Here is a 124,731-nt window from a genome sequence, read left to right as displayed (position 1 = left end):
CAGGAAACCTGCTAATCACGTGGATCTTGGTGTCCGCCCACCTGCGTTCAAATCCCGGCCTAGCGGCTTTCTCACCCGCTTGGTCACTTAACCCAACCTGTATCACTTACTATCAGCGTCACTTTCCCCTTCTGCAAAGTGGGAATGAACGAATAAAAGGTCTCTTATGGAGTAAGATAGAGCAATTAAGGGGTCAGACCGTGCCTGGCACATTGCAGTCAATAAATGGTAGATGCTGTTATCACTCTCATCGTCACGTTAAGATACTTAACCTCCCTTCAACTTTTAAAGGACAGGAAAAATATAAACACCAGGCAGCCATACCCCAGGAATCCAGAGAGGCGACTCATGAAATTGTGTCCACGAGGGAGACCTGTTGAGTCCCTTAGGAGAGAGATGATACCGGTGTAGGTACCAAGCAGGGGACAGGTGCCTACCCACCAAAGATCGCGTGCCAGCCTCGCCTTTACATGACAACAGCCCAGACTACAGACATAATAAAAAAGACAACCAGCAGCCTTGACATCGGACCCGCCAGGAGCTTTCACTGGCCCTGAGTCAGCCAAGCAGATACAAATTCTAGGGAAGTTACTCTTTGAAAAATCAACCAGGGCACGTGAAAGATGCCCGTACCCACCCATCCCCCAGGGACCTCGAAACGAAGCAGCCAGGTCCACAGGCACATGCCTCCCCGAGCGGGTCATTTCAGAAACTCCCTGGGGCCAAAGCACACTCACGCCACGCTCACCTGCGATTTGCAGGGCCCATGCTCCCTCCTCTTCATACGGATATCCGCCTGGGCTGTAGGGACCCCACATATTCCGAGTTACCTTTTCATTCTTCTGGGTGGCATGAGCCTGTTGTCCTCAGGTGAGAAGACAGGAGAATTCGGCCCTATCACATGGGCCGGCGTGGAGTTGGGTTACCTGCTCTCAGTTAGATTGCAGGGTGGAGGAGCGAGGTCCGGTTACAGCCTAGGGGTGGGCAGGCATCGTAATGCAAGCGCAGGTGTGGATGACAGGGCGTGAGGCCTGGCCCTCGGAAGACGCCGCACTGAGGAGTGCCGTCTGATCCTAAGATTTCACCCCAAACCGCCCAGAAGCGCTCAGGAGAGCCGAGGCGTGAGACAAGGCAGGCCGCGTGCACCGGGGCCCGTGAGCCCCATTCGGCCTGCACAGCGTCGTGGGTGCCCCCGTGGCCACGCAATCAGAGCTGAAGCGGACGTGACTAAGAGTTTCTGTCGATTCTGCTGAACCGGGTCAGAGTAAAGAGGCAGCCGGGCAGCCGCGTGGGAGAGCCGTTCACCATAGCCCATAGGCCGAGGCGTGATGCGATGTTAAATTCTCTTTTTCCAAACTGGGGGTGAGTTACACATGGTTGTGTTGGGCTCTCCTTGCCCTTGGGCTGCCGACAGAAGCCCAGGACCCAGAGAGCGCTGTCACTCAAGCATTCTGTGGTGAGCTGAGGACCAGCCGAAGGGAGGGCTGGCCTCTGAGTTAGCGATGCCACCCCTTTGTGGTGGTGAAGAGGGAAGGCCCAGGCTGTCTGGGTTCAACTCCCTGCTCTGCCACTTGCTAGGAATGACACCTTGGGCAAGTCTATCTGTAGAATAGAGCTAATAATAATAAATGTCAGCCATTAATTATAATAATAAACACCAGACTCAAGGAAGCTTTCCTGATAGTTGCTTTCTCAGAAACACAAGGGTTGATGCACACACTGTCCAGGGATTCTCAGCCGCAGTACTGTTGGCATTTTAGACTCGACAGCATCTCTGACATGGAACCACTACATACACCCTCCCAGCTGTGACATCCAAAATGTCTCCAGAATTGCCCAGTGCCTCTGGGGCAGGGGCAGAGGCAAGGTCACCCCGCCTGAGAGCCACTGTGCTGGATCCGTCAATAGCTGAGGTTAAGGACACCATTGTCCTATCACTCTTGCCTAAACGCCCCGTCAACTATATCCACTATGTAACTAAATGATACATAAATCACACACTCAGAAAGATGCCTTAAAATTACTTTCTCCCCTGCTGTTAATTCAACTCTGTGAAGGTGGACAATGCCTGTCATTTTTACCTAAGTGTTTTCAGTGCCTGGCACACAGTGAACAATGAATGAATGGATGGGTAATGAGTGAATGAATGGATGGGTGGATGGATGGATGAGTGGATAATGGATGGATGGATGGATAGATGGATGAATGGATGGTGAGTGAATGAACACAAGCTTTTTCATGTTGTTAAACAACTCTGAATAGTGGTTAGGTTTCTTCCAGTCCTCATCTTTAACGCCAGTCAACACGCAAAGCACTGATCACACGCTCACAAATGACGAGGCGACACAGAGTGGCTGCGACTAGCTGGGTCCAGCTCGCAGGAGCTGAGGACGGCAGGAGCACCCTTTCCACAGACTTCAGGGCACAGGGCCCAAGGCTGAACACCAGATCACCCCAGGAAACACCGCCAAGGGCCCAGCCGCAGGAGTGGAGCCAAATGGGTCAGTGAGCAAGGAGACCTGCCGCAAATCCTGGGAGAGGGGCTGAGCCAGTGAGTCCCAGCACAGCAAGTAACAGCAGCTCGGGAAATCCCATAAACAGGCAGGAGCACTTTGGGCTGGACTTGGACATGTTTCATACAATTTGGGACATGGTCATTTAAAGGGCCCAAGGCAGAACGAGACATGTGTTGTCTGAATTAACCCGCCAGCTTCATGCCCATCACAGCTTCCATCAATATCCCGTCTCTTCGTCCTTGTCGATGATAAACACACTGAACAAGACTTTCCCTTGGAAACTACGATTATTTCCCCAGTGGCCCGTTAAGGAGAAAGGTTTAATTGTGTCGAAAACAACTTAAATATGCTATACAATAACACAAGAATCACCAAGTTCAGCAAATGGAATTTTCAAGGGACTATCACCTCAGCTATTTTCATATGAACTAAAAAATATTAATAATAAAAGAATAAAAAATGATGCAACTGTATCAGGGGATTGGGTGATGTTTCTGAGGTGCACAAATGAGGATTCCTAAATCCCTAGCTATTTGCTACTGAGATGTAAATTGGTAAACAGATACACAGCCCTCTCAAAGTCATCACCTATACCTATTGTTTCCTTCATTGCCCAATGACAAGGTAACCACCCGATTTTAATTCAGCTTAAATTGATATTCTTTTTGGCTCTGTGCCTTTTATTACACAAAGGTACGTAGTCTTTGGTGATAATATATAAAGCTTATAGGGTCATGGGTTAGGAAAAGCTCTATACCTCCCTTAAGGAAATAGAGGGCTTTGGGGGGCAATGAGGGAAGGCGGAGGGACAACTAGCAACATATCACCTGTCCCTTTTTACTTCGCCAGGAATCCTAGACCAAACCTGAAATCCAACTCTAGCGGTTCATTTCTGTTCTACTTTTATACCTGGACATGACTTTCTACTTTAGTTTCAATTTCTCTGGGCCCGGTTTTTAATTTCTTATTTGTAGCTCTTCATTGCATGGTATGTGTTTATTATAAGTCACTTCAAATATTTTGTGAAATGAGGCAAGGTATAAAAAAATGAAATAAGACAATGATTTAAATCTTTATGTTATGTAAATGACCTTACGAGAGGCAGGATCCCCCTTAGTAATCAGTCAAATAGTATAATGTTCTCAGCACCCTCAACTCAGAGAGTTCACCAGGCTCCACCTGGGCCTCCCCTCCCTGTGCCGTGGCCTGGAGGCCTTCTCCTTGCAGGCAACCGGGGCAACCACGGGGCCCCTGCGTCTGTTTTCCATCTCTCAGGCAACACTCTCGTCTATTGCCCGATGTTTCATATCTAGCATTATTGTTCCATATCTTTTCTTCTCTTTTTAAGTTGTCTCAGGCAGGAGGGTAAATCTAGTGCCTATTACTCATCCTGGCTGGAAACAGAAACCTGACAAATTGTGTCTATTATAATGTCATGGAAATATCCTCAAATAAAAAAAAAATAGTTACAAATCCCATATATATGTGTGTGTGTGTGTGTGTGTGTGTGTGTGTGTGTGTGTGTGTGTGTGTGTGTGTGTGTATAAAACTCTTATACAACTAAAGAGTTTAAAATTTTTATAATTCAATTATAGTAAAATCCAAAAATTAATAGCATTCATTCAAATGAATAACAGTGTTTTTGCGAACACATTAGGGTGACTGAAGACGTGATTTGGCTTAAACTAGGCACGGTAGCTGTTGCTCCCCACAGGCTTGTTTCCGTTTGGCTCCCATTAGTCCTCTGTATTTAAGTCGCTTAAAAACATTCACCTGTACAGTGTCCCATGATGTCATTCAGCCTCCACACTGTTCAGACATGTCGGTTATATGCTGAGTCTCCCCTGTTCTCTTCGGTCTCTGGGCAATTACATGTGCAACTGTGAATGCTGAAATTTCGTGGCAGCATCTGGCCATAAATGTGAGCGCACAGAAGATCCTGAATATGCTTGTATTAATTTTTAAAATAATCGCCGAATGGGGGAAACAAATTTTTCTAAATTCTGGCATAGACCCTACGGTCTGATAAACACTGCGCTCCCAACGCGGGACAGTGAAGCCCGGCAGCCGGGCACCACGCAGAGGAGGCCGGGGATGTGCGTGAGGCGGGCGAGCGCCTGAGCCACTGCGTCTGCTTCACCTCAGGCGGCCATCCCCGGAGGACGGAGGCGCAGCTGCGATGAGCTGCAAGGGGCAAGTGGGGCTCTACGAGGACAGGCCGGAGAAGTGAGTGCGACAGGATCCACTAAGGACGGCGGAGGTGAGAACGGAGGAAGGAGACACCCCACAGGAGAGTCCAAAGAGCATCGCTGCGTCAGAAAGACCGACGGTGAGGGCGTGGGGACGTGGATTACCCAGGAACTTTCCGGATAACACGGGGGCGGCAGAGAAAACAGCATCTCCGGCGTGGGAGACGGGAAGGTACCCCAGCCAAGCCCAGGAGGAAATACCCACCAGGGGCGGCTTTTCCCCACAGCGGCATGTGCATGGGGAGCGAGAAGGAAGCGAGGCCTCCGGCGGGGGGAGGCCCGTCAGCATTGCGCTGGCCGGTGGGGGAAGCAGGGCCCCTGGGCCCCTCGGGCAGCAGGATTTCAGCCAGACGGCGAGGACACTGCCGGGTGCTCCCTCTCTGCAGGGGACCTCAGCTCAGGTGCGAGGTCTTTCCGGTGGGGCTCTGCACCTCCTCCTGGGTTCCTGGTGCCCTCCTGTAGCTGGTCCATGACCCCCGACACTGGCGAACTTTCTCCCACTGTGGCCTGGAGGAGCCCTTCTGTTTTCTGTTGTGATTCGTTCCTGGCCCTGTCGGTGGCTCCCCTGAGCCTGGTTCACTGACTACTCTGTTCCTCTTGATTGAATGATGCCACTTCTCAGGGCGAGGGTAAGGCCTCCAGGAAACAGAAAGGCCCACAGGATGGAAAGGGGGGACGGGCCATCAGAGTGACCAAACTCCGGAGAGTGAGGCCCTTTTGGGGACCTCAGAGCCGAGTGGAACGCCAGCAAGGGCACCTGTTCCGTACTTCAGACCTGCAGGCTCCCGCGGCAAGAGCCCATAACTGGGCCCCGGTCGGGTAGCTCGGTTGGTTAGAGCGTCGTTCCGATAGGCCAAGGCTGTGGGTTTGGTCCCTGGTCAGGGCACATACAAGAATCAGCCAATGAATGCTTAAATAAGTGGGAAAAAAATCCCTCTCTGTCTTTAAAATCAATAAATTAAATAAAAGAACGCACAACTGGGAGATTCGATAGCTGTGCAAAGCCAACTGGGAGATGTGAAATGCACTTGAGAAGAAACCCTCACCTGCAAGCCTCTGTGCCTCAGACGCCCACTCTGCCATCAGGGTCAGTTATCTACGTAGCTGCGTGTCCGGGTGGACAAGGAGGGGCCGGGAAGGGAGAGAAAGTGGGAAAGGGCAGGATTCCAGGCTCCAGGTCTTTGACAGGAAAACCTTTCCCCTTTGTGTCCTCGGGGGGGGTGACCGAGGGGGTGACCGAGGGGGTGAGACCTGAGCCAGGACCCAAGCGAGGTGAGAAGCCCTATTCCGGCCGAAAGGAATCCGGCGTCGTTCTTCCTTAGTACAGCCCACGTTGGGGCCGCCGCTTGTCCACTCAGCATCGGCGTCGTGGAGCCTGGGTTTCTCGTCAGTGGACACTCTTTTCCCCAAGACAGAAAGTCCGGCTAGGACATTCACAGAGTTCGTCCGATAAGGCGGCACTTAGGGGGCAGATCTCCACCAGCCCCTCCAGGTGGTCTCGTTTCACCCGTAGTCATCACGGCGTGTCCCGGGGAGGAACAGACTGGCTATTACAAAACTCTCTGCCCAAGGGAGCAGAATGATCTCAATGGCTTTTTAAATCTCAACATTGTGATTTTATGTTTTCTGCAAAGACCTGAATGTTTCCCACTTATAATAGAAACAGGATCCTGGCAGACTGGTTTATAATAGAAATAGTTTATAATAGAAACAGGATCCTGGTAGAATATACAAAGAATGGTGGAGCTGGAAAGTGCATCGGAGATTCTAGCCCTCTTTATTTTATGAAAGAACAGAGGTCTAGAAAGACTGTTTCAACCCAAGTCATACTTCTGTCCGAGATCAAAACTATGATTCCCCCGAAACACCCAAGGCTGCAAGGGCTCGGCTAGCTCTCCCGAAGCTGATGGCTAGACAGGGGTGGGGCTGGTATTCAGACCCACAGCTCCTTGTCTCCGCCGGCTTTGCAGGCCGCAGAGATAGGGTCGGGAGAGAGCCACCGGATAGCGGCCCTTTATGCGGGGCGCCTTTCTCATGCAGATAGGACCCTCCGCACGCCTTGGCGGTAACGTGAGCGCGGTGACGTGTCCACTCTGAATCAACGCTGAGCAGAGGCAAAAAGGATTTGGGGTTGTCTTTCTACTTGAGTTTCTGGAACCTGATCCTATTGACAACAAATAACAAGCCAACCTGCGCCTGTTTCTTCCCAAGTCTTACTTGAGCCCTTGTAGCTTTTCCCAAGCCCGGGAGCCTCCTGTCAGCCGGTGTTCCTTAAAAGGTGTTATGGGGACAATCCAAACCAGTTGCTCGCTTGGGGGTCCGTCTAAAACCATACAGATCCCCGGGTCCCCCTGGAGTTACCTGGTCAGAATTCTAGGGTCAGGGGTGGGTGGGGATGGGGAGTTTACTTCTTTATAACTCCCCCCGGAGAAGCTTACGTACGCTGATGTTGGAGAATCCCTGAGATCACGGAGAAATTACATTGACCCCCCCCATCCTTTGTCACCCATCTGCCAGACATTTTTTCTCTGAGTCGACATCATTTCAGACAGACTGCCAGTCACTGTCCATGAATTGGTGTATTTGCACCCTGACCATCTCTCAGCCCAGACACAGTGGACAAGCAAACACATGTTCTGGTTCTGGTGACTGAAGGATTCCCCACCCGCTGTCCCACCCGAGTGAATGGGGTTGTCCTGCTGCCGAGTCTGCCGCCAGGTGATGCTCACACACACAATGCCACCTGCAAACCAGGCCTTAGCTCTTTCTGCCAAGTCAACGGGTGATGGGGACACCCCCATAGGGCCATAAGACGGTGGAGGCAGCAGTTATCAGGAGAGGCCCTGCAGGAGACTGTGCCGCCCCCATCAACATCTTGTATCTTTGGGGGCTCCCTGTGCCTAATCTCATTTCTACCATTTCCACTGGATGTTGGATTGCTGAATCCTTCACCCAACCTGGATCGTGCTGGGTCAGAAAACATTCAGTTCATCATGGGAAGCTCAGGTCATGTGATCAGAAGTTCAGTCTCTACCAGGGTCTAGCAAACCAAGAGCTGTTTCTGAAGTTACCTACTCCAAAACCCTAATGGTCTGTTTCTGCTAGTGTGACTGTTGTAGGAAGCCCTAAAATGACCCCCAAAAATCCCACCTCCTGTTGTTCATGCCCTTGAGTAATCCCATCCCCTTGGGTAGGAGCTGGGCCACTGGATGCTTCTAGTTAACAGAATACAGCAGAAATGATAGGAAATCACCGCAGAGATTAGGTTATAAAAGGACTATAGGTTCCATTTTGGGGGTGCTCTCTGTTTACTCACACTAAGGAAACCAAAGCAAGTTGCCTGGTTGTCAAAAGCCCTACGGAAAAGCCCACGGTTGGTCAGCCTGGGAGGAACTGAAGCCTGCCACCACCACAGTGAGACTGGAAGTGGATCCTTCAGCCCCACTGGTCTCGAGATGCCTGCAGCTCCACCCAGTGGCTCGGCTTGACGGCAGCCTCCTGGGATGCCCTGAGCCAGGACCAGCCAGCTCGGCAGGTCCTGTACTCCTGACCAACAGAGTGCGACAATAATGAACGTGTGTTGTTTTAAGCTGCTAAGTTCTGAAGCTGTTTTGCGGCAACAGACAATGTCATGACTCCCTGCAGACTTATATGGTGGTTCCACACAATACTGCTTCTGCTTAAGGAACTCATTTCTCAACTAAAGAAGGGTACCGCTGAGCTCATGCCCATCCTTTACGGGTCTTGCCAGGTATGACTTCCCTCGGCAGCAGCTGAGTCGATAAAACAGCCTGCTGAAGATTCGGCTACAGTGCCTTTGGGGACCCCTCTGGAAGGTCAGGGCACTTCCTATAGGGTGTGGGCTCTTCCAGGGACCGGAGACCAACAGAGTCACCTCCCACAGCCAGAACACATGGACCAGGGCAATTAATTACAACCCCCCAAATTTTGTTTCCGGCCCCTGCAACTTTGACCACCATTGGTTTAGAGCAGTTAATTCTCAAAGGAGAGAAGCTTCCACTAGACGGCACTACAGCAATGGCTCCAGTGAACCGGAAGATGAGCCTCCCACTGGCCAAGCTGAGTCCTGGTGCCGTTGGAGTAACTAAGCTGGGGTCCCTGTTTTCACCGGGGCAATTGCTCCCAATGATTAAGGGTAACTGAGTGGTGCTGTGACAATGGAAGCAGGGAGGACTGGGTCTAGAGTCCAAGGGATCCCCTGAGTACCTTTGAGTACTCTCAGATCCAGTAATAGAAGTCAAGGCAAAACTACAGCAACGCCTTAAAGACAGACCACTGAGATGTAGACCCTTTGGGACTGAAGATTTTAATAATCTTGAGCCCTGGACGGGTCGCTCACCTTCACTTTACTTAAACTGAAACTGAACAAGGGGGACACACCCAAGCCGAGATTAATCACGAACTCGTGTACACCGCTGACCTTGACTCTCTCACTCCAAAGTCCCCAGCCTCTGTACCCTGCCCACCTCTTCCCCACGCTGCACAGCCTGTCAGAAGCTTTCAGGATCACGAGTCTGGAGACCCCAAATTTATCACGACTCCTCTAAACATACTAAAAGTGTAGTTTTACTCTAATATAGAAATGTATTTATCTCATTTGTTATAGCAAAAGAATTATAAAATTTATCTACAGTGTAGCAGCAATACTGTCACCCTCATCTTCAATGCAAGTTGAACCAAAGTGTCCAAGGCCACAGAAATCACCAACCAGAATCATGATTCTGTCCATGAAGTAATTGTCTTCATTCAGCGGTTCTGTATGGACAAGCTCAGCACTTTCTTCTTTTGTGGGTTTTTTTATATATATATTTTATCGATTTTAGAGAGAGGAAAGGAGAGGGAGACAGAGATAGAAACATCGACGAGAAACACCATCGATCAGCTCCCTCCTGCACACCCCGTACTGGGGACTGAGCCTGCAGCCTGGGCGTATGCCCTGACCAGGAGTCCAACAGGTGACCTCTTGGTTCAAGGGTCGACACTTAACCACTGAGCCACATTTTGGACTGTTTTAATCATCACGGGGTGAAGTCCCGGACAGAACCAAGGTTGAATGAATCCCTTACTGTACTTCAGTTGGGCATATTTAGCTCATACACCAAACTGGTTTCTGCCGCCCACGGGGTAGGAAGTAATGTGTGTGGAAGCGCCAGGGTGAGATAATCCAGAGCCATGGCAGGCACACTGCTCTAAGACACTTGGTCAGTTCACTGCAAGCCAGACAATGACAGGACTGGGCTCACGGTTTGCAATTCTCCTTGTCTGGCTTTCACAAGAGTCAACAGATTCGAAATGGGTATTTTTAGCAAGTGCCCAATGAGGGCAAAGGTGCGTGGAGTCAAAATGAGAAAATGCTCACTGACTTGCTGACACAGCTGGGCGTGAGCATGAAGTCGTCTCGTCCACACTTCACAGGAGACTGCAGCAAAGTGATCCGAACGACACAGAAATCAAGGTCCACTCGACACCCCTGACTTAATTTATTCCATAAAAAAGAAAAGCGCACTCACTTCAGGGGAAAAGAATACTTTATATCGATACTCTCCTACTGAAATCAGCTGTCGGACACAGCCGCCAACGTGTGTACCTCACTGTCCACGTGCCAGGAGACATCCGGAGTCAGGCGCACGTGATGACGTGCTCTCAGGGAATCCAGAACACCCCGCACCCCGCCTCCGGGTGCACGTCGGGTCCTTTAATAAGTTACTGCTTAATCATAGTTTGTAGCATTTACGAAATGAGTTAGTACAACAGATGACTGAGGTGTCATTCAAAAGGCAGCACCCTACAGATGTGGATTTGTCACCCCAATCCCTTGGCACTCGATAATGTAAGCATCTTTAGAGGCGTCTTCTTCTTCTTCTGACTTCTTCACAGTAAATTTAGCCTGAAATCAAGAGTATTTAGTGTATAAGTGATGGGAGGAGGGGTAGAGGCAGAGAGAGAAGAGCCACAGCTCCAGCTTCAATAGGTGGAGAGTTAATAAGCTGATGGCCAGTGACAAATGCCCGTGATCTGATTTCCTGGTTCCCACGGAAACATCGTCACCTCCTGGACAGAGCAGCGCCACACCGGGGCTTCAGCGTACGCTTTCCTGGGTTTGCCCAAAGCCAGCTCTGCCACCAAGAAACCGTGTGGTCCCAGCCGTTACTTTACCCCCTCGGCCGCAGTCTACTCGTATGTGAAATGGGAATAGGAACAGCCAGCCGCCTAAAGTGGCCAGGATTCAGATACCTGCTGAGCGAGCTCCGCGTCTGCCCCACAGGGAGTACTCCGGAGCGACAGCAATCATGACGACTGCTAGGTTTCTGTTTGTTCCATTTTGACCCCAAATTGGCTACAATAAAAATCAATTGCTTTTTTGATGGAATACTCACCTTGGCTAGCTGTTCAGCGAAATGGATAGCCGTTTGTGTGTGGAGTGTAACTGGCCCCGTCTTTATTCTGGAAACTCCGCTGGCCAAGGCCATGAAAATGATCAGCTATTGAAAAGGAATAAAGAAAAAACATGTCACACATTCACCAACACTCAGAGTTAAAACTCTATTTCTTTCCACATAAAAATACTAGAAATCAAAATAGCTAGAAGAATTTCTATCTCTTCAGGCTTCTGGAAGTCCTAAGAAGATGACAGAAAACCTGTGTCGCCCAAAGTCTGTCGTGTGGTGCAGACATGCTCATCAGCAGTCCTCAATATAGATTTTTTTATTTTTTAAAGTTAATGTTTAAAAATAACATAGAGAGTTGAAAGTTGACGTATTTAATCAGATCAGCTATCTGTACAGGCTGGTATACGTAATATGACAAGCTTCTTCCCCTCTCTAAAATTATAACCTTTTAACAGGTAAATCAATACACTAATTCAGAATTACGATGAGCGTAGAGTAGACCTGGGCAAGAAGGAAGGGATTAGAAATAAGGAAAACTGTCTTAAGAAACTGGTTAAGAAACCTTGGGGAATACCTTTCTAAATGTAGAATGCTGACTTGAGATCAAGAAGAGAAAAGTGTGGCAGAAAGAAAAATTTATCGAGACAGAGAACCTGAAAAGATGTTGCTTGGAAATATTCACTAGCATTTCTCAGTGTGAGCAGGCGTGTCGGGGTTGAGAGGCCTCTGACGCTTCCGAGTGGAGATGCTGCGGGCCTGAGAGGTCTGGTGCGGAGAGAGGTCTGGGCTTGTGTAGAGATCTGAGGACTGTCAGTGTATGGGCAGGTACTTAACGCCGGAGACAGGACAGAGTAAGCGAAGGAGCGAAAACAGACACAGGAAAGAGGTGGAGCCCGAGCCTCGGGCTCTCCAACAGTTAGAAGTTGAGTAAATGAGGAAACAATGACAAACTAGCAAAGAGACTAGAACAGATGCCGGTGAGACAGAAAGATAATAGTGTATCGGCAGCCATGTGAATGCTGGGGCCGGGTCACATAAGGGGAGGTCTGGAGTCTGGGGAATATAAATCCCAGAGTATTTTAATAACTAACTCAACTGCAACACGCCGATCGGTGTCTGAAAGTCAACAATTAAAACTTATATTCAGTGCAGCTCCCAAATATTCGAATCTAACAGGCTCAAAGGCTCCACCTGGAAGCGTCGATACCTGGTCTTGCAGATACTCATCCACGGCACCACCGTGTCTAAGGTTTGCTAAGAGCATTTCGGCAGCTTCGATTCCAACCTTGTCTGCATTTACACCTGCGATGGGAACGTAAAAAAAAAAAAAAAAATTAAGAGGCAAAAACTTGAATTCATGTATCCCTGTTAGCAAGGACACAACATGTTTTAGGCCTCTCAACTCATCCAGAGCAACTTTTAGGACAAAAGCTCTCCATATATTTAATCTTATGAGCACTCGGCATATGCAAATATTATATTGAATCACGAGACAACTAAGCAAGCCCAAATGGTGGGAAATCTTATGAGAAAAAGGCTTGGATTTTTCAAAATGTCATATTATAAAAGGGGGATAAAAAGGTAAAGAGACTGTTCTGTAGTAAAAAGAAACTGGACAGACATGATGACCAAAGGCTGTGTGTGCTAAAAAAAAAAAAAAAAAATCCATATTGCTCTAAAGACTATTTTGGAGGCTCCTGGTTATGTCGGAAGATGACAGACACATTCTCTGGGGGAAAGAATGGCGTTGTGATCATACAGGTGTTGTCCTTTGTACATACATGTTGCATCTTCAGTGTTCCTGCCACTTACACAGAATGCTCCAGAAACACACACAACCTGTAGCTCTATGTCCATGATTCGTGGATCAGGGAGAACTGTATGGACCACTAGTCATTCAACTTTCCCAAGGGTTTGAGATCTTTCAAAGTTGGGAGAAAGACTGAAAATTTAATGGACTCCAAAACAGAATCAGCCAACCACGCCCTTTCCAACTTGCCACCCATCACTCTACCATTCTCATCCCGAAGGAGCATCAGAGAATTGTACCCCGGTGCTGGGCACAGGAGACCCCTTCCCGTGTCTGTACCTCGTTTGCCAAGCGATGACCCAGCCAGCAGGCAGCCCGTGGACGTCTCAGCAACAATGCTACAGAAGAAGGAAGTGTCATTGCCTGTGCCACAAATATCCCAGCCTTACACGCAAACAGGACATAGCAGGACGGTGACTGTTAAACACGAGGGGTCAGGTCTGGTCAGTGTGTTGCAAAAGTGAAGTTCTTCACCCAGGGAGCGGCACGATGGGCCTTCTCCATCTTCACTGAGGCATTAGTGCCCCTCTCCCTAGATCCTAATCCACTCGAGGTAGGGAGTGGCCCCCCCGGGAGTTCTGCCCAGCACTAAGTGCTACCACGTCACAGCCACACTGCACTATAAAGCATTTTATGAGGATTTTAAATGAAGAGGTCTTTCTACAGAGATGCCTGTTTTTGTTTTATAGGCTTCAGAAAGTATTATCCTACGGAGAGCATGCATTTACTTTAACTCCTTTAGCAGAAACTCTGAAAAAGAGACTTTAACATTTAAATATCCACAAAAAGATACTTTTATACTTCAGAAATAGCAATTAAAGCATTTTTATAACACTTACATCACTAACTCCTAATTGGATTAAAATAGTGGTTATATTTCTTTTCTAAAAGATGTTGGCCATATTAAATATTAGCTTGTAAACTGACTTCATGTTGAGGTACAGAAAAGCAACTGGAAATATGTCTCTCAGGTCAGTTTAAGGGGCTAACTTCTGATTAGGGTTAATGCTGAAGTTCACTGTATAGACAAAGGGCTCTTACAATGTAATAAAGGCAAACCAAGCTCAGAAAACAATTTGGAATAAAGTAACCATCTTAACTCATTGGATAGCTGTTTTAGGTGTAAATGCCCTTTAAAATGTATCTTCTTAAAACTATAAATTTAAACAAAAAAACCCACACCTCCAAATCTTATATTTAAATACGATAATAATTCGGGGCTCTCGACCAAAGTCTAGGAGAAAGCATACAGTCGTACATGATTCCACTGCCATTGCCAAAGGCTTGGTCTCTCGGCTCCTGGACGGGCTGGACGTTCACGTACAGATCCCTGAACTCCTTCCTGATGCTCCTCACAGCCGCGGCCGCCATCTCCTTCGCCACCTATTTTGGCAAAACAGAAAAATGGAGTAAAATAAGTTAATGATTATCTTGCCAGTCGTCTTCACGGCTTCAAAGACAAATAAAGTAACTTTTATGTGCATTACATAAAAACTTGATTTTCATGAGTAGAGAGCACAGAATTTTAAGAAAAAATTTTAATGAAAATATTTATGAAAAAATTAAGTTCTTCCAATAATTTCCAACTTTAGTTGATATAATAGTTATCTGGACCTACATACGCTTCTAAGCACCTCTAGACAACTTACTTTAAATGGCAAAACACCAGCAACGAAAGCTCTTCCATATATCTTAGTCACAGAGCCACGTTCAGTTATATTTATTGGGTTCAGTTGTTTGACTGGTGACACCTGGACAATCACTTCACCACCCCCTTTCGGGTAGTAGCCCCTGTAAAAAAGTATGACAAACATAAACTGATTGCACAACAAAAGTAAAGCTCAATATTTACCATAAAGTAACATGTGAATGATATCCAACCATGAAATGTCTAAAACTTCCAAATCATCTTTTAGATCTGTGCTGTCCAATAGGGTAGAGCCTCAATCACCAAGTGACTATTTAAATAGAAGAAAATGTGAAACTCAGCTCCCCAGTCCCACCAGCCACATTCCACGTGTTCAACTGTCATATGGGCAAGTGACCACCACCCTGGACAGATGGGGGGACAGATAGGGGATGTTTCCCTCATCACAGGAAGCGCTAGTTGACGGGGTTGTTTCAAATAAAAGCTCTTTGATGTAGGACCTTGTCTATTTTGTTCCTGCCACATTCTAGTGCCTAAAACAATGCCTGGCACGTAGTAGGTGCTCAATACATAATATGAGTAGCTCAGTAGCCGAACACTAATAAAACTGATTCTACAGAAGACACTGAGAACACGCAGGTGAGAATCCAGTGCTCCTGTCCACGGGGAGCTCCTCACCTGATGGCCCCACACATAACCTACCAGAGCACGAGTCAGGCCGTGAGGCCCACATCAGAGGTGGGGATATGAACTCAAGGACAAGTCACACAAGAAATGACAAGTTTCGCTTGGAAAAAATATAGGATTTCCAACTTTTAGGAGAGCAGGGAGGAAAACTTGAAGAATGACATGAACGTGTGACAAGCATGTGACAATCACACAGTTGGAACATGTGGGATGTTGACAGGAACAGGGGAACGCTGAAGCCAGAAAGGAACGCTGGAACAAGAGGGCAACGCACTTAGGAGGCACAGCAGAAACCTGGCCTTTCTCTTAGGAAAACCATCCTCACTGCAGAGCGGGAGGGAATCCCTCTCCCAACCCTGCAGGCCTCACCCGGCTGCCAGCACACCGTGGGCATCCCATCTGCACCGAGCGTGGATCCCACTAGATAGGGAGGTGGCTCCGTGCAGAATTCCCTTAAAATCTCTCTCCCCGCAAATGAGCAAATATCCCTGGCAGCTGCTTCCAAGCCCCCCCCCGCCGCCCCTCCTGCTGCTTGCTGTTTGCAAACCACAGAGCGCAGTTACTTCCTACAGGAAATATAAGGGAAGTAGCTTCCAGAATGATGGCTCTCTCCGGTCTAACTTCTCCATGGTTTTTACCACAAGTAGTAAGTCAAACGGCAAAGAAATAAGTAACTTACCTCATTTTAATGTCACAATTTAATTTGAAACCAAATTTTTCAGCAATTGGCTTGAAGACCTGAAAAATGAGATCGTTGTTACCTTAACAACCAACAGTCACTGACTCAGCAGCGTATTTATTAGACATGAGTGCTCTGCGCTGAGCTGTAAGGAGGCACTGTAAGCAGTGACACAAAAATGTGTAGGCTAGTTCCAGCTTTCAAATAAAATAAGTGACACCAAGCTGAAATTAAAAGTTTAACATTTAATTAATCAGGACCGTGCAAGTCTGTGTGATGAAAATAAAAATCGCAACTCAGGATACTTGACCCCAATGGTCATTTTACCCCAGAGGCCACTGTATCCTAACCCTTCTCAATAAATGCACTGTAAGAAATCAGGGGGTTTGGTGAACAGGATTCTATTTCACCTTCTCTTTTTTTCTTAAATATAATGGACATTTAGGTTATCTCCTGCATTTATAAAAATAACTGATTAATGTGATAAGCAATATAATTCACATAGCAATTACACTTGAGGTTTCTAAAGGATTCACCATGAACACATCTAAGATACGACGCTAAATCTAAGGTAAACATAATGCCGCCGTGAAGAAATAGCCGTGAAGAAATACACAGGTGTGTACACGAAGCAACTCAGGATATATTTAAATAGAGCACACACAGGTCACCTAGGTTTGCCAACAGCGTGGAAGCCCTCACCATGGCCGTGTAATCGATCTGCGGTGCCATCTCGGCATTGGTCCCGCCTCTCAGACGCAGTTCTGATGGAGACGCAGCGAACAGGACACAGGGCAGGGACACCTGCAGCAAGAGGCACACGCTCCTGAGGGGAAGGCAGAACAGGCTTAGCTGCACTTTCCTTTTGAGGTCACACGAAAGTGATACACATCACCTTGGGAGGAAGCAGGGACCACTGGGAAGGCGGGTACATGCCCTCAAGTTTAAAGTTAAAAAACACTTCAGTGACCAAATGATAAAATCCTCAGTCTTAAAGACAGTATTTCATAGCAAAAAAAACACAAAACACCGGCCTTACATTTAATGGTTATATATCCATTTTTCCAATGGGGAAAAAAAAAGAAAACCAAGATCACGCCCAGACTAATAAACTATGGTTCACAATTAGCTGTAAGTCAAGAAGGAAATACACTGCAATGCAAAGACTGAGATGACTATAAAGCATGAAAACAGTGGTTTTCAGATACTCCATTTCTAATAATAAAAAGTAAGGAAACAGATAGGCTATACCTTACACATGAGAAAATTCTAGATGTAGTAATCGCTAAAATTAATAAACAACTAAGTACCCCAAACTCTCTAACCCTAAAAGATAAGCGTCTTATCTCCGTTTTAAAATGTAAGGAAACTGACGCTCGGAGAGGTTCAGCCACTTCTGGGGGGGGGGGGGGGGTAGGGCTGCGCCTGAATCCAGGTCTGACCTGGCCCTAGGTGGAGAGAAGGGCCGCGTACCCCGCCGTCTTGGTGTCCGCCGCGTGGGTGCCGCCTCTGATCTTCCCGGGGGTGAACAGGATCTCCGTGGAGCCGATCTCCGCCCCCTCCAGCTGCCCGTCGCACAGGTCTCGGATCACTTGCAGTCCCGACAAGTGCTGAGGCCTTCGGGTCACACCGCGGCGTCAGAGCGCGCGCATCCCCGCGCCCGCGCGCACCCCCGCGCTCACGGCCCAGGGGTCAGACTGCGTGGCGAGAAGGCGGCGAGGCCTTTCCACGGGCGCTGCCGTGAGAGTTTCCCGGGGGGTTTAGGCTCCTGGACGACCGCCCTGCCGGCGGGCAGCATTTTAAGGGACCCTTCCAGACCCTCAGCTACAAACACGCACCCCAGGTCCTAGGCCCCGCGGCCCGCCCTGCCCCCCTCCGGCCCCACGGCCTGTACCCCACGCCCGCAGCGCCCCGATTACCGCAGGCCAGGCGTGCTGCGGCCGGCGCGGATCTTCTGCACCCGCAAGGGGAGGCCCAGGAGGCAGCTCAGGGCCGTGGACACCCGCAGGATCTGGCCGCCCTGCGCCGGGCGCGCGGCGGAGAGAAGAGGGAGCGTGAGACCCCGGAACCCCCCGCCCCGAGCCCCACCCCGCGGCCCCCGGCTCCGCGCTCACCCCTTCCAGGAGCGCGCCGTCCACCTCCACGCGCGGCCCCGCCATGGAGGGCGCGCCGGGGCCCAGCCCGCAGACGCACAGCCGCCGCCCGAGCGCAGCGAGGAGGGCGCGCTGGCTCCCGCCCCGCAGCTCCGGACGGGGTGCCCGCTCGGGGACGCGGGGGCCGGGCGGACAGGGAAGGGGCTGCGGCTCCCGGAGACCCGATCCCGCAAAAAAAAACCCACAAACCCCCCAAAACGGCCCCCGGACTCTCAGCGCCTGGAGACCGGTGCGCACGCCCAGCAGCCAGTGCGCCTGCGCGCCGCGCCGCGCGGACCGAATTCCAGCAAATCCGGGGCCACGGCGGGGCGGGGGCGGGGTGACGGCCGGGCGGGGTCCCCGAGCGCTCCAGGATATGGGTGTTGACCGCGGGCGCCCGGGACACAAGCAGCAATGCCCGCGCGGTGCAGAAGACCTGGGTCACCGTGGTGCGGACCCCGCGCTCTGTCTGCGCTCCCCACGGCCCCGCCGTCCCCTGAGCGGGAGAAGGCCCGCGCCCTGCGTGCCGCGACCCCCTCTCCGGGTCTGTGTGCCTTCTCCGCTCGCAGCCTGTCCCTCCAATGCGTGCGCCCCGGGGTGCGGCAGGAGCATGCCTTCTTTTTCTCCCCGGAGATGCGTGTAAAGGGGGTGCAGCCGCTTTTTGAAAAATAGCCTGGCAGTTCCTCGTTACCTCGGTTAAAGAAACGTCTAAGCCGCGTCTCAACGCTTCCACGTTTAGGCGCACATTCTCGCCTGGTTACTCCAATGTGAGGAATGCAGAGTCTCAGGTCCTGCCCCGATCGATTGCATGGAAGCGCGCCTGCTAACAAGGTCCCCAGTTAAGAAACGCTGCCCTGGAGAAACTCGTGCACAGGCGAAGAACGTGCGCAGCAGCCGGCCCGGGTGCCTCGGGAGGCTGAGCGCGGCCCAAGCGCCCAAAGGTCACCGGCACCGCGGGTTCGGTTCCCGGCCAGGCGCATTCCCGGGTGGCGGCCGGGTCCCCGGCAGGGGGCGTGCAGGAGGCAACCCACCCGTGTTTCTCTCTCGCATCTTTCGATATTTCTCGCTACCTCTCCCTTCCTCTGTCCCTAAAATCCATCCAAATATATTTAGGGGGAAATTTGAGGCTCACGCATGTGTCAGTGCTTCTGTCTTCGTTAAGGACGAATAATATTACACCGTATGGATGGACCGCATTTTGTTGATCCGGTCGCCTGTTGAGAGAAATTTGGGGTGTTTCTAGTTTGGGGCTCTTAGGAACAATGCTGTGACGATCACTCTTGGACTGGCCTTTGTGTAGACATGCTCTCATTTTCTTGGGCAGACACCTAGGAGTGGAATTGCTGGGTCACAATCATTTTTATGAATTTAAAAGATGAGAAATGGGTTCTTCGTTTCTTTTGCGTGAAAGGATTAACGAGTGAGTAGGTGGCAAGTCTCTTGATTTTGGAAGGAAAGATAGGGAAATATAATACCTAATTTGGAAGCAGTAACCCAAAGAAGATAAAAGAAAGGAGATAAACTAGATATTTTCTTAGGAGGAGGCAGATAGAGCTAAAGGGAACATTGAGAGGGAAATAGGTGGTAGAGGGACCCGAGGAAGAAAAATAATTCGCTTCAAAGGTACAGCTTCTTCATCTTTTTATATAAACACTTGCATGCAGTATTAATAAATATATTAAAGTGCTTATCAAATGTTTTGTGAGTGGGAAAGTAAAAAAAAAAAAAAGTTTTCACTTTCCCAGATTTTCTTATAATGATTTAGACTTATGGCTTACAGTAGTATGTGCGTGTGAAATACACCGAAAGGTAAATAAGGCAAAAAAAAAAAAAAAAAAAAAAGGGTGAGTTTGGATAATATTTGTGAAATACCTGAGATGTCCTTTCTCAGCCACTAATCCTCGCAGCGGAGGATTTACAATGCTCTCTTTGTTCCAGTTTTCTTCTCTGCGGCTCTTTGGACAACTGAGCAGATTTTCATTCTCGAAAAGAGGCAAGAACAGACCCATGTCATCCAGAAAATAGGCTATATGTAAGCTCTGATCTTATCTTTACTGGTTCTAAGTTTGACATTTCCCAAAAGGCAAATCATTTGTCTCTGACATACAGTGCATGTGCTGGGCGGCTGCAGGTGACAACGCTCTCTAAGGAAAGAACATGTTAGTAACATGATTATTTTAGACATCAGGGTAACCTTGTCCATCTTCTATGCAAAAAAAAAAAAAAGAAAGAAAAAAGAGGAAAAGCCAGTTCAAATAGTCCAGAATACTCCACGGGAGTAAGCAGGGCCTTTTCGGTACAGACTTGTGACTCCATCGGGGGTGCGGGGTGGTCCAGCGGCTGCAGACCAGCTGAGCGCAGCAGGTGTTTCCTACGCACCCTCGGGGCTGACGTCACGGGACGCTCTCCAGGTCGGAGCCTCTCCTTTGTGTCCCCCTAACACTCTTTCCCCTCAATTGCACGGACTACAGAGACGCCCGTGGGCGCGCCCGTCCGACCTTGTCCCCGAAACTGAACGTGGGCTGCTCGGCTCCCACTTGTTCCCGCGGCTCCAGCTCTTAGCCTCCGGGTGGGGCAGCCCGCGCGGTGGGGGGGGAGGGGGGCGGTGTCGCTCCCGCCCCGCCCCGCCCCCTCATTGGCTGTCCGGTGGGCCGCTCCTTCGCCTTCATTGGCCGCTCCAGGGAGGTGCGTTTCCCGGCTCCCAATAAGGGGCCGGGCAGAGGCCACGCCCCCAGCCGCGGCGCCGCAGTGGTTTCCGGAGTAAGATGGCGGCGGCGCGCATGCTGAGGACCGGGAGCCAGAGCGCCCGGAGGCTGGTAAGCAGGCGGCGGCAGGTGCGAGGTCGGGCAGGAGCGAGTTGGCCCCAGCCGAGCGGGAGAGGTGTGTTCGTTCGTCCTCGAGGGTGGCGCGTACCGGGCGCGCGGGAGAGGGAGGCGGAGGGACGGTCCTGCGCCGAGCGAAGGGCACGGAAGGTGGCGCGCCGACCCGCCTGGAGACCCCCTCCGGGCGCGCCCGGGCCTGCCTCGGGCACCCTCCCGCTCCGCCGGCACCCCGAGGCCCAGCGGCCTGTCATGGAGCGGCGTCGGGGTGCCGGGCGGCGTGACGATGGGGGGCGCACGCTCGCTCGGCGTCCGCGGAGCCCCCGCGCGCGACCCCGGCCCCCCGGGACCTCACCGGCTGGCGACGAAGAGACCCCCCCCCGAGCCGGCCCCGAGCGGCGGGGGCCCGGCCCCGGTTCCTCCCCCGGCGCGCTCGGCTCCCGGGTCTGCACCAGGGTCCCCGCACCTTCTCCAAACCGCCGCCGCGCCCCCCGGGGCCCCCCCGCGCTGCCCTCCCCCCCCCCCCCCCGCTGACCCCCTCGCGGCCGCAGAGTCGCCCTCAGCACCAAGCCGCCGGCCTCCCGTGGTCAGCTCTTCACCCGGCGTGTATAGCGCGCTTTACACCCCCCCCGACCCCCCCTTTCCTAGTGGCCACTCCTGGTCTTTCCAGGCCTTCAGGAGCTGGCCCCAGGCCCCAGCGATTGTGCGGGCACCGGGGTGCACCGATCAACAGGACAGACACCACCCCCGAGCACCCAGGGGTGGTTAGTTACCGACGGAAACAGAGACAGGCAGGCACTAGAGGAGCAGGGACAGCCCGGCTTAAGAAATGCTGCGATGGGACAGGTCGATGGGACAGGTCATCCAGCTGCAGGAGCCCATGGGAGGGGCTCTCGGGGTTCAGATGGAGCTCCCAGAGATGCTGTGTAACTTGAGATTTGAGAAAGAGAAATAGGAGGGAACCAGGAGAAGCAGGCGCCTTGCTGGGCACTGGCCCCCCTTCTTTGAGAGCGCTGGGTCCTGGGCTGGTGGGACACCAAAGCTTCCTGAGACCCTCCCTCATGTCACTGGGTGTCAGGTGCTCCGACCTGAGCCTAGATAATTTCATATGGTTTACACAGCAATAGCCGTCATTCTACGTTTAGAACAGACTTGAAATTCCATATGTACCTATAGAGGTAAGCCGTTCAGATCCTGTATACAAGCGTTTACACTTGGGTGTTGTCGCCTCTAGGTTTGCGTTCGCTACTTCCAAACGTGCGGTAACGTTCATGCTTTGAAGCCAAAATATGTGTGTGTCTTCAGTCGACCTTCCTTCAGGTATAGTCACCCGCATCGGCTGCTGAAAACAACCGCGGGTGAGTATGATCTAAAGAGCCAACATAAAGTAACGTCTTGTATCTTACTCAGAACTTTGTATTTTGATTGTAGACTTATCAAAGTTAAAAAAAAATGGGGGGACCTTTGATTTCTAGCCTGACCCTCCTTGCTCTCCCCACATTTACTCATTTTTTATTTTCTTTGCACCCTGCCTCTACCCTACTTCCCTTTCACACACTTTCCTTGATATCTGAGTCTTCATAATGTTGGGCATGCACTGTCTTGGGCCATCTGTAGTTTACCTGACTCATCTGGATGCAACAGTCAACATGGACAGACACTCTCAGTCGAGATAAATTTAATCTCGATAGTGGTAGTTTGATACAATAGTGAGTGCCCTTGTCCTGCCTGTGTACACTTTCACTTCTGCTATATTCTATTGGTGAAAGCAAGTCACAGGCCAGCACAGATTTAAGGAGTGTGAAATTGACTCTACCTCACTGGCCCTTGATTACCTTTAGGATAAATTCCAAACAGCTCACTTCAGCGTGGCGACAAAGCCTTTTTATTTTTAAGTCTGGGCTGGTTTCTCGCCACATATCCTGGCTTCAGCCACATAGAACTGTTGGGCCATTCCCTGACCATGCTGTACACTGTCTGTTCCACGATCTTGCACACACTGTTGGCCCATATGTCCCTTGCATAATCTTGCGTTGTATAGAGGTGTCATCGTGTCACTTTTTAGTTGCTTAGGTTGGTTCCAGTTCTTCATCATAACTCCACAGTGATTGTTCTTGAGCACTAACCTCAGCATGCCTCTCTATGTCCTCAGGCAAAAAAGACTTAAAACTAGAATTGCTGACTCCAACTTATGGGCTTTTTTTTTTTTTTTTATAGGCTTTTAATACTTAATACCAAACTATTTTTTTGGAAGGGTTCCAGTTTATACTATGAGCAGCAGGCCATGAGAGGGCCCAACTTACTAGAAAGGAAGCAAGAGATTTCTAGCACCTCCATATCAAAGATATAGTTTGTAATTCTTGACTACTAACTTATCTGCTCATATCTATTAAAGAAAAATGTACTGCCTTAATCAGCTTGTTTTTGTATTTCATGAGCAACTGTAATTATTAGCAGTCTAAAAATAGAGGCACACTTGAATCAGCTCAGAGCCATTTGTTAACCAAAAATGCTTACTTTCTTGGATAATGCTCATAAAGTATCATTGGCATCTGAGTGTTATAAAAAGTGGGTAGAAATTTTGAAAAGGGGTAAAAAGTGGAAAAAGTAAGGAAGACTCAGATTTAATAAGCTGGCAGAACATAGTTTGGGCAAGTAAGAATTTTCCATCGCATTTTCTACGTAGGGATCTGCCTGATCTTTAGCCACTAAGAATGAGAGTATGAAGTCAGAAAAGATCTGAAAGCAGGCTGCTGATGGTTATTATTACAGTTTCGTAAGACGGAGCAAGGGATTCACTGGAGTCTCCCTTAGTACAATACCACGTTTTATAGTTTGTTCATTATAATTGTTCCCAAATCTCATTTGTCAGAGGCCTTCTGTCTCCTTGTAAAAGGACCTTATTTTGGAAGTTGGAAGATGCCAGTTCTGTGGCAGTGACCATGGGTGTGTGTCATTGATGAACTTATTTAAATCTTTAACAGTTATGAATGATGATTATGCTGTTAAAAATTATTAAATGCTTTTTTATCTGTCAAATGAAATAATTTCTGCCCCTGCTTGAGAATATTTTCTAACTTTAGGTGTAAAAGCGTCTCAGCAACATGTGACATATTTAACAAGGTCACTTCTCACTTGTCTCTGAAGGTCAACAGGGACAGATTGTTCAGTTCAAACTCTCAGACATCGGAGAAGGCATCAGAGAAGTAACTGTTAAAGAATGGTAAGTTATTGTGAAAGAAGTTCAGGTCTACCTTAAAATAATGAGAGTAAAAATAGGTAGGGCTCTACTTAAGTGGGGAAACTTCGTTCTATAACATACAGTGCTTTTTAAAAAAGTAGGTAAAACTAGTTTGTGTTGTCAGTATGCTGGTGACACAGTTCATAAATCATGGCGTTTTATCCCATGTGATTTATTAAGGATCATTTTTCCCTCTTTTTAAAAACTCGTTTCACTGCCCACCCCTCATTTCAGCTAAAAGAAGAGAAATTAACCTTTAAGAGATGACGTTGGTCAGTGTACTTGTTGCTTTTCCAGAGGAGCAGAATCCAGAGGTCTTATTCTATTCCGGAATAAGACACTATTCCCATAGTGTTGTGTTTTGTTTTGGTTAATCCTCACCTGAGGATATTTTTTCCATTGATTTTTTTTTTTTTTTTTTTTAGAGGGAGCAGAAGAGGAGGGGGTGGGGAGACAGTGAGAAACATCAATGTGAGAGAGACACGTCGATTGGTTTCCTCCCGCCCCAACCGGGGCCAGGGAATCGAACCTGCAACCCAGGTACGTGCCCTTGACCTAGAATCCAACCAGCAACCCTTTGGCGTGTGGGCCAACACTCTAACCATGGAGCCACACCGGCCAGGGCCCCATAAATTCTTTTAAACCTCAATTCCATGTCATGATGTATTATCATGGACTGAGAACTGGTTAAGACAGGAAGACAAGGGATAAGAGTGACTGAACTGCCGGCCAGCATAGCTCAGCAATTGAGCATCGACCTAGGATCCAGGAGCTCGCGGTTCAATTCCTGGTCAGGGCACACGCCCGGTTGCGGGTTCGATCCCCAGTGGGGGGGTGTAGGAAGCAGCCTGTCAGTGACTCTCTCATCATTGATATTTCTATCTCTCCCTCTCCCGTCCTCTCTCTGAAATCAATAAAGACATTTTTAAAAAATGACTGAACAATACATGAATGAAGAATTGATGATAAGTCAGAAATGTGCTGGATATGTCGAGAATGTATTAGACTCGAAATTACACATAGTAGATGAGGTTGGTTTCGTTCCTCCTGTTTGTCTGGTAAAGCATACCTAAAATAATTACAGGAGAAAGGGATTGATATACAAGAACATGCTAAAATGATTCTAGAAAGAAAGCCAGAGAACTCAAACCAAATTTCATGAAATTACAAAGGATGTGTATTGGGGATATCAGTTTTTCAGTCTAATTCTAGAAATAAAAAACATCCCTTAAAGTTTGATACAGGCTAATATAAGACAGTGAAAGGGAAAGAAGCACACTTAAAATACTTCCTTAGAACTTTTCCCAAGGACTGGGTGGAACAGAAAAACTGAAAGTTTAATTAAATTTTTAGGTTACAGATCTATGAATGGTTTTAAAAATGTGGGTATTGGAGATTCTGGGAGCCGTTATAGTCTTTTCTGGAACATTCTTTGGTGCACCATCTGGGACTAAATCCTGGACTGGATGGATGCTGACCTAATGTACTTATCATTGGTCACGTAGCGGGGTCTTACGTCTTTCTCTTATAGGTATGTGAAAGAAGGAGATACAGTGTCTCAGTTTGATAGCATCTGTGAAGTTCAAAGTGATAAAGCTTCTGTAACTATCACCAGTCGTTATGATGGAGTCATTAAAAAACTGTACTATAATATAGAGGATACTGCCTATGTGGGGAAGCCATTAGTAGACATAGAAACGGAAGCTTTGAAAGGTACTGTAAATGTGTTTCCCTATTTGCCAAGTTGATCGCTGCTTTCCTTTTGTCATTGGGTACCAATCAAAGGTGATGTTTACTTTTAATAACGCACAGGAAATCAGGAAAATAAGAAAGGTCCTTTGTGGCGCATGATTATCTTTTGACCAGTTACCATGGTAACAATGAGCTGGTGGCCAGGCTTCTGGAAACCACAGTGGCCACACAAAGATTCGGGCAGTGGTCACTAATAACAGAAGGTGTAGTGTGCATGATGGGATGGCTCTGTTTGCCACGGATACAGAACCAAGCAGCGCCTTCGTGGTGATGGCTCCGAAAGCCAGCCTTCCTGAAGAGACGCAGAAGAGAAAGGAAGGAAAACCAGCATGAAGAGTGAAGAGAACAGCTCTCCAAAGAAGCAGCCACCCTGGGTCTTACAGCCAGGGCACGTCCCAGCAAAGGAATTCGTGATGAGAAAGTTACAGGAAAACAGCCTGGGCTGCTCCAGCGGCCTAGACAGCTGGCTCTCTGCCCCGAAGGCACAGAGTTATGTCTTGTTGGAAACAGCTTTGTTATCGGAGGCTGGGGAAGGATCAGTCTGTAGGAAGTGCTGAGGTTCAGAGGTTTCTGTTCCGCAGTGAGATTCAGAAGTCTAGAAAGTCTGAGTCACGGAGACTCTGCAGTCTGTACAACAGTGTAACAACTAACATCATAATCACACTTTACAATCTACCAAATGTTTCAGATTTATTATTTTTTTATCCTTACATGTGAGTATTTCAGTTGAGCAGATGAAGAAACGAAACCTAACCTAAAAAGGCTGGGTGATTTGACCAGAAAGAAAATTGACTAGGACCATGAATCCTCTGAGTTCTTAACTGAGACCCCTGTAATAAAAGACAGATTAACAAGAGGAAAACAAGTTTATTAATATATATGTCTCGTGTACATGGGAGACAGGCAGGGAAAGTCCCTCCAAGAGGAGGCTTAGTACTCAGGCTTAGATACCGTCTTCATGGAGACCGGGAGGGGAAATGCAGGCCTCTTAGGGGACGGCAGACGACGTTTAGGAAAGATAATGGGCCTTTATTTGCTTAGGATCAAATGTTAATGCAAACCCAGTTGCCTGCTGGTTCTCTGAGGTTTGGTCTCCACTAATTCCCCAGAGAGTCTGCCACACAGCATCAGACTTTGACAGTTAAGTGCTTTCAGACCTTGTTTTCTGTCCTCTTGCGAAAGTCTGTGCTAAGAGCCCTAGGTGGGTTTCTTAGGTCAGTGCTCTAAAGTTAGAGAGCAGCCCAGGCAGCTTAGCCGGGAATGAAGGCTTCCCCAGCACTCCTTAGCCGCGTTCAAAGCAGAGCACAGTTTCAAAGGCTGTGCTACCTTAGGGAGGTCAGATGTGTCGGATTTTACATGACACCGCATGATTTACCGCACATTTGATCCTTCTGTCGTGCTACTTACGTGAGATTTATTAGGAAAGTTTAAAATGCTACATATTTCAAAATTTATGGAAGAAGCTCTCATTTTTAACTGGTAGCTTGCTCTGTGATTTTAACAGAAATGAAGGAAACACCAGGTAATAACAGTCATGAAACAATACCAGGTACCAGTACGCTGCATGCTCTACCGGTTTGTTTTTCCATTCTGAAGTAGCCCAACTGTTACGCCTTTTGACTATAAAGTTCAGTAACACTTACATATTATATACCACTAAGCTTTTTTTTTTTTTTTTAATATTCTCAACTGAAGAGTAAACATTTACCTTGTCACCAGATTCAGAGGAAGACGTGGTTGAGACTCCCGCTGTGTCCCACGACGAACACACTCACCAAGAGATCAAAGGCCAGAAGACCCTGGCCACCCCCGCAGTGCGCCGCCTGGCCATGGAAAACAACGTACGTTGTTAAGCGTCCGATCACGTGGAAAGTGTATGTTTGCATCTGGAAAGGGAGCCAACTGTCTGTCCCCTGATGAGGCGGCTCGAGTTGGGGTGAAAGAAACATGAAAATGTCTGTGACCGAAAAGTGATAGTTGCCTAAAGGTCCTCATGAGAAATGAGAAAAGCACTGTGAACTTATTACTTCTGCTGATGGAGGAGTGTGATTTTGGTGTTCTTTCATAGAGTCTGACAACTGCCACCGTTCACTTATAAATACTCATGTCTGATCAGGTACCCTAGGAGCACAGATTGAGAGGGTTGGGTACATGTGATTGACTGGTTGGCTGAGTGAGCACCTTTACTGGGAGTGACAGGAAATAGGCCAGGCAAGGCCGTGGTCTCTAGGATGTGACCTGCTCTGGGGGAGGTGGGGAGAAACCTAGAACCCTGCTGACTTGAGTCAAGGAGGTTGGCCTTTCCAGTTCCTCTTACCGCCAGTCCTTGGTGCTTAGCCTCGAGGGGAAGGGAAGGTGGCTCCCAGGCAGGGGACAAGTATTTACATGGTATTTCATTTAACCTTCACAACTCTGTGAGATAAGATGTGAAGAGGTCAAGGGACTGGCCCAAGGTCACACAGCTATGGTGGAGCCAGGATTCTGAAGTCAGTCTCCGGGACTCCAGTGACTGCTTTCGTGATTATAGACTTCTGTGCCAGACGTGGCGCACGCTCTCACTGACCCTCACAGCAGCCCCGAGAGGTGGTTTGGATTATCCCCATTTTGCAGATGTGGGAAGGCAGAGAAGGGGTTTAAGTTGCCTGAAATCAAGTAGGTAGCTGATCTGGGGATTTGAACACAAATCTGTCAGGTTCTGGAGCCTGGGTTCTTTCCAGTATGCCCACAGTGCAGGTTTTTTGGTTGTCTGTTTTTGAGAGAAGTAATAAAGTTGCAGTGTGGGGAAAAACAGATGTTTACATTTTGGAAGTATGTTATGAGTCATTAAAATGTTCATATTCCTTCAGCCAGTCATCCGACCACTGTTCCAGAAACTATACCAAGGAAATAACCTAGGGTACATCCTTCCAAGTACTTTATAGCCAAAATTTAGAAAGCACACATGTTCAAAATCAGGGAAATGCTTACATAAATTATGGTACAAACCCTTAATGACAATTTTTTAGCTATTAAACGTGTTCAAATATGAAGACCATTTAGCATAACAAAGAATAGAATTAATAATATGGGACACTGGATTGTTAAGAGCATCAGAAGACCTTGTATATTGCTTTGAAAGCTATAGAGCATTTACCAATGTTTTTCATTATATAGAGAGACTACCTGTAACAGTACATGATTTGGCTTTCCTATACCACTTCCCAAAGATGTGTACAATAACTAGAGTATCTGTATAATTACTAGACATCAAGTAGTAGATTTATTATTATAAATCACCTTTTTTCTTTATTTGTGATTTGCATATTAATTGAGTGATTAAAATGAAAAACCAATGGCATTTATAGTTGTTTGTAATTACATAAAAAGTATTTGTTTAAATTCTCAGAGTTCATTTGTTAACGATGGAATGTGTGACATAGAAAGTCCTGTATTAACTTGAAGTCATCCTTAGAGAAGCACTAATACGAGGAAGCAGGACTTACTCCTGAGAAATTAACTAATACGCACTAGGCATCAGGGTACTGTCCAAGCTTTAAGTAGAATTAAGTGTAGTGAGAATCCTTTATCTCCATAACCAAACATAGAAAGTGATTAAATAAAGCAACATCATATATGTTTCCGAAAAATCCCATGAGTGCCTAGTGGAAAATGGGATCTGTCATCTATTGTTTATTGTGTAGAAAACAATAATAAAGCTTATGTATTTGGCCATTAACTTGGACTGAAAACTCACAAATATGCTTCAAAAAAATTGCTTTCTTTGTTTTGTACTGATCTTTCTGAAAGAACTATCAGGAAAACACCAACTTGAGAGACTTTTGTATGATGATTATTTTAACTATGACGGTTTACTGGTGGCCAAGGTCAGAAACGTTGGTCTACTTTTGTTGTACTATTTCACTCTTCTTTAAACTCTCAGTTCTTCTTATGTGGTTTTCAAAAATAGAAAAAAAAAAAGAAATAAGAATTATGCAAGAAATATAAATATAGTTGACTGTTTAAAACATGTGAGTTTTCATAAATAAGTATGGATTATCTACAACGTAGATACCATGTTGTTACCACACAGGCAAATGAGCAGTATGTACACAAGTAGCATGATTGCTTGGGGAAGGAGCTGTGTTTACAGCGCTCTGTTAAGTTAATGAAAATGTTATTTCCTTGTACTAACTTACTGGGCAGAGGTATTTCTGCCATTCATTAAATTCCTTTTAGAGACCTTAACGATGGATTTCATTATTTTCAGGGAGGTTTTTTTTTTCACATTAAAACTTGTCATTTCTTTAGATTAAGCTGAGTGAAGTTGTTGGCTCGGGAAAAGATGGCAGAATACTTAAAGAAGATATTCTCAACTTTTTGGAAAAGCAGACAGGAGCTATATTACCTCCTTCACCAAAAGTCGAAATTATGCCACCTCCACCAAAACCAAAAGACAGAACTGTTCCTGCACCAGTAGGAAGGCCTGTGGTATTCACAGGCAAAGACAGGACAGAACCCTTAACAGGTAATGACAACAGTTCTGCAGGTAACAGTGTAATTTATTTGGGGGGAAGCTATCTCCATAGGTCCAGGCGCATAATATGGTGTGATTGATTGATTGATTGATTTTTATTGATCTCAGAGAGAGGAAGGGAGAGGGAGAGAGAGGGAGAAACATCTGTGATGAGAGTCATTGATCGGCTGCCTCCTGCACGCCCCCTACTGGGGGCCGAGCCTGCCACCCAGGCCTGTGCCCTGACCGGAACCGAGCTGCAATCTCCTGGATCACAGGTTGGTGTTCAACCACTGAGCCACACCGGCCTGGCCTTTTATTTTTAATAATATGGTATTTTTAATTCTTACTGAAGAGCAAGTTCAAATTCAGCATATAATTTCTTTTTAATGATGAAATAACAGTTTTTCCAGGAAAACTTAATTTATACTGTTAATTTCTGAAGAGTATCGTGTTAGCAGGTTTCTTGGAATACAAACATGCATATGAATAATTGAAGACTCAAAATATTTTAAATGTCCATTTTCCTTAGTTGGCTCTCAAAATCACTGCTCTGACTTAGTACTTATGAATGCGTAGGATGGTCACCTCCTGAGGAGCGATACTACTGCAGGAAGGCCAGCGGATGGATACTTGGCTTGCAGCCTGTAGAGTTTTTTGCACGCACAGCCTTGAAAACAGCCACCTGTTGTGTTGAACTTGGCACTGGGTTGTGCACCAGTCAGGGCCTCAGCTTTGAAATTCATGCTTTCAGGTTATGTAACGACGGGAGCTCCCAGAGGAAGAATTCAATTGAGAGTAAACAACATTACAGAACCTTCTATTTCAGGTTAAAAATAAAAAGGGTTTCAGATGTAAAATATAATGTGTTCCAGGCTTTCAGAAGGCAATGGTCAAGACCATGACTGCAGCCCTGAAGATCCCCCACTTTGGGTACTGTGATGAGATTGACCTCACCGAGCTGGTGAGGCTGCGGGAAGAGCTGAAGCCCATCGCTGCTGCCCGCGGAGTCAGACTCTCCTTCATGCCTTTCTTCATCAAGGTGAGGGCCCATCCGCTTCCAGCAAGGGTTGAGTGGGGCATTTAAATTGTGTTTTCCAAATAGTCAACGTGGTAACTATGGATTTGAATAAAAATACCACTTCTCACCATCTCACATAGAAGAATGCACAGGGACTTGCTTTCTTGGTTCCATATAAAATTGAAATGTTTGTATTGTATTTTTATGCACTTACCTCTTTGAGCCAGGTGAGAACTGAGCTGTCAGCTAGGTGAAGCCTTTAGTTCTGTAAGGATCACTCCAACAAAGAGCTGATTTAAACAAAAGTGAGACTTGGTATTAATCTGGTGTATTGCTGACATATATTTATTTCCATTTTTTTAAAAATGTGCTTTTATTGATTTTAGAGAGGAAGGGAGAGGGAGAGAAACACCTATGAGAGAGAACCAGCAATCAGCTGCCTCCTGTACACCTCTAACCAGGGACTGAACCCTCAACCCGGGCATGTGCCTCAACCAGGAATGGGACTGGCGACCTTTTGATGCACAGGACAACACTCAACCAGTTGAACCACACTGGCCAGGGCTTACTTCCATTCATTCAACAAACTTATTTTGAAACTTCTAGGAATTGTTTCTAGTCCTAGGCCTTAGGACAAGTACAAAATGGAATGAGTCCGTCCGCTGACCTTGAGCAGCTCACAGTCTCACATGAACCACCACTTACGAAGTTGTTACACGTGTTAGACACCATACCAAGCATGCTACATACGGGAGCTCTTTTAATTCTCAGAATAACCCTGCCATCCCCCACTTTCCATTTAAGGAAATTGGGGCCCAGAGAAGGGGATCAGGGAGATCCTAAGTTGCCTGTTCCAGTCTGTTTTACTCAAAATGCATACATTGTCTCTAACTCCAGTGTGGCTTCCCACCAGCTCTTCCCCCATGCTGCACCAAGACTGATCTTCCATAGATCAAATTATTTTATTATTCCCTGATTCTTTTCAGTGGCTCCTCTTCGTTGCCTTCAGGATGGTTTCTAAACAGTGTGGCATTTAAATATGACCATGAGACTCTGCTGCCACCTCTTCAGTCCTAGCTTTCAGTCACTCCCTCTGTTCTAGTCAGACAGAGCTACGCACAGTGGCAGGAATACACAGCTCCACCTGCCACGTGCCCTCCCACCTTGGCCAAATACTTGCGCATCCTTAGTATCCGATTTTGTTCAGGTATGTCCTCCGTCAGCCTTCTGTGGCTGTCACAATTTGAGTTCAATGACCTTCTGTTTCCCGTTGGACTGTATCTCCGAGTGTTGCAAGTGTTGACTCAGTTGTCTTTTCAATGGATGCTGACCTCATTCGGCAGACTGTTCCTCTTTATCTCCATCTTTTTAGCAACTGCCCTCACCAGCAAGTGAATCTGAATTATACTCAAAGTACTTTTTTTATGCATGACACTTTAACCCTTAGTTACAACTTTTATATAAAGATTAAAGTTACAGTTATCAAATGCTTGATAATACTTTGCTTTACTCACTAGTTCAGGATATGATTTTTTTTTTCGGTCAAGACCACTCACCCACAGACAGAAAAACACGTAACACAACATATAACAGCGTCTTAGTGGGACTAGAGGCAGAGGCAAGGCAATTCTTTTTAAGGACAATCCTAAGCATTTTTGTTTTCTAATCTTTAAATTTAATACAAGGCATGACAACCAAATGCATGAGCCTTGATTAGATCCTGATGGGCAGAAAGACAGCTATAGACATCATTTTGGGGACAGTTGGGGAAATCCGAAATTTGGCCATCCTGTATACAGGGTGGGGCAAAGTAGGTTAACAGTTGTGAGCATGCAAAACACAGTTTACTCTTGTATTATTTATTAATTATTGTAGTATTTTTTATACAAGCAACTGTAAACCTGTTGGCCCCACCCTGTATTTTGAAAAATCTTTTTAAAATAAAAATAAAATTTTTTCACTTATGAAAATTTTGAGTGACCTCCTTCCACATTGCAGGACAGTAACATGCCTGGGCACGTGCAGACCTGGAGTGAGTGTCCCCCCCTTCACACTTCCCCTTTCTGGGTTACAGTGCTAACATCGCTCTCTCTGTTGAGCAGGCCGCTTCCTTGGGATTGCTGCAGTTTCCCATCCTCAACGCCTCGGTGGATGAGAACTGCCAGAAGGTCACATACAAGGTTGGCTGTGTGTTACGAGAATGTTCTTGTTCTAAACAGAACTTGCAAATGTGCTTGTCAGAGAGGCGTCTGTCGCACCTCAAATCATGGTCCTTTTTAGACTAGAATCAAAGGTAGGGGAGAAAACATTAAACTGAAGTATAATTTGGTGTCATTACTGGTTCTGCTGGTTAATAATGAAACTAACTGTTCAGTTATACAGATTTCCATTTTTAAAGTAATTTTTTTAAATATATTTTTTTTAATTGATTTTACGGAGGGAGGGAGGGAGATAGGAACATCCATCCCATATACCCTTCCCTCAAAAAGAACAGCCTCTCAAACAGAATTCCTGTGATTTTAAAACAAGAATAATTTAAATGAGAAAAGTAAGGAAAGTTTAAATTCCATTTGAGTGAACTCTTCTGTTTGGAGTGAAAGTTTATTGAGAGAACTCTTGGGGATGCCAGCTCTTACTTATAGTTCTCACTAGAGCCCTCCAAGCAGGAAGTGAACTTAGATAGTCTCAGGGGTCGCATCTAAAACCTTCCCATACGACTGATAGTTTCCTGATGAAGGAGATGCTGGTTGCAGAAAATTCAGACACGAAAATAATGATGTTTATCTTCAGTTCATGATCCTGTTATTTATGTTGAGTTGTGCATCCTTCCAGGATTTTATTTTTACATACATCAAATACATATCTATGTGGAATTATCCATATTGCTTATTTAACTTTGAACTTCATAAAACTTTTCTTTTGACTTTCTTTTTCATTTAATGTTATGGACATCGTTCCAAGTCTGCAAATACTTGGTTATCATTTATTTAGCCAGTGACCTGTTGTAAACATGTTGTTGCAGTGTCTCAGACTTGCACAGTCTGAGCGCAGCAGCCCTGTGTGTCCCTACCTGTGTTTCTCTCCGTGGCACAGATGTTTATAACTGTTGGTACGAATTGTTAAATGCTCACCAGAAAGCCTGTGTTGGCGAACATTTCCACTAACGATGTGTGTCTTCCCTACAAAAAACTATCCTTTCAAAAAACCTTTTGAAATCCTTGGAGTCATTTCCTTTAAGTGGGGCCCCCCGGGGAAGCAGCTTTGGGGGGTCTTCCCGGCAGCGCAGGCAGACCCTTACCGTCCCTTACCGGGAGCTTACCAAGGGCCGACCGTGGGATTTCGTTCCCAGGCGTCGCACAACATCGGGGTCGCCATGGACACGGAGCAGGGGCTGATCGTGCCCAACGTGAAGGACGTGCAGGCGCGCTCGGTGCTGGAGGTGGCGGCGGAGCTGAACCGGCTGCAGCAGCTGGGCGCGGGGGGCCAGCTGGGCACGGCGGAGCTGGCGGGGGGCACCTTCACGCTCTCCAACATCGGCTCGGTGAGGCTGGGCGGGCCCGCGGGCGCAGGGCTGCGCGCCCGCCGCGAGCCTCACGGCCCCTCCTGCTCTGTCTCTTCCAGATCGGAGGCACCTACGCCAAAGCCGTGATACTGCCGCCCGAAGTAGCCATTGGGGCCCTGGGATCCATTAAGGTACTTGGACGAGACACTTAGAAAAGAGCGTAAGCAAATCGGGAGCGTGACACGGGAGGAGGCACCATCCCTGAGGTTCCCCGCGCTGCGGGTTCGAGTGCAGCGTTTGGCTCGGTGAGCCCGGGGTTTCTTCCTGAGCCCTGGGCCAGCAGCGCCTGGCGGCCTCTGCAGGGAGCAGTGGACATCTGACTGTTCCCGCGTGGGTCCTCCCCGCACCCCTACGGGGTCCCCCCCATGTGCTGCCCTGTGGACCCGCCCCTGCCCTCCCCTCTGTCTCTGTCTGGGCAGCCACATGGCTTGTGTTCTCACCTTCTGCAGGCTGTCCCCTGCCACCTGCTACATCTTTGTCTTTTGCACTTTACACAATCTGACACACTATGTATTTTACTTATTTAATTGTCTTTGTCCATTAAGATTTAACTCCAAGGGGACATCTGTAATACTTTCAACAACAAAGATAATTAAAATATAAATGAATGAATGAAAGTGTCAACTCCAAGAGGGAAGGGTCATTTGTTCTGCTCGCTGCTTCATCCCCCATCTAGAAGAGCACCTGGCACATAGCAGAGGTGCTCAATAAACATTCATTAAATAACTGAAACAGATGAAATTCACTGTTCATATGGAAATTGTACAGGAACCGTAACTACCTGGGAGAAACAGAGCTGGAGGCACCTGCTCAGAGGTGAAGCAAGTAGGAACTGGCTTCTCAGAAGTCGTTTGGGGCCGGCCTCTCTCCGGCGTTCGCAGGGGACCTGCCCAGTCTCTCGGCAGCGCAGTTGCTAGATCTGGTGCTTTGCACGGTGAAGGCTGACTCTTGCTCTTTTCTGTATTTCTAGGCCCTTCCTCGATTCAACCAGAAAGGGGAGATATACAAGGCGCAGATCATGAACGTGAGCTGGTCAGCTGATCACAGGATCATTGATGGCGCCACGGTGTCGCGCTTCTCCAATCTGTGGAAGTCCTACTTGGAAAACCCAGCTTTCATGCTGCTAGATCTGAAATGAAGACTGTGACGTTCCCGAACTGTTTGAGCTTCCAAAGAAAACGTAGTACCTAGCTGTGCTCGCACATGTGATGATTGGTATCATAAGTATTTGTGTTGGGTGATTAAAGTTCTCAGGCACCACGTTGATCACGGTTCTGATGCCCTCTCTAAGAAACTGAGTAGCCGGGTACTAGTTCTCCGAGGCTGTCTCATTCTATAGGTCATGGTGGTGTTTCTTAATCTTGTCCTGAGGCCTCTGTGTCGACAGATTGAAACCGCCAAGAACAAGAAAATGCGTGTTACTAAAAGACAGGTAGCCATACACAGGATTTGCCCTATTTCTTTCTTTTTCGTATCTTAAACTGACTTAATAAAACTCTTCGATTACCCTAAGCTGGGAGAAGTTACTATATTCAAGAATAGTTTCCATTTTCCCACAATAATGCCAATTGTATAAACTAAGTGCAATTATACTTAGGACTTAAGATACCCAGGGGTATGTTACTCTGCAGAGGTCATCAGCTGTAAATGCCTTATTTATGTAAATTAATCTCTTTTAAAAAGGGGAATTATACGCATATCTTAATGCCCAGGTACAATTTTATAACCAGTAAAGGAGAGAGAGATGAGTGGAATGGGTAATTATGGACATTAAAATAAAATAACAAATTTTGTATAGAAATGAAGAGATTGTGGTCATTTTGGTAGAGGCCCAACTTTAACAAGAAATAGCATCAAGATGAATCCCATCCAACATTCTGATGTGATTCATAAATTCGGTTGTTTCAAATATTGTCTAAAAAACTTAAAGTTTTATGATAGAAAAAAAGTTGTTTTAATATGTACTTGATTGTTTTAATAATGGAAATAATGTTTAAATTAGAAAACAATGGATTGGCCCTGGCCGGGTGGCTCGGTTGGAGTGTCGCCCCCATATGCCAAGGTCGTGGGTTCGATCCCCAGTCAGGGCGCATACAAGGTACAGCCAGCAATGCATAGATCAGTGGAACAACAAATTGATGTTTCTCTCTCTCTCCCTTCCTGTGTTTCTCTCAAAATCAATAAATAATAAAGAAAATAATGGATCAACTGAATGTTATTTCTTAAATTCAGATAATATGAAGAGTTGCAAAGAAAATAAATCATCCATAATCTTACCACTATTAACATGGTGATCAATGTATCTATATACATAGCAATTCTTTTTATAAAAATGAGGTCATACTATACTATTTTATAATTTTTTTTAAATTTAACATATGAGTAACTTTAGATGTCAATAAACAATTCTATATTATTGTACATTTAAATGGCTGCAAAGTATTCTATTGTGTGTATTTATACATTTAAATATTAAACGTCTGCTGTATACCAGGCTCGGTGCAAAGCACTGGGCCACAATGTCCACCCTCTGTCGTGGTCCCTGCCTTCACTGGGCTTACATTCAAGTGGAGGAGACAGATACTAAATTATCATAAAAATGCAATTACACCCCAGTAGGAAAAAGCAGGGTGCTACGAGAACATCTCATAGAGGTTACCGAGCCTGTCGGGAGGCTCAGGAGATGGACATACCAACATTTAACCAATGCCCTATCGACAGCATTTGCAGAATTTTAAGTGAAGAATGACATGATGTAAAAATTTCCCCCTCACTTAAAGACTGTGCAAACTAGGGGAACAGGAGTCCCGAAGTGAGCACATAATATACTCCCCCAGAGGTGCAAGATCACTGGTTCAGGATGTTCTTTATATTCCCAAGTCACCACTGAGCTGTCGGCTCTGTCCTTTTGCCATCTTGTCTTTAGTCTCAGCCACTGAGAATTCGGGAAGAGATGTGTTTCCCACCGTGTAGGACCCTTAGGCTAGGAGGATTCCCTGGGGACCGAGGGGCCAGGAGCACAGTCCTCTTCGCTGAGCGGATGCACAGGGCTCCACACACCATGGGGTGGGCAGTGGCCCCGCAAGGCTTTCGCTGTGTTCCTCAAGGTTCACATTAAAGGGGAGAAGCCAGAAAACTCAGTGAAGACCAAGGTTCCTTCCATTCACTGAGTAGAGCGCTCCTCTGACCTGGAAAGGAAACCGAGCAGGGAAGGAAGGTGGAAGGACGGATCCAGAGTGGGTATTAATTCCCACCTCAGAGGTCAAAATGCTCGTTAGAGCGCACCACGTTCCCTTCCCGTCCTTTATGTCCTGGCTGCATGGCTTTGGATCTCCTGACACTCGGCCCCATGCAAAGGTGAAATGTACATGAGTCCCTTTGACCATCAGGTTTAAGTTCCCGGAAATAAAGTAACTGGAGATTTGCTCACACACTCCAAGAAGTGGTCAGGAAGAAGAGGGTGCCGGGGACAGTCTTTGTCCAGGGAGCTCCCAGGCTTGTTTGGGCACAAAGTGGATGGGTCTCTGTGCTGACCACAAGGCGGGATGGAGGGCAAAGGGGGCACTTGTCTCCAGGAGGATTCTGGAAGCTGCTCTGGCCACCCCTTGTCGTCGGCTTCTTTCTCCTCTGCTCACGTGCGACCCCAGTGTCCCTGGCAGGGGTCTGGCCCGCACCCTCCTCCAGAGGTCTCCTGAGCAGTTCTCTTTGGATCTGCTTCTCTCCCGAGCTCTAGACGCTTGTTTTCATCTTAGCATCTCAAGGTCACTACGCATTTCAGTGACCTCAGAACAGACCAGGTCAACTCTGAACTTTTATGCTAGACCTGAGATGGTCCATGTTATCGTTGTTTGCCCATCAACGTAACCACGGGCTCTTCTATGTCACCTGACGCATCACCATCTAAGCGAACACCAAAGGTAGCGTGACACCCTGATGTTTCGAGCCCGGAATTAAATGGGAACGGATACATCACGAGGTGGTCCCAGGACCGAGCAAAGGGCTCGAACCCCAAGCTGACACACGAGCTGGCCAGCCTTTGGGAGAGAACGCCAGGCCAGCTCTCCTCCAGGCCAGCTCCATCGCCGAGCGGGAGAGCTGGAGCCAGTCCAGAGCAGAGCCACAGAGACACAGGAGTGTGACAAGAACAGCTGCACTTCTGTTACGGAGAGACCTTCCTTCTATATTGGGCTTTCCCTGAGCTCCGCGTGCATTGTCCCCAGGCAAAGCATGGGGCCGGCTGCTGTGTCTTGACAGCAAGGACGGGAGCCATGTGAAAGGGGGGCAGAATTTAGGTTAGATATCGGGGGACAGTCAAAGATGGGCTCACGCTCATCTCAGGCCCAGGAGGAGGAAGCACCCGTGCTCGCCCGACCCCTGTTCCCCACGGTATGAGACTCTCCATCCCTGCCTAACTTGAAGTTTGGGGCAAGAAGCTTCTAAATACCTTTTCATTTGGAGTAAATAGTTCTAAAAAACTTGGAGAAAGAAGGAAGTCCTAAGTAGGATAGTAGCTCTAAAAATGTGATTAAAAAAAGGAACATTAAAAAGAAAAAATCAAGGTTACAAAGTCTGTACAGAATTCGCAAGAGTGCAACCATCTGGAAAAACCTGGCGATTTAATTTCCTGGAAAAATGCAGCCAGAGTGCCAACCGCGGGAACAGGGGCGCGTGATGTTGATGGCAGGTGTAACCGAGTTCACGGGAACTGCGGGGATGAATATAAATCGGACCTTGCCTAACGATTGGGAACATTAGATATTGGCATGGGACAGAGAGGAGGCCAGGGACTGGGCCACCACACTAACAGCGCGGCAAACCGAGGGCTCCACGGATTGCACGTGGACCTGGCCGTGGCCTCCTCGTGTTCCTGGCAGGAGATTAGAAGGGCCGAGTTGCTTCGTGTGTTACTTGGACAGAGCAGGAGGTGGCATAATTTTTTTTAAAACCACCACTGTCATTTACAGCACTGTTCCCCTGAGAAGCTGGTGAATGCTAGAAGTACTGACATGTAAATGCAAGGCACTCCAATGTTAACAGAACCGAATTGTTTCCACAGGTGTCCTTTATTTTATTTTATTTTATTTATTTATTTTAATTTTTGCTGCAAAAAGCTTTATTGTTTTCATTTGGTCCAGTGCATGGGAGAGGCTCCGGGGTGGTTAAGAGGATGCCTAGTGGTTGCAGGGAGAGGCTCAGGCAGGAGCCGGACACCGGGGGTGCAGAGGAGCCCCCGGAAGGGCAAGGCCTCTGGCGGTGCGTGAGGGTGAGCCTGGCAAGGAGACACGGGCCGCCCAGCCCAGCCCGGGGGCCGCGGCCTGCGCCCGCCCGCGGAGGGGAGGCAGGTGGCAGGTGGCGCCCATCGTCTTGGTGAGTTTCACCCGCTCACCCCGGAAGTGGTCCTGCAGGAACCAGAGCGGAGGTCTGTGCGGGCAGAGCCAGGGCCCGCAGACCCTGGGCCCCTCTGCGTGGCCGCGGTGGCTTCCGTGGCGTCCTGGGTGTCACCCCGCTCATCTTGGGGAGGCTTCAGCACATCCCCGGAGAGACCGTCGCCACCGCATTGGTTTTGCATCTTTAAGAGACGCCCGTGGCCCGCCGGCTTCTGGGCCGACTCAAGGGGGAAGCGGCCCAGGCCCTCCGGGGGCCCACGGAGAGGTGAGTGGGGAGGCCCGCAACGCAGGGTGGCCAGGCGGGTGACGGGCCTCCATCTCGGTGGCGTAATTCTGACGAACTTGGGAGCTCATGGCTGCTCAGCAGTAGGAGTTAAACTCAAAAAACGGTGTTGGCTGGTGTCGGAGGCTGGAAAAGACGGTGGAGGGTGGCCGGAGGCTGGAAGAGGGGCGTCCGTGGGTCTGTGCCACACGAACACTGTCGAAGGGAGAGACAGATCTGCGGACCATCGAGGGCACTGCCTGTCTTACTTTCTAAATACAATCAATTTCCACAATTCCATCGTTATAGATATCAAGGGTTCTGCATAGTGCTTTGTGGACGTGAGAATAAAAGCAATTTTTGTAGGTGCCTTTGGAAATGTCCACAATCTGTCCTCAAAGGCTGGGTCCGTGTCCTAGAAACAAAGCATTATCCAGTGGAAGAGTTTAGAATTCAGCGTAGCTTTTATTTCTATAGAACTAAAAAATAGTGCATAAAAATAAAAGCAGGAGGAGTAGAACTTTTTAAGTTGTTACGTGGACAGAAACACCTCTGGATGTGTAGGAAGCCAGTGCAATGTTGTGTCCTGATTTGTGAGTGTGCCACAGGCACTGCTTTTCCTTTTCTCTCGAAGCAAAACTATAATGGCTTTTATCCAATGTTCGTACGAGTTTAGGTTTAAATCGCCCCGGGAGGTTGTGTAATATTCTGATTATTACCATTTAGATTCCATAGTTCCTGTGAGAACTGTCTTTAGATAACGGGAAGGCCTATGGAACCACTTATGTTCATGAGAGAAGTTATGTTTTGTTCATTTTTTAATTTTTCGCTTGCTAAAAGGCATATTGGTTACTCGGACTCACAGCGTGTTTTTCTCCAATGAAGATTTTAAAATCACTGCCAATGAGCTTCCCATTTCTGGCCAATTCCCAGTAAGCTAGAGGGTGAGTGTTTTCATGTGATATTGATTCGTGTCTCCGCTGTTGATTGGTTTAGGGAAATGGGGTGTGTGTGCGTGTGTGCGTGTGTGTCTATATAAAATAGCAATTTACTCTTCTGTGTCAATTCACACACCATCTTTGGAAGGGCACAGGAGTAACTGGCAGTGGCCATTGTCTTCAGGGGAGAGAATTGACCTGCTGGAGGTGGGCAGCGGGACCTTCACTCTCTTTGGAATTTTGTTCCACGTGCACATATTACCAATTCAAAAACTAAATACACTTTTTTTTTTTTTTTTTAATGAACCAGGTCTTCACTCCTGCCTATGTGAGGCTGAGGAGATAAAGGCTGAGAGGTAATTAACTTGAAGTCCGGGTGCAGGAGGAGCTTGGGGCTCCTGTCGCCCACTAACTTACCAACACCTTCATTTTTCTTTTTCTGTGAAGCACCTGTGCCTTTAGTCTAAGTGGTTAACGATCTGTGGTTTACGAGGCAGGGTTTTGTTACGGCGTACAGCCTCATATTTCCAAGTTTCTCTGCTTCCAACAGAGTCATTAAACTTTATTAAATAGCTCGGCTGGCATGGCTCAGTCACTGAGCATCGACCTATGAACCAGGAGATGGCAGTTCGGTTCCCGGTCGGGGCACATGCCCGGGCTGTGGGCCGGATCCCCAGTCGGGGGCGTGCAGGAGGCGGCCGATCCATGACTCTCATCATGGATGTTTCTCTCTCTCTGCCTCTCCCTTCCTCTCTCTGAAATCAATAAAAACATATTTTTTAAAAATTACATTAAACACTGCAAATGTGGAAGTCAGGAAAAGAGGAAGGGCTTCCGGAGGAGTTATTTTCCAGGAGCGCAGGGAGAGGCGCCTGCCTGTAGCTCTACGGTGCCTGCGGCGCAGCATTGGACCCGCACGGAGCACACCCAAGACGTCACCAGCTGGTCCTCCCGCGGGCGCTCCACGTGGTCCCTGCTATTCTCAGCTCCGTCCATGAACTAAATTTAGAAGCAGGCTGACATTGCCTTTCACTTGGTCACAGTCTGACCGAGGATTTGACTCACTTGGAGCCACGCTGGAAACAATACACTCGTAGCTGATAACCGCTAACCTTGGGCATGTCGGCTTCTGCGGCCACCAACGATGGTAAGTTTTGTTTTCTGTCTTGTTCCCATTTGTCACATATAACTAGACTGCTGCTGGTGCTTTTACTGAGTCTGTATTTGCTGGGACGTACAACAAAACTTGGAGTTGGATTCAAACGTCTCTTTGGGGGTTAATTGTCCTTCCCTGGAAGACCGGTGGCCCTGAAAGTTCAGAAGCGTCGGTCTTGAGGTTGTGTTTCTTCGTTTTGACGTTGGGAAGCTGACTTTCCCGGCTGGGCCACGTGCTTGTCTGTCAAGGTAACAATCAAGGGAGAGGCCGTGATCCGTGGCTGTTACTGGCCAGTAGGTTCCCTCGAAGGGACCCTGGGCGCTGCTACCGGAAAACCGAAGGCTGCCCGGAGTTTAACGGCAGATGAGGGAATGAACCAGCCCATCTGTGTCCACTTGGGATTTTAAAAAGTACGTGGTTGTTCGAGCCACAAATGAGTCAGACTTGCTAAACTCTGGGACATAGGGCAGGTGGGCTGGGACATGCCCAGGTCCGGGCTTCATCCGCATTGGTATCCCAGGGTTTCTGAAGGAGCGGGGTCTCGCGAGCTGTCCCTGTGGCTTCCCCACGCGTCGCTGAGAAACAGGGACCCTCTCTAAGGATTTTCTGGGCGTTGGCAATTCTGTATCAGTCCTGAAGTTTCCGACGCTTTCCCTCTAATGTGTTTCTTCTCCCTCTTTGTCTGTCTTGGCCTCTCTCTCATCACACACACTGCGTACCTCTACTTTAAAGGAATCAGTAATTTAGAGGAGATTAATAATGAAAAGCAATGTTTTTTACCCCATTTCTCCCCATCACCCTAGAAGTAACATTTTAACTATTTCAGGATTTAGTTTTCAGTGGTTATTTCCATATTTTTTCCCCCCAAAGGCAGTTAATCGTTGGTTAATAGGATCGTATAGGTTTCGGGTGTGAGTTTCTGTGTTACAAGGTCTGTACACTGCACTGTGTGCCCACCACCCAAAGTCAGATCTTCTCCCGTCGCCCTATATTAGGACCCGTCTGTATTTTAGGGACAGTAGGAGTACCTGTGACATAGTGTTTTTATGAGGATCGTTGGGTGAGATATGGCATGTGTATAAATAATTTGGGGAACATGAAAAGTGTTCAATACTTAGAAGCTGTTATGATCATGATGGTACTCAATGAACACCCTGAAACTTTGTTTTTTCCTCTGGAACAACTAGGTCCTTTCTGAGACGGCCTCTGTGACTCCCCGATTTAGAACCTAATGACGTTGGGGACTCTGTGACAATGTGGAGAAGTCATGTCAGAAAACGTGGTTTGTACGGGGGCCGTCAATGCCGTGAAGGAAGTGTGGGAAAAAAGAATCCAGGTTCTCAATGAAGACCTGAGGCGGGAGAAGGAATTTCGACAGAAGTAAGCCAAACCGTGTTCATTCTTCCGAGCGAGTGAAAATTCGTAGCAGCGTTATAGAAAGGAGCACTTGTTAAATGCCTTATTATTGAATTGGATAGAGATTTTTTTATTTATTGGAAAGTCAATATACACCCAAAGGAAACACCTGACTCGGTTAAGTGTGGCCATGTGATGGGGGCTCCGAAAACACAAGTGTCTCTCTGTGAAAACCGTAGTTACCCTAGGCCCTCAGAGGACTCTGCTTGACGTTCCTCGCCGTCTGATGAACGGCATTTAGTCTGCTGCTCAGTGAGTATGCGCCACTTCATATCCCCCAGGATCTAAAACGACGCCTGGCAGGAGGCTCCCTAGACTCTCACCCATTGGAATAGCTGTGAGTTCCAGCCAGCGCCCCTGGGACTGGCCGATTCCTCGATTTGGGCTGCATTTAAATAGGCTGGCTCTCGTTTCTGCTGCCTTCTTGGACTTGACTCCAGCCAGCAGGAACATGCACACGCTACTTCTGCCAGCATCCCGTTGGCCGAGGCTCCCCATGACCCATATTTAGCTGCAAGGGGGGGTGGCTAAATGACATCTTGTGCCCACTTAAATTTAGAGGATCTGTTACTGAGGATGCTGAGGATTAGCAGATATGGGGATGACAGATACTCCGCCACCCAAGTGGGTTATTATTTTCTCCGTTTTCAAGATGGAAAGCCCCGGAGACAGGCCGCAGAGCCTTGTCAAAGATCACATTGCTAAGAAACGTGGAGCCGGTGTTCACACTCCGGCCATCTGACGCCCTGAGCATTACCTTGACCTCGGGTCTTCCATGTCCCGAGGTTGGCTCTGTCTCGAGAGAGCTACTCTTATGAAACCTATTATGTTTACAGTACACAGTGATGATAAATTTGACTTTAACAAATGCTACTTGTTTTTAAGACAGTGGCAGGAATCACGGCTTGGTTCTAAACTTTTGAATTTCCCCTATTACATACGCCTAGTGAAGGAGTATTTTATTTCAGCAGCTCTGAGTTCTCTCTGTACAAAAGTAAGGAGTGTGCATTATTTGCCCTATTGCTTTTTTTTTTTTTTTTTTTTGGCTTCATGACTAAATTGTGATTGGGAGGAAGGACTGACTGTTAGTAAAATGTGAATTCCAAAAATTAAGTTGCACACACCCTCACGATCATTAAGATTAGGTCTAGACTCTGCCTATTTAGCTCTGGGGCCTAGGTCAGCCCCTTGGGACACTCATTCATGCAGCAGATTGACGTTCGCCCGCTGTGAGCAGCAGGGAGCGCTAAGGATAAACCATCCCCAGATTCTGCCCTCGGGGTTACAGACAAGACCTATGCTAACAGCTATAATTAGTATATGCTGTATTAAGAGTTTTCTGATAATCTTTAGGAAAAAAGTCAGAGGTCATTTGAGAAATTTAGTGGGGGTGGGGGTGGGGGAACGTATCGTTTGTTTTTTTTTAAAACCTAGACCAAAATCAGTTTTTAGCTCTAGAATTTTTACTTGGAATTTGCGAAATGTAATCTTTCCTTAATTCTAAAACAATTTCATTGTCAATCAGAAGCTTAGCTGTTCAGCGTAGAAGGCCACATGTATCAGCAACCCCTTGTTAGCAGAGTCGTTAAATTTTAGGCAAGTAGCAGATGAAAACATTTTGAAATATTTTGCAAACACAAACATATAGAGAGCAAATATTACACTTTTAGAGAGATCTGGGTTTCTGTCCATTAAAATAAAATCCTCAGTGAAGATCAGTTAATAGGCAAAACTGTTAAGAATATATGTTACCTCCCAGATTTCAACAGATTTTAGCAAATAAATATTAAAATGAACTACACTTACGTTCTTTGATGACTGCTTATGTTTTGGATTAGATGGTTGCACAGCTCTGTGAATATACCCAAACCACTGAATCATATACTGTAAAAGGATTAGTTTTATGGCATGTAAGTTATATCTCAATAAAACTAAAGCTGTTGTTATAAACAAATTTATGGAGAGTTATGAGACTTTTCAAAGACGTCAAAACAGGGCATTTGTGATACCGATCAGATTTAAAATTTTTACAAAATAAGTTGTTTGATTTTCAGATACTATTGATCAAGTGGTTGTTTTCAATGGTCCTTTTTTTTTTATATATATAAAAGTGAATGCTATCGCTTCTCCGCCTTTTGGCTAAAATCAAGTGTAATATCTGCTCTGATCAGTTTAATATAAAAGTGAGTGCTGCCTGTATCATCTGGGCACTAACGTGACCTCCTGGTGTCCCAGGGTTCTGCGGATCTGGGAAGAAAGAGTGAACTTCTCCAGGCTGAAAGACAGGGTCACCAGGGAAAACGGAAGAGTTATTTTGAAGATAGAACAAGAGGAATGGAAGGTAGGCTTTGCAAGTAATATTTGACGTTCTACATTTTGCTTTTTGCAGGAGAGCTGAGAGAGTGGTTCTGAGACTGTGCCATTGAGACTGGAATAATTAGAAATTCTAATGTTAATAATATACCCCAATGAATTTAGACAACTGAAAAGAAACTTGTCACCTTTTTTTTTTTGTTGCAAAAAATTCAGTTTGCTTCTACTCTGCCTAAACTTAAGTCATTTGTAATTTTTCTCCTACTAATCCTTTTAATAAGTAATTTCTCATTTTCCATAAAAAGATGACCAGCTGCCTAATGAAAAATCACGTAGCTTTTTCCAAAGCAAAAACTTAACAAAATGGAAATGGATATTATTTTATTAGGTCCACCACCTGATGCGTATCCTCTCTCTCTCTCTCACACACAGGCACACACAGGCATGCACAGACACACATGCATGCACACACAGACACACACATGCATGCACACACACGCACACGCAGGCATGCACACACAGGCACACATGGGCATGCATGCACACACACAGCCAAAAGAAGAAGTGAATAACATAAAGCACTTGGAAACACAACCCACTGAGAAAAAAATATTCCAATTCTTTTACACATCAGGCAATAGCTCTACCACCACACCTCAGTGCCCATGACACTAATGCGGTGACTGTCCTTCCTTCTCCTTGGCTCAGACCCTTCCCGCTTCTCTACTGAAACTGAATCAGCTACAGGAGTGGCAACTGCACAGAACTGGTTTGTTGAAAATCCCTGAATTCATCGGGAGATTCCAGAACCTCATTGTGTTAGATTTATCTCGAAACACAATTTCAGAGATACCTCGAGGGATAGGTAAGGAAGACTGCTTTTATCCCTGTGCTATTTTATCTGCCTGCAGGTGTGCTTTTCACTAAGATTTTTGTTTGAGGCCCTGGCCGGGTAGCTCGTTTGGTTCGGGTGTCATCCCGATACACCAAGGTTGTGGGTAGCATCAGGGCACATACAGGAATCAACCAATGAATGCATCGATGTTTCTCTCAAATTAAAAAAACTTACACTAAAAGAAAACATTTTTGTTTGCTACATGGGATAAAGATCTCACTGTTCCATAGCCCTGAGTCTTGAGAAAATTGTAAATGTCTGGTCTACATCGACAGTCTGGGGGGACCCAAGCTTCTGGATTTGTACTGAGGTTATTAAGGATGAGATATGAGTGCAAGAAAAGTCTCGTTGGAAACGTCATTGTATAGATTCTAAAGCTGATATTGCTGGTTCGGATGTTCCTCCTTGAAGGGGACAGGTTGAAGGCAGGAAAGAAAATTAGAACGGAGGAAAGAAATCCTCAAGTGGGACGTGGGTGAGCACACGGCAGATGAAACAGGCCGCAAAGCACTGACAGGCCGGCCCTCGCCGGGAAGGGCCAAGAGCCCGAGTGCGGATTCATCCACACGAGGCGGGCGAGGCCTTAGTGCCCTAATGCTTCATAACTGGGAACATTATTTCCTACCCACCTGTTCCCTCCTGTGCTTTCTTTTTTGTAGGGCTGCTTACTAGACTTCAGGAACTGATTCTTAGTTACAACAAAATCAAGACTGTCCCCAAGGAACTGGGCCACTGCGCCAGCTTGGAGAAACTGGAACTCGCTGTCAACAGAGACATACGTGATCTTCCACAGGAGGTCAGAGACACACAAATGCCGCAACTGCATGTCCCGCCTGCTAGTGGCTTGCTTCTCTCAATGGTGTGATCGCTAAAAATAACACCAGTAAAGAAACGCTATCAATTGTTTTGTTTTTGACTTAACCCTTACCTGAGGATATTTTTTCCATTGCTTTTCAGAGACAGTGGGGGAGAGAGAGAGAGAAAGAGAGAGAAACATCAATGTGAGAGAGACATCGATTGGTTGCCTCCCACACGTGGCCCAGGGGCTGGAGCCTGCAACCAAGGTGCGTGCCCTTGGCCGGAATTGAACCTGGGACCCTTCAGTCCATGGGGTGACGCTCTAACTACTGAGCGGAACTGGCTAAAGCAGAAACGCTATAAATGTTAACTTCAGGAAATATTTAGTGAGAGCCGTTTCCTGTTATTTTAAGTAAAATGCACTGTTTGAATAGGAGAAAGCTGTGTTTATCTTAAAAGATACTTGGTATTGTCACAGTACCAACAGCCTTCGTTGACGCGACTGTGTCTCCCTGGAGGCCAGAGCGAGTCTTTTATTTCTATTCTGAGTTGAAGGCACAGCCCGGGTTGGAGTTGATAATAAATAGGTGTTTCCTTTTCAGGAAAAGTAGGTTCCTAGGCTCCAACCACCAAGTAAAAGCGAAGTCATGGGCTTGGAAAGCCTTCAGACTCTGATTGGCTGTTATTCTGATGTCTCGTTATTGGTAAAAGGCACGCCGGTCGCTGGCCCTAGAGAGGTAGACATTCGCGCTGCTTTTCAGACGTGTCTGGTGCTCTTAGCATCGCAGGGGGAGTCCCCTCGGCGCTGCGCCTGGAGAACGAGGACTCCGCAAGATAGAAGCCTAGGGAGATGGAGGGGTACGTGCCTTTCTAGCGAGACTTTTTCACGCGCCTGGAGGTTCCTCAGGTTTATTTTGATTTCGAGTGTGTTGGGGACGCCTGGGCGACCCGGAGCCGAGCATGCGGGAGCATCCCTCCACGCGGCGTCTCCCTCACGGACGTGCGGGTGCCGGCTCACCCCGCGCCCTCACCCGGGAACCCTCGCTTCCTCCTCAGCTCAGCGGGCTCACGAAGCTCACGCACCTCGACCTGAGCATGAACAGCTTCACGGCCATGCCCCCCGCCGTGCTGGGCATGCCCGCCCTCGAGTGGCTCGACCTGGGGAGCAACCAGCTGCAGCAGCTTCCCGACGCCATAGACAGGTACAGCCGCCCGGGTGCTGCCCGGGGGCGCTGCCAGGCCACCTAGCGAACGGAACGAAGGGGACCCCGAGCAGGGCCACCGCAACAGATGCTCCCAGCTCTCACCGTGCTCCTTTAATAGAATATTTGCATTTACTCCAGAGAAAGTGAGAGACCTGGCTACTGACTCCCGCAAGTGAACACGCCCCCGCCCCGCGGGAGCAGCGCTCAGCGCGCCACGCTCCCCTGCCCTCTGCAGAGACCGGGGCGCAGAGCCTTAGCCGAGTTGCTCAGGTCGTAGCGAGTGTGCAGGCGGGTGTGAACCCAGGCAGCCTGGCCCCGGAGTCCACGCGGTTAACCGTGTGCATCCTAGTCGCCCTCGTAATTTCTGATTTTTCTCGTAAGACTAATTCAGATTAGGTCACGCTGACCGCAGTCCTCCTTTACAAAAGTCCGTGAGAACCCTGAAGAATTCCAGCGCCCAGCGGCCGCGTTTCCGCCACCGCGCCAGGAGGGCTGTGCGGTTCCCCTGAGAACCGGGTGGGCCGAGGCCAGTTAGCCCAGTAGGCAGGCGGGTCAGTGCAGATGCTACAAACGGTGACATTTCTTCTTAAGTTCCTAAGAACCAGGGTTTTCATAATCTGTGTGACTGACTCATCGCAGAAACCTCTCCAATCCTGCAGAATGCAGAATCTACACACATTATGGCTGCAGCGGAACGAACTGACGTGCCTGCCCGACTCCATCAGCAACATGAGGAACCTGGGCACGCTCGTGCTCTGCAACAACAAGCTGCGGGACATCCCGGCGCGCCTGGGGGACATGCCCAGCCTGAGGTAGCGGCTCGGTCCCTGCTCGCGCCTGCGTGCGTGTCAGCATCTCCTCCGGCTCTGAAACGCTGCACGTTAGGAACAGGGCTCATTGTACTGGTCTGTTATCCGAGAGCCAGTCAGTCCATCAAACGAAAGCAGTGCTGGGTTTACCAGCGTCAAACGCCCTCTGTTGGTGGCATTTTCATAAAAACCATCTAATTACTGTGAAAACTCCTTTGGTGTCTTCCTTCCAAAATTTAACTTCTTGACAGTGAACATCAGATGTGAGAATTCACACCAGACCCCACAACATCCATAACAAAATCATTCATTCATTCACTCACTCATTCAGCAACTACTAAGGTCTGTGCCAGAGGGTAAAGCTACGGTGATAAAAAGTGTGCAGACTTTAAGTTCCTTGCATTCATTGTACAGACAGCCCCTGGACTTTCGACCCTTCGTTATAAAGCAGGCTTTGTGTTAGAGGCTTGGCCCAACTGTAGCTAATGCGCGTTCTGAGCAGGTGTAAGGCAGACCAGGGGAAGCTACCACAGTCGGTGGCTTCAACGTATTACATGAGTTCTCCACTTCCTTTCAAGTTACGATGGGTCCATTGGGACCTAACCCCATTGTTAAGTCGAAGAGCATTTTGTGTATTTGAGATGCATTAGAATTGCCCTTGGAAGGTCAACTGTACCACGTTAAATATAGGGTGTCCCCAAAAATGTATACACACCTAATAGCGGATACAGCTCAACTGACTTAACCCATAGGAATTAATAATTATTCAAAGTGTGTATACATTTTTGGGGGACACCCTATAGGTGCTGTGGACTAGCAGCTGCTTTTGTTTTTTAAATGTTTTTATTGATGTTGAGAGAGAGGAAAGGAGAGGCAGAGAAACATTGATGTGAGAAACATCCAGTCAGCTGCCTCCTGCCTGCCCCTACAGGGAGGGAGTCCTCAACCCCGGCCTGTGCCCGGACGGGGGTGAACCAGTGACCCTTTGGTGCATGGATATGTCCAAACAACTGAAGCACACTGGCAGGGCTCACAGTTACTTTTACAAGCTTTGAAAATAAGCTGTCTCAAGCTAGTATTTTTTTCTTCTAGGGAAGAAAAAGATTCTTGGGATGTTTCATATCTCACCAAGATGTTCAGTTATTGAAAGCAGTTCAAAAGGTCATTTAGCATATTATCACTGCGATGTCTCCAGGGATGGTGTGCACTTCTACAGCACCTATAAAAACCGTGTTGTTGTTTTTTGTTAACTGCCAGGTTTGTCAACTTCCGAGACAACCCACTGAGGCTGGAAGTCACACTGGCCCACGAGAGCACAGAGGGAGAGGAGCAGGAGCTGTTCGGCCTGCAGTTCATGCTCGCCTACCTCCAGGAGGCCCGGGGCAGAGCAGGTACGAGGCGGGCACGCCACACAGGCCGCGTTCCTCGCCGAGTGTACACACGTCGCCTCCTGCGTGGGTCCTCCGCCTGTCTTACTGCTCCTCACATTCTGGGCCCTGGGCCAACATGGCGGGAGGAAGAGCGCACGTCCAGTCGGTTTTGACTAAGGCTGTACAGGTTCAGTCTTTCAGGTGCAGGGCGGAAATACGTTTCTTTGGCCAAGCACTTGGAGCACGACCAGGTGAAGATGCGACCCTTAAGAGCTTCGCTCTCGTTCTGTCCGTTTGTCGTGTATGTCAGTTCCCTCTTGTGAATGCTCCACCGCTGCCATTTCCACTTTGTCTACATTTCACAAAAGAGCAAAACAGGTTTTGCCCAGGGATGACAAATGTGAGTAACTAAGTTAAAATATAATCAAACTACCTTACTTTAATAATATTTGATATAAAACTTATAACAAAAAAAGGTTACAACAGAGACAATAGAACCAAGTCTGCTTATTGTCTATTAAAAATAGATTCATGAATTAGCAGTATTCATAACAGTTAATATTTGAGTACACACTCTGCTCTGAACTGTTCTACACATTTATATTTATAATCTCATCTGATGTTCACGACCTTGTGAGGTAGGTTTTATCATTGTCACCACCCCCATTTTAAGAGGAAATTGAGGCACAAAGAGATTAAGTAGCTTGCCCAAGGTCACACAGCTGAGAGGTCATAGGGAGCTTGCCCAAGGTCATACAGCTGGAAGGTCATAGGGTTGGGATTTGAACCCAGGCAGTTTCATAAAACATGAGAGTAAACTAAAATAGAAAGCTCAGGAATTAAAAATAGACTAGGTGTTTAATTTACAATTCATATAATCATAGACCTACAAGATAAAAAGTTACCTACGAATATCATTGTAATATCCAAAAATCAGTAATTCTGAATCTTCATCTTGGCAAATGTACCAATGATTAACACATTTTTACAAACAGGCAGAACAACTCGAGGGTAAGATGTGTAACAGTCGCACCATAGGTTTGGTTTAAGACTTGCTAGTGCACAGAAACTGTTTATGAGTTACAGGAGGCCTAAAAGGCAGGTTTTTGGTTTCACTATCTAATATCCATTTTACTCCAAATTATTTTCCCAAATGAGAATATACTTATATTTGTATTTATACATGTAAAAATGGCCTGTTAAAAGATATTATTAAGTTTAAAAGTTATTTGCAAATTTCAACTCAATTTGTGAAGCGGGCTAACTACATACTTATGCGGTAAAATGAAGTAGTTCCCTCCGCCCCCGAAAATATCTCTTCGGTTTTGGAGTTTGCATAGACAAATTCTGGTAACATATAAATACAGGTATGACCCTGGAAACCTGAAGGTGGATTGATTGTAAACATCTCTGAATGTTTGCATAGGACAAAATCAGATCTGCATGGGAAGAAACAGCCACACAGGAGCCAAATCCTGAGTGGCCCTTGTTAGAAACTGACAATTGGTCATTATGTCTTGAACTTGAGAAATAGTATTAAAGACCAAAGGAAAATGAACTTCCAAAATTAATGCCAAAAGACAGTTACTGTCCAGTCACACAGCAACCTGTGGTGTGTTTCAGATGACCCGGTCAGCGGTGGGACCACTTCTCCAGTCTCTGCAAACCCCGACGGCTAATGGAACTCAGGACGCCCTACTGAAGGTCACTCTGGGAATCTGGTGAATTCTCTCAAGTTTGGAGACTTCTTGAGTAAAAACAAAGCTATTACCAAAGCTCAAGGAGGCCACGTTTTTTAAAATTCATATTATCTGCTATTTAAATGCTATTTTCGTGAATACAAAAATACAATTTAAAATGCGGTTTATGACAAAAATACAATTTAAAATGTTGTTTGTGACAAAAATACAGTTTAAAATGCGGTTTGTGTGCCTTTTGGTGGAAGACAGAGGTTCACAATTCCTTTTCCGTTAAGCAGTGGCTTGTGCTGCTGAGGGGGTCGGCAACGCCGTCAACAGCACGTTCTCCAAGGACACCGCGGGGTCTGTGTAGTACTGCAGCGCGGGCCGGAACCCCTTCTGCTGCAAGTACTCGACCCGGCCTTGGTCAATCAGCAGCTTACAGAGATGCCCTAGTTTCTTCTTTTCTTCAACAGCAAGAAACCTACGTCGAACAAACGCACATAAAACAAGGTTAAAATGTTGTCAGAGTTTATAAAAAGCTATTTTATCATTTCTATTTACTGAGGAGCAGCTCGATAACCCACCAAATACTGTGGGCTGTGTGTGTCCCATGCTCCCAAGACACGTTTTACTGACGACCACAATAAAATCGTATTTTAACCTATTCTAAAGTTAGACGGTAAAATACATTTTCGTGAATAAATTTTGACAGTATTCATTGGAAAGAACAGCGATGAAAACATTCCTGCCCCAGAGCTGTGCACTTCAGTCACTCACCCGGGCAAACTCCCAGCGCGCTCGTCGGGGAGGCCGGGGCCCCCAGCATGCTCCTCACTGTCCTCACTCCCATCTTCTCCTCTCGAGGCTTCCACACAACTTGTCCGCATCCCACAAGTCGCCCAGCTACTCATCCGCTGGAAATAGTGGAATTCCACAGCGCCCAGGCCCAGGGCCCTGAAATATTCTTTGCCCACATAATGTCGCCAGTCACACCTGTGGTGACAACAGAGTGCAATAACAATGCCGGCCACGGGGGTGCGCGTCTCGGGGACCTTCCTCTCACTTCCTTCCTCGGCCACAGCGTTACTTTCCTGGGCTGCTTTATCACTCTTTACGCGTTTGGCTAAAGGTTCTTCACTCCTTTCCTCACAACTGGCACCATAGGTCTCAACCAAACAGCGTAACGCAAGATCTGCAAACACAACCACGCGCCCCGGCGACAGCGTCTTTAAAATGCAGTCAGCACCATGGTCTCTACAAACCCCAAACCGAAGGAACGAACCTACATCGCTTTCTGCCCGTAATAATTCTTTTGTGGGTGATCAACTCTGTTCATGTTTGCTCTTCTCTCATTACAGTCTCACTCTAATGATTTATTCTGAGTCAAGTCTACTGCCCAGTAAATCGGAATGAAGAGGAAAAGCATCAGCCCAGGCTGACGGCAGGTGTCAGTCCTGGAAGGAGAGGCGGAGGGAAGGAGGGGACAGCCAGACAGGAGGCGGCCACGGAGCCGAGGGCAGCGGCTGTGGCAGGCTCTCCAATAGGATGCTGATGGCGTGTGAAGGGACAGGCCAGACGGTGAGTCGAGGGGAAACGCGTGACCGACAAGTGGCGACAGAGGCCCTGCTACTGAGAAACCCGGTTAGGTGGCAGGGTAACGGATGAGCTCTTCTCCTCCCAGACAGAAGGCTTGACGGGGGTCAAAGGGGTAAGTGCATGAAAACCATCCAAAAACTGACACTCAGAGCCACTTCCAGCCAGGTCCCCAAACGGGTGGCTGGTGAGGTGGCAGGAGCCAGGGAGATGTAACAACAGTTAACCTTAACTGAACACTGACATGTGCCAGACACCCTATGTGTAATGTGGTAAACTACACACGACCCCATTTTACACACGATAACCCCAGCTCAGGAAGGCTGGGTAATCTGCCTGGGTCACACAGCAGAGCAGAACCCTGGACTATCTGATTTCAAAGCCCACACTCTTTCCACAGCACCTGCTAGAGCCGGTGGAGCGAGGTGCTAAGACAGCACAGATTTCTTTCCTAACATTTCTTTTTCTTTCCCCCAAGACTCCTGGTACACAATCACCTTCTAGTGGGAGGGGTTTCAGAGTCCTTCCCAAGCAACTCTTCTAAAGAAACCAGTAGCTTTTGGGGCAAAATCATATAGTTTCCATAAATGATCCGTTTACTTTTTGGTTGAAATACAACCCAAAGAACTTTAAGGTCCCATATGACGGAATATTTACACATAAAACCCTTAATTCATCCTATAAAATGGCCGGAGGAGCAGAGATCTGCCATGGCTGCCAGGAAGATTAACAAGCTCTGAACATAGTGATGTAAGCTCTTCTGGAGAGACCACGGAAACGGCTGGGGTCACAGTGCCCTGAGACGTCATGTGTGCACCCAGACACGATGGGCAGCTTTCTCACCTGTGGCCACACCACACAGGTGCTTCCCGATTCCCACCACAGGCAGTTTTTCTCTGCTCAGCACAGGAATCCTGTCTGAAATAAAAGGACACGAGAACCAAGTTAGCTCCCTCGTGCGGTGAGGCCTTAATGTGCCTCCCCAAACAGAGAACGAATGAGAACCTTTGAATTTAGGGCTGAAGTTTAGAAACAAGTGGCTCAAAGACGCAGCGACTTGACAAGTAACAGGTGGCCACTGAGCCATGGAAAGTGACAGTTTCTTGACTGCAGGCCGAGGCTGCTTCCCCTGTACCGACCCAGGCCTCTCCCTTGTTTGCCCTGAGGCACTTTCTGCACAACCAAACTTCTAAGCAACCCCCAGAGTTGGAAACCTCTATGATTTGTGGGAGACAACGGAAAGTTACGCAACTTACTCAGACACAAGTGTTGAATGTCAATCTGAAGTCTCTCAAACACTGAGTTTTTCTTTCTGTGTTTGCCATCTACCTGCACAAACAGAACATTATCGTAACAATGGCTTTTTATGTTTAAAAAAAGCTTTGTGAAAATAAATTCTATTTGTTTTTAATATTCAGAGCAAATAAGTTTTCATCTTATTTTTTAGTCTTTAAAAAAGAGAATCATTAATATAAAACATTTAAGATTTTAAGTTCTTTGGTAAAAACTCCAAAATAATATCATTGTACATGTTTATAAGGCTTGAAGGCTTTATAAATTATCATGTATGCCTTATGTCCTTTAACTCTAAAAACTCCCAGTTCACTGACAAAGGAACCAAGGGTCACCAAGCTCACCTGCCCGCTCCTTTCTCTCTGTCGGCCCTTAATAACGTTATTTTTGGCTCACTCCTCCCCTTACTCTCCCGGAGAGATCACCACCAGTCCGATCCATACGCACATGCCTAGGACTTAGAAGCTGCACTGTGGTCCAGAGCTCTCCTGAGCACCAGACACACATCACCAAGTCCCTGGCTTCCAACATCTGAACATTGCTCATCTCCTTCCCTCCTCTCCATCCCCGGGCACAGCTTGAGCTCTGGTCCATCTGTCATTTGGATTATTGGATAATAATGGTCTTATAGTTAACCTCCCTGCTTCAAGTTTCACACTCTTTGATCAGCTTGAATGGTAGTTTTAAAAACCCTTCTTTTATTTACTTCACCAACTCTTATATATTCTTCGGTCTCCTCTCAGCTGTCACTTCTCCAGGAAATCTTCGTGACCCACATTAGACTGAGGCTGCTGTTCTGTCTTCCTGCTCTGATAGCATTTGGTTCTTACCCTTATCATAAGACACTTAGCAAACTAAACCACAATATTTGTGAGGCTGCCCCACTAGATGTGAGTGTCTTGAAGACAGGAGCTGTGTCCCCGCCCTGGAGCAGGATGAAGCCGGACCGTAGCCCAGCCCTCCTGCCCTCTGCCCCTGCTGAACTCACTGGGCCCCATCTCCTCCCATCACACAGAAATGTCTCTGTGTTACTGTTGTTTCCTAGAGTGCTTCTCAGACCCTCTTTCTAGCAAACACTAATTCAGCTTTCAGGACACGCTTCAGTTACCACCTTGTCTGTGTAGTCAGTGCCATCCCTTCCCTTCAGAAAACTTGTCATTCCCTCCTCTTGACCCACACTGACCTCCATGCAGACTTTTTGTATTTTAATACTTTTCTATGATCATTTATTGATTTGTCTGTCTCTCCTTTCTATGTGTACGTGACAGAGGTAGGGACCTTGTCTTATTTGACTCTACCTACCCAACGTCTACCAGGGTGCCTGGCAGTACACGCAGTACATGCTCTTCACTGAATGAAGAGCTACTAACTGCCAGAGGACCCAACACTTCTAGCTCCTAGCTTGAGCTTGCCTCTTTCCACTTATTTTCTTATCTCTGCAAATAGTTTTAAGAACTCAGATCAATGGACTATCAAACGTTGGATTAAAAAACTTACCTTCAGGTTGTTACCAATATAATTAGAATAAAAAGCTTTAATCAAATACACACAAAAAAGTCCACTTTCTTTAAGAGACATGGTCTGTTTTTGGAAGGAAGTGTGAACATAAGAGTTTGGTGACTAACATACCGCGCGGCTTCGCTCACCTTGAACCTCGTGGTCACCTTCTCCACGAGAATGAAGTGAACTTTTTCAGCATCTTTTAAGGCAATATCAACCCAATGAGATAATTTTCCCTTTCCTGCTCCAAACTCAACAAAGCATCTTCTTGGTCCAAGTAACTTTAATTTCTCAATGTTACCTAAAATAGAAGCCTGCACACTTCACAAGATTATTTTAGAAACAAGAGCAAACACATTTGGCTCAAATGGGAAACAGCAAGGTGATGTCTACGTAATGAGGCAGCATGTTCACATGGAAAACTTCTGTTTGGCTTTAAATTTGTTTCTCTTTGCTTTTAAATATTTAATATACAATGCTCAGAACCATACCAATGCCAAAATTCTGTAATATATGTTTATGCATATTTTTTGAAACAGAAGGATTGTGTACCCAAAAGGGAAACTAATGTAATCTCATTAATAAATATATTTAGAAAGAACAGAATGTTAGCTTTTGACAAACGAACACAAGGCCATTTTTAGTAGAGTTACCATGGCCTGAACATACCTGTTGTTTCAGGTGTTTGGTTGCAGAATCACCATTTTTAGGGTCATTAAGGGCATCATGCAATGCTGGATGGGACATAATTTGATCTTTAAGTGTAGAGTTCAAACCTGTGCCAAATATAAGCATAATTGCTTAAGCAACCAAACACGAAACCATAGGGCACTGAACAACGGTAGTAACATCTTTTTAAACCACACTGGCATCAGTTCACATACCACCTCATTGTTCTTAAAAATCTTGAACTTGCAACTTTAGGCAGACTTACCTTCACTTGCTTTTTTCAACTTCTTAATTAAAATTTCCAACTGCTCTTCAGAGAGAGAAGAAATTGGAACCTAAATACAAAAATGAGGCGCGAGCTGATCATTAAGAATATCAGTTCTATAGGAAAATGCATTCTAAATTCTAAAAAATTAACTTATTTCAAACAAAAATTGGAACACAGCTTATTCACAATGTGGAGACAGCTTATAAATGCTATTTTAAAATATTAAGTCAAGTACTTACTAATTGCTCAGGTATTTCTGTCTCATCTTTTAAGCCTGCGTTAATATCTTGAATAAAGAAGTCCTTAAGAAAAACAAAATGAACCACAAGAATACTGTCATTAATGTGAAGACCTCACAGGAACTAGGCTGAGAAACTGCCCCTTTCCTCCTTCCCATGTCTGTACCTCCTTTCGTCCCCTTCACTCATCAGATACTCACAGGTTTTGGCTTCTCTCTTGAGTTACATTTTTTCAAATGCTTTGCTAGTTGATCTTCGTATACTGTGCTACGTTTAAAAAGAAAATTATTTAAAATAAGACTTGTGACAATGACTGTTTCCAGCACAGAAAAACCCTTATCTGACCCCGTACTTACTGTTTTGGATCTAAAGGACACAGGATTCTTTTCCGAGCATCTTCTTCCTAGAAAAAAGGTAAGATTTGAATAAAATATGAAATTCACTGCTTACAGGTACTAGATTCTACCTCAGTGTAACCATAAGTCGATGCGTTCCCAAAACAAGGCAAGGACACCTTTCAAAGCCATTAATAAAACACTGGTCCAACTGTGTCATAGGGTTCAACACCAAGTGGCCTGTGCAGCTGGTTTACCTAAATGAGCACCTACTGCTTTGGACAACCAGAGCCTGTAGCTTCAAACAGGTTACCGAGAAGGCCTACGTATGAAATTCTGAACCTGTGATAGCACTGACTCAAATACGCACTATTATTTCAGGCACCAGGAAAGAAAAAATACTGCCGTTCAATATTGATGTCACTGGTTTCATGATACATTCTGGTTTCAGAGACGTTAAAAGGAAGTGTCTTAGAAACCATGAAATACGGCATTTTAACCATTTGCCAGGTGGCCAAACTCCACTGGCCTCGCACCTTGTGGGAAGAGCAGAGTTATGTCCCGTTTGTTTCTAAGTCACACGGGTCTGACTGCGTGCCCCAGGAAACGGGGGGGGGCGTGAACAGTGATGGCAGTTCCACCCAACCGTCACAGGAATCTGCATGCGACAGGCCAGCAGGCAGAGGTGCGGAGCTGGGCTCTAGCTCCTGCGACCCAGAGCGAGCGGACAACCCTGGACGCTGGGAAGGCGAGAACCGGACGCCCGCGTGTCGGGTGTAATCCTTCTAGAGCCTGCCCAGCGGGGTTTCCCCGCGAGCACGGGGAGCGCTCTCTCGCTCTGACTTATTTTCCGCTCATCCGTGTCCTACAGATACACGTCCATGAGAACGCAGACGGTGCCGCTGTACCGGGGACGAAACCCATTGTTACCTGCTTTCCCTTTTAAAGGGAGAGCCGCCTCTCGCGTGCTTTCAAACCTTCCCTCCCCGCTGAGCAGTGCTACGAGCAGGGGAACAGGCGCCGGGACGCAGGGAACAGCGCCCGGAACAGCCGGTAACAATGTAGCAACTGCGCGCGGGGCCGGCTGGGAGCTAGTCGGGGGGGGGGGGGGGGTGTCACACGGCAGGTCACGTGAAGGCCGAGTCCCCGGGCTGTGCGCCTGCGGCTGAGGTAATAACCGTGTCCACTGGGAGCGGAAAACACAAAGTAGCCCCTCAAAGAGCTCGGGGGGCGCGCCCATCCTCGCGGGGGCTCCGGTGTCGGGGAGACAAGGAGACTCTTCCCCTCCCCGGCTCCGTGGGTGTGGCTTAGGCCCAGGTACACTTCTGGAAAAAGTCCCTCTCCGCCGCCGGGACAAGAGGCGGTCGCGGACCCCCAACCCCCCGGACACAAGTGGGAATCGGAGATCCCCGAGCGGAGGAAACTGAGACCCGCAGTCCTGCCCCAATCGCCGGTCCCCCTCGCTCGCGGGGGGCACCGAACCGCGCCGAGGGCCAGAAAGGGGCTGGAAAGCCGGCGGGCAGAAGCGGCAGCCGCGGCGAGAGGGGAGGGGCGGGGCCGGGAAACGGATTCCCCGAGGCTCCCGGCGGGGCAGGGCGGTACCAGACCTCCGCGGCGCCAGCGTGCTCGCCGCAGAACCTTTTCCCGGCTGCCACCACCATCCTGCAGAACCTCTTTTTCTTTGCCACGTAGAAACCGCACCGACCGTCGGCGGGGAAGCTGGTGGCGCGCTGCGTCGGCGCGGAAGCCGCCATAGTTTGGGGCAAGCATCAGGGGAAGGCAGGGAAAATTGTCAACGCCCCGCCCGGCCTCTTCCCTGATCAAAGATGGCCGCCTCGGGTCCCGCTGCGCTGGCCGATACCCGGAACTACCGCTCTCTTTGCCCCGCCCCTGCCGAACCGGAAGGAGCGGATGGTGGCCGGCGAGGTCCAAACCTCCTTCGTCTTCCGTCTATTGCATCTCTTCGCCCCGCCCCCTCAGCGGAAGTCGAGCGCCAAACTCAAACCTGAGCGGGACCCGGACGCGGCGGAGGCGGGGACCCGGCGCCCGGGCCTGCGGGGCGCTGCGCACGGCGGCGGGGCCGCGGGCCAGCATGAGCCAGATTCTGTTCCAGCAGCTCGTCCCGCTGCAGGTGAAGAGCAGAGACTGCGAGGAGCGGTAAGCCCGCGTTCCCTGCCCGGCGGGTGGCGGTTGGGGGCGGGCCGAGGGGAAGATGGCGGCTCGGGCCGGTGGGCTCGGGCCCGCGGCGGGGTGTCGGGCTGGCGTCCCCGGGACGCGGAGGGGGCCTCCGCTGGGACGCAGGGCCGCCTGTCTCGCCGAGCGGCCGTTGCCGAGGACGCGGGGGGCCGGCCCGCCCCGAGGTGGAGCCGTGGGGGTCGGCGCCCGGGTCTCCGCTTTGACACCTGGGCCGGGCCCGGCGAGGGTCGGCCTGGGGCTCGGGCCTGGGCTCCCGGCCTCGGGGCCCTGTTGGAGGCGCAGGTAAGCTTCACCTTCAGAACAGTCAGTTTTGTGGCGTGTTTGCCGGGTTACTAAACATGTTTACGAAACATTAAGTGACGTTTAATCGGTTAAAAACACTTGGGGACAGCTAGGAATTCCATTGATTCGTTTATCCATCCGACAGACGTCGCCGACACGCGAAGCGCCCGGCCGGGCGCCGGGGCCACGGTGTCCCCGTGGGGCGGAGAGGCCCCGGGTGGGAGGTAAAAGCCCGGGTGGGAGGTAAAGGCCCGTCTCATAGGCAGATGCAGCCACCGCGTTCGCCAAGGCGGCGGCGCTTGAGTAGAGCTTGGACCAGGCGTCAGGAGATGGCAGTCTCCCCCCCCTTTTTTATTGAGTTTATTGGGGTGACAGTGGTTCATAAAATCATAGGTTTGAGGGGTACAGTTCTGTAACATCACCTGTCTATTGCATTGTGCGTCACACCCCCCCCCCAAGTCAAGCCTCCATGCGTCGCCTTGTGTCCCCCCTGTGCCCTCTGCTCCCTCCCCCACCCCAGGGGATTGCAGTTCGGTCTCCGCTCATTAACTGTCTCTTAGCTCCCGGTGTGTAAAACCGGCGTAACGTGCCTGCCCACGTTGATTGTTAGCAGGGTCAGGTGTGAAAATGTGGCATAGACAAGGAGGACAGTGATTTATTGAGTAACATGAAACTAGCGTAGAGTTTAATTATAGGTCCAAAATCAGTTGGCGAGCGGGGCAGGGAGAGGCCCCGCACCAGCAGCCGCCTATGGAGCCCCAGGGGCTGTTTCTGTTGCCCAGTATGCCAGCCGCGTGGGGTTACTGGGCATTTGAATTGGAGCTCATCGAATTGATGTGCCGGGAGAGTACAGTGCACACTGGACTTTGAAGACTCAATATGAAAAAAAATAATGTAAAATATCTTGATTACATATACTATAGTGTATTGATTATGTATGTTAAGATGACAATTTGAGGGGCATATTGGGTTAAATAAAATGTTGCTGAAGTTAATGTACCTGTTTCTTTTCATTTTTAAAAATGTGGCTTCTAGAAAATTTTAAATTACATACGTCGCTAATATGTGTGGCCTCCATTCTTTCTCTGTCTGACACAGCATCCTTCTAGAACAGTTATAGAAAGATGAATGGTAGAGGCATAATTCCTGATTCCAACATCAAAACTCCTAGCTCTTCTCTATCTCATTACATTGTTAAGTAAAAAATGTAACTTCTACAGCTGAAAGTCTTTAAGCATCTTTTGGCCCGTTGATAGCAAAAAAAAAAAAAAAGGCAACCAGGTCTGTCCGGGGCATGAAACCTAAACTACCAGCAGCTTTGCCAGGTGGAAAAGCGGTCCTGGAGTGTTTCTTTACGTCAAGGGGAGTGTGTATGTGTGAGAAAGGAATTACAGGGGCTCTAGATAAAGTGGTGGGAGAAGGTGAGGAGGGCTAGTTCTGGGCTGGGTACACAGTCCCCAAGGAGGCATCCTCACTGTGGATTAGCTGTGGGCAGCAGAGTGGGAAGTTCACGTGTAAGCCAGAAGCTGAGGCTCCTGGGCTTGGATGGCGCCTGGCTGTTCTCTCTCAGCTAATCGCGGAAACAGCCACCTGGAAATTAGTCCAAAATTCCGGCAGACTTACAGGAATGTGAGCAGTCTTTTGTCAGCTGGCCCACAGCTAATAACTGGTTAATTATTCCTGTCTGTTTCTCTCACTCTCCTGCTGCTGTCATTTAATAATTGAGAACATCTCAGAATATTTTTCTTGTCAACATTATCACAGTTATCTTAAAATACAGTTTCACCTTTTCCCCTCCTGTTTAGAAACCTTTCCTGTTACCTGTAGCAGCAGTCAGCAAACTAGAGCCCATGGGCCAGGTGGCCCACTGCCTGTTTTTATGAATAAAGTTTTATTGGAGCACAGCCATTCTCATTTGTTAAGGAATCTCTGTGGCTGCTTTTTTGCTCTAAGGGCAGAGATGAGTAACTGTGACAGAGACCTATGGCCCGCAGAGCGTAAAATATTTACTTTCTGGCTCTTTACAGAAAAAGTTTGCTGACTCCTGACCTATGGGAACAACAGTGCAGACTCTTAAACAAAAGGCGGCCAGTTTAGCTCTGCAGATAAATTTATGAATGCCTACTATGTACCGGGAACTGTCCTAGGTACTAAGAATAGAGAGCTTCCTGTTTCCTCACCCCCAACAACAGAAAACCCCGGTTTTCATTCTGGTCCTCAGGGAACTCTAATAGGGGAAACAAAAGGTTTTTCTCGGAGACGCAGCCTAGCACAGGTCAGGATTTCAGGCTCTTAAGTCAAATTGAGTTTAACTCCCAGTTCTGCCACTTGCTTACAGTTTGATTTTGTACAGGTGTTTTGTTTTACTGAATGTGCCCATCTTTAAATTGATGCTTAAAGTATCTGCCTCAAGGGATTTTTATGAACATGAAGTGAGTTAATACATATTAAAGTGCTTATAACAGTGTCTGGAGCATAGTACACATTACTAAGTGTTAGCTATTGAAGTGTGATTGACGCATAAAGTTTATACATGTACTGACCTCAGAGAGGAAGGCAATTTAGTGGAAGACAGTGGCAATGCTCAGAGAACTGTCTTGAGGGAAGCGATGGAAAAGTTTGAAGCCCGTGATTTGACACCAACCTGCTTTTTCATTTTTATTTCCTGAGTTCATCTCCCCAATATACTAGTCACACTAGCTCCTTGTCCTCCGAGCACTAATTCCCTCTCGGTACCCTGCCTCTGCCCTGCTCTTCCCTCTGCTGCCAGTGCTTTTTCTCTCATAACCTTCAAGGTCTGTCTGAAATCCTGTCAACGTAAGGATCTGTTCAAAGTTGCTGACATTGAAGTTAATTGGCCTTAGTCATTTATTAGAGAGCATAGTGTAGGTAAAAAAATCTGAGCTCTAGTTTGGGCTCTGCGATGTGACCTTAGCAGGCTTGTAACTAACTGCACCTCACGTTCTTCCTTTGTGAGGCAGAAATGTTTACTTAAAAGATTACTCTTGTTAAATAAGATGATTATTTAAAGGGTCTGGCAGGTACTCAGTAGTGTAGGTGTCAGTAAGGGTTAGTGGCCCCTCCCTCTCCTCTCTTGGAGCCCTAAAATAAAATCAGAAGCAGATCTGGGGTAAAGTCATTTAATCTGATCTCAGTTTGAGGACTCAGACCATGTTTATTTCTGTTTGTATCCCTAGCACCCAGCACAGTACCTGGCTTAGAGTAGCTTTCATTTGTTTGCATTGAGAGTTTGTCACAGCTTCTAGGTGGCAGAGGTGGGCTAGAATCCAGGTCTGCTAATGCCAAAGTTACCCGACAGCCAAGATGTTATGTAGATATAGGCATTGTTCAGAATGTGACATTGATTTTGAGAACTAGAATTTTTATTGTGTTTTATTGACTTGTTTATATGGTTCCTATGACATCAAACCATTACAATGGAGAAAGTAAGATTTCTGATTTTAGACAGTATATCCTCTGACAGCACAGATTTTTTCTACAAGATATTTTGGGAAGTGGGGTTGAAGTAAACATGGGGAATAGGTTTCGTCTCTGGGCCTTTCCTCCTCTTTTCTCCCAGCATCTAATGCATACAAGCATTTGGAATATATGCAACATCATTCATGCGATTGGAAAACTATCAAGTACAGCAGGACTTCTGAAACAAGCTGTCAGCCACAGTGTCACACCACCATGGCAATATGTGCTAGAACAGCACTTCAAAGAAGAAAACCAAACATAATGACATCTTTATGTCACAAAACTAACTCAGTCCACTTATCTTACAAATTTGGAAGTGGAAAGGTTTTCCCCCATAAGAACGCTTAATTTAAGTGGAATTGAAGTAGGAATCTGATCTGTTTCACATATATTGCTCTAGATACTAGAAAAATAGAATCAAAACATTTTCTGGTTTTAAAGATAACTCTTCCTGTTTTTGTGATGTTCACCTCTGCTGCTGTTTCTTTTCAGATAACAGACAAAAGATATGGTAACCTCATCATATGAACTAAGATTTTAATCCAATGTAAAATTAGTCAGCATAAAAAAAATCCAAACACTTCAGTCTGGCCTCACTCAACTATTACCAGGTTTTCCCATCAATACTCAGTTGCTCTGTCTACATTTTTTATTTCTGTAGCAGATAAGTAGTGGTAGAACGTGGGAAAGGTTTAAAATACCTTTGGAAGAATAATTTAAGATTGGACAAGTTGTTTTCTTTCCCTTTCTGTTCTTACATAATTATTTAATTCTAGCAGGGTAGTTAGAGATATTTTTTCACCAGTTTTTCCCTTTTATTTCCTAATTACTTAAACATCTTTATTTAATTTGATTGTTATGAGCACCTTTATTTTTATGCCTCTGTTCGATGCTGGATTCTGCAGGGTGCAGTATAGTGTGTAGAAAGCTAGCTTGTTTTCTTTTAGGGCTTCAAGTTACTCTAGGGTAAGATAGGTGATGATAACCTGCTGGCTGTGCTTCTATGGAAAGCACATCTGCTCAGCATCCTCTATGCAGTACATTTTCTGCAAATAAGGGGAGGGAACATGTTATCTTATCCTTGACTCGACATTCCAGTATTTTAATACTACACATTTTAAATTTTTTCAAATGGAATCTCGTAAATCATTTGATGGTTTGAATTGGTAACTTTTTTAATGTAAAGAGTTATTAAATTGATGGTTTATCTTTCAATAGATGCTATTTTAGAATCAGGACGGTCAGGTTATGTTCCAGGCTAGTACTAGGCATTCTCCATTGTTTATCTCTCTCAGTTCTCACGACAACTCCATTTCACAGGAGAGAAAAGTTTAGCCTCAGGTTACAGACCCAATTACTACTTACTCTGGGAGAACAGGAATTTCAGCTACAAACCCAGTGTGCTTGCCCAGCCACCCACAAGTTAGGAACAGCTGTGGGGCTCCTGTGGCTGGTAGGAGTGAGCGATGACTGGTGTCCTGGGACTGCTTCTGATGGTGGGCTTGTCTTTTCACACAGGAGAGGCAGTGTTAGAGTGAGCATTGAGCTGCAAGCGGTTTCTAACCCGGTTCACAGAAAGGTCGGTATGCACTTCATTTTTGACCTGTGATAACTTCTGTTACTTTATAGATCATTGTCTTGTTCTTGAAGAATGAGATCTTTACTCCCATCTTGCTTTTAATTTGGGGCCGTTTTGTAACTGGCAGGTCTGGAGTGGTAGAATCTACCACGATCACAGCTGAGAGATTATGGTACCATATATTTCTAAAGCATACAAAAATGGGGGTTGGAAGACTAGATTCCTTAGGTACACCCAGTACACTGATGATGCTAGACTATCTATTGCTAGGCTGTGGAGTTGGCATTTCATGGTATACATATGAGAAGAGAATGAATGAATCTTGGCAGGGAGAAATTCTTGGATCTTTTACTTTGCTTTTGAAGAGAGGCATTTAGAGCGTCAGTCCTATGTGATCTTCGGAAGTATGAGTCATTAGCAGATATGGGTGCAGGCCAGAGGACTGAGAGGTACAGTATCTGTTCTCTGCCACAGCTTTCTCTAAAATATTCAGGGACCTGGGAGTATTAGCAACAGCTTCAGTTTTGTACAGCATCTTGGGGGGATATCAGGAAGGACTTCAGTAGCAGTTGCTTGAAGAACAGGGCATTCTGGGGCAAAGTAAATGCCTAGATTGCTAATTTTTGGGAAGAGATTGTATTTTATGCTTCCTACCTGTTACTCTATGTGTGCTGTGTGCCTCTTCATTCTCTAGCTTACTCATAAGTGGTTTAGGTTTTTCTAGGACCCCTAACAGTTCCTCAGCAGCTCAAGGAGATTTTGTTTCAAGTGGAACCTTGTTCTTAACCCAAGTGCTTGTTTCTTTATTGTCCTTCATCTTGTTGCTCTGCCCATTTTCCTTATACCGATGTTCTCTGAAGTCCCTAATTTCAGTGTGCTTTGCTGTCAGCTTTAGCTGCTGTGATGAGCTGGCACACAGTAAACTTTACCTGGAAGGAGGTCTTGATGAAAAGTGTCGACTTCCTTTGAAACTAAGGACAGATGGGCTCCACATCTGTGGCCATCTGGAGCGGAGTGGTGGGCCCTGAGGAGGAAGCCCTGGCAGCATGTCACCTGATACCCTGTCCTCTGCCCAAAGGACAAATGCTCCCTTTTTTTCCAGGGTGGGTGATGGTCATTTCTGCTGATGTATTTGCCACTTTTGAAATACCAGGCAATCAGTTTGCCGGAAACCAAAATATAATTGAATGCGATGTTGTCAGTGGTGAAGAACATTGTTGCTGTGGTGTCATAGTGCAGCCAGGGCTGGGCCTGGACTTTCCTAAGCCTCTGCCAGGGTGACATTCCTAAACTTCAAATTCCTCGTGGTTAATTAACTCCTTAGATCCCCCTGTGGCTCTTAACAAGCAGAGTAAGTACCTCTGTTTAAGATCTAAGTCTGTAAGCCAGCAGCACTAGGAAACTGGTTCCAGCTGAAGCATGATGTTGGTACATTGATGTCGGATGATGTGCTTATTACTCTGAAAGCTACAGCTACTAAACACATTAAAAAATAATCTTTCTTTTAGGATTTAGTTATCCGTCTGACCGATGACACTGATCCATTTTTCCTCTATAACCTTGTTATATCTGAGGAAGATTTTCAGAGGTAACTAGACTTACTTTTCTGGCCTTATATTTAATCTAGGCATAGTAAGTTTTCAAGTTTTATGCATGTATTGGTACTATTCTCTTTGAAACACATACCTATTAGGAACATTCAGTATTTTGGGAACCAGGAGTCTATTTAGACTATAATTAGTCAGAATGCTTTTGAAGTAAGTATTTCATAGATTATTAGAGTCCTGCTTACAATAGCTCAGAAATTTGGATCTTTAGCTAAATTTATTGACCTTTTTCCTCCCATTGAATAAATTTTATAAAAAATCAAAAGTTTCCTGGTTTATTAAATCTTGATTATGAGTGTTTAGTAAATAAAAAATCTTTCAGGGTGTTAATTATAAAGATAGTAGTTAAATTTTTTTAAAATATCTTTTCCTATTTTCTGTGTAGTTTAAAATTCCAGCAAGGTCTTCTGGTAGACTTCTTAGCTTTCCCGCAGAAATTTATAGATCTGCTCCAGCAGTGTACTCAGGAACATGCCAAGGAAATCCCAAGGTGAGTCTCATGAGAATACCGTGTTGTTGACCTTCTCCCAAGACGAGCCCTTTTTTGTAGGACCAGTTGATCGCTCAGTTTTCTCTGTATATTGAAGTATCCCTGTCTGTCTGAGAAACTGGGATTCCAGGGATCCACCAGATTGTAAATTTAATTAATCTCACCATGAAAATCAGAAATATTTACCCTTAATTTTCATGTGTTGACAAAGCCATTAAAAGTATCTGAAACATTTAAGAGCATCAAGTATGTTTTTATACTGAGCTTGGAAAAGGAGAGAAGCAGCTTTGTGGGGACTGGTAGTCATGAGGTGCTGATGCCTGATCCTTTCATTGTGAGATTCACCAGCCTTCTTCTGTTGGTTCCTCACCTGATGGTGGTTGGTGGAATCATTTATGTCATTAGGGAGTACGAATTATGCTTTTCTATATTTATTAGGTATAATTCTTCTATAACGAACTTTCCCTCATCAGCTAGGGCAATTTGATTCTGAAAATTCATACAGGAAAGGATAAATGCTCGGTTCTTTTAAATTGTCAATTTTTAGAGTAAGAAGTTGTAACTCTAGTTATTTTTGTGGTTTCAGTGGGGTTTTTAATTTTATTTTTTTGCTATCTCATCTGTCATCGTGAACTTGTGGACATTTATATATTCGTTATGTTTCAGTCAGTTTTTTTTCTTGTTCAGTTTATACCGATTACCCCACTTTGTCCCATTTTACCATTGGGAGTCCTTTCATGTTGGCCCCTGTGATTCCAGTGTGCCCCTTTTCCTGATCCTTCTAATTATCAATGATCCATTGAGTCGTGGAGCCTGGTGCAACAGGGTTCACGGCTCAGCGGGAGAGTTTCACCACCCTGTAAAGGTCTGATAATGTGATGCTTTCTTTCCCAAGGTTTCTGTTGCAGTTAGCTTCTCCAGCAGCTGTTTTGGATAACTCTCCTGCCCTTTTAAATGTGGTAGAGACAAATCCTTTTAAGCATCTTACACACCTCTCACTAAAACTTTTACCTGGAAATGATGTGGAAATAAAGAAGTTTCTAGCAGGCTGTTTGAAATGTAGCAAGGTAAGATTTCAATTGAAGTTACTCTTTTAAAATAACTACCAAAGGCCTCCAACAAATCACTGAAGAGCTATATTGCTTTTAGTTTTGATTTTCTGAATAAAGATGTCCAGGAAAATTTTATAACATGTAGAGTTTATTTTATTTTTCATTTACTCAGGGTACAAGGATAGGACTGGATCAGGAATTGAGGAAGTTAGGTCCCAGAGTTTTTACTAATTTTCTGCCATCTTGGGCAGGTCGTTTAAACTCTGGGTGTCCTGATTTCTTCAGTTTATAGATATGTGTGGAAATATCTAGCCTGTTTTAAATTGGATGAAATAAAATATATACAAGTGCCCTAGAACAACATTGGGAGGCCTCGTAAGAGCTTTCAGAAAGTCTCCTTAGTCAAATGCTATAGATCAGTGCATCTCAAAATTTAATGGCACACAAGTCTTCTGAGGATCTTGCCACACAGATTCTGACTCAGAAGGTCTGATTAGGGTAGGGCCTGCAGTTCTGCCTTGCTTTTTTCTTTTTTCCTGTGATGCTGCATTTCTAACAAACTCCAGCATGATGCTGAAGCTGTACTTTGCTACAATTTGAGTAATACAGCCATGGATGATTAAATTGTAAGCTACATAATTCTATTTTTATAAACAGGAAGAAAAATTATCATTGACACAATCACTAGAGGATGTTACTAGGCAACTGAATTTCACACAGAAGGTAATTCAGGTTTTTTCTTTGTAAGTCATCCAAACATTGGCTCTGCTTTGCCTCTTGAATCCCATCCAGGCTTTTGTGTATTTTTCAAAGCCTATACCACAGGATTCCTTCTTTCCCACTTTCCCCACCAGTTAGCCATCTTAATCTGATGCTTTCTCTCTCTGATATTTCATTCCATCCGCACATTTTTGTTTCCCCAACATACGACATGTTCCCGCCAGGTCTTCACTAAATATGATCATGTCACGTGTTCGTTCTCTGCTCCTCTTGTTTACCTCACTCCTCTTGTCTGAAATGGCCTCGCAGTTCCTGCCTCGGGAAGCTTTCCCTTCCTTCTGTTACGTTTAGAATGAATTTCTCTGATAGATCTATCATTCCAGTCATTGTACTACCTTTTTGCCCCCAGTACTTGAAACTGAGGACCACAATGTCTGATAATCGATACTCTGCACAGCCCAGCCCATCAGGAAACCCAAGTTACTGGGCTTTGTGTGTTAAGTGAGCTACTCCGTATGACTGCCTGGCTCCAGCCTGCATGTATTTACTTCTCATGCTGGGGGGGGGGGGAGGGGGGAGCCATATTCAACTAAAGGGCTAAAAATGGATAAACTTGACTGTTGTAGATCTAAAGTTGCCTTTTTCCTCAAATTCAAAAAATCTTTGAGTATGTCTGAAAAAGCCACAATTCCATTTTCTTTAATATCCTTGTAAATATTGGCATGTTCTAACCGAATAACCTATTCAGGAGACACTTACTATTTTATACTGAACTCTAATGCAGACATTATCAGAAAAAATCCAAGAATTGGATAAGTTACGGAATGAATGGGCATCTCACACAGCTGCACTGTCGAGTAAGCACTCTCAGGAGCTGACCAGTGAGAGGGAAAAGGCCTTGCAGGTATGGACATCAGAAGAAACTAGGAAAACATTTCGTTATGGCTCTTAGTCATATTGCTCATTATGAAAGTAATATGTGCTTGTTTTAAAATGTCCAGATATGACAGAGTCCATAAAAATGGTCTCTCTTTCAAAGTCTTACTGCCCAGAGATAATCTGTAAATATCTCATGGTTCATTCAGACTTTTCTCCATACTTGTAAATAATATGTAATTTATAAATATTTGTTTATGTTTGTAAAATTTGGACTGTGCACACACACTGGGTTTGGGTTTTGTCCTGTGCTAATGAGATCTGGGTATGTTGGCCTCATGTGGCATTGTTGGCATTGTTCTTTATTGGTTCAGATACTCCTTTTCAGTGGCTGCAGAGCATTTATTGTTGGGGTATAACATTATTTGACTGCTTACCCAACTGGTGGACATTTTCAGTTTTTTGCTTATTGCAAATAATACTGTAGGTTCCTTGTTCCTAGGAGCGAGATTGCATATACCCACATAAACTCTTCCTTGATGCATTTTCTGATAGGTTGTGAGTCAGTCCTTTGAGGCTTTAAAACCAGGCCACTCTGTTCTCCTCTTGCTGGTGGATATTCTATGAGGCAGTCATTTTAAAACTTTAATGTATATCAGAATCACTTGAAATAAAGTAGAAAATGTAAATGATGTAATTTTGTACCTCACCTTTTGTTTTTTAAATCATTTTCCTCCTCTTACTGCCTTTGGCCTCTGTTGCCTTGAGTGTGTTTGCTACCCCCTTAGACAGTGACGGCGGCACCTTCACCACATGCTGTTGGTGTTATTTTTTTCTGGATTGCTCCTTCAGTGTTGTCTTCCAAGATTGCACTTCCGGTTTTATATGGATTTTTTCCTGTTTTGTCTTTATTGCTCCTTTCTTATTTCCATTCCAATTTTCAGAAATGAGGGAATTCATAAAGTAGTAACATTTCCAAAGTATTTTATGAAAGAGATACTTTCCTACACTTCTGGTAGGAATTTTTGAATGGGAATAACTTTTATGGAATGCAGTCTTATTTATATATTAATTATAAGCAGAACTTTATTTAGAAAGTCACAGAGGTAGAAGAAGTGAGCCAGCTGAGTTGTGTGGGTTCAGGAAGCAAATTACAGAGGCAGAAGAAGGGCCCTTGGAACTTAGAGGGGAAGAGAGAGAATATGCTGGAATGCAGTTTTAGAATTTGTATCATTTGTATCAAACAAAGCTCTATTTGTTTGCATTCTTTGGCCTATAATTGATCAAAAGGAAATAATGTGAATTTTGGATGTATGTCTGTGTACAATAATAGGAATCATTTTATTTGTAATTGTGAAAAATTGGAAACTCAGCGTCCACAGTAGGGCAGGGATTAAATGAATGAAGGTACAGCTGTGGGTGGAATGTTATGCAGCTACTAACATGTTTACAGAGTTTTTTAATGATGTGAGTATATATAGCTTGGTCCTAATTTGTTTAATTTAAATATGTATATTTTGTATGTATGGGTGATGTTAATTTAAATATAAATGCCTGGGAGGGAATATTCCTAAATCTTTAGAGTGACTCCCTGGATGAGATTCTTGGTTACTTGTGATTTCTTTCTTTGTGCCTTTAAGAGCATGTATAACTTTCCTAACCAGAAAAGTATACTTTATTTTTAAAAGGTCATTAGGATTTGATAGTATTCATCAACAGAAATTACTATGTTATGTTTGTGGTATGATTCAAACAGGCACTGGAGATTACACAGTTAATACCATATTCAGATTTTATTTTTGGTAAAATGTAACTACTGAATGTAGCATTGAACTAATGTACTAGTGCACAATACTTTGCTGATTTCACAAGTTTAGGTGGTGTTTTTTCATTATAAAGCATATATATTTGATAAAAAAAAATGGAAATATCAATATAATGGTGTTTGAAGCAAATACTGAAAGTTCCTTATGTACCCACTCATTTTTTTCCTTAAACAAATAGGTTTACACTATATATACTGTCTTGCAGTTTGCTTTTTTATTTAAGCAACTTCCCTGAACTTGAAGACCATTACATCTAAACACATGTGGGCTTAGGAGAGGCAGAAGTTACGACTGAGGTTAGAGCGTTACCCTGCCTTTGTTGTCCTTTCTCCTGCAGGAAGTCCATAATTGACAACAGATCCTCTTCAGAACAGGGAAATCTTATAATTATATAGAAGAATAACTGAGATTGTTCTTTTCTTCAAGTTTTCCCATATTTGTGTTTCTGGTTTTATTTTCCTTGCCTGTGGTACTACATTTTATTGTATAATAGGTGCAGCTTCAGTGCCAACAGCAGCATGAGCAGCAGAAGAAAGATTTAGAAATCCTCTATCAGCGAAGCACCCAGCAGCTGCAGGGCAGGCTGTCCGAGTTAGAGGCCGCCAACAAAGACCTCGCCGAAAGGAAGTACAAAGGGGACTCCACTGTCAGAGAGCTTAAAGCGAAACTGTCTGGAGCTGAGGAGGTACTGAACGTTAGGTCTGGTTCTTTTCCCTGATGTAGAGAATGCATGAGCAGCAGAGAGGACTGTTAACTAGGTGATGGCTCTGACCCTTGGCTCTCCTTAGAATCAGCTGGAGAGATCTAACTGTCCTGGTGCGCAGGCCACGCCGCATACTAACTCATCAGAATCCCTTGGGGATGGTGCCAGGCATCAGGACAGGCACACCTTAGAGATGTTTTGGGTTGGGTTCCAGACCACCCCAATAAAGCGAGTACAGTGGTTTTTAAAACTTAAGAGAGTTCAATATACAGATTAGTTTGAGAGCTACTGCTCAAGTTGTGGTAATTTATTCATAAATTACGATTGTTTTGTCTTCCCTTGTTGTGATTGGATTAGTTTTTAGCTTATTTTATGGCTGTACTCCAGATCTACAAGTTATTTATACACTTAGACTTTCATGTCCTTCAAAAAAAATCAGTGCTAGAACTTTAAAATTATTGAAGACTTTTTATATTGAAGCATCTTAATTATAGGTGATCTGATCAGCCAACTTCGCTTTTCCGCAGTGCATCATTTTTTTACCTCCTCTAGGAGCTCCAGCGGGCTAAGCAAGAAGTCCTGTCTTTGCGAAGAGAGAATTCTACGCTAGATGCTGAATGCCACGAAAAAGAAAAGCATATTAATCAGCTACAAACAAAAGTGGCTGTTTTAGAACAGGAAATCAAGGATAAGGACCAGCTTGTTCTCAGAACAAAAGAAGCATTTGATACAATCCAGGAACAAAAGGTTTATTTTAAAATTTTGTAAACAAACTGATGATATTTATAGTGATACTTTTCCTAAGCAAGTGCCCTAATTATTCCTGTTTTAAAAATAAATCAGGTGGCTTTAGAAGAACATGGTGAAAAAAACCAGGTGCAAATAGGAAAACTTGAAGCAACCATAAAGTCATTATCAGCGGAACTGCTTAAGGTTTGTCTGTAAAAGTTTAATAGAACATTAATATTGTGTGAGATTATTAGGAATATACATATGAAGCTCTTTTACAGGCAAATGAAATTATCAAGAAGTTACAAGGAGATCTGAAAACTTTAATGGGTAAATTGAAACTGAAGAATACAGTTACCATTCAGCAGGAGAAACTCTTGGCTGAAAAGGAAGAAAAACTGCAAAAAGAACGAAAGGAATTACAAGATGTTGCACAGTCTCTCCAAAATAAAGAGCAGGAGGTGCTTAATATTTTATACTTCTGAGAGTGATCATTTGTAAAGGATAATAAATTTCCTCAGATGTATAGTTTAATTTCTACTTTGTTATAGTAGAGAATGGCTTTGGCCCTTTTTTTTGTTTTTCAAAGAGCATGACTAGATTCAACAGATGTTAATAACTTATTTTTGTTTGAAAAGTTATGATTCACATACCTTTAGTGTTCGTGTGCTCGTGTGTGTGTACACACAAATATTTTCCTACGTAGGTGAGCTAATTTCTTCATTATTTACTAATCATTAAGAGTAACAAACACTTTAATTAATAGCAGTACATTTCTTCAGTTTCTATTTTAGTCTTTGTTATACTTATGAGGATTGACATATTTCAGGTATGCAAATTACAAGAACAGTTAGAAGCTACAGTTCAAAAACTTGAGGAAAGCAAACAGCTTCTAAAAAATAATGAAAAGTGTAAGTATGTTATCTATTTATGTAAATGAAATTCATAGTTTTATTCTTAACCTGAGTATTATGTTAGAATTCATAAAAGTCTAGGAAAATCAGAATATTGCTATATACAACTAATTTCTGCTTGAAATACACACTTACTGTCTTCGCTATAGTAAGGTATATCACCTGCCCTGTGAAACAACTACCATCATCACCAAAAAACCCGATATCACACATATCAGTAACCCAGAGTGCTGAAAATATTAACTATGATTTACTTTTAAAATTCTTTCTTAATTGCTGTATTTACCTGATAGTGATAATATGAATTATTTGAAACTAAAATATAAAGTTAAGCCTTTAACTTACATTTTTCTGAGTTCCTGGTGTTGGTTGTCAGATATGAGTGTGAACTGTAAACTGTACAATGAAAGCCTTGAGGGTGATCGCTGCCTGCAGACGTACCCACTCGGGTAGTGATGGAAGAAGGAGTCCTACGTGGCAATAGCTAAACTAAGACTCTTTAATGACAGAAATTTAAGTTAACCTACAGTGTATTCCTGTGATGTAAGGTAGTTTTAAAAACTTAAAATTTTAGAAACCTCAATATAACTTTTAGATATTTAAAATTATTAGGAAAATAAGAATAGTCTAAAATCTATTTCCCTTGTTTCTCGTTTTATAAGTAATCACATGGTTAAATAAAGAACTAAATGACAATCAGCTAGTGAGGAAGCAGGACGCGCTGGGACCTTCGGCCACTCCGCTTGTACATTCTGGCAGCACGATCAGAAGTGGAATCTCTCCTAACCCTAATGTGGTAAGATTTACATGAAGACAAAAAGTGTCCCCAGGTTGTTAGGAAGTCTCCATGGCGTGAGGGGCTGGTACTGATAGACTGGAGTCTACAGTTACTAGCACTGAGGAGAGTTTAAGTTGCCAGAGGTGGAGCATACAGGTGTACTTGCTCTTTCCAGAGAGGCTGTATTTCAAGGGCATACTTCTTGTAAGACTTCAATAGATGTAGAAATCATTCAGTATTAACTAAAGTGGTTCCAGATATGCTGAAAACTTACCCACACACACATACGCGATTTAGGAGGCCTCAAGAAGGGAGAACAGGGATTGGGCTCACGTTTGGAACTGTGGTGGAAGGAACCTGAACAGAATTCTATCAGAGAGAAGCCCTGTTACCAGGCTTGCCAGCTCTAGGTTCTAGAAAAAATTGGCTATGAGATAGAAGCATTCTAGCTTCCAGGACCAGATCTCTTGCTATTTCCTTGCAAGAAATGAGGCCTGGGTGTTGCTAGGAGCTGGACACACACCCCAGCTAGGCCTCGGGCTCCTGTGGAACCTAAACATTTCACACAGTGTCAGCATCAGATAAGCTTACTCTTACTGCTGGGTCAAGACAAATGAGACTACTACTGGCTGGGTGGCTTGGTTGGTTGGAGCGTTGTCCCATACACCAAAAGGTTGTGGGTTCAATCCCCGGTTGTGGCGTATACAGGAGGCAACCAGTTGATGTTTCTCACATCAATGTTTCTCTCTGTCTCAAAAAAAGTATATGTGTGTGTATATATAATCAATAAACTTATTCTCAGATGAGAATTAAAAAAAAAAAAGACCACTCCATGATCATTTCTGAACACGGAGAAAAATACAAACATTGCCAAACCACAAAAGTGGGCAACCATTTTACACTTGGTCAACATGCGTGCTTCGTTCCCAGCCACAGCTTTGGCCTTGATACATTTCTCCTGCCTTTAGGTGAGATTTACAAAGGTACCTGGACAGACTGTTATCCTCACCTCCTCATAGCATCCCATCCATAGCAAAGCCCTGCTGTCTTAAACCATCCCTAAGTCATCTAGCACGTGGCTGTAAGTCCAGTGAATAAGTCCCTTTATCCGCCTAGGACTAAGACACCTGGGGTTCCTCGTGTGTGGCCTCCCTCGATGCATGGAGCAACAGTCAGCCCAGCATGTGCACCTGTAGATCCGTTTGTGCAGTCACAGGCCGGAGTGCATCGGTAGAGGACTTGAAACTCAAATGCCTAATTGAATTTTAATCTGCTCCAGTAAATCAGAGTACTTGGTGCTTAAAGAAGGGAAAGGATTTCGGCTGCTTTGGAAAAGGTGTGGAAAGAAGTGCCTGATACTGGATTATGAAGTTTGAAGGACTGATGATAAACAGCTTTCTTAAGATTTGTGTTTAAGTTGGCCTCTTATTAAATAAACTCCATGACATCGTTTAATGGTGTTACTAATGAAAGTCATTGGCAGAGCAAACAGTTGTCTCAGTTTAAGAACACTGATGATCTTGTTTCTGTCAAATTTTTTTTAAAATCCCTGACTGGTTCATTGATGTGTGACTCTACCCCCTTGTCCCCCTTTTTAGGAATGGGGGGCTAGAGCGAACCAAGGTGCTTCAGGGTCTTTGTGTTAATAGTTGGAGGTAGGCCCAGTGATTGGTTAGTTGAGCTTGCACAGCCCCTCGGAAAGCTGAGCTACCCCACCTCGTGCTCTGTGATAAATCAGAGTTTGTTGTTATCAACAGACTGGGCCTGTTAACTCAGTTACTCAGTTACTGTAACAGATGCTCCTGCCTCTTGGATCAGCAAATACCATTTAGAGCTAATCCTTGAATGTTTTGTGTGTTTTTTTTAGGTGGATGGTAGACTCACTTACCCGACTTGTGGAATCGGTTACCCCGTCTCCTCTGCGTTTGCTTTCCAGAGCACCTTTCCTCCCGTGCCTGCCAGAAATGCCATCCACCCAGTTTCAGCACCAAAGGTAGGAAAATACTTTTTATCTTTAAATAAAAACTGTGTGCTGTGATCAGTTGTGAGTATTAGGTAACGTGGGATGAATACGTTACGGACTGTCGATGTGTGCGCACAGGAAGTGCTGTGTGCACTGTGTGGTGTATGTCTTGAGTCGCGGGGGGTATAACAATCGACGTCAGTTCGCTTAAGCTGTGTCTATTCCTGTTCGACCTCTCTTTTTATCCGTTCTACTTACATCCCTACACTCCCGAGCCTAACTGCAATTCCTGCCTTCCTACCGTGGGGATGGTAGCTGTGGCAGCTGTTCTGGATTCCAGTGCCAGGGCTGACAGGTCTAGAGGGCAGGCCAAGAGCAGGTTCTGAAACCTGGTTCCAGTGTCGTCTCAGCTGGCACATGCTCAGCAGTCCCTCCAGACCTCGGGCAACTCGCTAGGTCTTTTTTCACCCATTTGAGGTTGTTGTCATCGCCAGCGTCCTAAATTTGTATGTTGTTTTCATGTGTATTATTTTAACTTCACAATGATCTAATCCACCCAGACCAGCCACTGCTTTTATTTTCATTCCTAACTCAGGTCCTGTTCATTTTTTTCTACATTATGGAGACAAACATTTTTTAAAAGATTACTTTATAAAAGGTACAGCAGAGGGCTTTGAGAGTGCTGTTAGGAACTCCTCCTCGAGTTGCTCTCGGGCTGCTGCGCTGCCTCTGTCAATATGAACCAAACGAACGAAACAGCACCCAACTCATGCTTCAGTTGTCCTTGTAAAGCAGAGCGGGGTTTTAGGCACCTCGCTGGATTACTGTGGGGTCAAGCGAGATGATGTATTTGCTTAGAATATGACTTGGTACAGGATAACTACTCCATAAATGTCATCTCTTGTTACTCATAATAAAATGTACTCAAAAATAGACATTAAAGAATGAGATTAAAAATGTGCATAAGTCACGCTGGCCGGTGTGGCTCAGTGGGAGGATTGTCCTGTGCACTGGAAGAGTGCAGGTTCGATTCCCGGCCAAGGCGTATACCCCGGTTGCAGGTTCCATACTTGGTTGTCACCCATACTGGAGGCAATTGATGTGGCTCCCTCACATCAATGTTCCTCTCTCTCTAAAATCAATAAACGTCTTCTAGTAAGGATTAAAAGGAATGTATACAAGTCAAAATTAGGATTTTCTTCTCCTCCGTGGACGGTTGCGATCACCGCCTGCTTTGGAGACCCCTGGCCTGGGTGGCCTTGCGCCGGCGTCTGCTGCCGGAAGCCTGTGCTCCTCCAGCAGCTGGCGCCCTGCTGCTGTGTCATCGGGCCGCTTGCACCGAGCTTTCGGTGCCCACCCGGAGCTTCAGCAGGGCGTGTGGGCCTTACGCAGTCCCCGTGTAGGGTGAATTTTAGGAAGTAAATGGGTCACAGGCATTTTGGCCTATGTGGCGTTTCCCTGGTAATGAAGTGAGGAACATCTTTTTACATATATATGGGTTATATGTCTTATGTAAAACTTCTGTTTTTCAGTTTTATTCATCTTTGTTTGGGATATTTACTCCTTATTAAGTGATGTCATAAATGTCCTTGTATGTTCCCGACATTAGCTGTTGGTTTTATATATTCGCTGTCATCCTTTCCATATTTTGGACTTGTCTTTCTATTCTCTTTATGGTGCCTTTTTTTTTTTTAATTTAAAACTTTACTAAGGTATAATTTACATACCATAAAATTCTCCCATTGTTAAGTTTACAGTTTAATAATTTTAGTCAATTTATAGAGTTGTGAATCCACCACAACAGTCCAGTTTTAGAGCATTTCTGTTTTCCTGCAAGGTTTCCTCGTGCTGTTTGCAGCTAATCCACACTCCTCCCCTAGTCGCGCAGTGTGGTGTTTCCTTGTCATCTTCGCTCAGCACCGTGTGTTTGAGATTGACCCTGTGGTGGGGTCAGCAGTTCATTTCTAATTGCTCGGTGCTGCTCCCTGTGTGCATGGGCCACATTTCTTCCTGCGTTTGCCATTTGATGGACATTTGTGTCATGTTCAGTTTGGGGCTGTCACAAATAGAGCTGCTGTGAACATTGGGGTACAGCCTTTGTACTTCTCTGGGGTGAATACCTACAAATAGAATGACTGGCGGCATATATATAATTTTTAAGAAACTGCCCAACTTTTCCGAAGTGAGTCTACCACTCACGTCCTGCACCAACTGTTGTCCAGTGTTTGAGGACATTCTTTTTGTTTATTTTGTCCAGTTTTTCTGGTTGTTTATGACTGGAGGTCAGAAATTATATTACGTATTTAATATCCAATACTCTTCATATTCCCTATTTCTTTTGCATGTTAATTTTTTATAAGGAATATTAAAATCATCTTGCCTTGCTTTAAAAAATCCTATTTGTGTTTACTGCTGTCGTGTTAAACATGTAGCTCGATGCTGGGAAAGCTGTATCTTTAGAATGTCAAACCTTGATGGCCAAGGACAGCAGCCTCACCCCCCTCGTTTATAAGGGTGCTCTCATGCTAGTGTCTGTCCCTGCCGATTTTATCCGGAGTTTTTACCAAAAAATAGGTATTGTTTTCTCCTTTGGTCTATTAGTGTGGGGATTTGTGTTTGTGGGTTCCCTAACATAGACCCGTTCCCACACTCTGGTGTGAGACCCCCTCAGTCACAGTTGCTGTTACTTTAAATATACTTGCGTGTCTTCACGCCGATACTTTGGTTTGGGCTGTTACATGCATTCTTGGATTACTTCCAGTTATTTCAAAACTCGAATTCCTAGCCCTCACTCAGGACCCTTAAACAGATCCAGCGTAGGCTGTGGAACTTCTTGAGGATGTGTTGTTGCAGAACTTGTTTTTGTAGCACCGTAACACTCATTTAAATGCATCAGTGTCCTGCTGTGTTTCCGCCGTTCATCTTGCTTGTGTGACAGGAACTTTTCAGTCTTCTCAATAAAATGTGTGTGTTACGAGCTCTACGTCGAACCCGGACCTCTGTGGTCCAGATTATCAGAAAAAATTAACCGCCTGTCGCCGTATAGAATTGTCCCGTCCTCACCAGGTTAGCCACGAGCCGTTTTCTCGCCCCACAGGTTCAGTTTAACTTGCAGTTCACCAAACCGAATCCGTCACTAGATGCTCAGGCAGGAACGGCTGTCAGTGTGCCGTGCTCGGCGGACAAGGAAAAGTAAGTACCTGGTGACAGCGCAGCGTTTGCCCTCCTGGAGGACGGCCTGGGAAGCCTCTCTGCTCGACAGGCTCCAGGGCCTGCTCGTTTACCTGTGACTTTCTAGGTTGATAGTCAGTTGAACTTAAGTTCAGTTCCTCCAGCTATAAATGTTTTCAAACTGTAGGATACAGTTAGATATATAGTAACCTTTTATTTTTTGAGAGGAATTTTTCTACATAACCGAAGATCCCCTTTCGAATATTCTTGGGCAGGTAGCTAGAAATCTTTTTAATTCCTCGTATTTAGCTCTTCTGGTTTTATTACCCTATGCGCCGCCTGCCTATCGTATGAGGTCCCGTAGCGAACATAAATAAGCTTTAATGTCAGTTCGTGACTCCTTGTGCCTGCTCAGGTTCCCTCCTGTTTCTTGGATCTGAAACAGGTTTTCACAGTGACTTTTGTTGAGTCGGTGAGTTGTAGCTGAATTGAACAGCTCACCTATGCATACTCGTCTCTCAGGAAGTCTTCGTGTTTATAACATGGTTTTCTTACCGTTGTTTCCTTGTTAAAATGTAATGGCTTTAAGGGCCACCTGCTGGCCCTGGTCCTCGTGAGTGGTCACCCTCTAGTGTACTCAGACTTAAGTGACAACATGGGACAGAGGCTTCTTATCCCAGCTTCCTGGCCTATATTCCTTGGGTGCCCTAAAGCTGCCACCAGGACAGATATTGAAATAGTGCTTGTGAGCCTCTTGTTCCTCTATCGGTGGTGTCACACACGCCAGAGGTCAGCTTATTTGTAGAACCTGTGGCGATCATATTTACAGAACAAAATCAAACAAATTGTGCCCTTAAAATTGGTCAACTATTTGTTTTTTTTTGTTTAAAATGGGTTAGCTTTTTTTTTTTTTTATTGTCAGTTAATAAATAGTGGCCGTGAGTATCGAAGGTTAAAGAAAAAAACGTTAAAATTGAAAAAAAAAACAAAACCTATTCACCTACTTAATTCTTTTCTGAAAATTGGGAAAAGACCATCCTTTAATTTTAAGGTTATATAATGTCGTTTTGCAAGCGGTTTTACTTTCTTATTACAAGTATATGACTAGAGAAGCTGTTAACACCAGACAGATTGGGAAGGAAGGAATATAGTGGTAGGAAGGGGAAATACAAGCATAGACAGTCTCCTCTTTGAAATAATCTAACCAGAATTCCTTATTGTTAGGCTGTGCATTAATATGTAATAATGACAACTTTGAAGCACACGTTTTAAAGAGCTTTTGGTTAAAGAAGAAAGCATTCATTTTAGATACAGGATGAGATAGGAAATCCTAGATAATACCGGTGTTCTCAGGGATGCACGTACAGGTCAGTGCTCACAGAATGCTCATTTCTCCCACAGTCCTCCCCAGCTCTTAGGATTTTGTTTCCCTTCCTGTAGTTTACTCTGTACCAGGAAGAGGGCCCTCAGCTTGTGTGTAGATACAGTATTTGCTTAAGAAATCAGTAAAGAATGGGATTGGTTTTGAAAAAAACTGTAAATATATCTTGTGTATAGATTAGATGAACATTCAAAATTAACTACAAAAGAGAAAATCGGAGTTTGTCAAAGTAAATAACTACTATTTTCCTTTTAAGTGGTGAAAATTTAGGGTTAGAATCCAAATACCTGAAGAAAAGGGAGGACAGCATTCCTCTGCGCGGGCTCAGCCAGAACCTCTTCAGTAATTCGGGTGAGGCCCTTCCCCAAGGCGGCGGCCAGTGTGTGTAGGTGGAGACGGGAGGCTGCAGGGAATGCGAACCCTCTCTCCTGTCGTTCTTTGCAGACCATCAGAAAGAGGGCATGTTAGGAGCACTGCAGACGTCCTGCAAACCCACCGCGGTGCCCTCCTCCTCAGCGTACTTCCCCGGGCAGCTGCCACACAGCTAGTCCAGTGCCGCGCTGCCCCTGAGACGGTAGCGTCAGGTGGCCTGCAGTGAGCAGCACAGGGGACACCCCGCGAGCAGTGTCTGAGCCCACTGCCCCGTGCAGCAGCTTGTGCGTGTCACTGCCGGCGGACCGCTCAGAGGAGATTGTGCTTGGGGACTGGAGGCTCTGAGTCAGTGCCACGCTTTAGTGTGTGACCACGGTGCTTTACAGAACAACAGCGTGACTTCTATTAAACTCGGCCTTAGAACTTCTTACAAATTCCAAGGCAAGAGTGGATCTATGTAAGGGACATTCTAATCATAAGGACCATTTGGGCAAAGTGAAACTCTGCAGATGTAATGGGGAGCCAGAGAATGCTGGTCATTTGTTCCATCATTTTCCTTGGTAAAATAAAAGCTTAAATTTGCTAAGAATTATGAGGAAAAATGATTATCTCCTAAGACACCTGTATTACTGATAATTTGCAGTAAAGGGAAAAGTCCTACAGTTGAATTAATCCCTCACAGCAAGTGTTTTCCTTGAAACCTTTCAGTTAGGTATTGAATAAGTCTATTAAGTAATTCTGATAAATTTATTATAAAAATAACTTGGATGTATATTTACATGACTAGATTAGGTATAAAGTGCTTTAGTCATTTGAGCTGCAGTTTACAGAATTTTATTGCTTCCTGAAAGTCTATACTTGTCCAATTTTACTTTCATTTGGAGTTTTGTTTTTTTATGCAGTTAAATTTGTATTAGTGGAATTTTGTTTTAAAAATCAGTACTATACAAAAGAGCATCATGAATATTCATTGTACCTTTTAATTTCAGAATGGGTTTCTTTTAATGTTTGCTTTAATAAAGTAGGCAACTTTCTGTTGGTGTAAGTTTCAAGAATAGTTCCTTGGGAAAAATTGGGTGATTTTAAAAAATTAACCCAGAATTGTAGGGCCCATTCTTTTCTTATTGACAACCATCCAGTCAGTGGAGTAGCATTCTCTTAAGCAGCATGTAAATCAATTTTTACTTACAAATATTGCTAATGTTCACTTAATCTTTTAAAAATTTTTCTCAAGGACTATATTATATAGATGAGGAAACACTTCCATATATTACTGACATATCAACAGTTCCAGGGTAAGACAAAGAATCTTTGCTAATTGAATGAAGCCATATTGAGCCTGATGACACTTTGAAACTGCTGGCCGTTACCAGGTGCTCTGAGCTAGGGAACTTACCTCACACACACAGTAACCATTAGGCAGTGACTTTCACGCCGGTCCTTCCTCGACGCATGCTCCGTTACTAGGAACAACTTGGTCACAGTAACTTGGAAGCACAGGTAACCTGGAAGGCAGCTCTTGTCCATGTTCCATCTGCTTCCTTGTAAATACTGTGTGATAGAGGAAGTTTACGGACAGGGTCGGGTGGGCTGACACACAGTAGCTTTAAATATGTCTGTCCACCCTTTTCCATATGCACACATGGAAAGTAGAATTCCCGGAAGATAGATGTGCCCAAGATTTTATAATTAGGCGTTCATGCACAGGCTTTTGATGTGCTAATTCTTTGCTCTACCTCTTAAACTTGAAGTTGTTTGCAAAGTAGACATGTTAATAATGAGAATGTTGCACTTGATGTATTTCTGTGAACTGTTTGACCTTGGTTAGTATTAATATTTTGGGAGTAGGACATGTAAAAAGTATATAAAAACAGAAAAAGGACCGATCTGCAGCATCTCGGCTTAGAAAGTTGCTTTAACTTATGGACTGTTCTCACTTCTTGTCCTTCCTACAAAAGTATTTCATAGTGAAGGGAAAGAAATGGATTCAGAAAAGGTACAAAGCTGTGATTTGTTCCTGTAGAAATACTATGGTGATAAAGCCAGAGAGACCCTAGAGGGAATCACAGATCGAGACTTTCTTTAAAAAAAATCATTAAAATATTTAATTTTATTAACAGAATATTTACATTTCTCTTAAGACCTTATTGAACCATAAGTGAATGTTCCAAGTTTAAAAAGCATTAAGCAATAATCACACACAAGATGAAAACAGTGTAAACTATACAATACTTTATGTACAATTTTTACAAAGTAACACTTTTTTAAATAATATAACTGGACACAAAAATATACACTTTAGAGAAATTCACATCAGTAATTGTATAAAGCTCTCCTCTAGGGTCCTGAAAATTTAGGACAAACGTTAGCTCTGTAAATAAAGTGTTACTGTGACAGTCCTGAAAGGCCACTATATATACTTATCTACGTATAGGTATCACGTTGACATTTCAAGGCTACCAGCTTTACTATATATTTTAGGTTATGTGTTCAAGTGTTGAGGTTATGATTATGCAGACAGGAAAGGATAGTGGTGTAAGCAGCTGAGGACAGCTTTGAGCCAACATGTAGATTACAGGCTCAAAACACGCAACTGAATGAACTACATGGCTGAGATTTTATTTAAAACCAGTGAAGGATGTTTAAAATGAAATCACACAAAACAGGCCTGAAACGTGATTCAGATTTAGTACACTTTTAAGTTTCGTTTAATGCAAACAATTCCTCTACCTTTCTTTAGTGCATCTGCATTAAGGCTTTGAATTATTTGACCCATGGTTTTGCAATAGAACCACCTGACTCAGGGCTTTACAGTTAGAAACGAACAGGTCCACAGCCACACTTCCTGATCTGTGCTGCGAGTTGGCACAAACAGCTAAAGCTCAACCCTGGAGAAATGACAGCAGAGACGCTGCTAGTATCTAAGAAGTCACATATAGAGCTTTTAATGGAAGGGTGTATATAATAAAACAAACAGCTTAGTGGCAAGAAAGTGGTGCTAATAAACAAAAGGTTTCTTTTCAAAAGAAATTGTAACATCTTTGGAAAACCGTCCAGTTCGTTCTCGAGTTCCCAGGAGTCCATGCAGATACGTTTCTTCGACACCCTCAAAGCGTGTCACAGACGGAAGTGGAATGTACATCAGTCCCACAGGTGCAACTGCGGCCACCACATGTCACACGTTCGTGTCCTGGAGTAAGGGTTCTTTGGCCTCTCCTGGTGCCTGTGTGCTGTGTGGATGGCTGTGGCCACCACAGTGCTTCCTCCAGCTGCTGGACCGCAAGCTCAGGTTGGTGTGTTCTGGGATGAACAAGGCCACCAGCAGAGCCAGCAGCACCGAACAGGCTCCAAAGAGAAAGGGGGGGCCCGGGATGATGGAATTCTGGGGAAGAAAGAAAACTATTAGCATTTTTGCATAAACATCTTTGCCCATAAGAAGAGATGATTATCTTTCAGTAATAATGGATTACTAAATTATAAGCCGCTGCTCCTCTCAGCATTAAAGCCAGTTAGAAAAAGCATCCCCTTTCCAGGAGAAAGGGGCACTATCAGAGTCTCAACATGAAATTTGGGGGACACCTGACCCAAGGAAACAGCCTGTGCAGAAATACCATCACTTGGAGCACAAAAGCTGGACACATTCTTTGCGTCTTCCCTTCAAGAAGAAAACAGCAGAGATCTCAAAACTACTGCCCGCAGGGGCAGAACCAGTGAGCATTTTTTGAGTGACTTCAAGTGTGGGGAACAGAAAGTGCTGTGGCCATGAGAAGACGCAAACAGGCCTTTGTTTTAGCCAGAACTCACACTGCCAGTCCTACCCGTGGGATTACCCACAAACCACCACGTTATTAACTTAAAACCAGTCTGAGCTGGTGACAAGATGAGTGAAGAATTCTGCTACAGCAAGGAAACTGATGAGCAGTCTATGTTGGCTAAAGTATGCACAGCCAATCAGGCTTTGGTTTTTAAGTGTTTTAGTCAATCTCAAATAGTGAGAATGTCACACAGCCTTTATGAGCAGCTGAATGAACTATCTTTACCTGTTCAAAGTGGTGCTGTGGGCTGGTGTTTGTACCCAAGTCCGCTCCTGTCATCGGCAACTCTTTCAGTTCCACGTGGAATATATAGAAAATGAACCCGTACAGAGCTGGTCCGAGACCGTTGCACAGCCCTCGAATTCCTGTTATCATTCCCTGGACGACACCTAGATGGTTGGAACAGTGGATCGCTTAGTGCACCACAGATTCCCGGCTGCTCTGGACTAGCACCAATGACCAAAACCCAGAGCTTTCCCCAGAGGCTGCGGTTGACTGATGGCACAGCAAGTGCAGGGACCAGCTGTGCAGAGGGGAGCTCGGGGTGGGGGTGGCGCAGGACCAAGTGGGCAGCAGCTCTAGTCCTCTGTGATAGCTCCCAGGCTAAGAACCAGGCATGAGTTCACCAGCACGACTGTCACTGTGTCCCGGGCAGCTGTGTTCCCATTTAATCAGAGGGGACATACATTCCTACCTATCTGTCCCTGAGCTGTTCTCGTTTAAACTGCGACTTGCTTTCCTTCCTCATTTACCAACCAAGTGGCCACTGCCGCTTGTAAGACCCCTGTTCCATGACTACTGGCCTTTGCAAAGAATTACTAGCCTTCAGGAATTAAATGTTCCCACCACAAAGCTGAGACAACAGAAATGTCTGCCCTGTGTGCTTATTAGATCACTGAACCCGTGAGACTTGCACAGGGTTGTGAGGGTCCCCGGTGTCTAGTGCATCAGAGCAAACAAAACTGACCGTCGGATATAAGGGGGTCACAGTGAGAGACAAGGCTCTGTCTCCACCCCAGCAGAGGACACAGGGTTGGAACATTCTGTGCTCACAGCTCTCTCCCAGCAGCTCACCTTGTTGATCGGCGTCAGCAGTTCGGGACACGAGCGCACTGACGGCGGGAAAGGTGATGCTGGACATGGCGGCCACGGCCCCCGCGGCCCACATCATCCTGCGGGCAGAGCGGCAAAGCTGACACCCTGCTCCCCACCTGCCCGGCACCACATGAGCTCTGTGTGCTGGGAAACCTGTCACTAGGTCCCGGAAAGATTCTCCCTCCCTCGGACGTGGGGGGAAAAACACGAAATGCTTCCAAACTCGTGAAGTCAGTACTTCCCGCAGGCTCCCACTAACTTCTGATTCAGCGGAGGTGTCACGGATTTGATCAAAACTTTGGATGCTCCTGGTTTGATGTTTAAAATGTTTTAGATAAACTGAACAGCTCCTAAAAGCTAGACTAGACAGCACACCAAGTCCAAAGAGGTGTTGCGTTTGTGGAACATTGGTGCAAACTGGAGTTCAGTCCTGACACCTGAGGACAGGTGGACGTGGGCATCCCCCTCCTCTTCCCCTCCCCTCCCCAGGGAGCCAGCCTGGCAACCAGGGCAGACGTATCTCTGCAGGAAGCTGGTCCAGAACTGCTGGATGTTTCTCCCAGACTCCTGGTTTGCCATCGGTGTTATCACTGGGGCTACTTGACTTCTAACCAGAGAAATGGAAAAGGTAACACTAACTTTCAGGGCCCTGCTGCTATGGGATTATGTGCTTTTTTCCTAATGACACAAACTCACTGAGGCATTAAATGCTCATTAGAGATTCAAAGGCTCAGTAATCTCAAAAACCTGTGATTCAGCTATAAAATGTCACCTTTCTGTCCTCACATCCTAGGATATTAACACACAGGAAGAAATGTGTATTATACACAGTTTGAGAGAGAAAAAGCACTGGAGGAGACTGAAGTCTAAGCTCCAGTTGAGAAGCAAATAAAAAACTACAAAAACTCAAATATATCTCAAAGTGAAAAGAAATACAAAAGAGGCAAACACCAACATTTTTAAGAAAATTAAGATAATTACACCTACCAAGGTTCTGAACCGAAGCCATACCACGCCAGCTGCAGTATTTGAAATCCCAGGCCCAATAAGATGGTGTTCTTATTTCCAATTGATCTCATAAGTAAACTCAAGACTATGGTCTGGGAAAAGAAAGACCAAAATGGTTTGTCAGAATACAGTAACTTTAAAAAGGAAACATTTTTGGTGACTTTCAACCTATATCAAGAGGATTAGCACATGTTCCTACATTTGCCTTTCCAGCAACAGTTGCCCTGAAGGTATCTGACCATCCCCCCAGGTCACAGCAGCAGAGACGCGGGCCCTCTGCTGGCAGATCCAGAGCCAGGGAAACTGAAATAGAAAGGTGAGCTTCATTCTGTACATTGCTATTGAGCACCCCTCAAATGAGAGGTTAAAGTAGGGGGTCAAAGTGTTCTAACCAATGACTCGGGGATCCCTATCATGTACTAACTATGAAAAGTTACAGGTCTAAGTTACTCTGAAATGCTTATTCCCCAGTAAGAAAAACCCGAACTGCAGTCACTGGTGTAGCATTCGCCTCAGGTCATCCACTGCTGACACCGTGGTGCTGTGCGCTCAGCCAGCCAGCTGACAAGCAGGTTTGGGAGGACGGTACAGTGACCACAGACGGAGCCTCTGGGCGAAGAGCCTGCGTCAGGACCCTAGCTGGTGGTGTGGCCCTGGCAGGTCACTCCACCCTGACACTGTCTCTTGCAGTGTCCCTTCCAAATGGCAGTCACGGCACCCACTTCCAACTGTCCTGCCCACATCATGTGCTCGGCACCGTGCCTGGCACAGAGCAAGCATTTAATAGACACTATTGTGAGTTGATGGGTTTTCCTGTTTCTCATTTTCCTTCAAAGTGAACAAATTCTGCAGTGATTTGGAAAATATTTTTGCTATTCTAATTAAGGTATTACATGTACCGCACAAGAGAGCTTAGTAAGTCCATCAAAGAAGAAATGGAGACAATCAGGAAATCACTACTTGATGACTGGCTGACATTTGAAACTCACAATCACCAAGTGTAAAATTCCTTGAAATGAGACAGTTATTTACAAATGAGTTTAATCAGATTTAATCACAAGTTAGTAGGAAGCAAAGGATTCCTGAACGATTAGGATTCAGCATTCTCTCCTCTGAGACTCTCCCTTCAATCAGGGGAGCACAAGACTGAGCTCCAGAGGACTGAGTCTCCAACTAGAGCCACACAGGGGAGCCACGCAGAGGCGGCAGCGCGGAACCTCCTGCTCACAGGCACGCTGCTCGGGATGCTGGTTCTCCCCTTGAGGACAGGGACTTCTCTCTCATCTTTGTATCCCCAGCACCCAGCATGAGTTCTTAAGTGTTTATGAAAAGCACGTGTGATTTTAAATGTCATAATGTTCTCAACGATAATGGGACATACCACTTAGTGTATATGGTGTGCAAAGAAAAAAGATGTAGTGTCCTGCCATCTAGTGTAACTCCTTTTGAAGACAGATTAAATGATTTATGATGTAACCAAGATAACAGCTAATAGTTAACCGACACCAGCACTGGCCAGTCAGGCAAATATCTGCCAAGGACCTACTATGACCAACTGTACTCTGGGCCCGAGGGCAGCGACCTGTGTGGGTCAATGAACAGGGAAAAGTGCTGGCCAGCCAAAGGTTACTCCTGGTGGAGAGAAGACGGACACAAGCACACTTCACGAGACAGTCCCAGGCTGTGCTGCCATGAAGAAAAGCAAGCAGGGTAGTGACGGGTGCTGCCTGACCCCAGATGGGCAGGGACAGCCTTTCTGAGGCAGCACCTCGGGACAGCCGGAGGAGGAGGAAGGTGGGAGGAGAGGGGCAGCGTGGAGGGCATGGCCTAGTGCATGCCACACGGAGACAGAAGTGAGGCCACGTCAGGTCTAGATTTTATTCTGGTTGCAGGGACTTAGTAAGTTCATTGCCATATGGTAAACATTTGCTGAACGAATGAGTCAACAAAAAATATAAAATTTCTCATTTTATATAGGTATATACCCTGGTGTAAATCAATAATCTGACTTATACATCGTACGTTGATATGTCAGTCCCCAAAATCTGATCAATGTTAGCTACCGGACAAGATTAAGTTTCTGAACCCGTAACCCACAGAGCCTGACAGGGTGACTCTACCGAGACCCCATCCCCCGAGCATCACTGGAGGCCCATCTGGCTGGCCAGCCAGGCTCCACCCTCTATGACATCACTCTGTCCAAGAGAAACTCACCTGGGCAATAATGGAGAGAATGCCGAGAACTGCTATAAAGGCGGCCACACTTTCTGGTGAAAACTTCATTATCTAGAAGTTTCCAGGAAAAGTTACATTAGTAAATAAAGTACAGTAAACACCACACTAATGCAGCTCTTGTCCATTAACATTAGATGGGCCAGAATGAAACCAAACTACTCATTTATAACCAAAGGATTCTTCTGAAAGGATCCGCTTTCACTGAGAACCAGGATTTATAACGTGTTAATGTGCTAAACATAATACCTATTTAATTCAGGTTAAATAATCTAAATCCCTTTGTTTCCATTTATGAACCTGGAGACAGCTGTCCAGCACTCAGAATCCATTTCACAAGTAGAGTTTTTCTCTGCCAGTGAGATTGGTGCAGGAGGGAAACTACCGCTCCCTGGGCAGCCGTGTTGCTAACACATGCACCAGATCAGAGACCGTCTCCAAGTGGCCTGAAGCTCTAGCCCATCACCCGCAGGAGCAAGAAAGCAACAGACTCTAACCACCCTGACCGTGTGGTACGGAAGCAATGCCAGTGGGCGGGTGTGCACAGGGGACTTGTTGCTAAAGGCCTCCGCCAGTGCAGCTCCCTTGGATGAATGCTGCTGTTACCACGGCACTGAACAGTGAGGGAGCCGCCCGGGGACAGGGCTCACCTGTCTGAGGTACAGGAAGAAGCTGGAGTACTGGCCCGCCTCCGGGAGGTAGGAGAGGAACACCGTGATGCAGATGAGCAGCACGATGGAGTCCTGGCCCACCTTCTTCAAGGACTAGAGCGAGAGAGACACGGGTGAGCCTTTGTACCCAAGTGCTGAACCGCCGCTGAGACCGTGTGGAGGTATCTGGGCAGCGTCCAGACAGACACCCAGATGTCTTTTTCGTTAGTTTACTTCACCACCCCCCCCAAAGTAGCCTCACAAGGAGCTCAGATTATTTTCCCCAAAGAGACAGTCACACGGCATCCCTGCTGCCAACTCGCATTCACTTTCTGCCAAAGAGAAGGGAGAGGGCGAACTTGCCGCGAAGGGGTCAGCCTGCTCCCAGGAGATGGGCGCCCCCCAGGACGCCGGCCGCATCTTCTCGGGCAGAGACTCGGGCACAGCCACAAGGATGAAGCAAATGTCCAGCAGCGCGATCGCTGTCGCCAGGACCACCACCAGGCTGTCCCCGTACACGCGTCCAAGGTACGCTCCGATGGCTGGGCTGATCACCAAGCTCGCGGCAAATGTTGCCGACACCTGGAGCAAGGCAAGGTCAAAGGTGAGACGTGTCAGGACACTGTGACCAGACTAACTGGTGTCAGCCCCTGCTGCCCCCCACCTGCCCAGTGCCTCACATACTCTCCTGCAGGAAGGAAAAGGATCAGAGTCTTAGCTAAAAACTCTATCACCTGTGGCCTAATCTAGCTGCACGTGGTTCCTGCATTTTCAGAGTTGTGAACACACACAACGCAAAGGCTAAAGAACGTGAGGGATGACACAGGGCCACCCAGTCACAGACAGGTCTGCTGGTCTCGGAGCTGGGTGTTAGCCTGCTGATTTTAGACCAGCCACTGAATATCAGTAATTGACTCATGACATATTTAACTCCTTAGTTGTAGTATAACGTTCAAAAGAACTTCAACAATGTAAAAATATTCTACTGTCATTTCAAATCTGACGTGTGACTACTATCGAAACTTACAAGGCCCTGTACTGAAAAAAATGTTTAACATAGTCTAAAGGGATGATTTTATTATGAAATGTGATTTATGTGGAAATACCCTTGTCACGCAAAGACGTGCACTCCCTGTACAAGAAACAAGCCAGGGGCTTCCCAGCAGACACGCAGGTAGAAGACACGCACACACACCTGCCCATAGGCCATGCTTCTTTCATGTTCTTGGGTTATGTCCGCCACGTATGCGAACACCACGGAGAAAGTCACTGCAAAAACCCCAGAAACAGAGATGACAGCAAAGTACCACCTGGATTGAAAGACAAGGACAGGAGATGGTGAGAACAGTTCCTATGGCCTCCCCTGCCTGTGTTCCCACAGTGACTGAGACGAAGGACGGCTCACTGCCGTCAACAGCTCACGGGGCAGTTTGATTCCTCTATAGATACTACGAAAACATCAACTCAGCTGCTGGGCAGGAAACTTAAAATCAGTGTCTTCAGGTCAATCTTTTACCAAACTTGAATTTTTAAATGGCTTTGTTAATTCTACTTAAAACAGCAACAGAGCCTATTACAATTCAACCTTCACTACCGCCCACAGCACTAACACAAAACAGTAAATAAACCTGTGTTTACCGAGCCTCTATATAGAAACTAGATGCTCCTCCATGTTCTCTTTAGCTCCTTAAATGTTGGTCACACAAGTAACTCAGTCTTCACATAGCAACAACCATGGCAGCACTCACATTACAACCAAGAAGTGTTACCATAAAGCGTGAACCAGGTATTTTAAAAAGCTATGATTCCAAACAAGAAGTTTCTGTGTCATGCTGCTGTTTAGTTTTTAAAATCACGTGTGAGCATCTGAACTTTTGAAGTATCACTGCCTTCGCAGCTTCGAGTCCTGAGACCTTATGACCTACGTGCTACTCCACTTACCTGTGTCAAAGACTAAATTAAAAGAATGCAATTAAAACCTACCTAAATAGGGTAACCCAAAAGTGAAATAAATAGGGGACAGTTGGAAATAATGAGCAGAAAGTGCTCTTTAATCCTACAGCCTGACAACGCACATACCATGGGCTGATCTTCATCAGCGGGATGGGGGCGCACGTGAAAAACACTGTTAGCAGCAAGAAGGACTTCCGGCCCCAGACGTCAGAGAGAGCACCAATAAGGGGGGCACTGAGGAACGACAGCAAACCCTGACAGAAGGCAGATGAAAGCAAGTGTACATGACGCATACGATGAGCCAAAAGTGAATCATTTTACTATGAGGAGAATTTTAAACAAGTTTAATTCTGAAATAAATATATCAACCATCGTAGATGGACAACTTATTTCTTATCTGTAATTTTAGGGTTTCCCAGGACTCTAGAATTACCGCAGGGTCTGGTTGTGTATTAAATATGAAACGCCTCAGTGATTTCTCAACGCCAGTAACGCCACATCAGGGTTCCAGAAAGAATACTGTATTAATTACATGTTTTTATTCTCATAAGCTATTTACCTGTTTACAAAATTTGTTGGTTAAATGAAATCTAGAATAAAGAACATGCAGCCTGGTAAAGTTTAATATTTCTACATTTCTAAAATAGTTCTTTTCTCTTCCATTTATATTCCTACTGGTAGTTTACAAAAGCACACAGATCTCTGCAATAAAAATGCCAACATATGGGGAATCTGGTATGATGGGATTTATCAGTGTACACAGTTGGCTACATTTGAGTCAAGTTAGATTTAAAACCCAGTTAGTTTAAACACTTAAGTAATCCCCCAACATATACTCCAACTGTGACAATTAACACTTAGTGGGTCACTCAATTAACCAACTTAACATACTGGCAGGACCACAGACAGTGCCAGTACATTAACTGCACGCGTGTGCACACAGGTGTACGAATGCGAATGTACGACTCATGTACCTTTACTCCTTGAATGAGGCCGTTCATCAGGAATGTGTGTTTCGGGAAGGTCTCATGTAACACCTGAAGAGTAAAAAATCACGGAAAATCTCATGCTGCATTTTAGTCTCAGTACCACCTCTATATTTACATTTTAAAACATCCCCTCGTAACACCACCTCATTTTATTTCACATAAACGTTCAGCTCTGACACCACCAAACACGTATGGGCACTCACTGAGCCCGAGGCACCAATGTGGGCACTGGACACACATCGTGTTCTTTAATCCCTCACAAGGGCCCTGTGAGGTAACACACGGGGTCAAACGTCCTGTGCAGGCTACACAGGAAGTGTCAAAGCTGACACTGAGCACAGGAAGTCAGGTTGCGAGCCCAGGCTGTGTCATCACCTCGCCGGTCTGCCTCCCACACAGAACCGGCTGCTGTCACTCCCTTACGGACGGGTACAGATGATCAGATATCTAAGACAGAAGACTGGGGGAGTAACGGAGTAACGGGGAAATTTTAATTGCCAAAAAGTGGATCTAGAAAGATTCATAAATAAGAAAAAAGATCCCAACCTGTGAAAATGTCTAGTGAGTTACTCTGGCCTCTCAGGCCAGCTGTCAGACCCCCGGGCACGGTTTGCTCCCTAGGTAGCGGGGAACCACCGGGAAGCCGTGGCCCAAAGAGCAGCTGGAGGAACGGTACCGGGAACTACGAAGCGGCAGCTGCGTTTCCCTGCCTGTGCCAGAGGCTGTCCCTGCTCTTTACTTCACTGTAACCACTCTGCAGTAGGCAAGGTCACCGCTTTACAGACGGACAGCTGAGCTCCTGCTGGACCAGGGCTCCTCCCTGGGCCACACTGTCCCTCAGTAAGACAGCAGAGGAGGCCAGTGTAGAGGCCAGAAGGGTGGGGACTCTCCTTGGGCAGAAAACTGCTGAGTGTGCTTCCCGACATCTTGCCAGAAAAACTTTCACAAGAGATCGAATGCCCCCTTCCCTTTCCAGTTCCTCTACTGCTGCCATTAACTTGAAATTCCACAATTGACTCACATGTAAAAATAAAGAAAACTAGAAATGAAACGTTATAAGAACTTAAAAAAATTGAGAGTGGAGTAAATAGTCCACAAATACTAAGTGCCTGAGGGCTGCCTGCAGCAAGTAGCGGGGACCAGCAAACACTGGTCTAGGGTCTCCAGAACTGCAGGTCGGTCAAAGGGAAGCGACTTCTCAGCATTACGGAGCCTTAGACCTGCTCTCAGTAGTTCTCCTTATGGAGTGTGTTACTTAATCCAATCACTAATCGCTGACTCAACACCTATGGTCATAACCTCTCAAAGTATTAGACTTCAGCTCTTCAAAACGTTTTCCAGTATAAAGTCCTTCTGTCGCTAACGTAAACCTCACGTTGGGAGGCCGTCATCCTCCCAGGGCAGGCCCTGCACTCAGACGCTGTCTCTGGTCTGCATGCTACGAGGGCCAGCTTTCTACAAGCTCTATGGGCTTTAAGACAAAGATAACAGCAACCACATGAAGTAGAAATTGAGTGATTAACTTCACATTTATCCTAAAAACTAAGGCTATCATAAATTCCAAACCAAACATTATAATTAATATGTCTTAAGACTGGCTGTCCATTAAATGAATTAAGAACTATCTTTGCAACTTAAAACACTGAAACTTAAACTCTGCTGTGACTCTAGCGCACAGTGTCTAGAATCAGCTTCAGAAAACAGATCCGAGTGCCAGGACTCAGTGCCTTCCTCCCCGAAACCCACCTCTTCGAGGGCCGCTGGCAGCTTGGCCAACACTGAATCTACCAGGCCAGCAGCTGGGCCCAGACCCATGGCCTGCAACACGGAACCGCTCCACTGGCACCCCATGCCTGAGCCCTGGCACAGGCAGGCTGGGTCCAAACGCCAACCACAACCATAGTTCACTATCTCAGTAGGCAGCAAACGCTTAACTCTTGAGCCTTCGTTTTCTCATATCAGGCGTCTAAATACCCCACCGCTTGAAGGTGGTGCTGAGGATTAAACATGATAATGCATTAAAGTGCTCGGGGCTGTGATAATGTAAACACGTGGACTGGTTGCTATTACAGAGCTCAGGGACTTCAAACCACAGATAGTTTCCACCTTGCGCTGGGAGATTACAAACGTGTGCCCTGGAGCTAGTGTAAAAGTGTGCAACCAGCTGGGGCAGCACCCGGGCCCTTGACCTCAGCTCATTACAACACAGTGAAGCTGCCAGTGTCACAGTGAACTCCTCTCAGCCAACGAAGCTCCAAAGCAGTGAACCTGGACTATTGGGGAGGAAATGTGTAAATTCACGTTGAAAAGATTCCCATCAGAATCATTCAACTACAAGAAAGATCAATTTTGAAAGCCCACTTTCAAGTATTTTGAAAACCCATTTATGTAAAACTGGTACCCACTCCAGGTAAATGAGCCGTGGAAAGAATCACAACCCAGGCACGCATCGACTCTCTTACAGACCATGTCAGACAAGGTTCCAGTTCAGGGAGTGAGTCTAACCTGCAATGAATGCATGGTTCACTACAGAAAGAATTTATTTATTTGAGATTCTCTTTTCTTCTCAATCCTGCTGTAGCAGCACTCATCCACATGCCCTGTATATTCAACATAACTTAGAGATCCACATTTTGTGTAGATACAGTACTGACTGCGTGGCCATATAATAAACATGCCAAGAAATAGGGAACATAATTTTCTTAGACAACTTCAATCTACTTATGTGATCATCCAATTTATTTATTAACCTTTTTGAAGAAACTTTTTCTGTGTAACAATGGACAAGCTCAGGAAAGCATAAGGAAGTATACTTCCTGGGAAGTCTGTTCTCCTGGGATTTGGTAAACTGTACGGTTCCCCTAATTACACATCTTGGATAAGACTTCCGGTGACACCCCTCGTCTACACTAACTCCTTCCTCCTTCCAGTCCCCTCGTCTACACCGGCAGAACACTAGCTAGCATGTTACTTGCTCAGTCTGGCAAGGAGGTGTTTTCTAAGGTTCCAAGCTGGGAATGTTTGGGTAAAATCAGCTCAGGCCTGTGAAAAGAATCACCTTTCTACATGATTACCTCTAGATCCTGAGCTTAAACTAAAAGAAATTTGTACGTGGAAAATGCATCTACATGAATGAATCTCCAAACAGTCCTGCAGAGTGACGCCTAAGCCCCTCGGTGTCAGAACCCTTTCCACCCTTGCCAAGCCCAGTGGTGGAGCCCCTGCTTAAACATGCTCCCCCCCAAAATCACTCTGCCAAGCCCCCAAACGGCAAGGGAGATGGAGGGGCTGAACGAGACAACTGCAGCAGTCAGCTCCAGTACTGGACGGTGACAGCAGGAGAGGGAGAATAAACCAGGGGAATGGAAACGGGCTGCCTCACTCCCCACCCAGGAACTTCAGAGAAACAGATTTAAAGTAAGTGATAAAGTAAGTGATAAAAGATTACTTACCACCAGCGTGGGTGCCGTCAATAATCCCCAAGCAAAAAATTCCAAAAAGATGACGATAACCGCGTGATACACACTAGGAGAGCCTATTCCTTGAGGCTAGAAAAACAGATTTTGAACAAGTTAATGGTGCATAACATCCGAAGTACCAGGAGTAAGAACCTGGGGCTCTGCCTCTCTGGGCATATTTCATTTTGCTCAGTTTTTATTTTCAACCAAGCAGCTCACACCTTGCCCTCTATCTCCTCATTAAAATCATTTTACCAACTTGCATGGGAAAATCTGTGCATTCTTTACTTTGTCAGAGCCACCGCAGTCCCACAGCTGTGTCATAAAACAACAAAGGGCATATAAAAAAGCAGAGTTAAGAGAACTCGTAAGGGAAATTCTATTTTTGATAAGATATAAATGTAACTCTGGAGCTTAGCCTCCACCAGGAAGGCTCACACACAACCTGGTCATACATGAAAATAATCTAACCATCAACAAAACACCAAGAAAACCTACAGAAGGGGAGAACGTATTTACCAGTGACGTATCTGGTAAGGGTTAACACCCAAAACATATACGAAACTCATACAACTTTACACAAAAGGACAAACAATTCGATTAAAAAATGGGCAGACCTGAACAGACACTTCTCCAAGCAGGACACAGGAAAAGATCTGAGGGATGCAAATTAAAACCACAGAGAGATCACCTCACACCTGTCAGAATAACTGTCACGGATAAGTCAACAAACAAGTGCTGGGGAGGGTGTGGAGAAAAGGGAACTGCTGGTGGGAATGCAGACTGGGGCAGCCTCTGTGCAAAACAGAGTGCAGGTTCCTCAAAAAGCTAAAACTACAACTACCATATGACCCAACAATTCCACTTCTAGGTGTTTATCCAAAGAAACCCAAAATGCTAACTTGCAAAGATATTATGTACCCCTCACCCCTGTGTTCACTGCAGCCTTATTTACAAAAGCCAAGATGCCAAAGCAACCTAAGTGTCCACTGACAGGCGAATGGATGAGGAAGGTGTGGCACATATGTACACACAATGGAATATTACGCTGCCGTAAAAAGGGAATCTTACCAGCTGTGACAACATGGAGGGACCTAGAGGGTGTTATGCTGAGTGAACTAAGTCAGACAAAGAAAGACAAATACCATATGATTTAGCTTATATCTGGAATCTAAAAAACAAAATAAATGAACAAAACAGAAACAAACTCATAGATACAGAGAACAGACAGATGGTTGCCAGATGGGAGGGGTGCTAGGGGGTTGGGTAAAAAAGATGAGGGGATTGAGAAGTACAAATTGCCAGTTATAAAAATAGTCACGGGGATGTAAAGTACAGCACAGGGAATATAGTCAATAATATACTAATGATGTACAGTGCCAGATGGGTGCTAGACTTACTGGGGTGAGCACTTTGTAAGGTACATGACTGTCTAATCCCTGCTGTACATCTGAAACTAATACAATATCGTATGTCACCTGTAATTGAAAGATACATTTAAAATATTTTTAAGCAGTTAATCTCCCCCCCAAAACTGAAAGTATTCTAAAATGTCAGAATGCACTTTTTAATTCATCTGTCCTTAATGGTCCACACTGAATAAGAGATATATCAAAATGTTACATACGTTAAGATTTTAACTAAAAACACTTATTTCTACATATTGGATACTGCAGAAAGCAAATTTATGATAATGCAATAATATCGCAATACTTTCATCAGTGAAATGATGCACAGATGATGAAATATTTGCTGAATTTAACCTGTGGAATTTTTCGATACTGAATTATGGTGTTTTCGAACTGAACAACTGTTCTTAACCTTCCAGGAAGTATGGACCCTTCTGGGAACCTCCCTAGAGAAATGTAAGTCAAGGAAAATTGTGCAAACAAGTTCAAGGTGAGCAGACCCAAGAAAGAACTCCTGATATACAGGGTGGGCAAAAATAGGTTTACAGTTGTAATTACGTGAAAGTTTATTCTTTTATTATTATTTATTTATTTTTGTATTATTTTCCATGAACAACTGTAAACCCCCTTTGCGCCACCCTATAGAATCACACATCTTCATGCCCTTTACCTTAACTATGTACAACTCAAAACAGGCGACCTAGTGGTAGCTCTACCCTGGCTGCAAAGCCAAACGAAATACAGGAACTTATGATTAACCTGGTTCATTTTGAAGGGCTCACTTTCAATTGTTAAACACTGTTATAACTTTCTGACAAATCATCAACAGCTCATTACAAGTCCTGTTGATGAATGTTAAAATTGGCTGATCAGGCTTACCAAGATGACATCAGCAGAGAACAAAGCAAAATAACTTTATTAACACTGCTGAACACTAGCAAAAAAACTGAAGGGGTGAGAGTAGTACCGTGATCCACTGTTGAGAGCCTGTCCTGCACAACCACATCCTCAGACACTTAACTTTGAATGAATCCACCCACTGGTGCAACTCACACACACCCAGGAAGAACTAAACAGTATCAAATGGCAATTTTACTCCCTTTCTTAAAAAATGTTCGTAATAGTGGTAGTTTGACCAATTCCAAGTAGAGGCCAACAAGCAAATGCCATTTTAAAGTCGTATCTATGATATTATAAAAGTTTCACTTATTTTTATAATTTATTTATTTTTGAAATTGATTTTTAGAGAGATGAAGGGGGAGGGAAAGAGAAACATCGATGTGAGAGCAAAACATCAATGGGCCACCTCCTGCAGGCCCCCACCTGGGATTGAGCCTGAAACCTGGGCGCGCACCCTGAGCAGGAATTGAACCAGCAACCTTTGGGTGCACAGGACATAGCCCAACAGACTGAGCCACACGGGCCAGGACAAAAGTTTTACTTTTAAAGTTATGCTTTTTTTTTTTTTTCTCTTTCATTTAAAACTCCAGTGGATTAAAATACAAACTCTGCAAAAAATTACCCTGACACTTACAGAAATATCTCCTGATAGAAATATCTCCTGATCATATATAGGAATAAATAAAATTATAGCAAAATAATGTAGGACTGTGTTGGCACACATATTTTTTTATCTAAAACTTTAAATGTGTTTTTACCACTTTAAATTCACATACTAGACCCTGCAGGATTCACAGCCTACACAGAGCCTCTATTCTACAGGGCTCTCCAGCGCTCTGTGAGGGGAAAGTGCAACCTAACTGCATCAAGAGGTTAAGTGGTAATATCCTCAGGTCCACAGCCCTCCAAAAGCTTTATTCTGTGCCCTTAAAAATGTCGTGAGTTGTGTCCAAAAGCAAGCTATGAATTCACTACAACTTTGATAAATAGCAAGATAAAAAAAGATAAAGAATCTCAAATCTCGAAGGATGAGCAATGAAAGCATCTGTTGAGTGAGTCAAATCTAGAAAGAGAGGAAACAAAACTGACTTTACCAGGAAAGGAAGGTGCCTTCCTTGATCAGCTTCATCAGGCCATCTACAAAGCACACGGACCTTACCTATCGCTTGCTTTTATAAAATACAACCCTGTGCTGCTTCTATTTGTAGGTTTTTAAGACTTTAACACATCAAGTCCCCACGGTGGACAAAGGCATCCAGTATTCTTTCAAGCGATGTCTCTTTCCACCAGGCACTTTTTACCAACTTGCTCAAAGGAGCCAGGGCCATCGACACCTGATTCAGCCAGAGCGATGCTTTCATTCAAGTACAACAGGATCTGAGGGCTTGAACTGCAGTTTCTTTTTTCACCAAATGTCAAATCTATGACACCTAAGAAACTTGACAGCTAACTAAAATTATACTCTGAAATTGTCACGTACGTCCCAAGCTTTCTAAACGTTAGCATACTGACTGGCCGTATTCCGAAATGTCAAAAAACATATATATATTTATTTCAAATGAATTCGGCGAGCCCTCCGCGGCGCCCGCGGCGGGGGGCAGGGAGCCGGGCCACTCGCAGGAGGGGCGCGGGCTCGGCCGGCCCGTCGGCCGCAGCGGGCAGCGGGGGGCTGCGGCCGGGACGTCCGGGCGACGCATCTCCAGCGAGGCCCCCCGACCCCGCCGGCTGACCGCGGCGCACCGCGTCGAGTTCACTGTGCCGGCAACTGTTTCTAAAAAGCAAAACTTTCCCCCGCCCGCGGCCTGTCCTCCTCCGGGCGCCCAGCGGCCTGGGCGGCACGGTCCCACTTAGCAGCTGGTTCCTAAGGCGCCAGGGGTCTGGGAACGACGCGGCCACTGCTCCGCCCGCCCAGGCCCGTGCCCGCCGCGGCGCCCGCTCGGGGGGAGCCCACAGCCCCCCTCGGCCCGCGGCTCCCCGGCCCGGCAGCCGGGGGCGGGCGCCGCGGGGAGGAGGCGCGGGGGCCGCGGGGCGCAGCATATGGCCGGGCGGGCGCCGCTCCCGGGCCCTCGGCGGCGCGGCCCCGGCCCCCCGGCCCCCCACCCCCCAGCCCCCCGCGGAGGCGCACGTGGGCCCGGGCGCAGGCCCCGGGGGGCCCGGCGGGGAGGGCGGCGGGTGGGGACGAGGCGGCGGCTCCTCCCCGAGCGCGGGCCCCGGAGGCCGCGGGCCGGGCCGGGCCGGGCGGGGAGCGCGCGGGGGGCGAGGGGCCGGGGGTCGGGGCCCGAGGCGGCGGCCGCGGCCGGGCGGGCGGGCGGGCGGGGCGGGGGCGGCTGGGCCCCGGGGCGGGCCGCTCACCGTGCCTCCGTCCTTAATGATGATCTTCTTGGCCAGCATGATACTGCGGTTCGCGGCCCGTTTCTTCTTCTTGCCCTGGGTCATTTTACCATCCTCGAGTCCGGGCGCCGCTGCTGCCACTCCCGGGGCGCCCGCCCCCGCGGCGAGTCCGTCCCGCCGCTACTGCCGGGCCGCGCCGCTCGGGGTGCCCGCCGCCATCTTCAGGGCCCGGCCTGCCTCGGGCGGCGCGTCACGTCGCGCGATCGGCGACGAGCGCCCGGCCCCACCCCGCCCGCGACGCCGCCCGGACGCGCGCACCCCACGTGACGCCGGCGCCCCGCCCCCCGAGCCGCGGCGCTGAGCGGGCGGGGCGGGGCGGGGCGGGGCGGGGGCCTGGGGGCGGGCAGAGGGGACCGCCTCGCGCCCTGCGCCCCGCCCCCGGCCTCTAGGCCCCGGGCAGCCCGCGCGGCGGGGAGCGGCGGCGCTCGTCCCGGCTCGTCCCGGCTCGTCCCGGGCGCGGCCGCAGGAGCGGCCGCCACGCTGCGGACCACTCGGCTGGGGGCGGTGGGCGGAGGCGAGGTTCCGTCCGAGCGGGTCTGCGGGCCGCTGCCTCGGGGCGCTGGGGGGCGGGGCTGCCGCCTGCGACCGGCCGGCCGGGCCCCGCCCTGATGCCGGGCCCCGGCGCGGCGGCTTCGGGGCGCCCTCTGGCGGCGCTCAGGGACCCCCGCGAGGGGCTGCGCGGGCGCTTCGCGCTCCGACGGGAGCAGCAGGGGCGGGTCCCGGGGGGCGGCCGCTCCCGCCGCCTCCGCTCGCCGGGCCGAGGAGCCCGCGCCCCAGCTCGGCCGCTCAGAGCCCGGAGGCCCCGGGGCCGAGGGTGTCGCCCGCCGCCCCGCCGCCCCGGCCCTGCGCTGGGGCCCCCGCTTCCCACCCAGAGGCGCCCGCAGCTCCCGCGGGAAGCCTCCGCCCGGGGCGCCACCCAGCGCGGGCGGCAGGGGGCGCGCTCTGCGCGGCGGGGCGACGCCTGCAAGTTTGAAAGTGTTTCAAAGTAGACTCGGAAAATAAATGCGGTTGAGTTTTCTGGTCTGTTTCGGTAACTGAGTAGAAACAGGAACCCACCAAATTTCCACGAAAAGAAAAAGGCATTTTAGCCCGACAGATACCCCGGGTAGGTAAACGCATGAGTTGGACACAGTTCTCTGGCGGACACGTCTGGGCGCGGCGGCTGCACACCTGGGCGCCCAGGCCCCGGCTGACCCTGCGCCCGGCCGGGCTTCCTCGGCGCCCCGGGCTTGCCCTGAACGGATGGCTGCCGGTCCTCCAGGACACGGGGCCGGCGGGACCCGGTCGGCGGGGCGCGGTGCTGGGAAGGCCCCTGGAAGCACAGGGATGCCGCTGTGGGCGGTGACGTCACAAGAGGAGCCTCGGGTGCGCGGGAGGCTCCGCGGGAGGCGCTGCCTGGAGGCGTCGCGATGGAGACGGAGCCGGTCCGGTCCCCACGCTCCCGTGCTCGCGGCCCTGCCCTCGGGTGAGGTTCACGGTCCCAGGAAGGCGGCCTGCCGGGTCTTGGGGTGCGGTCAGCAGGAGCAGCAGGGCTAACAAGCAAAGGGGAGCGCCTGGGAGGGTGCCCGAGTCCCCGAGACGCCCGAGGAGGCCGAGAGCCGGGCGGGGCCGTGCACGGCCCCGGCCCGCGGAAGGGCGGCGGCTGGGAGGGGCCGCCCCTAAAGAGCCGGGACGATCCCGGACCCAACCCCGGGCCGCGGAAGGGCGGCGGCTGGGAGGGGCCGCCCCTAAAGAACCGGGCGATCCCGGACCCAACCCCGGCCCGCGGAGGCAGCTGCGGCCACGCCCACGGCGGCGGGTGTCCTTCCGACGGCGGCCGCGGGGCACCGCCAGCCCGGACCGGGAAGCCCAGCGCCCTCCGCGGGCCCCGGGGCAGGAACCGAAGGCTTCCCGGTGAGCAGCGCGAGCTCCAGGGCAGCCGTTCCCCGCGTTTCCTCTCCCGGCACAGAAACTGATTACCAAAATTCCACGACACACCAAAAAACGTATTTTTTTGCCAATCTGACAAAAAAAGGAAAGGAGGTGTAACTGGCCGGCTCCCCCGGGCGGCCGCGGGCCCTCCCCGACTCCGGGCGGCAGCGCCGGGAACGGGCGCCGGCGAGCGGGGCAGGACCGCGCAGAGCGCCGCAGCCGCGGGCGCAGGAGGCGCGGGACAGGACATTTTACAGCAGGGAGATCTGAAGGAGAGGTGATCAAACTCGGGCAATATACTGAAACCATAAAATCATCTAAAGAATGAAAACCACAAGGGGGCTGGGGGAGACGAGAGGGTAACGGGGATGGACAGCGATGGAAGGGGACTAGACTCGGGGTGGCGGGAAATATGCAATGATGCATTATAGGACTGTACGCCTGAAACCTATAGAACTATTACCAATGTCACCCCAATAGGTTCAATAAAAAGTAAAATTCATTTAAAAAAAGAAAACCAAATTACAGGGCATCTAACAGAATTACAAGTGAAGGTAAAGTGAGAAAATGGAGTTGAATAAATCAGCTATAAGAAACAAAAGACAAAAAAGGTTCAGAGGAAAAATGATACGGAAAAACAATGATCTGGGCCCCTGGGTAAAAACCCACGAAGTTAACATTTCCAAAGGGGGGAGGGCCAAGGGGAGCCGGACGTCTCGACGATGACACTGGCCCCCACTACGGTGGCACAACTTTTCCCAAAAACTCGGTAACATTCATGGCTCGTTTAAACCTTCAGTGAGATCTACTTTAAAAAGCGCAGAAGTGTGTATCTTGGGTAAACGATTTCCAAAGGAACGCCACGCTATCTGTTTTAAAGAGGTTATTTTACCATATTAGAATGAGTAAGTGTAAGTCACTGCGTGAGAGAGACACTGAACAGGTCCAGCGCGGGGCTGGCGCTCAGCCCTGGGAAAGGCCGAGCGGACCGCGGACCTATCAGCCCTGAAGCCCTGCTGTGAGCCAGCGGGACGGGGCCTCTTCTGTGAAACAGTGACGGTTCATGGTCATTTAAAATTCGCTCAGAGTGCACATTAACATACAGCATGGACTAAAGGCTTACCAACTGCACCATTTAAACCATCCCCGCACTTAACGAAGCCGGCACTGCCCGGCGGGGCTGAAAATGAACGAGCGCCATGTGCCACCTAGCGCAGCCTCGCCCCAGCCACGCTCCTCTGCCCAAGTCGCGCTGTGTTCAGAAGCATCTGACATTTCTGAAATTAAAAGAACCAGCGTATAAATAATTGCCTAACCTTGAAGCCAGCAAAGGGCTAATTTAAAACAAAATTTTAGGCTGTCATCATACAGGTGGAGAAACTCTGATTAGTTTAAATGATACCGTCTTTGATGCTTGAGCATAAGCTAGAAAAGGGTCGTATGTGACACAGGGAATGAGAGGAGCAGGGAAAAGATCCGTGGGTCATTTTTTATATTAAAGAGGAGACTAACTTGGGTCATGTCCACCACAGGCGAGTAGGGAAACAAGGGAATATAGGAGGAAATGTATAAAGTTAATTATGAAAATAATTTTCATAAATCTAAGTAGGTAACTGGATACCAAAAAATGACAATGAAATCGATCAATTTTAAAAAGCCATTTGACAAAAGACCAGTTTATATATTTCTTTGAATTATGTCATAAAAAATTTAAATATACAAATTACATTCCCAAGCCAAAAAGAATCTTTCTAAACAAATAAAATACATAGACATATAGACAGATTCAGAACCCAAATCATTAAAAAATTTTGTTTAAATCACAGTAAATTACACCTCATAATAAAAAATAAAACGAAAAACATGACAGTTACATAAAATTGTTAAAGTATGAAAAGCTCAATGATGGAGGACTGGTGCCCCACGTTATTTAAATACCGTCTACCCACTAAGGCTTGTACAGTATACCTATCTTAATATTCTGTTAGCTAATGAACTTAAAGAGCAAATGTTAAAACAACCAAAACACTGAATTATAGTTATTCTTAAAATGTCCTAATTTTGCCAAAGTGTCCCGAGCTGTGAGTTATAGGAATAGCCTCCAGGAACAAAGTCGGGGTCGGGTGGATCAAGGCACACAGGACCAGCTTTCGATAAAGGTGCTTTTCCTTTGGTCCTAAAATTACTTTAAATATGCTACATATCCTTGAGATTCTTAAAATGACTTTCAATAGAGATAAATAACTTCTATAAACTTTTCCTTACATAAAGCATCCATATGTAATTAAATATTATGACAACGAAAGTGTAAGTAAAATGAGTAATGCTAAACCCTGTTTTTAAAAGAAACTCAGTTGAATGACTATATGATGACATTTTAAAAGTTCAATAATTTGCAGGAAAAGTGCATCAGTTCTTAAGAACAGTCAGCATTAATTAGTTTCCTTTTGGGTTTGTCTCCTTAGAATCTAGTTTAAATATCACACTACCCTTCCTCCTATGAAACTGTGACATTCAATATAAACTGATGTAAACATTTAAATCCTGCATCTCTAAACTACATTTTCCACCATAAAAATAGCCTATGACGTCTCTGAATCACTTGTTACAGAACTGATACTATTACTACGTGGAAACATCTTCACGTGGCATTTCAGACTTTTATTCCCAAATACCATGTTCTCAATTTTTCATAGAACCATCAACTGGCACTTTTCTCCTATGAATGAGCATGCTTTTATAATGAACAAAGTAGCCGAGAGATCAGCAAATTTTAAAAGTGTAAGAATTTAAGTGACCAAAGAGCCGTCATTATGAAAGGTGATTCCATAAGGCCTTTGAGGTCATCCCACACATACCACAGCCAAGAAAGTGGCACATCCTGTGTACACGACATGATCTGCAACACAGGTCCACCTTCTCAAAGGTGACGATTCCTTTATGAATTAAAACATATAAACTGCACAACCCAATCTCTAATAATGTTTTCAAACTGACTAGAAAAGCAAAATACGATAAAAAATTGCTTTGAAAATATACTTTAGACTATTTTCTCCTTTCTCACAACTCTTGATTATAATTTTATAAACTTTGTTGGGAATCTTGAAAATTCTGTTATATTGGACACCTGAAAATACATCATTGTAACTAACATATCTGATACGCAATCATGCTCTTGTATTATTTTTGGAAGTGTTAAAATAGAGACAGAATAAACCTGAATTAACAGTTAATTTTCAGTGCATATGGAATTAATGCATAGTTACGCAACCAGGACTTCTTGTGGTCTGGACATAAATCTTTACATTCAGCCTGGAGTTCTGAGCACTTGCACTTGCAGGACTTAGATTTCACATCGCAGGAGGTAATGAGATGCAAGTCTGCATGTTGTTAGCTAGAAGCACCATGCTCGAATGTGCTAGTCATTAAACAAACACTCTAAAAAGTATTTTCACTTGGTGACTGAAAATCACAAGTCAGACTTCCAGAAAATCTGCTTGGTGCCGATTTGGAATCACCAGCAAAATCATTTAAAGTATTTTGTCATTTTAAACACATTTAAACTGCGTGAAATAAATTAGGCCTGTGTCCTGTAGAGACAAGGTTTGTATCACAAAGTAACAGCCAATCCTAATTAGCAAAAAGTACCCAAGTTTGGAAAATAGTATTTTTGAGCCAAATTCTGTTCAACGAAATCCATTAGAATGATATAAAAATATTTACATTTTACAGTTTTTATACTATTAGAGCAGGAAACTTTTAAAAAACATATTAAGTATGAATGAAAAAAAAAGTAAAACACTTCTTTTATTCAGTGGTAGTTCTGTCTAGTCAGTACTTACACCCACGCTCCAACTTAGCAAGTATTTTTGCCCACATTCACCTTCCCACTTCTGCCGCAGTCTCCCACCGACTGACCGAACAGCGCAGGTAACGTGCACCTGCCCTGCGGTGCCGTCAAGATGGAAGGGAAGCCACAGCGGCACAGGGAACTAGCCGCCTCCCAGCGTGTGCTGGGGTCCCGGGACGGCGGGTGTGGGAGGCCTGGGAAGTGCTGGGCGGCCTTGGATTTACAGGTACAGTGCCACTTGAAATAACGTGGCGTCGTGGTGACCTGGAATGTCCCAAGAAAAGTCCTTTTGGTCTCAACTCCTTGATACCAGTTCTATTTTTTTGGTGGTTGTTTTTGTCAACAGTTGTAGAGTTTACAGATCAATGAGTAAAATACTCATTAAAAACATTCTAATTGCGTACAGTGCATGCTCTGATAGTTCAACACTCTCCAAATGGAGATATTAGGTAATAATTATTTTATTTTAAATTATTAAATGAGTATGTAATCCCTTTAAATTACATATTAAAACTTTAATGGAACACACAGAAATTTAACTTGAAGGACTATTAAAGATTTATGTGGTTTATGAAAAGAAACGCAGTCAAGATGGTCATACTCCATTAGCGTCAGGGTCCCCGGGTCCCACCTAGCACGGAGCCACTGGACGCTTTCGGAGCATGGAGAGACCTACAAGGTAGATGGAGAAATACGCGTGTGTATTTCTCTACATGATACTTAAATGTGACTATGATTTTATTCTGACAAATCAGACCCAGAATGTTACTTCATCAATTTTTATGTAGTTGAACAAATAACATTTAGCAATCTTTTGTTTACCAATCTTTTGTATAAATATAGAAATCTCAGATACGTGAAAATGTTTTTCAGGTCATACTTCTATCTCTTCACAGCTTTACAGGTAATTATAATAATTATAATTATAATTGTCAAACTCTGGCTATTCCATATGATTTGATGTATCTGTACAGAAAGAGTAAGATAAAAACATTAAGTAGGATTAAACAGCTGTGTGCAGAAACCGACCTCTGGCCCGTGCTGTGTGGGCCCTTGCAGAATGCACAGGCCATTTCTGCAGCAACCAGAGAGGCAAACTCTCTACACGCAGATTCAGGTTTCCTGCAACGATTCCAATCCCTGGCGATACGTTCAAGTTTGGATTTCTAGAGGCGACAGGCATTTTGTTACATATACACATGCTGTATCCTTAAACGTCTGTGTTTTCCGACCATTTGACCAGTGTGATGAGAGTCGGGCGGCACCTTCTCGGATCTGCGGAACCCTCTGCCAGGGGAACGCCGCGAGCCCGGGCACCGTGATGGCCACGAGAGCACTCCTCTAAGCTTTGGTGGGATTTCCTGCGGGTTTGGGGTCGTAACCGTATAGGAAGGTAGCTGCTATTACAAGGATGGCTCCAAGAAAAAAGACACTAAACAGACAAGGAAAAATAAAGACAAAATCAGAGGAAAAGCAGAACGATTCCTTCTGTTTCTTTACTAGAGCAAGTCTAGCCGGGGAAGTGTCCCGGGACGGGGCTGACGAAGCCGTGCGCTCTGGTTCCCACGGCCACCCGCGAGGAGGCGGTCGTTCGGTTTTCACTCTTTACTGCGCGAGGATCTGTGCCAGAGCTGCGGCAACTTGCGTCCAGCCCCACAACTCTAAGCGGAAGGCGACTGAAAGCCACGTCTGTCCGCTGCAGCCTCTCGTCCGCCCCACCATCCTGTCTCCCAGGGCAAGACGTTTTAAACGCAGTTCATCTTAATACCCCTCTTCCCTGCAGTGCAGTGAACAGGTCTCAGCTTTATTTAAAACATAAAGGGAAATCTACATTCTTTTCAAACCAAAGTAAATTTCAGTTTAAAATCCAAGGTAGTAGTAAGCAATTTTTTAGGATGCTTTTTAAAAGGAAGGTTAAAAGCAGGGAAACTTGGTTTCTTCTTTATTTTATCTATAAATATGGTCCCTTACTATAAACTGGAAATGAACTTAAACTGGTATTGGAACTTAAGCTGGACATAAACTAGAATACTGACTTAACTTTTGACATGTATATTCTTTAAAAAATGAAACCTACAAAAAATTTAAAATATTATATGGCTTATTTTATGACTTTATAAGACTAATGAACTTTTTAATATGACTTTTTACTTTGGGGGAAAACCCCATTCAGATCTATTGGGAAACTTCTGGCCAGCCAAATTTGTATAAAAAAATTTTCCAGTGGAAGATTTTTTTGTGCATTTAATTTGAAACTTTTTTTAAAAGACAGCTAGCTAAATGGACCTTTTATTACATTTCCATGATTCTTCAAAAGTTGTAATAGAACAGAATTTTTCAAACCAAATCTTAAGAAAAATCCTTATTTTTCTATATCCTTTTGGAGATTTAAAGAAAAGAAGATATTACCTGGTTGGCACAAAATCTTGTAGCCAAAAATAGGATATCAGTGTTGATAATATTATAGATAAAGAGGTTGCAAATCCTTTTAAAATATTATCTGCATACTTGATAACAGCAGCTATTACAAGTCCTCCAAGTGCCTGCAGAAGTTTTAAAAGATTATTTTTAAAAACAAACACATAAACTGCTTTTCAGAACAGTGTCATTACTCAATGAAGTTTTAAGCTTTTGGCCTATAAACTTAATCCATTATGGCAAATGATATTCATTAAACATCCCTCATAACCAGTCACCTTCTAGCTTTTGCTCAATAGCCTCTTATTTCAAAAGGTGTCTGATGCAGTAACTACCAGCATAACCTGCAGTTTGTTACAATGAAGTCTGATCATATTATGAATAAAATATCTAGCCCCATCCAATTGAGTATAAACATCACAGTTCAGAAAATGTGGGAACACTGGTCACCAATTAGTGAACTGTTTTTACTCTTGACTAGCAATGAGGTAAGGAGAGTAATTTCACCAGCCTTTGGACAGCCTCCTACCTCCACGGGCTTCCTCGTTTCTGGGCAGAGTAGAGGGAGCTTTCCACCGAGTCCCTCTCAAACGCCACTGTGGCTGCTTAAATAATGGGGTCTGACCACACTCGTTCTTTCCTGCCAGTCCTGCCTGGCAGCTCCCCCGTCTGGGTCAGCCACCTCGGCAGCGTTCCCTGCGCCGCCTCCAGGGACAGCTTCGCAGGGAAAGCCATGAATTGGGCCACCGGCCCACTGCAGTGGACGCTGGAGCTCCGGCGCCCCCTGCGATGTTCTCACTCGCCCGCCTACTCCTGTTCACTCCCTCCTACCACCGGTTCCAAACCCTTTTCACTGTCTTCAGACACGTCCTAAGGGAAGCGGGCTCCCCTCCTTGGTAAGATAAAAGCCATCAATAACCTCTCCTGGCTTATCCTATCTCTACTGCAAATTTTCTCTGAATTTTCACTCATCCTGTCTGCTTTTCTCTCACCTTAAAGACAGATCAGCCTGGGCTGAAAGCTGTCACAGATTAAATCTCTGGAGCTGCTTCCTGAGCCTGAGTGGGCTGACCGCTGACTTCCTGTATAAGGCCTAGTGCAGAAAATCGGAAGTTATATCTGCCCTCAGCTTCAACTCTTCTCTCCTTACATTTGCATTTTCATGTTAAACTGAAGGGCCACGGAGTCCCTCACGTCCCCTCTTCAAAGCGAGTTTTCATGGTGGCATCAAGACCAGTGCTACTTTCACTTCCCGGAATAAACCAGAGGCAATGAGGGCGGTCAGGACCACCTCTCCTCCCAGCAGCACATCAGAAGCTACCGTGATTCTCTAAATTAAAATAAAGTGCATTAGCATTAAATAGAAAAGTAAATGTTCTACCTGAAGAGCAACAACTATCCAGGTCAGTCGGTTGTATCCCTGAAAAAAACCATTCTTGGATACCAATTCTCCATCATAAACGTATACACCCATCAGTCCAAATATACTCCCAAAGAAACCTAAAAAATGGAAAGTTTATGTTATGTGTTGGAAGGAGATTTGTCCATTGGCATTCCAAATAATTTGATACTTTTTTGTTTTTAATGTTTTTATTGATTTCAGAGAGAGGAAAGGAGAGGGAGGGGGAAATAGAAACATCAATGATGAGAGTCATTGATCGGTTGCCTCCTACACCCCCCTCTGGGGATCAGGCCCACAACCCGGGCATGTGACCTGACGGGGAATCGAACCCCAACCTCCTGGTTCATAGGCGGACGCTCAACCACTGAGCCACGCCAGCCAGGTGATACTTTTTTTTGGATAAAATCTGGCTACTTTTCAAATTTTCTACTTGGGTATTTATATAAATTTAACAAAAGTATACTTAGTACTATGAATGTAAGACAAAGACATGAAAATATGAAAAAGAACAGTGATTACTAACCTTAGAGCATTAACAAAATATAATGCAGAAATTACAGAACAACACTGCTGTCCCTTCAAATACTTGGGAAATGCTCACTTTGGGTGTATTTCAAAGCATCTTGTGCCTTCCTATTGCTAGATAAATATAACATCATCACCACTCTGAAAAATAACATTAGAAAACATCTCACACTTACCCAGCTGAATGTTCCTGATCCACACCGACTGCTTGGTCTCTTTCAAGATTTTCTCGAAGTAAACGCCAGCAAAGCCACTTGAAAAGCACGCGGTGAGAACGGCCATGAGACCCACAAACTGCGAGCCGGCCGAGAGCGCCTTCGAGTCCAGCTCCTGAGAATCGGAGGGCCACTGACAAAGCGGAACACGGCACAGGTTAATCCCGCAGCACTTCACGGTGCGTGCTCAGTGCCCGCTCAGGCCTGAGCACGGAAATGCCGCCAGCGCTGAACGGGGGCGCAGAGGAGGGCTTTGGAAAGACGGCCTTAGCCGCGTTTTATTTCCCCCACAGTAACATTACTGCTGACTAATCATCTCAAAACCTGCCCCAACAAGAGAAAGAAGACTGACTGCGCAGAGAGGGGCGCGGAGAGGCCTCTAACCACCCCGGCCGCAGAGAGGGGAGTGTGGGGCGGGCGGCGGCTGCCCTGCCCGGGCCTGCCCGCCACCTGGGCTGCATCTTGCCCAACAGCGCTCCCGGCACCAGTTACTTCACGGTGTTTGTCAAATCCATGTTCCACCAGGACTATTCATTACTTGGTATTTTAATTTAAAAGATCTCTTTTTAAAAGGTGATACCTATTTCAGACTATTCTAAGCAATATCTATGAAAATAAGGGCTTGATATGCCCGTTATATTTTTCTAATACTCATTTAAAATATTTATTCAGGATATACATGGTGTCCCCCAAAATGTATACACACTTTAACAGCTGATAGCTCAATTTTGAAAATGAAATTATTTTCATCAACACTGCTTTATAATTATTCAGTGTGTATACATTTGGGGGACACCCTGTATACGTACTATACTCTCGGGACAGTGATGAGAGGCTCTGAATGGCAGGAAATAGATGGGACTGGACTTGGTTTTAGGCAGATCACAGTGGTGACTAAATGGTTCATTTCTTCATGTCAGACAATTTGATCTTTACACACCTCTTAGCATCAGTTACAGTCCCAGTATAGTATCTTGCTCAAAGGAAGCCCTCAAAAAATATCTCAGTTGTGAGAATAAGCATGTATTTGCTTCAGCAGACAATAGAACCATATTGTCCACCACAGTACACAAGGTTTTGAGCCTGTAATGCAGTGAGAGGTATACTTATCTTGAATAGTTACCTGTACAAAAGCCACTCCAGTCATCAGAATCACCAGGGAGAGCCACTGGTACACACCTAATTTTTTACTAAGCATAGACACAGAAAACAGTGCCGTCGTAAGAATTTTCAACTGATAGGTGACCTGGAAAAGAAAACAGCGACTATTACTCATGGCTGTGGGTCTGTTTCTTTTCTTTTCTTTTTTTTTTTTTTATATATCTTTATTGATTTCAGAGAGAGGAAGGGAGAGGGAGAGAGAGAGAAACATCAATGATGAGAGTCATGGATCGGCTGCCTCCTGCATGCCCCCGACTGGGGATCAAGCCCGCAACCTGGGCATGTGCCCTGACCAGGAATCGAACCCCGATCACCTGGATCCTATGTCGACGCTCAACCGCTGAGCCATGTCTGGCCAGGCTGTGGGTCTGTTTCTTAAAAGGACCGGAAATGTAGTTTCAGTACCTGGTAGGTAGCTGCGTCTAGATTTGACAGCGCCACGTAGAGCAGGTTATTCTGAAGAGTATATATCCCTGATGGAATAGCGAGTTTAACCGTCTCCATAGGCTTATTGAGGATTTCATCACGTAGTGTCCGATTCAGTGCTCTCAGGCTACATTCTAGGAAAACATGAAAAGGGCCAACGCGGTCATTAAGTAGCTCTGACTGAGCTGCGTACCCTCTCCCAAGGCCTGTTTCCTCACCTGTAAACAAAGGAAATTGAGCTACATGTTAAGACACTTGAGGTCCAAACTATACCTTTAATGATGCTAACTTTTCAAATGTTAAATATTATAAGGTAGCATGTTAAGAATAGCATTATCCTTATATTCTTTTATTTGGTGCCCTGGCCAGTGTGGCTCTGCTGGTTGGGCACCGTCTTGTGCATGAAAAGGTTGCCAGTTAGATTCCAGGTCAGGGCACATGCCCAGGTCTCAGGCTTGATCCCCAGTAGGGGGTCGAAGGGGTGCAGGAGGCAGCTGATTAATGTTTTGCTCTCACATCAATGTTTTTCTCTCTCCCTTCTCCTCTCTCTAAAAAAAATCAATTTTAAAAAATCTTTAAAAAAACCAAACTGTCTTAATGAAAAATACTGAAATACTAGGGCATTAGATAATGCAGTAGTGTTCAAATGTGTAGTTACCAACATATATTTACATATGTTAGATATAAATAATACCAAACAAATAAATTTCAATGACTTAAAAACAAAAACCTAGATACCTACGGCTATCTTTGTAGACTAATAAAATGCAGGCCATTATCTTCAGGATTTCAGCCACAACCACCGCTGTGGAAGACAGATAGCGAGGTCCTTCCTCCTTCAAGGTCCTGGAATAGCGCATTGTTAGAACCAAACTGGTCGTCTGGAAGACCAAGATTCCCAAGGAAAGATATTTCAGGTTGGCAGACATTGTTTTATCTGTATCTGCCTGAAAAACAAAATAAACAGGACAAGTAAACAAAATTAGAAAAGACATAAACTAATATGTTAAAAGCCAGTGAGAGCCTGGCCAGTGCGGCCCAGTGGCTGAGCACAGACCCACGAACCGGGAGAGCGCTGGCGTGATCCCCTGTCGGGGCCCATCCCGGGACGCAGGCTCCGTGCTCAGCAGGGCCGGGCAGGAGGCAGCGATGCTGATGCTTCTCTCTCATCAGTGTTTCCATCTCTCTATCCTACTCCCTTCCTCTCTCTCTAAAATCAATACAAACATATTATAAAAAATGTCCATGATACAATCCAAAAATGAGTATTCACCATACAAAAAGCAGGAAAAAAAATCTCAACTACAAAGAGAGGACAACGACGGTAACAGCTGACACGGGCGCTGGAATTACAACCCGAATTTTAAAGATGCACCATAAACACACACCACTGACGACAAGCGATTACACACGCCCTGGAAATCGTTTTAGACTCAACCTGTAACTAACTGTACGCGACCTAACGACAAAGTTCATCACACGTGGCTTTACTTCTGTGCGTTTGTACATCTTCTTTTCAAACTATAGCACAGCATTCTCAAAAGGCAGCAAGCATGCACTGCAGCTGAAATCCACGACCCTGTGGAAAACCCCCAAATCTTACAGTTTTATAAAAATGAAACAAACATGAGTCAGGTCATTTACACTATCAGTCTATTCAATTTTCTTTCTACGACAGAGATGGTAACGTCCACTAAGTTAGTTCGCTCTGAAGCACTTGCAGCGCAGTTCTGCAGAATCGCCCCCGGCGCTGAGCTTTCCGGGTCCGCCCCGTTACAGTGAGGAGACAGCCTTTCATTGTTTCCCCTTCCCTTGCTTCCTGAAGGCGTCAGGTGACTCTTTATATAAGATAATCGCAGCTTTCTGAGAGTTAATTTTTACCTTGGTAGAAATTTCCATCACCACATTCAGGTAAAATAAACATACAGTCTGCACAATTTCCATCACCACATTCAGGTAAAATAAATATTTCTTCAACTACATAAATATATAACTTGTAAATATTTTAAGTTTTAGATTAAAAAGCGTCGGTATTGCTGCCCTCTCCGTCAAGGCAATGATGGGGAGACAGAGCCCGCCGGCGGCCCGGCCCCGCCTGCGCCCTCGGCGCCGCTCCCTGCCAGGCGCAGCCAGGGCCAGGACCCCCGTGCTCCCCAAAGAGCCGGAGGCGTCCAGGGCACTCGCGGCCAGCAAAGGCCGGGGACTGAGGGGTGACCAGCGAACACGTCACGCGACCGGCCGTCAGCACCTCATAGGCACGTCCTGCGGGTCGGCGCCGGGGGCACCAGCACAGCGAGGAACCAGGCAGAATCCACTCCCTCCCGGGCTCATCCCCCCCCGTGGGAGACACGCCGCCCAGGCAACTGCAGGAAGAGCCCGGGGGGGCCACGGGAAAACGCCACAGGGAGCCGGGCACTCAGCTGCACTCACCCACTCCCCCAAGCCCCTGCAGGGAGGTGCCGGGGGAGAGCAGGCACGGGACCCGCGGGCGGGGGGAGCGGGCCGTGACTCGGGCGGTGCCCAGGGCCTGACTCGGGCGGTCCCAGCGGCCGGCCCTCCCAGCGCTAACGGCCGGGCGGCAGCAGGGGGCCCTGGCAGCGCCACCGCACCCGACTGGGGACACAGGAAGGAAGCGGCGGGGGGCGCTTCCCGTGACGCCCCACCAGCTCGAGGGCGCGGTGCTGTCTGGCCGCAGGACACGCTGCTCCCTAGATTCTCTGGAAGCTCTGACCTGTCCACCCGCACGAGTCTTTCGGGAGGGCCACTTGGTCACTGCTCAGCAACCCTTCAACACTCTCTTCTTTGCTTTTTAATTTAAATTTTATTTTTCAGTTGCAGTTGACTTTCGGTGTTATTCTGTATTAGTTTCAGGTGTGCAGCGCAGTGGTTGGACACGCATACGCTTCATACAGGGATCCCCGAGGGTCCCAGGCGCACCTGGCCCCACCATGGTCATCGCAGTGCTGCTGACTTGGCCTCCGATGGCTGCTCTCCAACAGCCAGGCTGCACTTCAACACCCTCTTCTCTGACCTTTACCCCCGGCTTCTCCCACAGTTGTAAAAGGTCCTATTCCTGTTATAAAGCCCTTATTCCATGAAGTGAAGGGTTCTGTTTCTCTGTTGAACCCTGACGGATACAGCTGGTACCAAATGAGGTTCCGGGACCATCATGACAGGAATCTGGAATTGGCTTTCTGATCCAACGAGATACAAAGACGGCAATGACCTACTACCGGTGGCAAAGGAGACACAGGCAGTTCACCACACCAGGGGAAATAACCCTTAAATTGTCACCTGAAATCGAGACTGAGCAAGTCGCTGCCACATTTCATCGGAAATGGGCACATAATGGTGTTCACTGGTTGCTTCTAAGTCAGGCAGAAAACTTGGTAGAGAAAAAAATGAACTTGGGGCCCAAATTGACAGCCCCAGGTCCAAGTAAGGAACTGGAACCCTTCTGTGACTGCCCTAAGACAAACATCTCCTTGAAGCTGCAAAATCAACAATCCTGAAAACCAAATCCAGGGTCTGATCCAGTGGTGGCTGAAATAAAAGGGAAACAGTTTACAGCTTCACAAGGTCTCAGGGCCCTATATTCTCTGTGTCTGTACAACCTCTATATCCTAGTGGACGACCAGATATTAAATACATAAGCTTCAGCATTATCCATAGTATCAGGTCTTATTCCCTGAAACCTACAAATGCTACCTTTTTTGGAAAAGGGGACTCTGCAGATGAAATTAAGGATCTTGAGACGGGAAGATTATCATGAGTGAGCCAAGTGAGCTTTAAATGCCAACACAAGTGTCCCTGTAAGAGACACAAGAGGAAAATACAGATACACAAGCGGAGAGGGAACTGTGAAGAGGGAGCAGAGATGTTGCGGACGCTGGCCTTGAAGATGGCAGTGACGCAGCCACGACTGAGTGCCAGGAGCACCCGAGGCTGGAAGAGGAGAGGAGTGGATTCTCCCCTGGAGCCTCCAGAGGAAGCGAGGCCTCGTGGACACTGTGATGTCAGCCCGGAGATGTTAATGTGAGTCTCTGGACTCCAGAACTGGGACAGAAGACTTAGGATATATGTGCTTTTTAAAGGGTTGAAATCTATCATTAAGCTACCAATTCATATTGACCTTAAGTATACTTGTTTACAAAGTTCTGTTTTTCTCTTGCTAATCTGCCTTTTATTATAGGGGATCTCCGCTAGTAACTCAGAGAGTAGAGAGAGAATTATTTTCCCTCCCCTAAAGGGGTAAGAATAATCGTATTACCTCAAAAATTTATGACTAGGATCAAATGAAGTACTAAAACATAGACTAGAAAAGCACTTTCAAATAGGTGATTAACAAAAGTCTGAAATCAGGTTGCACTGCAACACGGAGTTCTCCTGGCCTCCAGAAGCACTACAAGAGCTTGCCTGCTTCATTTAATTGTGATGTAGCAATTATTTATTGAGCCTAATATATCTCTAATACTGTGCTCAGGTACTAAAGTGCTGAAGAAATTTAAAAGACAATCGCTTCTTTTAAAAAGGGCTTACATTCGAATAGGGATAAATTTCTCAAACAGCCACAGTACAATGCAAATTTAACAAGTATAAGATTTATAAAGCCCAACACACAAGAGGAAAAGAATGTCTTGAACTAATGGTAGACTTCAGAACGCCGCCCAAGGAGGTGGCGTACAGGCACTAAAGAATAAGAATTTCTGCAAGGTGGTGAGGAAGGCCTTCCTGTCGGAAGAAAGGCTGTGAGCAAGGACCAAGGCAGGCGGGCAGGCGGACAGCATGATCAGAAATTACATTCCAAAGTGACTAGTCCAGTGCGGCTAAAAATTAGGCTATGTGAGATAAAATAGCTCAAAAACAAAAAAGAAAGGACTTACTGATCTTACTGGAGCCATGGACAGCTCCTAATTTTGAAGGGCTTCGAATGCCACCCTTACTAATCTGAATTTACCCCACAGCCAGCAGTCACTGAGCATTCTGAGGAAAGAGTGGCCAAATAATGCACAAGACCTCTGGCTTTAAGAAGCAACTGGAGGTGGGGTGACCGCAAGGGGACAGGCGGAGGGCGGCGAGTCTGGTTTGCATCCACTGCTCCTGAGCGGGTAAGACGACAGAAGAGCCTGGCCCAGCGCAGAGGCGGTGGGAGTGGGACGTGGGAGAACTAAACGGGAGTCGCCCAAGAAGAACCACCAAGACTCCAAGAGGTGAAACCACAGCTCGGAGGAAAGTCAGGGCCAGAAATGGGAATCTGGAAGCCATTCCCTTGAAAGGAAACCCGAGCTTACCGGCGAAGGAAAGTTAGGGCACCAAGAGAGAAACTGCACCAAATTTCATCTTTACCGAAGTTGAAGGTTGAATCCAGAAACGAAAAACTTAACTCTGATTCCACTTTCAAACTGCTCAGAACAGAACACAGTCTCCTCCTCTGAAGGAAGGAAACGCGTTTGCGAAGCAGGGCCCGTTACTGCGTTTAAGACCCTTCTTTCGTCCTGGAACCGACCTTCTGGAGGGCGCTTCAGCTGCAGCCCGAGGCTGAGCCGCTTCACACCGCCCTCCCCAGCCCGCAGCCCCCATCTGGCTGGGGTCCCACCTGGCGGGGATCCCACCTGGCGGGGGGGGGGTCCCACCTGGCGGGGGGGGTCCCACCTGGAGGGGATCCCACCTGGCCGGGTCCCACCTGGCAGGGTCCGACCTGGCGGGGGGGGGGGGGGCTCCCACCTGGCGGGGATCCCACCTGGCGGGGGGGGGTCCCACCTGGCGGGGATCCCACCTGGCGGGGGGGGGTCCCACCTGGCAGGGGTCCCACCTGGCAGGGTCCAACCTGGCGGGGGGGGGGTCCCACCTGGAGGGGGGGGTCCCACCTGGCCGGGTCCCACTGGCCTGCGCCCAGCCTCACCATGTCCTGCAGTCCCGGCGGCTCCCGGCGCGGAGCCGGGGCGGTGGGTGGGGCCACCAGGAGTCGCGGGGGTCAGGGGGTCACCGGGAACGCCCCCGCCCGGCCAGCCCTGCGCCCCGCTGCGCCCGCCCCGGGCTCCCCAACGGTCTCCGGCGGCCGCCACGCCCCTGCCCGCGGGCTCCCTTCCCCCCCCGCCCGGCACATTCCGCACGTCCTCCGGGAGCGACGGCCCGTCTCTCGCGCCCCCGTCCCGGCCGCGCTCGGGCTCCGGTCCCCGCGCCGTCCGGCTCCCGCCCCGCCCCGCGTCTCCAGCCGCCCGCGCCGCTCACCTGCCCCGCAGCTCCGCCGGCCGCGCGCTCGGGGGGCGGCGGCTCCGCTCCGCCGGGCGCCCGGGGCCGCCCTGCCCGCCGGGTCCCCCGCTGCCCCCGCCGCGCGGCGTCGCCCGCTGCCCCCGCCGCCGCCAGCGCGGAGCGGCCGGCGCTTCCGGGTCCCGCGGTCCCGCCCCCCAGACGCTCCGGCTTCCGCCGCGGCCCGCGCCCCGCCGTTCCGGCTCCGTGCGGCCCGCCGCCCGCCGGCTGCCTCCCCGCCGCCCGCCGGCTGTGCTCCGCGGGAGGGAGGCGGGTCCCGGGGGCAAAGTCCGCCGGGGAGGCGGGTCCGCCGGGAGCGCGCCTCCCGCTCGGCCCGGAGCCCGGCCCCGGGCCCCTCCGTGCGGGGCGTCCGCGGGCTCCTCCTGGCCCTGCGGCGGCCCCGGGAGCAGCACCTGCGGAGCCGGACGGAGCGCGGCCCGGAGCCCGGAGCCCGGAGCCCAGGCGGCGAAACGGGACGAGGGCGAGAGGCGCCGGCGAAAGCACGTGGTCCCGGAGGGGAGGCGGCGACCTGGGGCCGGCACAGGCCGGCTCTGCCCCCGCGTGAAACTGGCCTCGGAGGGAAAACGCCGGCGCCAGGAAGACAAACAGGAACAAACCGAGGGCGGCCAGAGCCGGGCAGGACGCCGCGGGCCAGCGGCAGCTGCGAAGGGTCCCCGGCAACATTGGGGCCCCCGTGAACCTGACCTGGGGGCGCAGGGACGTTGGTGCAGCGCAGAGGCCCTCACACTAGCGAGTGCTCGTCAGGAACGCCCGGAGCTGGGCGGCCCGAATTCAGCCGGAGAACCCGGCGGCCCTGCTGGCAGCATGAGCGCATTGTAACAACGTGGCATTGTAACAACATTGCATTGTAACAACGTGGCATTGTAACAACGTGGCATTATAACAGCGTGGCATTGTAACAACATTGCATTGTAACAACGTTGCATTGTAACAACATTGCATTGTAACAATATTGCATTGTCACAACACTGCACAGTAACAGGCTCTCAGGGGCACCCTGGGGAGGTTAAGACCCAGTCTCACTGGAGCGGTCGGCACCGCCAGCGTCATGCACGAGGTCACAGGCCCTGGTCAGTGTCCTCGGGCAGGTGGGTTAGGGACTTGGATGGCCTAAGACCCAGTAAGGCCCGGGCCTGTGTGGCTGGTGGGTTGGGCATCACTCTGTCCACCAAAACTATCCCCGGTTTGATTCCTGGTCAGGGCACAGGCCCTGGTTTCGGGCTCCATCCCCAACAAGGGGTGCGCAGGAGGCAGCCGGTTGAGCTTAGGCACTCACATAGATGTTTCTCTCTTCTCTCCCTTCCTCTCTTTAAAAATCAATACACTCTGGTTAAAAAAAAAAAACAAAACTCAGTAAGAAAAAAAAACAGTGGGGACTATGGCGATATTTTTGAAAAGGTCTCTCTTGAAAACAGTGAAAATATAAAAGTCAGTGTTCAGAGAATTAACTTCAGGTTTCCACGTGTCACTCATGCTTTGTTCCTATACAATTAGGTTCTTGAAACTATTGACTTGAAATCTCAGCTCTTGAAGGAGAAAAACCAGTTGGTTCCTTCAAGCTGCCAAATTAATTTGTCGAATCTGGCACGTTGTTAGTTATTCTGGGCAAACAAAGATTATGTACTTGTCCATTTAATAGGACTTCTCGGAGGTGACGTCCATGTCATCAACAGCAGTCAGCTAAGTGATCCTTTTGCTTGGAGAGAGGCCCTTGGAGTTTAATACTCTACAGAGCACTTGCCTGACTGGTTTGAAATGAACTTTTCATTTCATCCATCGGCCAGGAGGGATTTCTATGAGGCTTTTCCTACTAAATGCACTTGCTTAGTCTTTGAGTCCGGGGTGGTTTCACAGGAGTGGGCCATCTGCTCTCTCTACGCCTTCAGAACCAGGGGAACTGCCCTGGAGGATTGCTGCCCCGTGGAGCTCGCCGGTTCTGCTCAGAGCGCCGTCCTCGCTTGGTGGGCTGGGCATCCAGGAATTGCTTTTTATCTCAGAGTCAAGGTAAATTGTAAACGGGTTTTGGGCATTCCCCTTTACCTGGTACGGTGACCTGACCAAGTCCCCACAGCTGCCTTTGTGGGCGACTAGGAGAAAGGCACGGAGCATGTACTTGTGCTGTTAGAGCTGGTCAGGGGCCTCTTACGTCTGGGAACAGGCGACGGCAGGTTGCGATTCTAGTGGCAGGGTCTCTGTGCACTGGTGCTGGAGTGCATTGCATTATACATTTCATAGGCAGTTGGATTCTGCTGTTTACCAAGTATTTCCCGCTCTCTGCCTGCGGAGCACAGGGTAGGTTGCCCTTGGTTGAGTGGGACCACACGACCGGCTGTAAGATTGTGTGCGTCATTCAGGGCCATAGCACTGAATTGCCAACTTGTGACCCTCTGCAACTCTCTCTGCTTTCGAGCCTGGTGCCTGCTCTATCGGCCTGTATCCTAGAGGGAGGAGATGCGGAGTGGGGGCCCCAGCACCCCGCAGTAGGCAGACAGCATAGACGGAATGAACTTTGTTGCTGTATGTCATTAAGATTTTCACAAAACCCAGCATATGTTGACGAATACAGAAACTGATGGCCAGAGATGGGGTGTGTTTTAACAAAAACCTGACTTTTGTGGCATTAGTTTAGGGTAAAGCAAGCTGGAAAAATGATCATCTCTGTTCTACCGGAATATTTGATAAAACTGTCACCTGCAATAACTTGAAAGTTAAATAATGAACATTATGGGAAACGCACAGAAATGAAGACCCTCTGTGGGGAGCCCCACAGTCGTTTCTGAGGAAGCAGCGCGGGATTCCAGCAGGTCAAATGAGCCTCAGTTTCGCTTAATAGAAAGTTTCTCCAGGTCGTAGAGTTAGTGCTTTGAAGTTACTTTTTTTTAAAGAAAAGCGTGTTTTCTAAAGACACAGAAACAAGGAAGGACTAAGTCTGTTTAACAATCATACTCTCAGTATTTATTCCAAACCACCTCACTTATTTGTTTGCTGAAATATACTTTTTCCCCCTTCATCCAATGACGAGAAAAACCAAAATAGAATTAAACCAAAGAAACCCACAAAAGTCTGCACAGAATTCTATCTTGCCTTATTATGGATGTCAATAATAGCTACTTTGCTTCTTTAAAATTTAATGTGAGTATAACATATGAATTTTTAAAGTGTAAACATAGAGTGATGAATTACACAATTTGGTCTCATTTTAACCAAGGAATAAAATTTGCCGCCACAAGCGACTAGATTATCGAACATCTCTGCTCACAGAGTCTAGGAGGCAATGAGTCGACATTGCCTGGAAAGTTACAGGATATTCTTTGTCACTAGATGCTGGCCTGGGTTCCTGATGACCAAGACCAGTCTATCAGCCCTGAACCAGGTTTTGAGAAATACT

The 124,731-nt window shown here is 46.6% G+C and overlaps 7 protein-coding genes and 1 pseudogene across 8 annotated transcripts; 4 read left to right on the top strand and 4 right to left on the bottom strand.

Annotated features, from left to right (window-relative positions):
• Window positions 1–9,330: 9,330 nt before the first annotated feature.
• Window positions 9,331–18,340, bottom strand: RTCA (RNA 3'-terminal phosphate cyclase). The gene is made up of 11 exons (XM_087827635.1): window positions 18,114–18,340; window positions 17,919–18,019; window positions 17,473–17,616; window positions 16,702–16,825; window positions 16,000–16,058; window positions 14,635–14,776; window positions 14,244–14,368; window positions 13,265–13,323; window positions 12,383–12,477; window positions 11,164–11,268; window positions 9,331–10,673 (listed from the first exon to the last, which is right to left on the bottom strand). Exons 1-11 carry the CDS (start codon window positions 18,156–18,158, stop codon window positions 10,572–10,574), a joined length of 1,101 nt encoding a protein of 366 aa, XP_087683761.1. The 5' UTR covers window positions 18,159–18,340; the 3' UTR covers window positions 9,331–10,571.
• A 2,526-nt stretch (window positions 18,341–20,866) lies between these two features.
• Window positions 20,867–37,542, top strand: DBT (dihydrolipoamide branched chain transacylase E2). Its single transcript, XM_016204572.2, has 11 exons — window positions 20,867–20,947; window positions 22,185–22,308; window positions 24,098–24,173; window positions 25,723–25,904; window positions 27,663–27,784; window positions 30,231–30,447; window positions 31,311–31,477; window positions 33,559–33,636; window positions 34,806–34,997; window positions 35,078–35,149; window positions 35,989–37,542. The coding sequence occupies exons 1-11, from the start codon at window positions 20,897–20,899 to the stop codon at window positions 36,154–36,156; spliced, it is 1,449 nt and encodes a 482-aa protein (XP_016060058.2). The 5' UTR covers window positions 20,867–20,896; the 3' UTR covers window positions 36,157–37,542.
• Window positions 37,543–42,333: 4,791 nt separating this feature from the next.
• Window positions 42,334–51,760, top strand: LRRC39 (leucine rich repeat containing 39). Its single transcript, XM_016204570.2, has 8 exons — window positions 42,334–42,752; window positions 43,949–44,141; window positions 46,413–46,518; window positions 47,199–47,355; window positions 48,045–48,181; window positions 49,240–49,385; window positions 50,048–50,200; window positions 51,455–51,760. The coding sequence occupies exons 2-8, from the start codon at window positions 44,029–44,031 to the stop codon at window positions 51,738–51,740; spliced, it is 1,098 nt and encodes a 365-aa protein (XP_016060056.2). The 5' UTR covers window positions 42,334–42,752; window positions 43,949–44,028; the 3' UTR covers window positions 51,741–51,760.
• Window positions 46,297–46,447, top strand: LOC148090841 (U2 spliceosomal RNA; annotated as a pseudogene).
• A 557-nt stretch (window positions 51,761–52,317) lies between the features above and the next one.
• On the bottom strand, window positions 52,318–60,900 carry TRMT13 (tRNA methyltransferase 13). The gene is made up of 11 exons (XM_016204571.2): window positions 60,754–60,900; window positions 59,168–59,214; window positions 59,012–59,078; window positions 58,812–58,874; window positions 58,570–58,639; window positions 58,305–58,411; window positions 57,782–57,949; window positions 56,099–56,171; window positions 55,686–55,760; window positions 54,027–54,441; window positions 52,318–53,730 (listed from the first exon to the last, which is right to left on the bottom strand). The coding sequence occupies exons 1-11, from the start codon at window positions 60,898–60,900 to the stop codon at window positions 53,538–53,540; spliced, it is 1,425 nt and encodes a 474-aa protein (XP_016060057.1). The 3' UTR covers window positions 52,318–53,537.
• A 323-nt stretch (window positions 60,901–61,223) lies between these two features.
• Window positions 61,224–86,156, top strand: SASS6 (SAS-6 centriolar assembly protein). The gene is made up of 17 exons (XM_087828327.1): window positions 61,224–61,303; window positions 66,623–66,683; window positions 68,192–68,271; window positions 68,676–68,780; window positions 69,676–69,847; window positions 70,490–70,555; window positions 71,337–71,456; window positions 73,748–73,939; window positions 74,510–74,704; window positions 74,801–74,890; window positions 74,968–75,147; window positions 75,516–75,597; window positions 76,263–76,396; window positions 78,246–78,371; window positions 81,439–81,533; window positions 83,150–83,244; window positions 83,338–86,156. The coding sequence occupies exons 1-17, from the start codon at window positions 61,239–61,241 to the stop codon at window positions 83,439–83,441; spliced, it is 1,962 nt and encodes a 653-aa protein (XP_087684453.1). The 5' UTR covers window positions 61,224–61,238; the 3' UTR covers window positions 83,442–86,156.
• On the bottom strand, window positions 85,343–103,254 carry SLC71A1 (solute carrier family 71 member 1). Of its 2 annotated transcripts, XM_087828325.1 has the most exons (12): window positions 103,127–103,254; window positions 98,460–98,555; window positions 94,993–95,055; window positions 94,145–94,272; window positions 93,261–93,375; window positions 92,429–92,647; window positions 92,066–92,179; window positions 91,398–91,469; window positions 89,163–89,275; window positions 88,155–88,252; window positions 87,306–87,469; window positions 85,343–86,647 (listed from the first exon to the last, which is right to left on the bottom strand). In XM_087828325.1, exons 1-12 carry the CDS (start codon window positions 103,208–103,210, stop codon window positions 86,441–86,443), a joined length of 1,473 nt encoding a protein of 490 aa, XP_087684451.1. In that variant the 5' UTR covers window positions 103,211–103,254; the 3' UTR covers window positions 85,343–86,440. The 2 variants fall into 2 exon arrangements, with proteins under 2 accessions (XP_087684451.1, XP_087684452.1); XM_087828326.1 differs by lacking the exon at window positions 94,993–95,055.
• A 3,465-nt stretch (window positions 103,255–106,719) lies between these two features.
• On the bottom strand, window positions 106,720–121,354 carry SLC35A3 (solute carrier family 35 member A3). The gene is made up of 8 exons (XM_087828102.1): window positions 121,305–121,354; window positions 115,816–116,020; window positions 115,053–115,207; window positions 114,610–114,732; window positions 113,448–113,619; window positions 112,726–112,844; window positions 111,336–111,469; window positions 106,720–110,358 (listed from the first exon to the last, which is right to left on the bottom strand). Exons 2-8 carry the CDS (start codon window positions 116,000–116,002, stop codon window positions 110,268–110,270), a joined length of 981 nt encoding a protein of 326 aa, XP_087684228.1. The 5' UTR covers window positions 116,003–116,020; window positions 121,305–121,354; the 3' UTR covers window positions 106,720–110,267.
• Window positions 121,355–124,731: the final 3,377 nt, after the last annotated feature.

Source organism: Miniopterus natalensis, chromosome 19 (genome assembly GCF_054644295.1).
Source record: "Miniopterus natalensis isolate mMinNat1 chromosome 19, mMinNat1.hap1, whole genome shotgun sequence".
In the NCBI taxonomy this organism is placed as follows: Eukaryota; Metazoa; Chordata; class Mammalia; order Chiroptera; family Miniopteridae; genus Miniopterus; species Miniopterus natalensis.
Note: the sequence above shows the minus strand (reverse complement) of the source record. Positions and strands in the feature narration are given on the sequence as shown.

Coding starts and splice junctions, on each gene's coding strand:
- LRRC39 (XM_016204570.2), top strand. CDS start 44,029: ATGTCAGAAAACGTGGTTTGTACGGGGGCCGTCAATGCCGTGAAGGAA. Junction 49,386..50,047: donor CTTCCCGACGCCATAGACAG/GTACAGCCGCCC, acceptor CCAATCCTGCAG/AATGCAGAATCTACACACAT. Junction 50,201..51,454: donor GGGGACATGCCCAGCCTGAG/GTAGCGGCTCGG, acceptor GTTAACTGCCAG/GTTTGTCAACTTCCGAGACA.
- SLC71A1 (XM_087828325.1), bottom strand. CDS start 103,210: ATGACCCAGGGCAAGAAGAAGAAACGGGCCGCGAACCGCAGTATCATG. Junction 89,276..91,397: donor TTCTCTCCATTATTGCCCAG/GTGAGTTTCTCT, acceptor TTCTTTTCCCAG/ACCATAGTCTTGAGTTTACT. Junction 87,470..88,154: donor TGCTGACGCCGATCAACAAG/GTGAGCTGCTGG, acceptor CCAACCATCTAG/GTGTCGTCCAGGGAATGATA.
- DBT (XM_016204572.2), top strand. CDS start 20,897: ATGGCGGCGGCGCGCATGCTGAGGACCGGGAGCCAGAGCGCCCGGAGG. Junction 24,174..25,722: donor GAAGTAACTGTTAAAGAATG/GTAAGTTATTGT, acceptor TTTCTCTTATAG/GTATGTGAAAGAAGGAGATA. Junction 27,785..30,230: donor GCCTGGCCATGGAAAACAAC/GTACGTTGTTAA, acceptor TCATTTCTTTAG/ATTAAGCTGAGTGAAGTTGT.
- TRMT13 (XM_016204571.2), bottom strand. CDS start 60,900: ATGGCGGCTTCCGCGCCGACGCAGCGCGCCACCAGCTTCCCCGCCGAC. Junction 58,640..58,811: donor CAGAAATACCTGAGCAATTA/GTAAGTACTTGA, acceptor TTTTGTATTTAG/GTTCCAATTTCTTCTCTCTC. Junction 53,731..54,026: donor CGCGCTGGGAGTTTGCCCGG/GTGAGTGACTGA, acceptor TGTTCGACGTAG/GTTTCTTGCTGTTGAAGAAA.
- RTCA (XM_087827635.1), bottom strand. CDS start 18,158: ATGGCGGGGCCGCGCGTGGAGGTGGACGGCGCGCTCCTGGAAGGG. Junction 13,324..14,243: donor GGCAATGGCAGTGGAATCAT/GTACGACTGTAT, acceptor CTTCTTCTGTAG/CATTGTTGCTGAGACGTCCA. Junction 11,269..12,382: donor ATGAGTATCTGCAAGACCAG/GTATCGACGCTT, acceptor CCTTTTCAATAG/CTGATCATTTTCATGGCCTT.
- SLC35A3 (XM_087828102.1), bottom strand. CDS start 116,002: ATGTCTGCCAACCTGAAATATCTTTCCTTGGGAATCTTGGTCTTCCAG. Junction 111,470..112,725: donor GGATAGTTGTTGCTCTTCAG/GTAGAACATTTA, acceptor AAACTTCTGCAG/GCACTTGGAGGACTTGTAAT. Junction 110,359..111,335: donor CAAGATTTTGTGCCAACCAG/GTAATATCTTCT, acceptor TTGTCTGTTTAG/TGTCTTTTTTCTTGGAGCCA.
- SASS6 (XM_087828327.1), top strand. CDS start 61,239: ATGAGCCAGATTCTGTTCCAGCAGCTCGTCCCGCTGCAGGTGAAGAGC. Junction 68,781..69,675: donor CATGCCAAGGAAATCCCAAG/GTGAGTCTCATG, acceptor TTCTTTCCCAAG/GTTTCTGTTGCAGTTAGCTT. Junction 73,940..74,509: donor AACTGTCTGGAGCTGAGGAG/GTACTGAACGTT, acceptor TACCTCCTCTAG/GAGCTCCAGCGGGCTAAGCA.